The 126,671-nt window shown below is 40.9% G+C and overlaps 6 protein-coding genes across 9 annotated transcripts; 2 read left to right on the forward strand and 4 right to left on the reverse strand.

The window, feature by feature from the left end:
- The first annotated feature begins 9,980 nt into the window (after window positions 1–9,980).
- On the forward strand, window positions 9,981–25,726 carry LOC137783371 (matrix-remodeling-associated protein 5-like). The gene is made up of 11 exons (XM_068573262.1): window positions 9,981–10,159; window positions 10,507–10,636; window positions 12,204–12,445; window positions 12,836–12,987; window positions 13,727–17,295; window positions 18,437–18,578; window positions 19,239–19,374; window positions 19,751–20,929; window positions 21,075–21,282; window positions 21,967–22,188; window positions 22,338–25,726. Exons 1-11 carry the CDS (start codon window positions 9,981–9,983, stop codon window positions 24,468–24,470), a joined length of 8,292 nt encoding a protein of 2,763 aa, XP_068429363.1. The 3' UTR covers window positions 24,471–25,726.
- Window positions 25,727–46,439: 20,713 nt separating this feature from the next.
- Window positions 46,440–54,823, reverse strand: arsh (arylsulfatase H). The gene is made up of 11 exons (XM_068572503.1): window positions 54,816–54,823; window positions 53,276–53,425; window positions 52,187–52,308; window positions 51,953–52,075; window positions 51,171–51,373; window positions 50,063–50,283; window positions 49,676–49,812; window positions 49,379–49,516; window positions 49,100–49,259; window positions 48,540–48,661; window positions 46,440–47,212 (listed from the first exon to the last, which is right to left on the reverse strand). Exons 1-11 carry the CDS (start codon window positions 54,818–54,820, stop codon window positions 46,815–46,817), a joined length of 1,779 nt encoding a protein of 592 aa, XP_068428604.1. The 5' UTR covers window positions 54,821–54,823; the 3' UTR covers window positions 46,440–46,814.
- A 1,547-nt stretch (window positions 54,824–56,370) lies between these two features.
- si:ch211-39i22.1 (brain acid soluble protein 1) lies at window positions 56,371–73,578 on the reverse strand. Its single transcript, XM_068573080.1, has 12 exons — window positions 73,263–73,578; window positions 67,719–67,834; window positions 66,691–66,934; window positions 66,420–66,514; window positions 66,062–66,209; window positions 65,584–65,616; window positions 63,830–63,913; window positions 62,533–62,559; window positions 62,077–62,097; window positions 60,273–60,389; window positions 59,282–59,341; window positions 56,371–59,186 (listed from the first exon to the last, which is right to left on the reverse strand). Exons 1-12 carry the CDS (start codon window positions 73,324–73,326, stop codon window positions 59,158–59,160), a joined length of 1,038 nt encoding a protein of 345 aa, XP_068429181.1. The 5' UTR covers window positions 73,327–73,578; the 3' UTR covers window positions 56,371–59,157.
- A 1,436-nt stretch (window positions 73,579–75,014) lies between these two features.
- LOC137783339 (sorting nexin-4-like) lies at window positions 75,015–84,240 on the reverse strand. 2 transcript variants are annotated; one of them, XM_068573200.1, is made up of 14 exons: window positions 84,112–84,240; window positions 83,266–83,390; window positions 82,621–82,762; window positions 82,293–82,442; window positions 81,629–81,676; window positions 81,448–81,503; window positions 81,077–81,149; window positions 80,717–80,778; window positions 80,086–80,151; window positions 79,857–79,946; window positions 77,905–78,004; window positions 77,560–77,705; window positions 77,008–77,122; window positions 75,015–76,844 (listed from the first exon to the last, which is right to left on the reverse strand). In XM_068573200.1, the coding sequence occupies exons 1-14, from the start codon at window positions 84,199–84,201 to the stop codon at window positions 76,797–76,799; spliced, it is 1,311 nt and encodes a 436-aa protein (XP_068429301.1). In that variant the 5' UTR covers window positions 84,202–84,240; the 3' UTR covers window positions 75,015–76,796. The 2 variants fall into 2 exon arrangements, with proteins under 2 accessions (XP_068429301.1, XP_068429303.1); XM_068573202.1 differs by having other exon boundaries at window positions 84,162–84,206.
- A 19,287-nt stretch (window positions 84,241–103,527) lies between these two features.
- LOC137782907 (indian hedgehog B protein-like) lies at window positions 103,528–108,390 on the forward strand. The gene is made up of 4 exons (XM_068572613.1): window positions 103,528–103,833; window positions 105,108–105,265; window positions 105,518–105,621; window positions 107,660–108,390. Exons 1-4 carry the CDS (start codon window positions 103,528–103,530, stop codon window positions 108,388–108,390), a joined length of 1,299 nt encoding a protein of 432 aa, XP_068428714.1.
- Window positions 108,391–110,601: 2,211 nt separating this feature from the next.
- LOC137782708 (myc box-dependent-interacting protein 1) lies at window positions 110,602–125,854 on the reverse strand. 3 transcript variants are annotated; one of them, XM_068572254.1, is made up of 19 exons: window positions 125,538–125,854; window positions 124,528–124,608; window positions 124,181–124,235; window positions 123,941–124,035; window positions 123,190–123,285; window positions 122,873–122,983; window positions 122,671–122,763; window positions 122,397–122,482; window positions 122,165–122,240; window positions 121,590–121,654; window positions 121,024–121,068; window positions 120,035–120,110; window positions 119,637–119,759; window positions 117,276–117,296; window positions 115,102–115,551; window positions 114,473–114,526; window positions 114,006–114,080; window positions 113,782–113,883; window positions 110,602–113,634 (listed from the first exon to the last, which is right to left on the reverse strand). In XM_068572254.1, the coding sequence occupies exons 1-19, from the start codon at window positions 125,622–125,624 to the stop codon at window positions 113,533–113,535; spliced, it is 1,893 nt and encodes a 630-aa protein (XP_068428355.1). In that variant the 5' UTR covers window positions 125,625–125,854; the 3' UTR covers window positions 110,602–113,532. The 3 variants fall into 3 exon arrangements, with proteins under 3 accessions (XP_068428355.1, XP_068428357.1, XP_068428358.1); XM_068572256.1 differs by lacking the exon at window positions 121,024–121,068; XM_068572257.1 differs by lacking the exon at window positions 115,102–115,551.
- Between the last annotated feature and the right edge of the window lie 817 nt (window positions 125,855–126,671).

The following is a 126,671-nucleotide window of genomic DNA, read 5'->3' on the forward strand; positions in this document are numbered from 1 at the left end:
ATGAGGTATTGGGTGGAGTAGAAGGAACGCAGGGACATAAACAAGGTTTAATAGCGGTAACGTATCCTGCTACTGTTGTCAGAAGCAGCTGTTTTAATGAGGACTTGTTAGTCCTACAATGATCTCACTTGCAGAACTACCACATTCAAAAAAAAGCTGATATGTTTTTTTGTTTTCAATTACTTATATAGGAAATGATATCTTTATTAATGTATTCATTGGTTTATTAAACAAGGCATAGTAAAGAGCAGAATAATAGTTTGTGCTATTTTGTATTTGAGGAACATCTAGGTCATTTTATGAAATCAGTGACAATAAAATTACCAAGCTGCTGATGTCTATCAAGCTGCATAATGTGAAGGACATTTTTTTTTTAACTAAAGGCTTTTACGTGTCAATTGTCACACTGTTTCTTCTCATGGTCCATGTGTGAAATTAAAGTTACCAAGAATACCATGACTGAAATAATCAATCTTTACCGTATCATACTGGAAACCAATGCCAGGAGGTCTCCAAACCCCGGTTGGTCCTTATATTTAAAACTCAAACCTATTAAAGCTAATTGCACTTGGCCACTTGAGAGGCAGCTTTGAACACGTCACTGAAATATAATCCCTTTTTAATGGTGGCTTATTCACACATTCTGCAGATATGGAGCAAACTTAGCATTCATTTGTAGATGTGTTTGTCCACGGACTGTTCGTCCACTACTAGTTTTGCTTTTGGTCTCCACCAACTTGAGGGAGATATTTGTCTCTCGAGCTGCAAAATGCTCCACTAACTTTGTTTGTTTGACGTTTGGTGCTAAGCGGTAGGTAGCGCACAGCTGGAAACAGCAATGATAAGACATTTACAGGCAGAATATCAAAGCAATGAGCTAAAACATGAAACTAAAACACTGAAAGGAACTGAATCAGTTGATAACTTTCTGTGGGTTTGTCACTACAAGGAACACTTTTCGTCTAAACACAGCAATGACCCATTGTGAGAATAAGAATATTGGTTATAGCAGCTTTAATCCCCCCAAACTGGGTCTTAACTAAGAAGAAGTGCATTTGGGTCTAAATACATAACACAAATACAGGTATGTCTCCATATGTGTAAACAAATCTGTATTTCTTTGTGTATTTAGAAACAGACCCATATATTTAGACCGTAGTGTCATTCAATGTGACTCGTGCCAGAATGAAAGATACCCAACGGTTTTAATCTCTTGAAGTAATTAGAAAGACAAAAAAATCATTTTGTATGAAGGATAGTATTTCCACCAGAGTGGTTTTAATCAGATCCCTTAATTCTCAGTCACACTTAGAGCTAATCGAAAGGACCAGATCTTGTAATAGATGAAGGATCATATTTCTACCAGAACAGAATAAGTGGACTTCTTCAGCTCCCTAATGCCAGAAACGTCCTAGCAGCGTTTCAAACTGATTAATTGTTCACAAACCTTTAACGTGCTCTAGAAAACAAAGTCAAAATATCTTCATGTGTCTCCTAACTAAGTTCAATTTAGATGATGACATAACACATAATTGTTTGAGCCATCCTAGTGCTGCGGCTCTCAGGAGGGCAATGGTGATAGTTTCACCTCATCATTTTGATTCGATACCCAGAGGATGAATCCTACTGATTTTGGTGATCACCTGACTTTTACATTAGCACCATCATGACGTCCACATTTGGAGGTTTGAGTGAAATCTCTCAGCCACTATTAAAAGGATTGCCATAAAATCTGGTCCTCAAATTCATTCCTGCTTCTGGCTGACTTAAAACAACTTTGGCCATCCCTTTATTTTTCATCTAGCTCTATCATCTGGTCAACATTTAAATTAGTCCAGTACTATTGTTTGCGACCAAATACCTGAAAAACTAAGAACATCCCAGCACTGTGATTGTAGGCACATTGCCAATCTAGCATTAGCATTTAGCTCAAAGCACTTCCTGCACAGACACCGCAGTGCGGTTTATTGTTTCATTCTCTGGCGTCATTGTGTTTGTGTGAAGTATGGCAGCTATGGCGGGATTTGGAAACAATGTGTGCACTACATGATGCAGAGGGTGAGCTGGAGCATTTTCTGAAGATGAGGCAGAATAAAGACCAGACGATGGTGCAGAATGCATGTTGTTCCTCAGCGCGGCAGCTCATTTGCCTCTTTACAAGTACAAGATAAATACTATGGGGAAGTGAGTGCAATGCCAGCCCTGTATTATGCAATAAACCTTGTCAGGAGACTAATATGTGCTATATCTGCGCGACATTCAAAATGAGTTCAATTTGCATTTTCAACACATTTCTGAGCAAGACTAGCAATTATAGAAGACAGACTAGATTATTGTGTGAAGGTTTAATGCAAAAGTCAGAGTTTTCCACTGAGATAATTACAGATGTTGTCTGTCTGACCTGCAGGGCAGCAAATGCGTCTGCTCTGGTGCCTTTGTGCAAATGCTGATGTGCATGTGAAGTCTGTGTGTGAGAGAATATATAAAAAGATTTAAATAAACTGTGTCCCGGCCGGAAAAGTGTGTGTCTCAGGTCTCAATGTTGTGTGTTTCTGTGTAAATGTGAACTTGTGTCAAGACCTGTTATTTTCGTGAAACCATTTGTGACACTGAGAAACCACCCGAGTCCAAATTAGAGTCCCTTTCGCCAAACGACACATTATATCATTAACCCTGCAGTCTAAAACAGTATAATATCCCTGATACATTGTATGTTCCATTGTTATACTATTTATGATGTTCTGTGACATAGTACAGTATAGTTCTGAGACACTGTGCACATATCTAACCAAGCTCGGCATTTACAAACCCTTTCTGTGGGCTGGTCGGCTGGCTGCCACTTCTAGCACTCTTAGGTAAACCAGCTAAATTACTGTGGCAAGCTGTGAAATACCATTTCTTTCCTATTTAGAGAGGTGTCAGCCCAGTCTTAAATTGTGTGTGTGTGTCAAAACAGATTTTGTTTATTGGACAAGCTTTGACCTACGACTTTTAAGACATAGTTTAAAATAAAAAACAAACTTTAAACATTTGGATTTACCGCTGTTACAACTCATTATGTGTCATTTATGATGTGCAGGCTTTAGATTTGAGTTCATTCAACATTTTTAGAGTCTGGGTAGAGGACTGATGACCTGGGTTTAAACCATACAACCACCCTGTTGCTGCACTTGAGAGATTGCACAATAAAGTTTCACATTTCTCCTTTTCCAGCAAATGAAAATGACACGTTTATTAACTAATGGAATATTGCTATTTTGGACAGACAGACAAGACAACACAAATCTGTCTTGAACGTCAACGTCGTTGCTAAACGGCTTCTCAGAATCTTACATTTCCACTTTAGCTTCAGGCTATGAGTACTTCGGGAAACATGATTCAAAGGAGCAGAGAAAACCTCTTAAAACCATCAAGCTTAGCGCTAGTTAGCGCAACAGCTTATTCACACCTCCATGCAAATGACTTTATGGACCTGAACGCTGAACTGCACCAGTTGGTGTAATTGACTGTCTAAATAGCTGCAGCTAAGATTAGATCACCTCGAAGCATTAAGATAATTAAAAAGACACACTTTAGTCTGTGCTTGTTTGGACTGGGGGTGCCTTAACTGTTTCAAGACAAACTGGGAACATTTGTTGTCTCGCCCTATAGGATCCAGATTTAATAAAATAAGGCTGCTGTGCTTATCTGTCAGGAGCGACAGCAGAAAAGGCAAAAACAGGACCCTCAGGATTTTGTTTGTCAAAAACCATCAAGTTTGATCATTTCTATGTCAAAAACAAGATGATCAACAAGATTTGGATGTGAAAATGTATACTAATCTGATATGAGAGTGATATCAATCTCCTCATCTAACTCGCAGCAAGAAAGCAAATAAACGTATGTCCCAAAAATGTCGAACTTTTAGTGTATTTCACAGCAGGATGACTCCCATCTCTCCAATGGTGATGGAGAGTTTCCAAAAAATAAACTGATTAATCCCAAGAGAGAGAAAAAAGGCAAAAAACAATATACTTCAGATTTGATACACAGATTGAGAAATCTTCCTCATACAACAGATGAGCAACATAGTTGGTTGATGGTATTTGTATGTCATATGATATGACAATAAACACAAATCCAACATGAACTGGTTTTGTTAACAAAACAATCTGCTCTCTCTGCATAGAAACATGAATATACAGCGTGAAATCAAATGTTCTTTCATAAGTAATTCATGGATATCGTTAGACCAATTTAGCACCGCATTGAGTCATTTGTGTTGTTTGTCTGAGTGTTATGAAATCATGTGTAACCCTGCTAATAAGCTGTCGTCGCAGTAACAGTTATGGAGAACAAGCACAAATTAGAATAATCTTTATTGGACAAACATGTGTACACATACTCCAGTTGGAGCAACAGAAAACCAGAGACAGGAATGTCTCACCTGGGCTTTTGTTATTGACATTTCCTATTGGTTAGTGTTTCATGCTGATTTAAAGCCCCTATTATGGGGCGCATACGTAAAGGTCCGCAGGCTATACCGGACACAGCAGCACCCACCTCTCTTGACCACACTCACTATTTAACTTCCTCAATAGGTGTCACCCCCCCCGACCCCTCTGTTTCTGCTCTTCATCAGCTCTCTCCTTCCTTTACTCTAACCAGACCTGGATCACCTTTTCTTTTTAAAACTCCCTATGGGTCCATATTTCTCTCTTCCCCTCATTTTCTCTCGCCTTCTCTTGATTTGATCTATTCTTTCTATCCATCTGCATGAAGCTCCAGGGACATAAAGCAAGACCAAAACCAGAAAGAATCTTCAGTCTAATTTATAACATTAGAACAGGCCATTCTTTGCTTATCCGCAACAACAATGCTGTGATTGATCTGCTTCAGTATGGGTGGTACCATTGGAAATCAAACTCTTCACCCTTTTTATTGACACTTACATGCTCCAATGTACAACTGAATAGGACAATTGTAATAAAAACTTGAAAACAACTGGCTTCCAGATCTTTCCTCATGTTTTCTGTTGTTTAGAAAATTCAAATTGTTTTAATATTTCCTCCTGAGGGCTGCCGTGGTCTTTCAGCAGCAATTTACTGTTGCCTTTTGGTGATAATATAATGGCTACATCTGCAGACAATAGACCTCCAGCTCACTGATGGCCCCCTCTTAACCTTCTCCCCTCCATTTTTCTTAAACTGCTCAGTCTTTTTCCTCCTCTCTCTCCCCTGCCCTGAGGGTCAAACGCTCAGGGGCTTTCTCTGCTGTCCATGTGTAGGATTTACTCAAACAAGCTCTGTGTGCCATTCAAGAAAACACAACAGGGATTTGTTGGCTATATCTGAGCATCTCCTGGGTGATCCCGCTCTCCTTTAAGCACTTAGATCCGTATGTGCTGACATGAATAACTGCTGTTGTTGGTCTTCCAGATACTAAATCTCGGATAGAGGCAGAGAGTCATGCTGAAAAAGGCACTTCTATAGGATTCATTTTTGCTGACTTTAATGTGCTGGTAACAATTTCTCTGTACCTGCAATGCCATCCTGCCAGTATGCACACTTCCACCTGAGGGTCACTGTGTTAGTTCTGGTAATAACACTCTTTTTTAAATAGTAGAATCAGCACTGCAAGCTAAAACTCAATTTTACAACAAACTTATCAGACTTAAATATTATGTTGGTACCATCAAACAGGCCAGAAGAAAAAAACAAATGAGAGGTTCTGTTAGCTTAGCATTAACTGTGACCACATCGCTCTCGCCATCTCTAATAACTTTGTTTCCAACTGAGAGTAAAGCTAACACACTGGAAAAGAAAAGAACAAGTCCTTGTGACCATCCATCCATCAGTCCAGTGGACCCCTGTCATCGCTCCCTAAGCTCCAGGCTCTCAGCCTCGACCTCACGGAGAGCTGGAACTTCAAATCAATAATAGACCCCGAGGTCCTGGACCTGGTGCTCCAGGGTGACCCTGAGGCTCTGAGATAGCGCTCATTCAAAGTCAGACTTCAGGAAGGTTATCCGTCATGAAAAACATGAATATTAAAAGGCTTTGACAGTGTTATCCAGGGTTGATTTATGAAATATAATTAACATTCGATTACATTGAGAATAATTATTGCCTCGTAAAGAAAGATTGACTGTCATTTCAGGGTAAATGGTAAATCAAGTAAACATGCTGCCAGTCGGTTGACTTTTTAATATTTGAACGCCCTAATCTGTCCCTAACCTGTCCGAGTGCTTTAAGTAACTAAATATGACAATAAGCATTAGTCACCATCGCATATAGAGTTCTGCAGAGATGCCATATTTACGAATGCCAACCCCGAGGGTTAGCATTGCACTGGTTCCTTTGACACAAATAAGGTCTTTTTTTGGGGGGGGATTTTGGATTATTGTAGAATATATAAGCTCTGTAGCAAACATAAGTGTACGATATATGTTTTCTTCAGCAAGATAATCGTTACTAACTGGTTTTGAAATGAAATGGTTTTGGAACTCATTCCTGCAGCTGTCTATTGTATTGCAAGTCTGGACGTTGAGGAAAACAAATGTAATATGTTGGGAAGGTAAGATTTTTTTTTATTATTATTAACGAATGAATTCTTAATAAAAGGTAATTCAGGTGGAATTATACTTGTGTATGTTTTTGTAACATTTCTACATACTGAGCTAGTTGAATTGAAATAACATTTTGTGACATGCATCAAACTAATGCGCTGTTCACATTTCATGTATCCATGATTTTCCATTTACACCAGCAGGAAACAGAACATTCAAGAATGCTGATTTTAATGAGAATGCTTGGTCTGATGGGTCAGTGTTTTTGATTTTAACCAGCACTTCATGAGCAAACAGCTTCAACCTGCATGTAGCCATGAGGTCATGAACAAAGTAATTAAAGGTCTTTGTTTTTTATCCTTTTGTGTTTTCAGTTTTTTAAATGATCATGACAGAGAGTGGGTGTTTGTAATAAAACGGTGCACCATGTGAACTTTTAGATTCATGAACTAAATTTGACATTAATTACATAATGATCACTGGTTTTCAGGTAAATGTACCCATAGATCGCCTTTGAACACACCCATCTGTAATGTGTACCTTTCCTCTTTTCCCTCTACTATTTAGTAACTTTTCTAACACAATGCACTGTAATTAGAGAAAAGAGTCACAATGCTAAAGAAAGCCACACATTTTGCACTTAAGTTCAATAATGTGATGAACAGAGCTGGGAGAAGAACATAACTTAAAAAAATGCATTTATTTTTTTTAGCCAGGACTTCAGAGAAAGTTTATTTACAGATCAAAGCCAGATCAAAAAGAATACATAATGCACATGATTTGAAATTGTGTATTGGCAAGCTGGTCTCGTCTAGGCACCGAGTTGTTTACTTCCTGAATTCATGACTCATCACTCAATTGGTTGACCTAGATAGCACCAAACCCCAGGGACCAAAAGATAGAGAGCAGTGATGACCAATGTACTTTTTAAAGTCTCAGTGGGAGAGGTTGGCTGGCAGGCGCAGTATTGTAACTGATTTTGAACTGTAAGGCAGTTAGCGTTTCACTCATTGATTAATTGATTCATGAATTAATACAAGTATTCACATCTCTGTCCATAAGCTAGGTCAACAACAAGCCTTTCATTCCGTTTCCTTTTTCCCTTTCTTCTGTCTTCCTCGAATCATTCATTCAGTCGTTCACCTCCCTCAAAGTGCCATTGATATTACATTATGTCTTGATTTCTCCCTTTCCTTCCAGTCAGACAGACACTGATTCATTTATTATGTTCCAATACATTCCAATACAGTGATGTCTATTGTAACCAAGTGAGTTGGGATTGGGCCTAATGCTTTTCACAGCTATCACACAACTACAGGGAATCAGTGCAGCAAGAGAACTGTAATGCCCTCACACACCAACAGTGCTTCCAGTGACAAGGGTTATAGGTTGCTGGAGATTGGATTACAGGGAGCTGGGGGGATAAACAGTCATTCAAGATTCATTTCACAATCCATTATTCAGGCAGCTGATGTGAGAATTCAGTGGTGACCTGATTCTGACATCTGCTGCTGCTCTCTCGCAAGGCTGCCCCCATGTCAACATACTCAAAATGTATATGGAACTTAATGTGGATGTTAAGAACTTCTATTCAAACAAACCATGTGGAAAGGGCCTCTAACACACACACACACACACACACACACACACAAACATGCACACACACACGCACATATGCATACAAAGGCAGACCATTAAAGGATGGTTGGTGGGGGGGTTCATGTGCTTACAGGAGACAACAGCTGAAGAGCGTCAGTCTATTTTTGTTGTTTCTTCACGTCAGTCTCTCAGAAGGAGGTGTTATCATTATGAAGTGCCTGAGAATTTGAGATCACATGAAAGAGAAAGTCACTTGTTTATTTTCCCTCACCCACACTTCATGAGAACTGTCTGAAGCTATTGGAGGAATTTACTGAAACAGAACAGTCGGGGCTTCATTGTCTCACTGTCCCCAAACTGAATGGAGTCAAATGAGCATTCAAAGGACAGCCGGAGCCCTTAAAGATACAAAAACAGAATTGGCCCAAACCTTCTCAGAAACAATACTCAGAAGGTTCGGGCCAATTTATCAAAGACATTTTTCAACAATTAACTTCATGCAAAAATGTAACCATGCAACCAAAATCAGAATCAGCTTTATTGGCTGTGTGTATACACACACATGGAATACTTGTAGTAGTCAGAGTAGTGCAGTGGAACAGTTAAATGAATTAACACATGATATATCCTGTTCACAAAAATATCTGAGAAGGAAACTCAGCTTAAGTTTGTGTAGTGACACTAAAAGTAAGAACACTATCATTTTTTGAAGAAAAATGATAGTGAATCCAGCAAGAAGCTATAGAAGTTATAACGTGCGTTGTGCCACACTTGAGGCGGGTAAAATGAGCTGCATCTCGCGAGGAAGATATGCACGTCTTTGGCCTACATGCTGCGTAAAAACATCTGAGAAGAGTAATTACTTGTTACCCCGGTGTTTCCAGAAAGCCCCTCCTTGGACAAACCCCTCAGCCGGAACGTCACTCAAAGTTCACTTCAGTCCAGTCTCTTTTCCTGAGCTCAAATACACACTCGCACACATCGGCTGTCATCCACACAAACGCGCGCACACGCAGCGCCAGACGCGTTTGCATTCAGCCAGCCTGCCGCTTCCAGCGCTACTTTTCTTCTCATGAGACGCACGAGGAGACCTGTTGGGTGTTTGTTACCTGAAGGGTTTTCTTGGTGTGTGGAGTTGACAAAGCGTGACTTCACTTTTTCCTCGCGCTCTCCTCCGTGACATCTTTTGTGACAACTTTTTTTGGGGGGACTTTGTCACTTCAACAATCTCGGAGTTTATTGGTAAATGGACGTAGTGCGTTCCATATCGCATTTCCGAAACGTGCAGTTGGATTAAAAACAGTATTTGATGGGCAAAATGAATACTTCTGGGAAGTAACTCCGAAGGATTTAAAGGTATGGTCTTATCAACCATGGCTATGCATTACACTAATCTATAAATCACAGATGCTTCTTGCGAGAGTGCCTAATTTACTTTAATTTCAGTTTCAAATTGGAAAAACCCCGTCAAAGATTGCAGTCTGTTTGATGAGTTTGAATGGTTTAAGTGCAAGTGTTTGCTTTTGGAAGATTAGATGGGGGGGGGGGGGGGGGTTGGGGGGGACACACACACACACAGAGAGAGAGAGAGAGAGAGAGAGAGAGAGAGAGAGAGACTACAGATTCCAAATCCCCTGGTATTTGGGCTGTTTGAATATAACTTGCCTTGTGTGTGGGTGAGGGAGAGTGAGAAAGAGAGGAGGAGAGAGTGAGGCTCTCATCTGGGTTTTTACATGTCACTGTGGTGCACTTTGTTGCCCTCCATCAGTCTTGATCTTTTTTTTCTCTTTGGCAGAGATAATCCCAGTGTTGCTACTCCTCTCGCGCAGTGAAGATGTACTGGAGTGTGTGTGTGACGCTGACTCTCCTGGTGCTGACACTGGCAGTGCAGAGGGGGCAGGCCTGTCCCAGGAGCTGCAACTGTTACCAGGCCAACGAGGTCCACTGTACATTTCGCTCCTTGCTCACCGTACCTTCCGGCTTGCCTCTGCACACACGCCGCATAAATTTAGGGTAAGGGAATGCATGTGAGCACTTTCACAAACGATTCATGTACATGCAATAATAAAGTGCTTTAATTTACCTTGCAAACAGTCTCAGAGTGCAAGCTGAACTACACGGGTGTTTCATCAAATACATGTTCTATGCCCTACTTTTTAATCTGTTTTTGTTGGATATTTTAATTTGCTTTCTTCCCTGTTGTAATGTTTTTGCTCCTGTACAGCACTTTGTCACCTTTGCCTGTGATAAGTGCAATTTAAATACACTTTACTTCCTTTACTTAATAATCAATGTGCTAATATGGTATTTGTTGACTTACTGACCTCTCAGGTTGATGATATCGTTTCTGTGCCCCGTAGGTTCAACAGCATCAGCAGGATCCATGACAGTTCTCTGGCTGGGTTAAGGAAGGTGGAGCTTCTGATGCTCCACAGCAATGACCTCCACCATCTCCCGGATGCAGCATTCAGAGATATGAAATCATTACAGGTAAACAGAAAGAAGAGCAACACCAACAGGTGTCGATAGCACAGTATAATACTGAAAAGAGAGACATTTCTATTCAAAACTAAACTAGTGGATGATGACATGTTGTGCCGGACTCACTAGCAACCAGCATTGAAAGTGTCCTGAAATGCTCTGTGCCAAACCAAACTATTGATTCTAAGTTCTAAAATATGTGACAGTAATATGGAAAATAAATCATTGTCTCCTAAAAATTTTCATCTTTGACCCTTTGAGACTCTTTTTTGCAGTGCTTAGTTATGAAAATTAAGTTGGGGCTCAGTCTCCATAAAGGGCAGTTTATTCCCTCTACGGCCTCAGGGGTGTCACACAGAGGCTCCTGCACTATTTCAAAGGTTCTTTGTTTAAGAAAGCTCAGCGCTTAAACTTTCTTTCTTTATGTGTGGTCGTTAAGAGAGATGAGTATAATTAATCGTTTGACGGAACCAAGTTTTTAGCACCATGAATAATGCAGGGTTAATCAAGGTTTATTGCATTTGTTCAAATAGAGCAATTAAGAGGTCCCTACATTTATAGATATGGTTAAATCTTGCAGTCATACTGTTATATTTAATCTGGGAAAACAGTATGCAAATTAACATAACAATTTGAATGACTGTTAAAATTATTAAGCACATTTTTCTAATGTCTGAACAACTAATGCTTAATGTATGTGTCGTCATTCTTTTCACTGCTTAGTAACAGGAAACACGGTGGGCATTTTTGCAGCATCCTAAGGACAGCGTTTGCAGTCTGTGAGGAAGCGATATTACTCAACAAGCGATTTGTCCCATCATCTCACAGGCAGATGCTGATGTATTTGCCATTGTGGGATAATAGGATCGAGATTTCCATATGCTGACATCTTCACATTTTAGATCTGTTAGCAGCTGGAACTCTGCCAAAGTCTGCCTAAGTCGCCTCCCTGCACAGCAGATTTATCATAAGCCTCACAGAAACACAATTCCACAACGTGAATTTCGTGGTGTGCCTTCTTAAAATGTGGTGGGCTCTCCACACATGACCAGAATAGCAATGGATCCTCTCGAGTATTCTGCTGAGGATAAAGGGTTAAATTTACCCAGTGCTCGAACTGTCACAGTTCAGCTTCCAGTCTCTCCTGCTGCACTGTCTCTCACGCGCCTAATCCGTTAATTTAGTGCACCTGTTTGTCACACCCACCTCATCAGCTTATTCTGTACACCTGTTGGTCACAGCTCGTCAGCTCAATCACACTCACCTGTCCACTCTGCTGCACCTACTCCCTCTGGTATACGAGCCCCAGTTTCACTCACAGTCACTGCAAAATTGTTCTCTGTGTTATACCAGACAGCATTCAGTCATTATTGCTTTCACAGAGTTTTCCACAGCCTCATCCCAATTCCCCTGACATAATTTGTCATAAATTACATATACAAGCCAGCGATGTCCAGTGACACACTCAAGCTTATTGAAAGGACTTGTTTCTTCGTCAGCTTTGATGCCTCTTATTTGATTACTCCTTTAATCCTTCATTGCTTCCAATCACTCCATTTCCACCCCCTCCCCACAGATACTAAAGCTGAGTTATAACAAGCTGAGAGAAATCTCTTCATCTCTGACCTTCTCTGGCCTGACCTCACTGCTCCGCCTGTACTTGGATCACAACCTCCTCCAGCACATCCACCCCCGGGCCCTGCTCCAGCTGACGAGCCTCAGGCTGCTGCGTCTGCAAGGGAACAGGCTGCATCAGCTGCACCCTCACACTCTGTGCACACTGTCCCTCCTGAATACATATTACTTTTCTACCCTCAGGTGAGCTTTAACACTTAAAGCATATAAAGTACTAATCATTTATATCATATATTTAAACACTCCTCAAAGAAAACAAATAGCCGGATGAAAAAACACTTCTATTGCCAGTAATTGGTATTTAGATAAATACACTTCTAACACTAAAGCTACAGCATGTCTCTTTACCCTTTTTTAGATTCACATATAAATACTGCAGGAATAATGTAGGTCTGAACATGATGATGGAAATTATAATAAATGATAAATTAAATTCTTACCTGTCACCTCTCACTGCCCACTGCTATTCTTTTATTCTCCTATTCTTTTTACCCCTATGACTTCGAAACTCGGTGTTCCACCATCCCCTTTGTCACCTCACTCTTTTCTTTGCTCTGTTTTCCCCTCCTCTAGACATCTGGACCTGTCCAACAACAGTCTAACCACTCTGCCCAGAGAGACCTTAGCGACAGCACCTCTGTTGGAGACTCTTGCGCTGCAGGCTAATCCGTGGAGTTGTGACTGCAGGATGACCTGGTTTCTCACTTGGAGTCTGGCTCATCCAGGTGACTGTCACATCTGAAATATTATTTGTTTCACTTGTGGGTTTGTCTCCCATGTGCGCACACGTGTTATGGAGGCCATTGGTTGTACATAGATTAGACGTTAAGGTAAGAAGTAGCATTGGGAATGGATGGAGAGACTGAAGACTGATTTGTTGATAACTCCGATCAATGAGCAGTCTAAATACTGTAATATACCATGTCAGATTCATGCAGATAATAGAAAAAAAGGAACTTCAAAACATATCTGTTTTGTTATCTTGAGATCGCTGACATCTCTACACCTGCTTTTTATCACACACTCTTCTCTGTTTTCCTTCATTTTCTCTATCTCTTCCAGTGGGTCTTGTGACTGTTATTGAGATGTAAAAGAGTGCTGGACCATGAAATGCGTCTCATTGATATGCCAGATTCAACCTGCCAAGACTAATCTATGATGACAGCATTGATGTGTGCAGAGAAATTAAATATAGGCTAATGATTGCTGTGTAATAATGAAGTGATGCATTTTTTCTGATTCATGAGTAGATAAAGTAACCATACTGAATTAGTAAAAGATATAGAGGGTAATAGATGCTTAAGATGAACTGGCATGACTAATATATGACAGCCCTAATGAGTTCAGATAGCTTAAATATGCACTAATATGCTTCTTTGGTTGCGATGCTATTATACACAGTTGATATGCCAGAGATGGTAAGGATTCTTGACATCATTTCCTCTGCTTCTCTCTTTCAATTAGGCTTAATGAAATGTTCCAGTGGCCCTCAGTGTCCAATCTGTGCTTCGCCCAATTCCCTTCAAGGTCAGGGCTTGCTTGACCAGACTGACCTATCGTGCACCTCACCTGTTATTGCCACCCCAGGAAAAGATACACCTTTGGAGACAGAACTTAGTGAAATCCAATCAAGTGAATCCTTACGAGAGCCTTTAGGCACTGCCTCTCTGAGTCTGTCGGATCAACAGGGGAACAGTGTCGATCTGGGATGCAACGTCACTCACTCTTCTGAGTTCCAGGATATTGTTCCGCCTCCAGATCTCTCTCTTTCCTCCTCTTCTCCTCTCCCCCTTGCTCTGTCCCTCTCCCTGGAGTGCCCCGTGGAGAGACAGAGCTATGAAAATCTTTGGAGGATTCTTGCTTACTACAGTGAGAATGCGGTTCGCCTGGAGAGGGGGATCATGCTGAGTAAAACTCCAACATTGGCCTATCGCTACAAGCAGGCAGCAGAGACGGATGGATATTATCACACTGGAGTCGAAGGTTCCGTTAAAGTCAGTCCACGGTGGCTGCTCCAGCCATCCATTAGCATTCAGCTAAACAGAGCTCAGTCAAACAGACACAAAATCCAACTTGTATACTCAACAAGAGTCGCCGCTCATCCGGACCCTGCTTCTCGTCCCTCCGCGTCCGCCCCTCCCTCTCACCCATGGGTGCTTATTTTAACTAATCACACCACTACAGCCCTGGCGGCAGTAGCAGGCAGTAAGGTGGATTTATCATGCTCTCTTTTAAGTTCTGGTAACCCCAAAGTACAGTGGATTTTCCCAGATGGATCCATGCTCATCTCCCCCTCCAGGAGTCTAGATGGTAGGCTCCAGGCTTCAAACTCTGGATTACGTCTACATAAAGTGCAGCTCTCAGATTCAGGGATTTACCACTGCATAGCCAGGGCAGGCAGGGATGTAGATGTTGTCTCCCTGCGCCTGGCAGTGGAGGAGTCCTCTGTACCACCTTCAGGTGAGAAAGTGGGACCTCCTGTAATCGTAGACATTGGGGAGCCCATCAGTCTGTCCTGCAATGCATCTGGTTCACCAGCATCTCATATGAGTTGGGTGTTACCAGATGGAAACATAGTAAGGCAGGGATTTGTTGAGTCAGGTGGGCTCACTATACAATCAAATGGAAGTCTGTCTCTTCTTAACCCGACTCAGAGGGATGCTGGTCATTACCGCTGCATTGCTGTTAACCAGTACGGTAGTGACTGTCTTTCCATGCAGCTGGAGTTAAACTCACAACACCTCCCTCCACTTCGGACTTCATTTCCCACAGGGCCACAGTCAGCCGCTGGCAGGTCAACCAAGATACGTGCTCCACTACTAGTAGACGAAGGATCAGGGGATGACAAGGAGGAAGAAGATAGAACGATTTTTGGCAATAGGAATCAAACAAGACCTCTCCAACCTCCCCCAAACAGACGTTATCCCATCGGAAAACCTAGAAGACCTGGTTTAAGGAGGGAAGGCCCCCTGAGAAGAGGAGGGCCTTTATTATCCAATGACCAGAGAAGAAACCGCTTTGAGAACCGACATAGAGTTACCACAAACAAACAGAGAATAGACCCTCAAAAGTGGGCTGACCTCCTTGCTAAGATACGACAAAAGACTGTTCCCACTAATAACAGCGAGTCCATCGATGCAGGAAAGCCCAAAGCTGAACCACAGGGAGGAGGCAAAGGTGGAGACACAGGAGGACATGAGGGACATCATAAAGAAAGAGGTAGAGTGGAGGTAGTTGATGGGGAAGCGGAAACTGAAGGGTCATCTGTTGTAGACACTGATCTACAAGAGGAAGGCTCACAGCACAATCAACCTGTTCAAACAGAAATACAAACACACACAGAGATAAATACAGACGCTGAAACAGAGACAGAGATAAATAAAGGCACAGAGGCGGCAACAGAAACACAGACAGATAGTGAGAACAAGACAGAGGAAGAGACAGAGAAAGCTTCTCCACAGACAGAGACAGTGACAAACCCAGGAACAGAGAAAGAACCAATCACATCTAAGCCAATCTCAGGAACAAATGAAATTGTCGCTGGTGAAGGAGGTGAGCCAGAAGCAAACACCAACCCATCTAAGACCAAGCCTCAAAGGCCCCGACAAGGACTCTTCCCTAATTTGGTACCAAACTCTCAGCCTCAAAAGCCTTGGAATTCTCGCAGGAGAATTGGACAGCAAAGACGAATCATCAACAGGCCCAGGGGGCGCCCTTTAACCCCACCCCAACCTCTCCCTGACCCTACAAACCCAAGTTCACAAGCTGCGACACCTGCCATAAGCACAGATCAAATTAATATGCCGTCCGCAACTCCAGCTATTATGGTGACACGGAGTGACCATATTTGGACTGCTCCAAATGATGTGGCACTGCATCTTCCATCTCCCCCTGTGTCTAACACTCATGATATTGCCACTTCAAAATCTGCCTCCCCCTCATTGACTCCATCTTCCTCCGCTCGAACATCATTACCCCCCTCTCACACAAAGATACATATAGACATGGTGACTCACTCAGCCAAGATCCCAGACAATGCAGGGTCCACACTCTTCAACACACTGACAACAGAACCCACTCACTCGGATACTGCAATCGCACAGACACTTGAGCCACACACACATACACAGACCATACAGAGACACACAGAAACCCACACAGCCTTAGGCAAACATATTGATAGACCCCCAAGCAAACACAGAGAAGAGCTGGGGATGAATTTATTGGTTGTACCATATGAATCCCACTCCTCCTCCTCTCTCCTACCTACTTATTCCTCTATTATTTCCTCTACAGTCCCCAGCACAACGACTGCAACCATCCCAACAACCCCTCCTATTACTCTCAAGAGACCATATGCTACTAGTTATGATGGAAGTACAACAAATGTATTTCCTACTACAGTAGCTAGTAACCACATATTTCCCACAACAACTATGAGTATTCCTAAGACTACAACTCCCATCATGCATACTACATCTGCCATTATTATCCCAACACCCAGCACTACTAAAAGTACTACAGTTACTCCTATCTCTACTACTGCTACTACTACCAACACTCCTTTTGTTACATCTATTACTCCCACTTCCACTACTACTTCCTCAATTATCTCTTCTACTACTTCCTTTACAACTACTACTAGTACTACTACTACCGCTACGAGTACTACAATCTCATTCACATCTATTCCCACAACTCGTAACCCAACTTCCACTACTATGACGACTACAAAAACTACTTATCCTACAAGTAGGACTACACTTGCCAAATCTTCTCCAACTACTGCAAGGGCAGCTATACCAAGTTCATCACCAACTACTACGACAACAACAATACTGACAACAACAAGTCGCACTGCATCATCCAAAGAGAGGCCGAGCGTTGTCTCTGTTGATCCCAAAAGGAGGCCGGTTTCTGGGGTTGTAAACCAAAGTCGACCTTCTACTGAGGGGAAGAACCCTGCGGCCAATTCCATTCCTGATTCACACAGCAGCCGGCTCCCCTCACCTCCGCTCCCCGCCGCCCCTGTGGTGAGTACATATCAATTTCTATAACACTCTATTGGATTATTTTACCCAAAATAGATCTTTAAAAAAAACACATAGATTGTATCAAGAGTAAAAGCCAGGGCGATGATTTATTCTTATTTGTTAAAATTGAATTGCTCATTTCTGTAATGTTTTCCCATTTTTCTGCTCCTTGCTTTCAGTCATTCATCCAATCAGTAATTTTTTAAGTGCACTCTTAAATGTAATTTGCAGTTCATATACATTATATAAAGATATTTTCTTTGTTAGCTAAGTGGAACTCAAATTAACAATAATTTTCTAAGTGAGTGTTGGTCCAGAAAAAAATAACACATACATACGCATGCACTTCAACACACACACACGCACATGCGCACACGCACCCACAACAACTACACTCAATTGTGCAAGCCCTCGGGCAAAATATAAATGCACAATAGATCTGAAAATAGTCTAATCTTTATCCACATGACCCGCTATTTAACCGAAAGGATGTTTATGACAATTCTTCAATTTCATGGGTTTTCCCGAGCTCTACCAGAGTCCCTGCCAGATCTAAAGAAGAGATGAAAAACACATGTTCCATAATCAGCAACATTATGTGTTTAGAGACCATAATCCCAAGGGATTGGAGATACTCAAATGTTAAATCATTTCCAGATCTCTTTTGACAAGCCTCAACAGACCAAATTACTGGGTACAGCCCAAACGATTCGTAATCTGAGATTACAGTATTGCTTTATTGTATTTGTGAGGAACCGGAACAATGCTTAAAAAACATTACTGTTTGAAAAGAAATGGTATAAAAGTTTTAAAAATGTATTCAAAAGGTTTTACTGAATAGTTTACATATTCATTTTACTCTCTGTTTTGAAGTTCAATAATCTTTTGGAATAAAGCTTTTAGTACTGATGAATAATGGTCTTCATCCTTACCCCCGGAACTAGGTTTTGATTCATCTGTGGTTTTTGTTTGGTATTGTTCATTGAAATTGATTCATACAGTCAGCACTTGGCCAAATTATCTATTGATTACATTACATAGTTATTTATAATTTGGTTTCCATTGCTGTTAAAATTAGATGAATACATTATAGTATCCATTACTATGCCACTATAATCTCTTTCTTAAATTGTTTTCATAGGCCCCAGTAGTGCGATCCAGACCAAGGATTTCAGACCCACACGTCAGGACAGCATCGTTCCCAGCAGAGAGCACTGCCAGGCTGGCTTGTGAAGCTCAAGGAGAGCCGAAGCCCTCCATCACATGGACGAAGGTTGCCACAGGTACACACAGTGCACCATCATTCTTTTCAACATACACACATCTTTGGAACAAAACATCCATAAATTCATTAGTGTTTAATAGAGGCCTATCAAATCTGGTCAGGTATTGATGTAAAAAGTCAACAAAGTTTTCCAGTTTACTTAGTAAACCTGCTCTCGGAAATTTTTTTATATTTTCAAGTCCGCTGGGAAACAGAAATGCTTAATCATATATGTTAATATATAATCTGGAAAAGTACATACTCCACCTTTTTAAAGACAGAATAAGTAAAGGTTTGTATTTACATCCTGAGGTCATAGATGTGAAAGGAAAATCAGCCTCAGCTTTAGTATGTACTATAACTAAATGAATATGAACACATTTTACACTGATGGAATAACCCATTAACACCCAGCATTACGCACTGGCTTGCACACAATAAGCTTTTCTTCTGCTTGCCATGTGGGAAAGACATATTGCAAGGAAGTAATGGAACATTTTGTGCACTGCATCACTGGGTTTATTACACGCTGTGCCACTCGGCATGTCCCTGATCCTCCTTTCCTCTGTCTCTTACTCATTGTCTAACTTTCTTCCCCAATTTCTCTCTGTTTTCCCACTCTGTCTCCTCCCTGCTCTCTCTTGCTGTCTGTCTGTCTGACTGTCTCTCTCTCTCTCAGGAGCGGTGATGTCAATCCACTCGAGGGCTCAACGTTTTGAGGTCTTGCCAAATGGCACCCTTGTTATCCAGAATGTTCAGCTGCAGGACAGGGGCACGTATATCTGCAGTGCACACAGCTTTATTGGTCGCGACAGGTGAGGTTACTGATACCAGAATATTAAAGCAACATATATAATTTAGTTATAATTTCCAGGGAAAGAAACATTTTTCCTACTAATTACCCGGGCCTATGGCAAACTGCAATTCAATTACTGAGTATCATGCATGCATTATGAATGCGAGCAGACCTATTAGAAGTCATATGCAAATCACTCTACATCTATGACTTTGTTTGAAATGCCGATCCCAATATGTTAACTTGATTCATGTTTGAATTGTGTATGCATGCCTTTGGGTGTTCCCTAAATGTGTCATTCAAGACATTCATGGTTTGTTTTCATTCCATGTGTATTTGAAATGTGTTCATGTGTTCATATATTGGGTTTGTGTGTGCTTTCTCTTTCATGATAGATTGCTATCCACCCTGGAAGTATGGACACGCCCCCCTCGGATGCAGCTGGCCAGCTACAGAGAAGCTACCATTCATCAGGGTGGAGAAGTGCACTTGGAGTGCCGGGCGGATGGGGTTCCCAGCCCCCTGCTGTCTTGGGTTCTTCCTGATCGTTCGGTCGTAACCTCCACTGCTCCCTCCACCAGTCGCATCACTATGGACAAAAATGGAACCCTCCACATCTCAGTAACTTTACCGAGTGACAGAGGAGTGTACCGCTGCGTGGCCTCGAACTCAGCAGGTGCTGCCAGTGCCTCTGCTCGTGTACACGTGTCCTCACTGCCCCCGGTGATACAGCAACCCAGAGAGGAACACCTGTTTTTGTTTCCAGGGAGGCCTGTTTATGCTCACTGCTCTGCCCGAGGTGCCCCGCCACCAACTCTGCGCTGGCGAATCCCAGATGGGACTCTCGTTCGCCCATCCCAGTTTCTCCACGGCAACCTTTTTGTCTTGCCCAATGGGACACTGCATATTCGAGGAGTTGGGCCAAAGGACACAGGGAAGTACGAGTGCACAGCAAGTAATGCTGTTGGGACCGATAAGAGAACAGTGAGGGTGGTAATTGAAGGGGGAGCAGAAGGAGAATGGAGACAAAACAAATCTCTTTCAACTTCACTTCATAAAGACAGAACTTTATCCTTCCCTGGTCACCCATCAAATCCATTCAGCTCTGATAGAATCTCCCCTGCATCGACCTTTGAAAGAGCCAGGACCTTGCCGCTCACTCCCAGTTCTTCTCACCCATCTTTTTACCCTCACAAACCCAATTCTACTAACTCATCTCCGAAAATGAATAAAACAGTCACTGCCTCCCCCACATACTTCACCAATTCTAAAAGAACAAAACTCTCCTCTCTCTCCCCACCCTCCACGGTGACTACAAATTACACCAAAGTGTCGCCCAGCATTGTGAAGAACACAATAATTACTTCCTCCTCTGACAAAGGCAGAGCCTCAGCTGCTTTGCAACCCTCACCCGTCTCCCCTTTCAGTAAGGCCCATATTGTCTCCACATCACCCTCCATTACTACTGTCCAATATGGTTTTTATTTGCAGCTCCACTGCTCTGTAACTGGCAACCCATCACCCATTATCATTTGGAGGACTCCCAACAGGAAACTGGTGGACATTCACTTTAGGTACGTGGGATGTGATTTTGTGTGAGGAAAAAAAAGAGATTACTGAAATTGTGTTGGTTGTACAATTATATGTAATTCTGCTAGCATCATTTCTTAAGTGCATACTTATGATTTGTGTGTGTGTTTGTCCAAATTAAAATCATAGTTTTGATCGACGTCTGAAGGTGCACGCTAATGGCACTCTGTCAGTCCAGAGAGTGACAGAGAAGGATGCCGGAGACTACCTCTGTATCGCGCGGAACAAGGTCTCAGATGATTATCGCCTCTTGCGTGTCTCTGTGGCGACCGAGCCTGCTAAGATCGAGCCGAAGCAGCCACTCACTCAGATGGTGTCATTGGGCAAGACACTGAAGGTGAGTTAAATAAAACAAGTGGAATCATTTTTCATCTCTGTCTACCTCCAAATAATGATGTTCATTTAATAAACAAAAAAAAAGGAATTATTATAAGCAATCATATATCACACACCACATTTAGAAACTTGAACCACATAATGCCTAAAACTTAAAAGCCAGTTGAACTTTTCGATCCTTGTTTTTTGTGTCGACAGTGATGGGTGTTGGGTGTCTTCTATCACTGGGCGTGGTGCCAAACATTTCTACAGCTTCAAGCTGTCTTTGGTTGTTTTTTTTAATCAAAAGGTGCTCCATATTTTTTGGACTCAAAAAGAAAAAAACAACCTGTCATGATTCTGTTATGAATCATCAACAGTAGCCTCGAGGGGATACTTTAATGTTTAATGCTTAATGAAAACTATGTCAAGCAGGATGAAAGAGGACACAGTGTTGTATTCTACTTACCACAATGCCCTTAATTGTTTTCTTCATTTAATAGTTAATAAGCTTCATATTCATAAATGTGTGTTGCTTAGCTTGTTTTCAACTGTGAGTTTTCTTTGTTTAGGGCCTAAACAGCACTAAACAGTGCATCACTACTTCTTACAAAGAGAATATATTATTTCTCAAAAGCTCAGCTTCCATCAAAATAAAAGCTCAACAACTTCTTAATGATAGCAATAATTATCCCGTTCCTTGCAGGTGGACTGCCAGGCATCAGGACTGCCTGACCCGGCAGTCCGTTGGAGCCTACCAGATGGAACCATGGTGAACAGCGTGTTGCAGGGGGAAGACAGAGGCGGGCGAGCTCGGAGGTTAACTGTGTTTGAAAATGGGACGTTACTGGTTCCTGCAGTGAGTATGGGAGAGGAGGGAGACTACACATGTTATGCCGAGAATCAAGGAGGTCAAGACACCATGAAGGTAATCTTCATTTATTTTATTACTGAAGGTTTATATTTAATACTAAATTTAATCAAAATGTTAGGATATTATTCCATAGTAAAATGTTCCTTTTTGATTTACAAAAGTACAAATTAATTGAATTCTTCATACAAATTCAATTTTTTCAGGTCAAAGTGAAGGTCATGATGACAACTCCACCACACTTCAGTAAAGACATAAGCCACCATGTCATCAAAGTACATCAGGGGCTAACAGCCAAAATTCGCTGCCGGGCTACAGGAGTTTCCGCTCCAACAGTGACATGGTTTTCCCCATCAGGGTATGTCGTCCCACTAAGTTTGGGATCTGTTTTTAATTCTGAGCGGGTTGTGGCCCTTTCAGATGGAACTCTGGAGGTTCGTCGGGCTCAAAAGATCGACGCGGGAAATTATACATGTCGAGCAAGCAGCCCAGCCGGGGACAGGAGCATGGTGGTGGGCTTGGAGGTAGAGGCTCCTAACTATGGACTGAGTAGCCGGGTCGGAGGAAGAGGTTGGGGTAATAGCAATGAGCCTGACAGTGGTCCTTACAGTAGATCAGGGGACAGCATTAATAATGCAGGGCTAAACCAGTATAGAGTTACCAATGCAAACTCAAGTAAGCTTGGCAGCAATAACAGCAGCAGCAATGGCCATAGTGGTCATAATGGCAGAATAAGAAACATTGTTCCAAACGCTGGCACTAGCAAAGCAACCAGCGGCTTTAATCCGGCCATTTGGAGTGATAGTCGAGTTGGATTGAACAGGCCAGTCAGCGGAATCCCAACACAACTTGGAGGCAGTGTTATTAGTGGTGGGGTGAGTCGAAACGGACCCGTCATTATGACTAATACTAAGGGTGTGGGTAACAGTCCCAGCACAGTGCGAGGAGATAGTGTAGAAAGGAATCCTGGGACTTATAATAATGAAGTAGTTCCAGGAAAGGCTGGCGAAGAAGCTAACACCAGTAGAAACAATGGCAGGATAAGTGGTACTTCTAGAAATATTGGCGTTTTCAGTAGCAGTGTGTCTAATAATGGAACTGTTACTGGCACACTCAAAGCAAATGCGTTTAGTAGGAGTAGCAGCAGCAGTAGTAGCAGCAGTATAGCTGGTAGTAATACAGGCACGACGAATTCTACGAACACTTTTATGGGTGTCGTAACGACAGTGAAGCAGCGAGCGGTGAAAGGCCAAACAGTTATTTTGCCATGTCCCTCCCAAGGCTTTCCTCCCCCTCGTCTGGCCTGGCTTCTGCCCGGTAACGGCGTGTTGCCAGCTCCTTACTATAGCAGCCGACTTATTGTGCACCGGAACGGCTCTTTAGAGCTGCGACGAGTGCGGGTGAGTGACGCAGGAACCTTGGCATGTGTGGTTAGAGGGGAGCGAGAACAGACACGGATACAGGTGGAGCTGGAGGTTGTTGAGCCACAGGAGGAGGCCAGATCTCAACACGGGGCAGTGGCTGTGGAAAGGCCTGCGCAGGAAAGTCGTTTAATAGAGACGCCTCGCTCAGGAGCCTCGTCGCATTCAGCTCAATCCGTAAGCTCAAAGCCAGTGTTGCCTGAAACGCTTTATCCAAGAATCCCAGTTACTCAAGCGCCTCAACACAGATCCCAGTCTCTACCCGCTGCACCTCGTCCAGTTGGCCCTCCGCCCCGCTCAACTAGCCCTGTCTCAGAGCCAGCAATGAGCACCAGAACAGCTGCCTCAGTGAGCATTATTAATGGAGAGACCCTTCGCCTGCCTTGCTCTGCTTCGCACACTCATGGATACATCCAGGGCTCTCTCTCATGGACCATGCCCAATGGCAAGGTTCTGTCGTTGGGTGAGAGCGGTGACTCGGACAGATACTTAGTCCAAGAGGACGGATCCCTCACAGTGCGACAGGCCTCCGTGTTCGACCGGGGCACCTACACCTGCAGATCCACAAGCGTCGACTCTTCCACAGTTTCAGTCATCACGGTTCCCGTCATCGTCATCGCCTACCCACCACGCATCACATCGGGCCCCTCCCCCGTGACCTTCACACGCCCCGGGGTGGCCGTGGAGCTTCCGTGCCAGACGATAGCAACACCCCGGGCAGAGATCACTTGGGAAACGCCAGATCTGACACAGCTAAGGGTGATGGCTCAAGCTCGTATATATGGCAACCGCTACCTTAGTCCAAAGGGTTCCTTGGTGATACAAAACCCGACAAGTAAGGATACAGGATTTTACAGATGCACCGCCAAAAATGTAATAGGTGTGGACACCCAGACGACCTATCTGCACGTTATATAACCGGGTGAAAAAAACCCAAACATGCAGCACAGAGACATCACCAGTCTTCTGTCCTGGTGAATGAACTCTTCTGCTGTCTACATGCCCAAAGGAACTGCAAGGCTCCGCGCAGGAGGTACTGTTAAATCTCAGAAAAGATACTACTTATAAACTGGTATGTCTCATGTACGTATTTGTAATGTGTGACTTTGTTTTCAATACTGTATTGTTTTCATATCAAGAATTGCGAGATTTTCTCAGTGTCATGTATGTCTGTCTGCATTAACAAATAATGTGTGTTTGAGGAGGGTTGTTTCATGTAGCTGGAGGTACACTTTTTGTTGTGCTTTGTTTATTTAAACGTTGGTATTGCTGAACCAAAAGGAAAAATGTGTTGCTGAAGCTGAAAGACAAACATGCTTTACTTTACCAGATTGCTTTATTTCATTACTTTACACATTCATCCACTAACACTGAACTACAGTACATCATACAGTATTATACTGGGTTGGTAACTAAACATTGTAGACACAAGACAGCATCACTTTAGGAGGGTGTTTGCTCTTCACAAATGTCTAGGGAAAAAATAATATAATCCTGTTTAGTCTTGGTGTATATTTACTCAATATTGGATTTTTTTTTTCAAATGTTACAAATTGGATCCTCATTCACCAAAAATATACCTTGGCTTTAAAATGTCAGCTTGATATTTACCATATTTACTATTAAAACAATGTTTTAGTTTCAATTTATGAACTACATTCTCGAAACAGTAACATATATTGGCAGGCTTGTTTGCATTATACTGCCTAACGGTTACATTTAAAGTGTGACAGACTTTACAAACCAGCCAAACACCAACTTCTCCAGGACATTTGGAACCCAACTATTCTCTGGACTTATTTGTGAGTTTTAAAACTGGCAAATATTGTTCTTCAAAAATTAAGTGTATCCCACATTCTCACAGCATTACTGTGGCAGCATGATATACACTACAAAGCATGCATGTTTAACACAACAGTCAGTTCTTTGAAGAGTGATCTTTGTGATTATTTAGATATTAAAGCTTGTAAAAATGTACGCATGGAGCCTGCCCTAAGTGTGTGCACAAGGCCAGCAGCTCATAGTTAGCATGTTTTCTCTCCTCTTGGAAGTTTTCATTTTGTCCTTAAATTATTTGTCTTGTAAAGACTCTGTTGTAAAACGCCAGTGTTTTGTCACAAAAGGAGAAATTGTTAAATGTTATTAATGATGTGTCACAGCTTCATTTTATAAATAAAAATGGATCAAATAACTAAAACGACAGAGTGAGTTCTTGTGTGAGTGCGGGTCGAGTCCGAGTGAGAAAAGAAAACACCTAGTCTGAGTGCAACAGCGAGGAAGGAAACGTTTCCCTGAGTTTATTATGAGAACAAAAACTCCTCATCCCCAGCTCAGCTGTCCAACCAGGAAACAGGGTCTTAACTATAGATGACACACATGTTGATGACATCATATTGACATCATATTGCTCTCCCTGGGAAATGCAATAAAACTCACAGCAGCCTGCAGAGCACCTCCAAGCACCACCCTGAGCTCACATCTGCCAAGTGCTGTTTATAGTGTGTATTCTGATTCCACTCAATACTAATACTGACTGAGTTCTGAGTCTGTAGTGCTGTATGTTGTTGATTGACACTGTTTGACACATGGAAGCAGTTCACAGCTGGTGAAAAGTTGTGGTTGACAGTGTGCGTAGCTTGACGTTTTTGCTGACGGCTCACTCAGCGACAAACCCTCGGTGTGTTGGCAATAAACAGATTTTTCTGATGATTTGGATTGACAGCGCCACACTGATATTTAGCTGGACTTCCTTTGGTAAACACTGCGTATCATTTACTCTGATGTTTTTACCTGTCATACCACTCCCAAAAATGGTGCATTATTACAGTTCACTGCTCATACATGTCTAATAAGTATTAGCAAGCACACTTGCAACACAGCCCATCACTATCCTCAGCTCTTGAGGCAAAAAGCTGTCACTTGGTTGATTAAGCACTCCTCAAATGATTACCGAACAAACAAACAAAAGAATGCAGAGTTTATTGATGTAAAGTTGTTTACAGATCAAAGGCAGGACTGATGAAAATGATTGCAACGCACCGCCCATTCATTGAGGCGTTTTAGTTTAGTATGAGTTTATAGTGGGAAAATATTGCAGTAACAGTAGAGCTGTTGTGCTCAACAGGCCGGTTGTTCTGTGCTAAGGCCTTTCATGTTTTGAATTACTTCTTTTACAGTGTTGGAGCATTACCATCCATTGTGGCACACCGGTTTTATGGTTCCAAGTCGGGGATCCCTTGTGAGAAAATATATTATTTCCAATCCTCTTTTGTATTGCAAACTTACAAACATTTAACTATAATAAAGAGCGTCACGTGGGCTTTTTATTTGGCATCTATTTCACTTTTCCTTCTCTTGAAGACATTGCAGAGTGAGTAAGATGTGTAGATTGCATTGGATGCAACTACATAGCAATAGCCTACAAACACTCTCTGTGGACATAAAGTATGCCTTCTTTGTCATGCAAATGAAATAGAATTACTGCTGATGATCAAAAGTTGTCAAACTTTCCAATTACACCAATGATCTACAATCCAGCAATGGTGCATCAGCCCAGTCATCGTCACACTCGTCAAATCATTTCTGAATAATGTTTTAATACATTAGAACGTTGGTTGGAAAAAGCCAAAATAATACATGAAAGCACTTCAGCCACACACTTAAGTGACATTATTAATACATGATTGCCACCTTACCTGGAATCTCAACTGTGTAATCCATAATACCAAACACATATTGCTGATACAGATGCTCAGTTTTTACATATTCACAATCAATGTTGTCATCACGGTTTAGTCATGCCAGCTGAGTCTGGCACATCAACAAGACACATGTTACAGTCCGCCCAGCTTTCATGTTTGTATCAGAGTGAAGAAGACAGACAACAGTTAGCCATCTGGTTTAGTGTATGCTGATTTCTCTATGTGTTTAAATAGAAAGCAGGCGGTGCAACTCCTTTTATTTTAATGGGTAAAACTGGAGGCCATTTCTTAACAGGAAAGGAACTTGATTAGACTCTACAGTGAACCACATGAGGTCAGGTGGATTATTTATTTAAATATGTCCTTATCATCAGCAACATAAGCATTGTATTACTCGAGTTCAGTGAAGTAATTTTTACGGTGAGGTATTCCACCACCCACTCAGAGGCCTCAGACGGGTTCATTACGTCCACATCTTTAATGTTGCTTTAGAACAACAATACACTTTGGGGTGAAAAAGACATTTTGCTTCGACGCCTCATTAGATTTGCCCATCATGAATGTGCTTTTCAAAAGCATTTATTTAAATGTTGTTTCTTTAATGGAATTATTAATGATATGAAAATACATAAAGGGTCTGAAGTCTTTCATTTAACAGTAATACTCATTATGTAACTGGAAATAATTGGAAAATTATTCCTGCATGAAGGAGCACTTGGGTAAAGCATTGCTTTGTACATTACACCTTCATTCACCCTGTGGTTTTAGAATATTATTATTATTATTATTTTTACATTACATCAACTCTAAAACAGCAGCTCGAACTAATGCAATGTTCAAAGGGCAGATGGTTCACATATATTTCCCTCTATAAATACCTATTTTATTTCCCTTGTGTAAATTAGTAGCTGTCTATCTATAATAACATATTCACATATAGGCTTTCCTCTTATAGGTACGACTAATTTCTCCATACATTCATCAAGGCAGGATGATTATGTTTGAGCTGCATATTGCTAAAGATCAACCAGTGTAGTAATGAGCACATGAAAAATGAGAAATGAAGCTGGTGTGTAAAGGAGGATGTATACTGTAGCACTTATTTGCATCTGAACTTTCATGTCGTATCCAAAGCTTCAGTCAGCTGTTGTCATAGAGATTTCATAGACGTGACATAATGGGAACAGAGTTGGTGACAAGAGACAAGATGAGCCACATGTTCACCCTCATATTAATTACACACGCGAACAAACGTGTGCCTACGAACTACATATCTTACAAGAACGATTAAGGAAGAAAAAGCAAAGAAAGACTCAACACTATCATCTCACTCAGCAACACACACTCAAACACTTCTCATGTCACATACCTCACGCTGTGATATCACCGCTCACAAAAGGTTATGTTCACACTGATGCTTAAACTCGTTAGCAGTTCATGTTAGCGTTAAAAAAAAAAGACTGCAACAGTTTCATTAAGAATATGTTTTGTCAAAATAAAATATGACCAGTCCATTATATGCAGAGGAAAGATTGGATGGGTTTTTATTGCATGTTTGACCTATTTTAATGATTTAATGTGGTTAAAATTTGCTCGTGACTTGAATGTCTCCCATAAGAAAGAACAATGGCCACAGTTCAACCCCATCTAGTTGACACATGGGCAAAATAGCATTTTTGATTAAGTAATATAGTAATTTCACTTAAGTACTGCACTGAAGTACAATTTTAAATTGCTTAACTTACTTTACTACTTTCCTTGAGTATTTCCATGCGGTGCTACTTTTACTAATGTTGTGCTTCTTTATTCACTACAATTATTTGACAGATTCAATTAATTTAAAAAAGGAAGTTTGTATGAAATACTATTTTTAAAATGAGCAACATAATTGCTGTGGATGGGACTTAATGTCGTTAATCATCTCACAACTCCTCAGATTGATTTCAGAACCTGTTAGAGGGTTAGAAACCACTGGACTAAACTACCTGACTCCGCAGTATACGGTAATTAAAACTAGCATTTGAGCATTGTTTCATCAATGTGAATAATCTAATAATGTGAAATATAGTGCTTTTATATTTCATACTTTAAGTATATTTTGATTATAATGTTTTTACTTAGTGAAAGAAAAAAAAAAGAACTACTTGTAATGGTTGTATTCATATCCATGTGTTGGTATTTTTATTAAAATATTTGTGTAATTCTCAGATCCACTGCAAATCATTCAATCAAAACCGGAGCAAAGCTCAGTTCAGTCACTGAGTTCAACACGGTTCCTGTCAGTATTCATCCGAATTCCACTGAGAGTCACTGACCTCAGCTCCACGTTTTTACACTTGGGGAGACAAACGGTTACAGTATCCATCACAAAATACTGCTGAGAGCGGCCTTTGGGTGTTCTGTGGTACATGAAGCAGCAGCTGTGTGTGTTTGTGCGTCCATCTACTGTATACTCGTAGTGTGTTCATGTGTAGGATATTACAAAAAATGTGAGTGTCCGCCTGGTAGGGTGTGTCAGTCAGCTGGATGCTGTCATGTCAGGGAGTCTCCTTTCTCAGGAGAAAAGACTGACTCATTGGTTAACTGGCTGGCCTACTTTTACAGGGACTGGAAACTGGATCACTGCAGGACACACACACACACACACACACACACACACACACACACACACACACACACACACACACACACCTGCAGGGGCCCAGTTACTGCATCTGCAATGCTTTTGACTTGCAAACCTTGCTTGAATGCGGATAACCAAGTCACAGTTGAATCCTGCATGACAGAGGATGACTGTCGAGAGAGAGTGTGGTTTGAACAAAGTCGACGCTAAAAGATTTGTCAGCATCCCCTATGAGAGGACATACTGAACTTGCTTGATTATATTGAGACGAGTGCAGACCTGTTCAGTGTGGGATGGTTGCTTTGGCCTCTGGTATTGCTGCGTGCAGCTGTCTCGAGAATCACCAAAATAACTTCACCCTCGACACTGCGCTTTTTTGGGTCCCCAGCAATGCACCTGTCAAGCGTGAAGTCGATTGGATGGACGGTAGCCTAGAAAATGACTAATGAATAGTTTGTCCTGTAGAGCTTCGGCCTCTCTTTTCTGTTTTTCTTTTGCAGGCTGTTCGGCAGTGTCGCATCCACCGACCCCTTTGTGGACTCTGTTGCTCCTTATACTAGATCAGTGGCTTTGAACGTCTAATGACGCAAGTGGGTTTACATCGGAGTTTATTGAGAGCATGGTGAGCAGTAATCAGACACCGAGGGGCAAAAACACTCGCCGTAGTTGTCGAGGGAACTGAAGGACAGACTGTACATATACAAACAGTCTTTTCAGCTGTCATATCTAACCAAGACATCCCAAGGCAGCAGCTCGGCTTCACTCAATCAACAAAGCTGAAATGGGTCGCTCAAATTGATTGTTTTAGTTAATTATTGCTTTATTGCTCTGCTTGTGCATCCCAATCTAGATGAACCCCAATCCAGATTACCAAAAGGCAAATGGATAAATATCAAGCTGACAAAAAGATCAGAGCGCTAGTGATAGCAGTGCGTCTGCTCAACAGAGGGCTGTATGTATATATGTAGAGCTGTTTCAGGCCTCAAAGCTCATTCTGTAATATGAGCATTAGATTTATTTTTGGCCTATGTGCATGATATGTTTCCAAAGTAAAAAAAGATATTTATGGAGGTCCTAAAGCTGCACTATTCAATATTTGTATTTTGAGTGCCTGAGAATATAGCAGAAGGGAGTGTTTCTATCATTGTTGTAACTAAGTGATTTTTTTAAGAAAAACCCTAAGCCTTTCATCGGATTTAATAAATTCAGTGTCACACTGGGACCCGGGCCCATTAAAACAAACTGATGCGTTGTCTTGTGGGAGAAGACTGAGAAACAAGCCTGCAAATGCAATTCTCGGTTGATTCATAGTGACACAACCACCGATTTGATAATTGAATTGCCATATTTTGAAAATGTTTCTAGCACCCCGAGACACAGAAACAGAAACACACACACACACACACACACACACACACACACAAGGATAATGCTGGTTTAGTACAACATTGTCATCCACATGTCTCCTATAATTACAGACATAAATTGTACAGCAGCTGTGAGACAACCACTCTTTTTTTGGGATGACAAGCGAAACACACGTGCACAAACCCCATGTACTTTGCACATTATATGCACCTTCCCACCCCACATCTCGGCAACAACAAATAGAGACAACAGCTGCTCAAGCTCACTGACACACACTCATCAGGTGGTATAGATAATGAGACTCTCTGCTATGTAGCAGGTGAGCTCGCCTCAGGTGATCTGGGATGGAAAAGATTAGCGGAGGATAACAGGGTCGAAAAGGAGGGAATACGTAAATACACAAACAAGAAGAGGAATAACAAAGCCATGAATAGGCAGATGCAAGTTTTCTGTATGTGAAGTGAACACAGTTGATTTATGATACTCTGAAGAGTGTGATACTCTAATATGGAACAATCTGAATGAAAAGATGGCGAATACGGACAGATGGCTGTTCCAGAATGAAAAGACATTTTGCTGAGATTATGTGCGTGTCTCTCTAAAGCAAAAGACAGGAACGGTAACATATTCCACAAAGTAAGCGGATAAATCAATGTTTAAATGAATGAAAACCAAACTCAGACATATGAATAAAGGGGCAGGCTCGAGAAGAAGAAAGACCAGCGGAGTGACAACAGCAACAAAGTGGCAAACTAACTGCATTGATTCATCAAAGTGTTTGCTTGTTCATGAGTTGCTTTGTTCACGACGACAGTCAAACAAAGCTTGTCTGAGCACTTGGTCCTCTGGAGATCATTACAGTGGCGACGTCCCATCGAACGAGGGAAGATACAAATGTAAGAAGAAGGACTACGAGACATAAAGGACAGCAAAGACAGCAGTAAGAAAAGGGCAGAGGCAGAAAATATAGTGCTGAGAACTGAAGGTAGCTGAAGACAAAGTGAACGGATAGAGAGGCGGAGGAGCAGGAAGGAGATTAAGGGAGGAAGGAGGGGATGGAGAGACATCTGTTTTGTGTCAGAGACAGGTTACAGACTGATAGCGGGGGTTGGAGAGAGAATGAATGAGACAGAGAGAGAGAGAGAGACAAAAGGGGAAAGGCAGACGGACTGAAGAGGAAAAAGAGTTCAAGGAGTGTGACAAACATCACAGAGAAAGAAGTGCCTAATTGGAAGAGACAGACATTATCATAAACTGCAGAACTCTCAGGGCACGTTCTCTCTCTCTCTCTCTCTCTCTCTCTCTCTCTCTCTCTCTCTCTCTCTCTCTCTCTCTCTCTCTCTCTCTCTCTCTCTAAGCGTTTGAGCGTGTGTGTGTGTTTTTATGGAGGCTGCTTCCAGATATTGTATCTCATTAGAAAGGATATTTCTGCACCCAATTTGTTATAGGTGCGTATGTGTGAGTGTGCGTGTCTGTTCCTGCATGCATGTGTGTGTCCGTGTTTGTGTCTATGTGCGCTTGTGTGAGACAGACAGAGAGAGAGAGAGAGAGAGAGAGAGAGAGAGAGAGAGAGAGAGAGAGAGAGAGAGAGAGAGAGAGAGAGAGAGAGAGAGATGGAAAGAGCCAGATATAAAAACAGACAGATAAAAGTAGGACTAAGAAAAGAATATTTAAGAGAAGAAAATATAATAAAAGATGAAAGAGAAAGAGAAAGCACAATGTGGGAGCAATGAAAGACTCCATGACACACAGAGAGCTGGTTAGTATCAGGAAGCTAATAATACAAAGTCTCAGGGAGGCAGGAGGCCTGCACCAGAGTTGTGTTTGCAGTTTTACTGTCCCATTTCCCTGCAGAAACCTCCTGTCTCTTTGCACTTTCTCTACACGAGGAGATAACATTCAGAAATCATTAGTCGAAGAACATTTCTAGAGCCTTGACAGGATTTCTTTGTTAAAAAAAATGCATACAGCTTTTTCTTAAGACTTACTTTAGAAAGCCTTACCTTCCTTAATGGTCATGCCTCTCTACTCCTGATGCTATAACATGTCAAATACTTACCAATAATCCCCTCAATAGGTGAACTGTAAAAGATTTTCATTTTCACCATTTTCATTTTTTAACAAAAGTGTGGTACGGCTGTTAAAATTAGGCTTCTTAAATCACAATAAGGGTCGAGGGACTCTGGCTTAAGCCTAGACACAGTAATTATGCTATTCTCCTCTGAGAGGCAAGAAAGGAGGTCTCGCTAATATAATCTCCATTTTATCGTCTTTGGGGGCGCCGCGGGAGGCAATAAAAGGAAGAGAAACAGAAGGAGGGAATAAGAAAAAGAAGAGAAAGAGCATTGACTCCGGGAAATGGAAAGAAAGGGACTGCCATTTCTGACCCACAATAAAAATCAGGATAATATCAATGCACGGTTATGCTGATGTCCTCTTATTCCCTAGTTACATTTATATTAAAGTCACTGAAGCGATTCTCCTCTCTGCACAATGACATATAGAGAGCATCAGATATATTAAATATACCTCATCCCCCGTGTCGGTTCTTGCTTAAATGTTGCAATACTTTTACATTATTAGCACGGAGATGACAGTCTCTTCCTCTGTGACTTGCAGATATGGAGAGACTTGTATGTATCTAATGGCACATAAAATATAGTGAAGGCAGCTTGCAGAGTATGACCATCCATCTGCACAGTACGTGTACTGCTGAAGAAGTGCAAGTTTCATCTTCGCCAAACATTTGAATTAGTCTGAAATAAATAAAGACGGTTGAAATGAAAAATACTGAAAGTGGCCTTTGTGTGTAAAATGTTCTGGACTCGATTAAAAATGCAGATTAAGTATTTGTGATTGTGTATGATCATGCGTACGGCTGCATTTGAATATGTGCATGAGCGCAACACGTTGAGAAGAGCAGGACTCGTAGCACACTCAACTGAATCTGTGATCTCTGTTGTGGTTGTCTGTGTTTTCAGGGTGGGTTATGTGTATATTATGATATGATATAAAGTCAAACTAAAACAAGTGTCTGTCAGCCATACATATGGGAACCTTTCCCATTTGTGTGCAGAGGAATTAAATTAATCCCAACACAAAATCACTAACGCCATCAAAACAGGACACGTTCAAGCTCCACTCGTAGACTGTGGACACTTTAGGCTTCTTGCTGACCGGCTCACGGGGCCTTCTCCTCACAAAGACAGGCTCGCAGGCGTCTGATAGAACACATACACTTCTGTTTTCATTAAGTATCGCTTTCATTCTATTTCAATAGGTCGATAGATCGGTGAAAGATCTACACAGACCGTGTCACAGCTCACGTTTCCCTCACGCTGTCAACACGTGACTTCAACTGGAAGCATATTCTCGTGCTTCAAGTTGTTTTTTTGTCAGTTTTTTGATACTCAATATTACACCTGAACGGGTTGCTTCCGCTTGTTGAGGAAGAACATTGTTCACCATCTTAGTTTAGCATGCTACATGCTAAAGTACATGCATGAGTACAGCTGACGCTAATGGCAATGTTTTTTAGGTATTTGGTCGAAAAGTCAAGCGATCCTCATAGTTGTATTAATTCATCCTGCGGGTGAAATTTCATGGCAATATATCCAGTCGTTTTTGACAATTTACTCCAAAGTGTGCGTGTGTGGCAGTGTGTGGGCTTCGAACACAAGTGTGAGGATGTGTTCACACACGCATCTATGTGTGTGAATGTCACTCTGGGATTGTGTGCAAAGGGAGATTAATCTTGACTCATCTATATTTGCCATAAACCCTGTGTGTGTGTGTGTGTGTGTGTGTGTGTGTGTGTGTGTGTGTGTGTGCGTGTGCGTGTGCGTGTGTGTGTTGCAACCGGCAATGCTACGAGAGATTTAAGAGAAGAGGTTTTTGAGTCAGTAAACTTGAGGGTTCTGACTCAACTCACAACTGGTGGGTGGTGTATGTTTATGCATGTGTGTACAATCAGTGTGATGTCGTGTGTGAAAGAGCCACATGTTTGTGTGCAACATGTGAATACGTGAAAGGGCAAAAGATGATCACGATGATTATGGTGTGCAAATGGATATGTTAAATTATGTCAGAATGTCTTTCTCACTCCAGTAACACCATGTAGTGTAACCTCTGACTCTGACCTTAGTTATATAAATACAAACTTTCATTTAAAGGATTTTATACAAATCTGATATGAACCATATGTACTCAGAGAGGTACAGCTTATATGATTATGATTTTCTGCCAGACTGTAATCATGAGCTAAACCTTTCCATGAATTCAAACAAAAATATTTTACCCCAACCTAAACTACTAAATTTGTATAATGTTACAAATAGGATTGCCATGTCATGTCAAGATGCTGCTGCAGGTCATCAAACAAAAAGTTGTGCTTTCTGCAGAGTGAAATAGCCTCTGTGAAATAGCCTCTGTTAGAGCATCACACGCATATAGACTAGTGAGATTAAGGACAGATGAGAAAGGATAGAAGACAGAGAAAAGTGATGGAAACAAAGGAAGAAGCGACTTATGAAAGGATCGCTGAACAAACTAACAAATGAATGAACGAACGGCAGAGAGAAAGCAACACAGACAGAGAGTCGGAGAGAGTAAGAGGGATGAGAAAGGGGGTAAAGACAATGAGACCCAACAAGACAAAGGAGGGTGAAGAGAGGAAATATCCCCCAAAGGGCTTGGCTCATATTTAGGCGGACATACAAACAGAATAGTCAGCCTGACAACTCTACTTACCGAGCTCATGCAGATTCACCAGATGCTGCTGACTTCAGTATGGTGTGCAGATCAAGCATTCTTAATCATTTGAAGTTGGGAAAATTCAAAACTCTAATCTCTTGCCTTAGGATCCACTGTGACACATTATTCACCCTTTACCCTTCAAACTGTGGGTTCCAACGTCGACTTTCACATCTTGTTTATTTTTTTTAGGAGCAATCGAGGTCTGGAAATAAGGCAGAGTAAGCCCACAGTATCCCAAGAGTGTTGCATGTTTTGATGACTCCGATTGTAATAATGAGATACTATTACGACTGAGGAACAGTAAAAACACAATGGCTTTTCTTTAATGTTATGTCACACCTCTTAGTCGCAACACAGCTGCAACAAAAGCTCTGTTGTTCAGAATACTCCCCTGGCTGTTTCTGCAATCTGGTGTTGTGACATTTGAAAAGTGGTAAAAAAAAAAATCAAAATCAAAAAAGGCCTTCCCTCTTCGCCAGTCTTGTGGTCTGTCGCGTGCAATTCTTTTCAGTTTAAAAATGAATAGTTGAATAAAAAGTAATAATAATAATAAAAAAAAAGATTTTCTTTATGCTTATTCTTTGGTGTAAGAATCAGAATCAGCTTTATTGACCATATTAGTGTACACACATACATGGAATTTTAAACAAAATAAATATAAAAAGACATTAAAGACAACAGAGAAGAACACAGAAAATAAGCATCAACATTAACATTGAACTGGTATGTACAATGTAAATGTACATTGAATAATATATATGAACATAAGAACAATGACAATGGACAATGCATTTGGGATATTAGTGCACTGAACTGAGTGGGATTGTGTGCTCAGTTGATACAATTTAAATGACAAACTATTGTGTTACTTCATTGAGTGTTGCTGGGACTTCGTACTAGAAGAATAACAAAGGAGGCTCATCCCACAATTGCTGCTTTCTCTCTCTTTATACACAGTATATGTATATACATATGATTTGTATTGTGTGTGTATATGATGTTAAAAAAAAACTTTGATCTAGACATACAAAAAGAAGTTATTGCATCAAATGATTTTGTCCTCGTCGTTGTGAACAGTAACATAGTTGGACCGTGATTGTCTGAAACCAGATAGCTTTTCGAAATGAGGAACACCTGATGAGTGGGGACGTTTCAGGTCTGACGGTTGAATCACGTTTCTCAGAGATACTGTTATCTGACATCATGTCAATAGGACCACATTGCAAACACACACACACACACACACACACGGTATCAGATCACTGTATTGTGAAATGATTTTGATTAGCTCTGCATAACTTTGGACAGCAATCAATCCCGCATGGCCACACCCCAGTGATGCGGGGAGGCAGGTGTTTTTAATCAGCTGGGAATGGCAAAAACACCTGCGTTGACGTCACTGAAGTAACGCGCATGAGTCTCTGAGCCCACAGAAAGAAGAGCGCCAGCAGGTTTCTGCCCCATGTGAATCAGTGACGAAAAGCATTTGAAGTACATGAAAAACAACAAGTGTTGTGAAATGTATGTGAAATATGTATTTGTGCTCACAGCTTAGCTCAGGTAATAAATATGCTAACAGAGGGAAAGAAATACTTTACAATGGGAAAAACATAGCAAAATGGTTTCCATGTGTCTTCACTGTTTTTTTTTCCCAGGAGCATCGGAAAAACACAGAGGTGGAGGTATTTTAAGGATGAAGGCTCCAGCTTTTTGGGAATGCTTACTTTAACTATGAACACTTTGCATTTCTGGTAGGTGTGTTTGGGGTTGATTGTTGTTTTCTCCATGCCAGAAGCATTTTCTTTTCTCGTGCGCTGCATCATTTTCACTTTGTCACCAGCAGCTGAGCCAATGAGCACCCTAATGAAGTTTGAAGCTTGCTGCTGTTGTTACTGCCGCTCCTTTGCAAAGATCTCTCCATGAGGCCATCGTGGATTCATTTCTTTTCATTCAGCGACACGCCCTCTCTCTTGTTACTGAATTTGAAACTCATTGTAACTGAACGACTGTGCATTGATCTGCCTTCAATTAAATCAACATCAATAACCCTAGCACTTTTGTCGTCAGTCATATACTTATATTTCACTGTATATACTTGATATAAACTTCATATACACTGTATATACTTTGCATTTTGTGACAATTTATTTAAGACAATGCTGTCCTGTTGACAGGGGCATGTGATCAAAAACTGCTCATATGGGTCATTTTGGAACAAAATTACATATTTTGTTGTTTAGTTTAGGGGGGATCAAAAAAACACACCACATACACATTATTGGAGACACATTCCAACCAGTTGTTATTGTTGAAGAAACAGTTGTGCTTTCAATCGAAATCCTCTGAGGAGAGAAAAAAGGGGATGACCTACATATGTTTAATGATAGCAAAAGCATGACCTCACTCCGGCCACTCCCTTCATCTCTCGATTCTCCTTTACTCTTTTTCTCTCATAAAACCATTTTCCTACCAACACAATGTGACTCAGAACTGTTGTCTCCCTCACTCATGTGTTTCCCACTGCAGAGAAGAAGTCACCATTGTCTCTGGTGTGACCGTATTTAAGGACAACATTGTTGAAGCGTGTTGTGCAACATTTACAATGTAGATATGTAAAATCCAATGCCATTATTAATAAAATGTGATCGATATACAATTTCCCACAAGCACTGCAGAATTCTTATTTATTTGAACTGCTCCTGTGTAAGTTTTCACCCAAGTGAGTATTGATTCATTTTAACTCTGGTATTTGAGTTTTTTTTTCTGCAGACGGATTTGTTTTTCATGCATCCACACAAGCTGCACTGTTGCCTTGTCTCAACATCCAGTTCCTGACATGTAGGATTTATTCTTTCTGGAGTGACATAATCTGGGTATTTTCCTTATTCACAGTTGTGGCCCAGATCTAACAGAATATTTGCAGAAGAAGACACTTCATGTTTTAGTTTCTTCAACTCCGGAGCCCTCTCTAACTTTGCAACCAAATGTCTCCTTCTGTCTGTACCTCGCTCATCTAACACACAGACAAAGCCCTTTTTTCTCAGTCTTTTCTTTTAATCCTTGCAGACCCCTCATCTGGATATTTCCACAGCATCAAAGAACTGCCTCTCTGCAGCGTCTCCCTCCCTGTTTCCCCCTCAACGTCTCTTCTCTCTGTGACTGTTTTGCCCCTCTCAGGCTCTCATCATTTCGGCCCCGTCTTCGCTTCATCATCCTTTTCTCTCTTCGGAGCCAATAGCCTTCTTTCAATCCCAGGCTGTCTCTCTTCATCTCTCTTCACCCTCTCCACATCAATATCCCTCAATATCTCCTTCTCCCCCTAAACAGAGTGACCCTTCAGCCCACTGTCGCCTCTCTGCCTCCAGACTCTTCGCCATCTCTCTCACTCTTCCTCTCCTGTGGGTAAACATGACCCATGCTTCGATCATCCTCTTGTCATTTTGTCATTATGCCCCCTGAACCCTTCACCATCTCTCTTCGTGTCTCTTCTCCTCTTTCCCTCACTCTTTCGCTCTCTCTCTTTCTCATCCCTCGGTTCATCTTGCTCTCTTCTTCTAATCTCTCCAGCGATGACAAATACTTCTATCAGTCCTTAGCCATCTCTCAGGAATGCTGCCTCCCCATCTTACTCTTTCAATCTTTCATGTCATCTCGCTTTCTCCTTCAAGATGAGCGGCCCCTTTCTCCAAACATCCATCCCTTCCCTCTGTCCTTTTTATTGTCCCTATACAGAATTATCCACATAGATACGCCACATGTCCAACACCCAAACATATGCACTTTTTGAACATCTCAATTCACAACCATGATCATAGATATGCCACCATAACAGCCTCATGTAATCTGGAACGGCTTTCTGTTTCTGGAACATGGCTGCTGAGATTTCTTCTTCGATAGCGCTCTGTGCAAGTTCCTCCAAAAATTGACAGGACAGTACAGAAAGAACACATTTCTTTCAGTGCATCACTGTGTGTGCAGCAGCAAATACTATGTTTTGAGGGTGTTGCCCAAACCAGTGGGGAAGAATTATTCAGATATCTAATGATATTAAAACTAACAATACCTTTCTCGATATAAATACTCTAGCAGAATGATCCATTTCAAAATAGCATATTGCTATTGGGTAATAACTATTTATGCATCAATATATTCACAAAGCAAGAAAAGCAGCCCTAGAACTATACACAAAGGTATGTGGAGGGTGTCCATATACTTTTAACGGTATTAAACGATGCATCTTTGTATTGTCTACATTTTAGTTGTGAGACTTCTGCCTCTTTTTCTCACCCTTCTTGCTTTGTCTGCTTCTCTCTCATCACTGTTCCTTTTTGGTGCACATGATCACGAAAGCTTCTCTCTGGCTTTGGAGCGATAAACTAAATTTCTCTAAAAGCGTCGTCTTCTGACTGCCGCCATTGTACTTTGTATCCTCCATCCCGAGAGTCGGACCCTTAAGGTACTGATCAGCATCTCGCAATTGCTTTCTCTCACTCAGCTGCACTTCAGCCTGTTTCCATTTTATTTCTTCCCCAATCAGTACGGAGTGTTTTTCTTAGTTCCACCACCTGTTCATCTCTCTGCCAATATCCCTCTCATACAGTATGAAACAGTATGACAAGAACCCCCCCCCCTCCCTCATCCCTCCCTCCATTCCCATCCTCCTGCAAAGAGGGAAAAAAGACAATTTTGGTTCAATTTGTCATCAACCAGTCTGTATCATGTTGGTCACACCTCAAGCTCTTCTCCTATTGCTATGCTGTGCGATTCTCCGTTCTTTATTCCCACTATCATTCGTTCCATCACACATCACCCCTCCTCCCTCCTTCACTGACCATCGCACCGTGTTTCCATTATTCATTCCTGCTCCGCGTCCTTTCCTTCTGCTCCTCACCAGCCTGGACCCTGTCACGATGAGTTATTGAGGGAATATCTGGTCTGGAGGTGTGAATGCTTCAAACTGGTTTCAGCTGTACATGCATATTCTCGGCACCACAGGTTTAAATATTAAACATTTTGTCAGGAACTTGGTGCTTTTACTAAAAGCATTATGCTTTTTGTTGTTGGTTTTGCAATATCCTGTTGTGTTGATATGTTTATTGGAATCTGTCGGGGATTCAACTTCCAGGTTTTTTTTGCAGAAAAGAGTGACTGTCCTAAATACAATTACTAATATATTCTTAGATTAGGTTACTTTAAAATGTTTTTTTCAACAGAAGCAAGTTGCAGATCCCCCTTTTTGTTTAATTTCTATAATTAATATGTTTTCTTTCTTCCTTCATGAGCTGTTAACAAAGTTTACTTAATAATGAAATGTGTCACGCCTTTCCCAGTATTATTGTATGTATTTCCTGATGAGAAATTCCCATGGTGTCACATGTTTTCTCTCCCTTCCTTGCTCTGCCACATTTTCAGAGTTCAAACACGGAAAGCCACATGGATTTCCTTTTCATCTAATTCGAACAACGGCCAGTGATAATTTTGTATTTCAAGTTCAAACTTTTATACTTCAAAAGAAACAAAGAATGTCTCAGACAATAAAAATGAAAGCTCGGAGAACTCTACCCTTTCACTAAGAGGTTTTGTAACCACTTAGAAGAGTGAACATATGCAAGGCCATAGATGTAGTTTTCTGGAAGCTTATCATAGATGGGGACTAACATCCATGAGGCATCATGAGGTGCGAGTGGAAACGTGTGTGTGCTCCTACATGTACAGTATGTTGATGTGTCAGATGTGTGAGTTGGTCTCACTTGGAAAGCCTGTAGTTCTCCTACATTGCACACGGCGCTCTGACACGTTCTATGAACAGTTTAAGCATTTTGCAGCAGTTGTTCTTTTTTCGGCCCTGGATCAAAGTGTGTCTGGGCATGAAAACACCTGAAAGCTGTTGCTCCTGAGGCCTAAACTTAAAAAAAACAGATAAGTGTTGAAGACAAGTTTTGTCATTTTAAAAGGACAGGAAGAGAGATTAAGCACAGTTCCTGTTTGTGTATGTGTGTACTAAGCTACAATTGTCCCATTAGTCCAGTTATGTAGTTATCTGTACCTCATCAAACCCCACCTAACTAAACACTTCCTGTCTGCAAAACGGAGCTGAATGTTAAAACTGTGAATGTGCACGGGTGTATTTGTGTATCTGTGCAGTAATGACTGTAAGTGTTTTGCTTGTCACCACCAGGTACTTCTACATTAGGGAGAAAATTAGTGTTGGGCCTGTGCATGCTAGTTCAAAAGCTCTGTTCCTTACCTAAAGCTCTGTCCCCTGTGAGGGGTTATTTGGACCATATGGTACACAACATGAAACATACTTACGCCACAGACACTGCATCACACTTAAGACACAAATGCATGAGAACACAACATGGTCTGGCGCAGTACAACTCCCCCACAGGTCTCGGGAATCCGAGTAAGATCTACATTTAGGCACAAAAGCAGAATACAGACATGCAGAGATTGAGAAAGGGAGAGAGTCTGTGCACGCACACACAGTGAAAATGTTCCCCAGCAGAGACAACATTTCATCCCCTGGAGTCTATCTCTGTCACCATTTGCCCAGTGCTGCTGGAAACACGCACACATATAATCTCACATGCACAAAAATATGTCTCTGCAGCGTTGATATTTACAATATAAAGATATAAATAAGCATGCAGTTACACATGAATACACACAAAGATATTCTCTGTCATAGACATACACTGCACAGATATTCACACCCACGCACACAAATCCAATTGGCACTAATAGTAGCATAAACGCCTCCGTTCTGTTCTCTAAAAGCCTCATTCATTTAAAAACCTGATATTCTCTCTCTCTCTCTCTCTCTCTCTCTCTCTCTCTCTCTCTCTCTCTCTCTCTCTCTCTCTCTCTCTCTCTCTCCCTCTCTTTATCTATCCAAGTATATTACCCAAACAAAATAACTGGGGTGTGGGGTATAATGCAGACCCGGCTCTCTCAAAATTAGCAAATCAGGCTGATGGACAGCAGCAGAAGGAAACGGACGCGTTACGGCTCGAGGCTTTTCTCAGCATTTTTTCAATTATATTTACCAAAGGGAGGTATAAATAACCGATTTTGATGGAGCAGTATTGGTCTTGGACTGGTTGGTCAGGTTGAGTTAGAGAATTAGGTCGTAGATATGTTGAATATTTTGTGTCGTATCTGTGAAATCTTTTCCTGCTTAATTCAGATGCTATTGCATTCTGCTGTGTATATTTCATTCAGTTCCCTGGCCATGGCCCTGGGCCTTTCAACCCACTGCAAACAATGTTAGCTTTATTTTGAGGAAATTATAAAAGGCATAAGAGGGCAAAGAGTGCACTCTTTGTTGGGCATGGACTGTAGATTGTAATGGTATGTGATGCTTTTACCACGGAGGTCAGTTGTGGTTTTAAGAAAACCTCTGTCGAACAGTACTAACAGTAATATGGCCACGGAGACTCTGCCCTCATTTTCATGTATAAAAATAGATTTTCTTTTTCTTTCCTTCCACAGCTATCAGACACAGCGACTATGTTTTGTAGGTCTCCAATTATCTTGTGTATCTGCTCATTGTGGCACTACTGGGGATGAAAAGGCAGATGATGTCCTCTCAAATTGGACTGGTTGTTCACTGAGGTCAGAGACATATTCACCATTTTACATTTTCATTTGCACAATTAAATGAGATCTGTAAGACCCATGAGACAATTATAAACTGACATGGTGAAACATCCACTTTGACTGGTTGAAGATAATTGTGCTGTATCTCTCTTTAAATAATCCATCCACAAAGAGAAACGACTTCTGTTTTCAGGAGGAGTTGCCAACTATTTCTTGAAGGACAGTTTATCCATCTGCCTTGCACTTCTGTGCAGCATATGGCCAGTAAGCATGCATATAGTCTCTGTACAGGTCCAATGGCACCAAACCTGGCAACCTCACTGTGACGACGAGTCCAGGAAGTGACGTCACGGCACCGACTGTTGTTTTTTCCAAGAAATAAACAAATAGTTTTTGTTACTTTCATGTGTATGTTGGAATGACACACACAATATATGTGATACAATCTAAGCTTCTGAGGTGGTGTAATTGATTTTTAACTTTTGACTGAACCCGGCATGCTTCATGCTCAGCTATAAGCTATTTGCCTCCCAGATCCAGTTTAACACCTAAAGGAGACATATAATCTAATTTTCAGGTTCATAGTTTTCTTACTAGAACATGTTTACATGCTTTGTTGTTCAAAAAAACTAATTTTTCTCATACTATCTGTCTGAATACGTGTGTTCACATGTGACATAGGAGGGGGAGCCAAATCTGAATGAATTGTTAATTCATATGCTTCGCTGATCAAGAGAGAAAAAAACAGACCTGGTTGTCTACACAGTTTGTAGGTTGGTTTGCACTCCAGAAACCCGAATGGAAGTGCACAATATGTTGCGTCAGCATCTACATTGGGATTTGCAATAAACACATTGCAGGACATGCAATGTCTCCAATTTAACTTCCTAACACATCATGCAACAACCTTTTTTGCAGCTTCATTTGAAAAGAAAAGTGACATGGTTCTTATTTTCCATGACTAATCAATTAAATACCCGCAGTTTCATAATAAACCACAACTGGGTTTTCATCTTATTTCACAGTTTGTGGGTTTGTCGGCACACCAGAAACCCACATGTGTGTGTAGTGTACAAGCACTGACAAAATTGGTTAATTGGGAAGTGTTCTCATTAAAGCACTGACGTGAGAGCGGTATCATTCTGCTCTTTCAACTTTTAAAGAAAGCACATATTTCTCCAAAACCATCCTTTCAGTTGTTTATCAGGTACATACAGCAAACATCATCTTGGCTTCACATAGCCATTCATTTTAGATGGCAGTGAAAACTAACTGCCAAGATAGAAAAGTGATTTCCCACAGCAAGGATATTCTGCCACAGTTAACTGACAATATTAATTTAAAAAAAACATTCTCTGTCATCTCGATAATGACCTCTATCCTTCGCAGAACAATGCAACAACAGTCCCTTAGCTGTTACTGTTTGTGAAACCTGCTTCATACAAGAGATACATTTCCACTGTCTTTACGCTGCCATGCAATATTAACATACGTGTGTTCATGTGTGTAAGAGGGTTGTAAAAATGCTTTATGGCCACTCCCACAACACTGACCTTTATAGAAAGTCACTGATCTGTTCAAAACAACATAATATATATATATATATATATATATATATATATATATATATATATATATATATATATATATATATATACTGTGAGCATGTGTGTGCATTCGGGTCTGTGCACACGTGCATGTGTTTCTGTGTGGTTAGGTGTGCGCAGTTGTGTACTATCGTGTGTGTCTGTGTGTGAGACATGATGTACAGCCGTAACATTAGATCATAGAAGCCATCATTAACGTTGACGTACAGCCAAATGTCATGATGCATGGCCGGCTGCATGATTTACCGTCAGAGATATAATGGAGTGGCTCGTGTAATGAACTTGCTGAGTGTTTGATTTACAGGGGCTCTGCTGGAGGGAAAGAACTAAATACTATAACTGTGATGGCAATGATTACATTGATGATGGTGATGATGAAAGTGCCCTCCTCACTTTCACATGTAGGTGAAATGTCTGGAGGGAGTGAAGGAAGAAGAAGGGAGGAGGAGGAGATGAATCAAGCAGTTTGAGGAGATGGAGGAAGAGGAAACAAAGAGGGAAGAAAGGAGAACTCTAGTCTCGCAAACTTTTATGTTTTGACAGCCAGCCACTGCTGGAGGGAGACAAGAACGAGCGCTGATGATGATGTTAATCAACACTGATGACACTGATGAAGAAAGAGTTCACCCAGGCTTTTAACTCTTTTAATACTGAAGATTTGTGGAGCCACAGGGTGTCATTTTGGTCACAACTGGTGGACAACATCCCCCCCTGCCTCAGTTTCTTTGAGCAATGCTGATCTACCGATGACCTTGTGCTTTGACATTCCTGATGCATAAATAAGTGTGGATGCAGAATTTTCATTCTGAGATCTGAAAGGTTTTTTATTGTCAGAAAACCAATTTGGATGAAAAAGAGAAGAAGGAAGAAGAGAAGGGATCATTTTAAGGAGGTACTATTCTCATCACTAGTTAAAAGCAAACACAGATAAGGGAAAGGATTCCATTTCTCACTTGCAGCTAATTGCTTTTCAAGCAATATCAAAATGCTATGTCCTTCACATGCTCATGTATCTAAGACTTATTTAGACAGAATTAATACCACACAAGAGCCCATAGTGACAGAACTGAGCTGCAGTCTCACCCTCTCACACAAACACACAAGCTAACTTTCATCCAAGCAGTCAGACTCTGCCCTCTAAAGGCCAAAGTCAAAACTACCTTTTTAGCACTATTTCTTTTGTAAAATTGGCATTATTCCATCCATCTATCTATATATTCTTGAGGAATGATGTTGGTCAAATCAGTTTATTCTTGAGCCTAAAGTGGACATTTGCTCCAAATTTATAGAAACCTGCTTAAGCTGTTCCAGAAATAATATGATTAAAAAACACGTTGGTGCTCACAGTTGTGCCAGCTAAATATATCAGAGCTGTTTTGGCACAAAATACATTCCATATTTGAATCTAATTTAAATAAATGTCTCTGAAATTAATATCCAACATCAAAATAGATAACAATATTGTGATTGAGGCTATATATAAAAACAATTCTTCTTTTCTTTACTTGATTATAGTTATAATTATTATCAACTAAAGACTCCAGACATCTCAAAGTACAATTCCCCTCAAATAAACTTATCAAATGGTATCTGTGGGATTGACACTTCAATGTGTTGTGTCCTCTTTGCAGCCGCAGAAGGGAAAAGTCCCACAGCAGGGCTGAAGCCAGGGTCTCCACAAAATCCTGTCCCATGTCATCTGGCTTTCAACATCTGCGTTGGGGGGCGAACGAGCATCATCATGAGCCTGCTTGTGTGTGAGGGTGGCCCTATGTCTCTCCACTGCTTTGGTGGTCTGCTCAAGGATTTCGGCATATTGCGGCTCAGTATCAGGGCTCAGTGGGCGGGACTCCGAGGGGTCGTAGGACAGGTCGTACAGCAGCGGTGGGTTGTGGTGCGTCACGTGTTCTCCGTGACACCGACAGACTTTAGTGTCGTAGCAGCCGCCGGCTCCCGGCGGAGAGAAGTTAGGAGTGAAAAAGTGCACCTTGAAGACCGAGTCACCTGGATGGAAACACACACCAGATCAGGATCAGGATCAGAAGCGTTTAATAAACAAGAACTGGACCTGATTAGCATGGCAGGGGTTTGAACACCTAAAATGTAAACAATATTCATTTCTAATCTAATCTGCCCTGTTTGCGAGACAAAACATGAGCTGTGGTTGGAAATTCCCAAAACAACCTCCTAATGTCTATTCCTAAACACTTCTCCTTGACCTCTATGGAAAAAGTCGAAGGGTCAAGGAAAAATGTGAAGAAGAATTCATGAGGGGAAGGAAAAGACAACCACGTTGATTAAAGAATCAAACTGCACTTTCACTAAACCAAGTAATTACAGTACAAAGGCGGATGTCACTGACGTAGGTTTGCATGGTGAAACTACAAAGCAGGACTACAAAAAGCGCAGTTAAAACATGGCACCATGAAATCTAGAACTCTGCTGCATGCAGGCTCCATAAAGAGCTTTTTAACAGTTTAATAATCTATCAAAGGCATAGCGTAAATAATGATGCTTCTTCTTTTTGAGAATGATAATTTGTTGGACAGTTTGCTATTCATTAATGTTGTATTATTGTTTTATTTATTTATGTATTATTTCTTATGTTTGAAGTAAATATATATATGTACAATTAAACAAAAGGGTTGTCTCTAGCTATTCATATTCATCATTATAAATCAATTAGTTTATGACTGCTAGAAAAGCAAATTGTTTGTTTTCGTGGACGGCCGGATGGTGTGTCACTTTAAATGTGGCGGCCGCAAGGAATTGTGGGGCGGCATTGTCTTGTATCTTTTGGGAAGGGACGGTCCAGTGTTTCCTCTGCTAAAGGAGCAGCAGAAAGCATTGAAGCACTTTCCTTAGCCTTTAGAGAATTTGAACAGCTCTTATCATTGCGGCCATTTAGATATACGTCCGGGTCATTTCACTCGGTTGGGAACCTTCCGAAGCATAAAAGGACTTTTCAACCGCAGTCATAGTTTCAGAGCCGTGCGTGAAGATACTGAGATGGGGGCGGTATATTCTAATGAGCCTGCATGTGACACATGAACTGAAGGCAAATCTAAATATTTTATTAAATCATGTTTTCTAATCATACACTTATATTACAATAGGTGTTTAAGCTAATGCAGTTACATATCTAGTCTTAGGTTTTTACTTAAGTACTAGCATTTGGTCTATTTTAGCTCCACTCTGTGGTATTTGTGAATGCTGTTTGATTTGAGTTTCACAGCAACATTGGTGGCTTGTTCTGCAGACCAAACAAAAGTCAACATATTTGTCTGCTAAATGATTGAGTGCCTCTCTTTGTCTACGTGTGTGAACTTACTTCCAGGTGGGTGCCAGCGTACTGCATTCAGGTAGATTCCACAGTAGTGGAACATGAATTCATGCTCTGATCGCTCTACCTTTCCCTCCAACAGCGGCATCAGGTTAAACCCATCAGATTGTCTGGGAGAGAGGTACAATTAAGACATAGGGAGATACACAAGTGTGTTGTAAAATCAAGGGAGAGAGCATTATGACAACCGTACATGCAAAGAGATCCTAGACTTTTAAGTTAACCTTTAGTTCTTTAACAAACTTTCTATAAAAAAAAAGTAAATAGCAAACTTGTCCTCTAGAATGCCTGCAAATTCAGCTAAATCAGTGTCCGGTCTTTTCTAGTTAATGAGGTGCTTCTGGAGCCACAATGTAATCATCCGTCTGTAAAACACCTCAGTGATTAGGCTCAAGTGTAGAGTAATTGTATGGCTCTTACTCGCCTCTTTTTGTAACTGTAAAAAATAGTTTGGTGTACTTTTTTTTTTATCATTTCCAAGAATAAAACAAATACGACTCAATGAATGAGAGTGTGCGCAATACAAAGAAAGTGCACATAGTCTTTACTTGTCTGGTTGTGTGTCTTTGGCCAAATATTTCAGTGTTGGATACAGGTCCATGAGGCTAGTGGGTTCGTCCACTATTCTTCCAGCTGCCAGTCTGCCAGGCCAGCGGAAAATACCAGGCACCCTGATCCCCCCCTCCCAGCCTCCCATGGCTTTCCCACCTATAAGGTAGTAATTAGGAAAAATTAGCTCAAAATAGCTAAATTGTTGCAGTAAATGCAGTGAAAAAGACATGCACGTTGTATAATTGTCTGTCAGAACAGCGTAAATTGCCGTCTACCTTTATAAATGCCGTTCCAGCCTCCTTTTTGGCCAACGATGGAATCAGCATCCTCGAGGTGTCCACCATGGTCTGATGTAAAGTACATCAGAGTATTGTTGGCAAGGCCGAGGGAATCCACTGTCTCTGTCATTTTACCTAAAAAACATATTCATAAAGCATTATAGATGGTTGGAAAGAGAGCCACTGCTCTGACTTTCCTTTTGGTTAAAAGGACAATCCTGTCAGGCCCGTTTACGACACTCAAACCAGAGGTCAGTATGTAATGCTTAGCGATGCATGCCAATATATACCCACCGATCATCCAGTCCACTTCTTCTAGGTTGTCACCGTAGCGACCATGACGACTTTTGCCAGCAAAGGCAGGTGTTTTGAAGAGTGGCGTGTGGATATGGGCCAATGAAAGGAAGAGGAGGAACGGATGATCAACATTCCTGAAGAGAAGACGACAGAAGGTTTTATGTCAAGTACGACGAAGGACACGATGACAGTCTTTAATTATTGTGTCAAGAAATCTCGTAAACAGTGTCGCCACTTCCTGATATGCAGTAGCTTACTTATTGTTGCCAAACACTTCCAGTAATATCCAAAAAACAAACAACATATCGACACAGTCCCGGTGCAGTACATATGCAGGGGTTTAAGCTGGCAATGATATGTTCTGTTTCAGACCAACATATGTACCTCTTTATAAAGCGTTGTGCTTCTCCCAGCAGCCTCTGCGGCAGTGTCTCCACCGTCATTGGCTGTTCGATCACTTCTTGGTTTCTCATGATGATGCAGTTCCATGTCTGCAGGTGTTTAAAGGGGGTATACCACACAGCGGCTGCTAGGATACTGAGACAAACAAGCGCTACCAATAGCCACAGCCTGACTTCAAGGAGGCCACACACACGGACGCACACCTGAAAACACAGAACACATACCCATTGCATATAGAAACAAAGCACACACACACGCACCAAATGAACCCACTGCCATACTGTACACAGATACTGTATGAAATTCAGACATTTCAATGCAGGTAGATAATGTATTTAAAACTCTAATAATAAAAAAGATATCAAGAAATCCATAACATATATAGATAATATATACACTTTGAGAGGAAATATAATTACCATGTACTGCATGTATAAATATGTCAAGTTTTTAATATATTATTCATTCTCATCTCCACAATTGCAGGAGCTACGGCGGGAGAGCTGCACTCGATTGCATTTCACGTGTAACATTGTGGTACCGTGACACTTTGGACTGTCTGGGACCGCAATGCTATGATTTAGCCACGAGATGGCATCACAAACCATTCCCAAATAAGTTACTCATTTTCAACAGTGAAACAAACAGTACAATGTATACTCTGTTCATACATTTTGTACAGTATTTAAATGGTCTGAAAATAGTTTTTTCCTCTTATCAAACTCTTTTTTTTAACCTGTGGCTACCTACTATCCCCAAATCCTCATTGAGGTTTGGTTTCTACGCTACTTTGCTTTCCCATAAAACAGGTTACAGGCTGCTGTGACTTTGACTTTCACAATTGCAGCTTTTGTTCACATCCTTTTTTTTTAACCATGTGGTTCATGCCTTGTTGATGACACATTAGTTATTTTGCTTGGGGGTAAATGGCACAGCAAATCTTTGTTTTCCAATTTCTTCTTCTTTGTCTGGCAACCCAACCTTATCTCTCTGGTTTTCATTTGGGGTTTCCATCTTTTTCTCATATGATATGCCTCTATGGATCTTTCCGAGGGCAAGACACCTAAACATAAATACAATTCATCCGTACCAGCGTGAAAAGTCCAACTCCAAGCAGCATGGTCAGATTTCTGAGTGTGTGCTGGAGGTCTGCCATGACATCACTTCCCTCTCCGGGCACACAGTCATTGAACAGAGTGAACGGCAGGCCGTAAAAGTAGCTGAAGCCATGCTGGTTCGGATGGTGGCAATGGTCCCCTCTGTGTTCACAGTTCAAACCCAAGTGCCACTTACCTGTAGAGACACACACAGAGAGAAAAAGAGAGATATAGATAGAGTACTGGACACTCAAAAGCAAAGAGGAGAGACGTAATGATTGTAAATATACATGGCAGCCTCTCGTTTTCCCAAGTTGTTTAATTTCAAGGGAATCCTTCTTTGACTTGCACAAAACAGCAAAACCTGAGGTGAAGTGAGAAGGGATTTGAAGATTTCCTTGTACTTTCTCACACACACACACACACACACACACACACACACACACACACACACACACACCTTTGTCTTTTAATTGGCAACTGAAAGATCTATAAGTGTATATGGGAGTTGGAACTCTTGAATCTTGAGACTGGGCTCACACAACACAATTTTGCATATTTTCTGCAGTAATTACAATATTAAAATTTGATACCGTTGGGCATCTTTTTTTGCAAATAGTGTCAAGCATAGCATGTCTGACCCAGCTTCAAACACCTGGAGGAAGTTTGAGCATCTGACCTGCTGAAGAGTCCATAACTCTGTAGTCTTGAGGAGGGGCAGGAGACATTTCACAATGAAGACCAAAGAATAAATGATCACATGAAGTAATCTTACCCACGAGGCCGGTGGTGTATCCTTCTTGCTGCAGCCTCTTGGCAAAGGTAGTCTCACTGCGTGGAAGCCCCCCCGAACCTCCGAGGAACAGCAGAACCTGCACCCTGCCGGTGCTTCCCAGCCCTAGTCAACAGACAACATGGAGAGAAAATATAACAAATAAAACATTGTCATATTGTCAAACGTTGCTGTACAAACAAGATGAGATGCTCCTTTTTGCACTAACTTTGTTACCTGAGCGGAGTGCATAGCGCCCCGTCATGAAAGCTGCTCGGCTCGGGGTGCAGAGGGGAGCAGCTGCAATGTGCTGAGTCAACTTCACCCCTTCAGAAGCAAGTCTGTCTATGTTAGGAGTCCTACAGAGACAGAGCAAGTGTAAATATGTACAGTTTATAGACATAACAGAGGCATAAAGTTAAGGAATGAAATACATTGAATTCTAGGCAGCACATCAGAGTGAGACGTAGCACAGACATGATGGAATAAGCAGGCTGTTACGATGCTAAAAGACAATGTTAACTAGAGGTGTACTCATTAGAGTGCAGATCTCCACCAGGTGTGTCTGCAACGATCGCTGCAGTGTACGTCCTTTTCTCAGCAACCATTTGACATGTCATAGCAGGGCAAACACAGGTGTTAATAATAACACTAATTATGGTCCTGAATGACTTAGGTGCGCCAGGGCCATGGCATTGTGCCTGCCGGCTTATTGAAATGACCGTGACGATAATTTACTTCATTTATTACACCTGTGTTTATACCAGGTTACGCAAGCAATAGGCTTGCAGTCGTTCAATACACTCCACTATCGTGCCAAAACACAAAGGTACACTCACGAAGTGCCGGCGAGGTACAGCAGAGTGTGCACTGGTGATTCCGTTAGCTTCATAACAATAACAGTGTACTTAGTGTTTGGCCCTAGTGTGTGTCTGGACACACAGTAGTGGCTGAGGGTCATGGATGCTGTGTTCTCAGTAGCGACCCCTCCCGAACAAGAGTCAGTTTAAAAGTAGTGCGTGGGGAGCAAAGTAGGCCACTAATAGAAGTATAAAACAGGCAATAAAAAAAATGTGTTTTGAGTAAGTCTGAGTCACCGCAACCACAAGGTCTTTGGGGATGAGCTCCCAAAATATTCTGGAGTGCGAGATTAGCCATGGACATACACAGAGGTGCACACTCACTCTGTCACAGACGCACAAACACGACTGAACACATAGCCCGCTTGAAGATGTTAATGAATAGGTGAAGTCAGAAAGGAGAAAGAATAGAGCAGACAAGCAAAAGAGGAAAAGAAAGAGGAATTACACCTTCCTAAGAACTGACCTGATGGTGTCATTACCGTAGCAGCCTAAATCACCGATGCCCAGATCGTCCACCATCATAAGAACAAAGTTGGGCTTCCTGTCTGCCTTCTCTCCTGTGACTTCTCTCCCTGGCAGCAGGGAGAGAAGAAGATGTGCCAACAGGCAGAACCTTAGGGTGAAAGATTAAAAGGGATTTGGCAGTTATATTGGACGACATACTACTGAAACAATTAGACTGATCCTCAGAACCAACACGTTTGAGCATCCTTTAGCAGTGTGTATGATTTAGTGGCATCGAACAGTGAGGTTGCCAATTGTAACCATGAATAGTCCTCCACTCGGCTCCCTTTAGTGTTGAATAACTATGATGGCCTTCAGATGTATTGGGATAAATATTTTTCCAGCATATTAAATAGCACAGAAGTTTAAGTATAGAGTGCTTGGTGTGTCTGTTCTGTGTATCTGGAGCAACATATGACGTAAACACAACGATTCTAAGATGAAGCTAATTAGACTCTAATGAAAACATTCTGAATATCATAATCCATTTTAGGCAATAAATCCCCCTGAATCCAACTTGCTGGCCTTTTAAATCATTCGTTCTAAAGTCCAACATTCTGCAGCTTAAACTTCCAAAACGTGAGCATTTGCTCATTTCCTCTGAATCACGATAGAAAGTATTTGTTTTTTGATTGTTGGAGACACTCAACATTTCACTTTGATTCTGGTAACTTAGTTTTCACTATATTCTGACATTTAACATACACACGATTATTTGAGAAAGTGACAGCTGTGTGTCATATGCTTTACACTGCTCCGACAAGCAATACCAATAAAGTTGACTGTCAGCCATGGTGTCATATATTTTTAAGTATTTTTTATAGATGCCCATATCCAGCACTGTGATAAAAGAATTAAGATCCTCTAAGTCATAATTATGAGGTACTATCTCAGAATTATGACTTCACTACCTCAATTTGGATTTAGTATTACTATCTCATAATTTCGACTTAATCATTTCGATTTGGTATGAGATAGTAAGTCATAGTTATGATATACTTCAACAGGATCCGAATTGTTTCATCACAGTGTCAGAAATGGGATCCCATACATTGGAAAGTTCCTCTTCACAAAGATTATTTCTATACTTTCAATGACCGTCCCCTGAAACAGGCTGCAACGCCCCCGGGAAGGCCTCCCTCTGGTAAAAACTATAAAACTATAGGTCCTCTTTCACTCAACCGGGACGTCTATCACATGCCACATTTGAACAGCCCCAGTGAATATGGCGTCGAGCTAAACCCAATGTGCGGTCAAATCGCCTTCCATTAACGGTGCGACATGGACTTCTGCCGCTTAGTATTCTCTCCCGGAAAAATCTGCTTTCTCTGTGTCGTGCTGCCTGGTGTGACGGCGGTGCATGGTCTTAAATGCAACACATTGTGCGTTGGAGTGACGTCTCATTTGGTTTCAATGTGAAGCTCATTGCGCTGTTAATTTAAGACGTTACACGTGCTGTCTGAAATGCGCAGCGGTAAACCTGCCACGCATGAACTCACCTCATACCTCCTCACGGCACCGTTTCAAAAAACTAAAAGCACGCGACTCATCTCCTCCTACGATTCCTTTACTGTAATGACTACTCTAAGCGCTCAACGACATTTGCATTAACGTGTGGAGTAAATGCGCAGAAGGAAAGTTCGTTTTCAACACCGGCTTCCCTCCTTTGCTCAGTTTCCTGAGGATGAGGATGGTGATGATGATGATATTCTGCGATTATGATATACAACACCGGGCATACTACCACTAGTGCATGACATGTTGTCTTACTAAATGTCCCTTGCTTAAAAACTGTTTTCCTTGAATTGTACCTTTGTAAGAATTTCCCTTTCGTGCAACTTCACTTCTTCTCCAGCACACTACTCCACACATTTCCACTGTCTGATGGATGTAGTCAGCAGTTATTTTGTAGATTAGACTTTGCATATGATAGCATGAGGAACGGCTTGATCCTGTCGTTAAATCCAACGACGACAACCCTTTTTGTCTAGTGATCTTTTATATCCAGGCAATGCATGCGACCAACCCTTTAACACAGGTTGTCTGTGAGCTGTGATCAGTGAAACCATAAAGAAACCTCCTTATTTTAATCATTTTAAAGAGTTATGATAAGTCAAAGCTCAAAGAAAAAAACCTTCAAAGAGCTAACAAAACATGTTATAATTCCTCTTCTTCATTGTTGTGTTGTTAACCATGTCATAACTTTTCACATGTCTCTTGTGACCCTGTGGAGCTTCATGATCCCCAGTTAAAGGGCGACTGGTTTAGACAACCCACAACACAGCAGCAGTAGCAGGTTGACACGGATGCCACTTTGACCTACTACAACATTGAGCTGCTTATGTCATAATACAGCAAATCAATGATTTGATACTTTGAAACCATTCTTAATTATTAACTACAGCACTGTTACTTGTAATGAAGAGTTACAGTACACTGGGGGAATAGGTGCTTTTACTGCAGTAAATGATCTGAATTAGACTCTCACTTACTTATACACATATTTTTATGTTTATCCCGCAGACACTAACATCCCAAGTTTTATTGTTTCAACCATAAAAGATAATTTTGTCTAAATTTACATAGAAAATAGTAAGTCGTCACTGGGTTTAATTACATGGTTTACAGTTGGTGTGGGTGTGATGGCTGCTGGGTATGAAACAAATATGTGTACATGTATGGGAATTGTGTGTATATGTCTGGCAAGAAAAACATACTCAGGTTCCCACATTTTACTTCTAAAGGCCTAAGGTGAGTATCTGAGGTGAGGCTCTGTTATCAATCTTTTACTAAACTCTAACCTGTGTATATGATTTTCATTCTATCTGTGATACCTGTTTGTTTCTTTCCAGCAGCTTGCAGACACTAAAGCAAGTCACAGTGACAGAGGCACACATAGCTTCGTAAACTTTGCATGAAGCGGTTCGATCAGTGAGAAAATAAATAATTAAAAAGTATGTATGTGTTGTATAGATCTTAAGATCTTTTTTCACACATACACACACACACACACACACCAGGCAAAGGTATCTGGCAAGAAGGTAAAACGCAAAGTCCCACGAAAACAGTTTAATTGACTCCTAAAACATTATTTACACAATTCCAGGAAAACAACAAGTGCCAGATGAAAAAAAAAAAATGAAGACAGTTCCGAAAACAAAAGTAAAACACAGCGTATTTAAATAAAAAGGAAGAGTCACTTGTCGAAATAAAAAATGAATTGTCTAATATGTTTGATAAATCAAGACGTATACAGGATAGGAAAGTGCTTCTCCCATAGAGATTGTTATTAAAATCCCCTGCAAAACATCTCTGCTTGTTTTATCGTTCACTTTCTGATGATGACATTGTTCTTTGTTTTCCTCTCTGGAATGTTCAAGAGGCGGTATAAGGCAGGACTGGTCAGCGCCACATTGATGCCTCAGCATTTTTTGGGAAGTGCACTTCAGGACCCAATAAGTCTACGATGTCCTTGGTTTTTACATTCTGGTTTGGATGCTATGCTCCACTAGTTTGTGTCTACAAGGAATGTGACGGCTCGGGACTAAATGTGGACTGGACCATAATGCTCAAAACGCAAGCATTCCTTGTGCCATTTTAAGGGCTGTGTTGTTGCTTCAGTCTCCTTTAAGGTTTCTGAATGTGCACTGCAGCAGACTGCTTTTGTTGATTCCTAATGCACTTATTGGAGTGCAGGAAGTTCTGCGTTAAAAGGAAGATGTTTTGTTTTGAAGGCATCGGTGGCTACATCTAAAAGCTTATACTGTTATTTAGTGGGTATTTTGTGCATTATCACTCCAGGCCATTGTAGCAGATGCAGTAAGATATTTCCGACACCCTATCCATAATAATACATTCTATTACAGATTACAGAATAAGAAGGCATTTCATACAGAGCTTTGGCACAGTGTCCAGCCCACAGTTTGCACAGTAGGATTAATCAATATGTGACATCACAGACTAGGAATAATTCTCAGTTTGAGGCTAGGCTGTTAGCAACAGTCTCTGTCCTGTATTGCAGCTATATGGTGCTTTACAAGTAACACACTTTACATGAACTGCAGCACTATGCAACCTCTATAACCCTATTGAAAAATGTAAAGGGAGCAGAGCAAGTACAAAACTGCAAGGCAACAAAAAGACATTCAGAAGTTAATATTTGTTGTGCTACAGTCACAAATAAAAAGGAACTGTTGGGCTTTCTTTCTTACTTTTTTTTTTAAGCACTAGCATTTCACAATGATCAACCACTGCTAAATGTAAAATGCATATAAAATCACAGGTGAATTGTGTCTGTAAGGTGGATATATGAATGATAAAAAAAAACACTGTGACAGCAACTGGCTTGCTCAAATAAAGAGACACGCAGAGAGGGTACGTTTAAAAAAAAAGTACTGGAGGTAAAACAGCAAACAGCCCACTATGAATGCATAGAGAAGCTGTTACAATAATGTAACAGTTTCATATACATAAACAGTCCAAGGTGAGGCTTGTCAACCAACAAGATGATTGTGAATTAATTAAGATTGTACATTCATCAATTGTCTAGTATATTTTCATACATTCAACTACTATTCTGCCTGTTTTCACTTGTATTGTCCCAGCTCTCTTCCCTGTGTGTCAGTAGATTGGTCAAGCCAGGCTGTGTCAGTGAAAGGCACTATAGAGGATAAATTACTGCATCACAACTAGACTGCCACATACTACATCAGAACAATGTCTAATACAATACCACATGACCTCTGTTGAATTTGTCCATGTCAGGTGAACATTCATCCATTGACAGAAACAGGGTTGGACCAGACTCCACTTCACTTTTAAATGTTCATATAACATTGTAAAATACATGCAAATGTCTTTAATACATTTGCAATGAATGAACTGAGTTTCTTTGATGATAATGTTTCTTTTGTTGGATTGAAAATGTCCCACTTTCACTCTAATTTATTGAACTAATAGAGAAGTGGTAGTCACCCAACATGATTAAAAACTAATAAGACCCTTCACCAACCAAAAGCATAGACACACACAAACACACGCACACACACATACAGTGACATCACTGGTCCAAGGAACACACATTGGACCATGTAGCATCCCCAAAATCTATCCTAAAATATTTCTTCTCGCCAGAATCCAGGAAATACATTAGTAGTTATTGAATCCCCCTGTTATCCATCTATCCTGCATTTGTACTGTAGACTATTACAAAAAGAAGAAAACAATGTTTTATTAAGTGGCTGTTACCAGTGGACTTTCCAAATAATGTGTGTGGCTCAAACAAAGACAGAATTAGCACAAAATAAAATCCACTTTTTAGAATTCAGTACAAAGTTAAACATTTACAACACCAATAACTGTCACTGGTTTATATTCACACTGAATTACTAGAACTGGATCGTAGCCATACAAATTAAAGAAGAAAAGTTGTGTTTTTATGTTTGCCTTTTTATGGTTATTTGAGATTGAATCTCTTAATGTCCACACAAATAGAAAGTTTGTCCGATTACCTTAATAAATTGCTATATTGTAACAACCATAAAATCGTCAATTTTCACATGTATTTAGTCCCCCACATATGTGCACACACAAGAAGGAACACACAAATTGACACCCACTTACAGACACATTGGCTTACTCGCATGCTCGCACACGCACGCACGCACGCGTACACACACACACACACACTCACACACACACACACACACACACACACACACACACAGCCCTACTCTGGGGCCTCACAGTAATTTAGCTCTTCAGAAGAAGATAGAGCTTAACAGTGAGATTTGCCACTATGCTTGCCAGTCGGTGGTCCAGGCAGATGTGATCGTTGCTGGTCTAGGAGGAGTTCAGTAGGTTACTAAGGACTGCAAAAAGGAAAAAGAAGGTACACATATTATAAAAAATGTGTTTGATCTGTTTGTATTGTTTTTGTTTTGGTGTGTGTTTTCCTGTGTCCTACCCTGGGGATCTGACTGAGCCTCTGTTGCATCCGCTTTGCGAGCAGCTTCTGGATCCGCTTCTAATCACAAAGATCGACAAAGTCAGATAGACGCATAGACACAGACAGGCAAATTGAAGCAGGGACATTATTCCATGGCCGTCTGGATTTCACAAGCATTTAGTGAAGTGACAGTAAATTAAGTGTGACGGTGGGGAATTTTTCTGAGGATGTTACTATTTATTCGGCTCAAATTGCTTATTATCACCACTGCGACAATTATTTGGTGTCAGCTGTAAAAGCTAAAAACAAGTCATGCTTATGTTATGTCAATGAAGCAGCTCCAACGCTGTACCTGCAAATTACCTTGCTATTTACAATGCTAACTCTCTATCACCGAGGAAGAATTATTCATATTCATGATCATTAAATATACATTAAAACAATTTGTTTTCATATTCAAAACATATGATGAATACCAGCTAATAATAGTCCCATTATTATCCAAATAATATAATCTTCCTTGTATATACGAATATCTACCTATATTTGAGTTTCGCCCTGCATTGCTAAAGCTGAAAGGCCTCTTGCTCATGTTGACTGTAAAGCAAACTTTGCTGAATCTGTAGTATTGGTATACAGGATGTGTGTGAGTTGACTGGAGTTGACAACACTGTATAAGGGACAACTATGCCTCAAAGAAAGACTGCTGACCTCTAGAATTGTTGGTATTCAGACCACATGTCGCACACACCGCCCACCACGCCCTTGAGCCAAGCTAAAGTAAGGTGTTACTAAAGATGCTGACAGTTTGATTCAAGGCTGATATTCTGCGATGATCCAAGTCAACCATCTGCAGTACTCTCTTGCACCAGAGAGCGATAGGAACACATCTTGATTTGCAGATCCAACTGAAGTCAACTAAAGTCGCAAAAATCAAGCCTTGCATACAGCAAAGTATCCTGTTATTTGTTTTTTTTTCATTTAGTGAATTAGTCGGCCTGATAATTACCTTGTCTATTTTTGAAGCACAGTTTCTTGTTCTTGTAGGTGAAGTATCCAACGGCTGCTCCCACTACACACACCGCAATTGCACTCAGGATGGCTGCTATAGAGCCGGAGCCGGCCTCTGTACGTAGGAAACAAACACACACAAAAGATGATGGGTGGCGCATCAGAGCTGCATATATCAAGTCAGTCAAGCATGTTTTGTGATACTGACAAATGTCAGTGTAACCTCTACTTACTTATGACTTCATTTAAAGCTCAGTATCAACACTGGGAGCCATTTTGCAGTTGAAATGATGAATAACATGACATAATGTGTGTGTATACGTGAGACCACATCAATCCTGTCGCAGAATTTTCTGATATCCACCCAGTTAGACCCCAAAAGCATTCACTGAGACAGCATCTGTCTGCACTTGTAATCCAGTTACTATGACAACACCGATCTGAATAGTTTTCCTGCTGTGTCATAGTGTGTTGAAGGCACACGAACATATGCACAGCAACCTACAATGCCACAATAAGCATGCTCTTTTCCATTCATAAATACTAGTTAACGTACATTAAATACACCACTGCAACAGTCTAGCCTTCAAATATTGTAATCAAGTCAAAATCATTGAGGTCATTATAGCATAATGCACAAGTATGATGTAACATTGATTGATATGGGTGCAAATATCACAAATTTACTCAGTCCGCGCATAATGTAATTATTTGCTTGTGCAATTAACAATTAATTTAGGAGTAAACTCTTTTAATTAAGCTATATACCGTATATACACACTCTGTATTTACTCTTTCTGATTTAATGAAGACATGACACACCTAATTGCCGGCAACTACACTGTTACACTACATGTGATGAAGGTGTATCACCAGACCCTTAGGGGGCAAAATTACACAAATATTTAATCGTCACGCGAGCTGTTAAAGCCTCCTGAATTTACTATGAATGATAAAGATGAGATGAGCAAAACATCCGCGACGTGATCCATTATAATGACCCCCCCTTTGCATCTCTTCTAAAAAGATTGTCCCTGCCGTGGCTTCAGTCAAAACAAAGCCAAAACGGCAGGTTATGCTGAAGTGACAACAAAAAAAAGAAGTAGGAGGGAAGAACGGATGTTCGGGTGTGATGGGTGAGTCAGCAACTTAAGTGCACAAGAAAACATGAAAGAGTACAGTAAATCATTTAATAATCAAAGTTAAAAGCTTAGAACAACAAGGGAGTGAAATGAGTCAGAGACGTCGTGTGACGAGGTAAAAGAAAAAGGAATGAGTCAGTGAAATTAGCTGGGATGAAACGGGAGAAGGCTGTGAGTCAGGAAGGTGTGCAGACACAGACATGTGTGAGCATGCATGTACGCTAATGCAGAACACACACCACGGACACGGCGGTTTGTCTGATGTAAAAAGACTGCATCGACACACACATCGGGTGATACACTGACAGACAAGATGAAGCATGGAAACACAACTTTATGGGAACCATACGTGGTCAGCGGCCACAACCCCTATCGTATTCTGCATGAGGTCAAAGGTGACCTCAGGCAACTCCATTGGGAAATGTTATGACAGTCAGAAAACTCAGTCATCCATATCTAGCCTTTACAAAGCCCAAGTTTACTCTTTTTTTTTTTTTTAAATGTCATGCAGCAGCTGCAGCAACAACATGCCTACGGAGGGCTTTTTGCATTACACAAGAAAGACAAAGGGGGGACGCTGCAGGTATGTTTGGGGCAGAGACTGTGTGAGTGGGCTTATGTGTTCAAAACAAAAAAAGAAAGCAAAAAAAGATAACTCACCTTGGGCTTCAGGTGTGTCTTCTGTTGAGAGAGAACACACAAATACGGTGAGATGGCATGACATATTTAATGTGACAGTTCATTTAAGCAGGAACAACCATCTATCTGTCACACTGTATATGTTTGAGAATCACAAAAGTTAGCTTCCAACAGAAGTAGCGTGACTAAACTTGAGGATTTGAGGAAAATTGGTCTTTCGGAAAACCGGTTTCAAACATTGTTTGAACCAAAACAATTGGGAAGAGGAATTTTCCGCTGAGTCTTTTTATTTGAAGGCATGCCAGTTGTATGTTGTGTGTTCCACCAGTTTACAGAACTAGCTAGTACATGTAAGCTACTGCTGCTGTGGCTGCAAAGCTACGTATCTGTTTGGGATTTCTGCGACCAAAGATGGCATGATGTATTTATTATTTTGCTATCATATATATTTTGACCATGAACAAAAAAGATTCTTACCCCCTCCACTGGCGCCCGCAACATGTGCTAAAATAGAAGGAGAAGGGAGGAAAGACAGGTGATTTAAGGAGGATGGAGAAAAAACACATTATCACCTTAAGTTTAAATGTGTTCATGATTCATATGAAGCACATAAGGCAGAGAAGAAAAAGAAGCAGGATTATTATCTTTGTGGTAGTTTGTACCTCGAAGGCATGAACAGGTCTAGAATTTCTGTCCTAACCGGTCTGTCAACACACACACAAGCACACACACACACACACACACACACACACAAACACACACACACACACACCAAAATGTACTTTCGGTACACTCATTGAGATCGTTTTATTTTATAAGGTAGACGACATCTGACGGAGTCACACACCCTTGATGTCTTTCCCTCTAAACTATGATTTGTTCCATATGCAAAATAATACTGTTATCTCCTTCTGCCTGTCTTTATACGCCTGGCACGGCACAGCGGCCCTCCACCTGCTTCAACTTGACAAAGCCTCTAATAACAGAGCACTAAAGAAGAGTGCATTTCACAAGATTATAATGATTATGCCGGCATAAATGAATCCACTTTCATGTGGGGACTAAACGTTGAACAATCAGCGTTGAAAGTGTTGCTGTCAAATGGTTGCTGTCAAATTGCTCTGTCGGGCTGCTGATTAAACTTTCTTGACCCAGGAGGTAAAACAAATTAATTCATGGTCTTGTCATGGCAACTGAGGGAACAGCATTCTCACAGTATATAGATCCATGAGAAGAATTCGTCTATTTGAGCTCAAGACATGAATATATAATGGGTTCAATAAGCTTTTCTGCTCCAATGGGTTACATGAAGTACAAATATACTCCTCTCCAAATAGTTATGAAATGTCATGTTCTTGACATTTCCATATTTCTAAAAGTTATCAATCTCTGCATTTACAAAAACAGGACATACATTATCAAATGTCCCATCCACTTCCTGTTCACGTGTCCTCATAAACAGGAAGTTTAGGCTAACTAGCTTTAAGTAAGTATAAAACACTCCATTTGGAGAAGGCGAAACATCTGGTCACCGCAGGGTTAATCTCACTGTTACTCACCATTTCAAATTGAGTGGTAAAGAAAGACATCCCAGAGACTGCAGTAATCATGAAAGATAGTACAATCCCATCAAAACCTTCAACCTTATCGTCCCCAGCGCCTGTTTGTATTGTTATCTGTGAACCCAGTGGTTCCTGTGTGCATCTCCACATACTACTTTCTGGTTATTTGTTACAATGATAATATCAAAAGTTTTGTTATATTGGTTACTCACGCCCAGATTCAAAGCTGCTCCTCTGTCCTGGGCTGTCCACTGCATTTTCTTCTGGCAGAGCATCTCCCAAGCTAAACTCTACATCTGAAAAAATAATTGGGTATTATTGGAGACTGAAATGTAATCCAATCCCTGTAGGGAAATTCACCTTTCGCCGTCCCGCCCGTTAGGGATATCTTCCAGATGTTCACCAAACACATCTCATCTCTGTAAAACTTGATCCTACACCATTGCATGTTTAACTAATTGATGATAATATCTGCCACAATGTCCACTTCAGTCCCTGATGGCTCCTAAAGCGATTACCCTGCAGAGCTGTCCTCGATAAGGACTCTGTAACACTACCTGCTCCAAGGGTGTGTCGGTGATCTTGTGAACTAGTGTTGACTCAGATTAAATTATATTATCTGTCAGGCACAATACCCCTGACTCTATATTCATTGAAGGGAAAACCCGAGTGACTTATACAACATGTGGGATGCGGTGTGCGCAACAGCTTTAGACTGAGCAGGGTTAGCAGGGTGAAATATTTTAGCTATAACCTCAGGGGCGTAATGATGCCATTAAACCACGGTGCTGAAGAAGTGTGCTCTCATGGCAAAGCACCATTTCTCGTACATGAATGTCAAGTAATGAAACTATATTCTCAGCCAAGCTCTACTCCGATGCGATACTGAGCCACCATTTCCTTACCCCACACCCTCCCCTTTCTTAGTTCTTGGCATGACTAAAAGGGGAGATATTGGCCTAATATAAAATGACTACGACTATCTCTCAGTGACGGAAAGGAGGATGTTATGCTGTAAAGCAGTGGCGGACAACTACCACTTGGGACAGGAAATGGTGAAATGATTGGAGAGAGAATGGAAAAGATAACACCATTGTATGCAAAGATAAATCACATAGGGGGACACTTCCTTACTCAAACCATACCAACCCCACCTCATAACCTTCTTCAGTGATTTATACCTTTTAGTCTGAAAGCACATCTGTTTTCCATTCATTTGTTTTTGAACATGAGGAGTTGAAGAAAAACTATACACTTTATCTTATAAAAAGCTAGATATACTTTTGTATGACGGATAAGATACATTTACTATAGCAACCATACTCTCACAGGTGTGCCTAGGGTCAAATGGTGACAGTGTGGAAAACTAATATGATTTAACATATTGTAGTAGGTTCACATACGACATATGTATTCAGTCAGTTCAGCTCAAACAATCCATGTTGAGCTCTTCAAACATGACTACTATTGCTGCTCGGTGATGTTCAACCTATTTTCCACTCATGTAATGTTTTTAAAATGCTACCAAGTAAGACTTTAACATTTCAATCTGTCGAAGCATCCATTCAACAGTTCAGCTTCTTTGTGGATTCATTGTTACTGTGGTTACTGAAATAAATGGGTTCTAATTGTGTTCCCCTGAGGTGCTTTTGTGTGATGAAAAGAGCTTTTGAGTCATGAGAAATAATTTGTGGTGTGCCTTAGTAATTTGTTGGGCTGTGAGGCTTGGCTCCAGAAAGGTTAAGGTTTATATAATGTGGCTTTGGACAATTTTCAAATGAAGCAGGATAATTTATTTTATTATTCTACTTACCTTCCCAGGGACTAATGGGGGAAACTTTGCTAAAAAACCTGGTAGCCTACATTACAGCTCTCCTTGTTTTACATACGGTTAATATTCGTTGTGCATTCTCCCGTCCAAATAAAGAAACATAACATAACAATGAAATATATCTTTCTTTTGTACCTTCATGAACCTCAGGAGCAATCTTCACATCAACTGTTGGAAAAGACAAAGAACAGAATCATGCAAACATCTAAAAACAAAAAAGGCAAAACATGAATTCCACTTTGAATCCTTTGCCGGCGTTACACAACATGACGTGATAATTGAGCAGAATGTAGCAGCGCAACATAGTACCACCGGAGGTTTTACTGTTTCCCCATGTAAAAGACACACATGCCAAAGAGCTGATCGACAGATGTCTCTACAACTCATTATTATATTTGTCTGCTTTCAACACACAACCAAAAAGTTACATATGGTCCACAATGCCTTAGCATGTAACACTTAATAAGTTCTTACCTCCAGGGTGCTATTCTGTACCAATGTAATTAAAACAATGAAACAAGCATTGACGTCCTGTGACACAGGGATCCTATGCTGAATGTGTTTTCCATATGATAAGAGTGCAAGGTATATACCAAAACATCTATTTTCTTACTTGTTGGGACTGAGACCTTCACTTCTGGTTCAACTTTTCCATCAACAGCTGGTTGTGTTGGTTCTGCATCAGCAGCAGCAGGAACAGTGGATTTTTCCTCATTATCTGCTACAGCTGGATCTGCTGCTGGTGTGGCCTCGGATGCACCCTATTATATATGAACACATCAAATATTAAGATGTAGAAAGGTCACATTAACTTCTCATTAGCATAGCAGTTCCTGAATAATATCTGTCTTATACACAGCAGTATACACTGCAATCATGCATAACTGGAATGTGGAAGTGTGCTAACTGTATATTTATCAGAGAGTAGAGTTAAATAGGAAGTTGTTTAAGACTTTCTATCTGCTGCTGACCTCCTGAGCAGGAGTTTCACCAGCGATTGATGTAGCTTCCTTCTCTCCGAGAACAGTCGGTTCCTCAACCTTTGGATCCACGACCTCAAGATCAGCTGCAGGAGAAAGAGAGAGAGGGGGGGGGGGGGGTATCATTCAAGTGTTATGGCATGGGCTGTGATGGCTTGATTCACTCCAACTGGAACAGTACTGTGCCCAAGCTGTTTATGTCAATTTCACCGTATTTCATTTTCAGCGTGCATATTTGCACATTCGAACCCTTTTGGATTACCTTGATTTGTTGTAGTGACCTCTGCGTCTGCCGCCGGGTCTGCCGCCGCGTCTGCCGTCGGGTCTGCCGCCGGGCCTGCCTCTGAACCTGCGCCTGCCTCTGAACCTGCTCCTGCCTCTGTACCTGCCTCTGCGCCTGCCTCTGTTGCAGGCGTATCTGCTGTTTCTGCCACTTCAACCACAGGAGTCGCTGGTTCACTTGCTTCGGCTTCAGGTTCAGGCTTATCCGGTGATGGTGATATTTCCTGGATTCAGCATGAGATAAACATCTCCAGAAATTATGTTCACATAGTGGTCCAGAAAAACAAGTCTCTAGTTAATCACTTTGGCTTTCTTGTACTTAGCACAAATCATTTGCAAAGTTGAGCTTTGCTGAAATACAAAACACAAAAGTCAGTCTGAAAAGAGCAAAGAAACAGCGTTCATTACATTTCATTCCAATAATATAATCTCCATGAAACTTGTAATATCCAACCAAGAACTTGAGATGTTTTCCTGCTATTTGATATTAGCTTATCAAATAACTGCCTGGAGATCTTCAGTTATTCGATAAGCTGATATGAAATAGCTGAAAAACTAGATTTTCTTGACTGCACTGAAAAGAGTCACTGTTATCCAGAAACACTGATTCATTCTGATTAAAAGTTTGAAGTGAAGATGGGGACTAAAGACAAAAAATCTGCAACGTTGTAGTAGCCCAAACTTAAAAAAAAAAAAACACACAAAAATATCATTGTTTCTTTTACATAATTCACCCAAACATTATTTGGACCTGCACTTATTTCCTTTTTTTTTTTTCGGTGTCACTCGTTTAGTGTCTATCGCAAGGAGACTTCCACATGTGGACAGAAGGAGTTGGGGATTGAACTGATACCGTGTGATCCAACTAAAAGTGGTTGCTTTAAGATTTCTAATTCAGCAGAAGACCTGGACTGAGATAAAAGACAAAGCAGCAGATTGGACTGATTGACAGAGTTTAAAAAAAGAATCATGCAAAAACCAATAAACAAACGTATTATCATTCTTTACCTCAGCTGCGTGCTCAGTTTCCTTGTCGTCGGCAGATTCTTCATTGACCTCTGTTGCTGTGTCTGCTTCAAGGTCCGGGGTCTCGGAAGCTTTCTCCTCTGTTGTGGCTTCAACATCTACATAGAGATATGTGAAGAAAGAAATTAATAAGATAATGAAAGAAACAGCACCAGTGAAGTCCAAACTATTGAGACACGTCAATTTAAAAATGTGGGAAAAATAAAGCGCTGTTCTGAAACCCTGGCATATAAACAACTATAATTTTCTTAAAAAGAAGAAAAAAGTCCAGAATCTGTTTCAATGTCTCGAAGGGAGTTTCTTCTTCCTTTTAAAGCTTGCGACTTAAAAACACTACATCCCTAAAATGGGCAGCATTGACTAATATGTGGTGCCCTCTCCTGCTGATGAACAAATAAGTGGACACATTAAAAGTTCAACCTGAAACAAATAGAACATTAGTGGCTGATGAGACTGGCAATGATTAGAGAAACCATTGCTAATTAAAAACGGCCCGATTTCAATCCATCTGTTCTCTTTTATAACCCTTCAAATCATATGCCTCAATGGTCGTTAAGATGTTCTGGATTGATCACACTCTGACTCTACTATCACCGCCCGACACAAAATACGGAGCCACACCCTGCTCTGATCGCTCGCTGATGTGGACGCCTCAGCCTCAGCTGGATGACAGACGCATTGATCACGTCTCATCTGGCCCAACGGACTGGACCTCAGCACGAGCATTGCAACTCTGCACTAATGAGAAAATTTTTTAAAAAAACGCACGTCTTTGCCATTCTGCGTGTGAGATAAGCATGGCGCCTGTTTGTGTTTGAGTCAGTGCTGTGACATTCCCCAGTCGCGTGTGAGACGCTGAAACAGCAAAATTGCGCTCTTCCTCTGCTGATTTCAGCAGCACCATGATGCTGGTCCATCAGGGCAGTACCTTCTCCTAAATACAGGTACCAACCAATGACGAAGAGATTTAACCCTCTGGAAATGGTGGCATGAGTGATCTCTTCTCTATAATAATAATAATTCATCTTTTCTAACGGTTGCTCACTGCCAAGTGAGTTTTCCAATGAATGGTCACTGTGTTTGCCAAGCGAGATCGTATCAGTTAGAGAAGTCTTGAGGCAGAGCGGCATTAACACATCTGAAGTATTTCCATCACACCGTAAATTCTCTGGAAGCGAGCAGTACTGGTCACACACACACACACACACACACACACACGCGCACACACACACACACACACACACACACACACACACACACACGCAAATCTATACACACAAGTAAGACTGAACTAAGCATGACTAAACACACACCGCATGCACTCATGCACAGGGGCATGAATGTGAGACATGCACAGATGCATGGTTACTGACAGCAATGTAAGCCATCTGTTTGTTTTTCTTCATCCCGGTTCCTCCATTGAATGTCACTGTACGAGCTTGAAGTCAAAGATGAACAATAGTTGGCACCATTAACAGTTTATTAACGATCAAACTGCATTCCGAGCTCGATTAACAAGACATGTGTGAACACATGTGCAAGTGTGGAGTGTGTGTGTGTGTGTGTGTGTGTTTCTGATATACTATCTTTCCAACTTTCTTGGAAACCAGTGACTCTATCAAAGATGCACTGTGGCACGACATTCAACTTGTTGAACTAAGTTTAGATACCAGTTGGTGTGTCTTGCCAGTGTAAAGAAGGCGTATGATAAACATTGACATGTTTCATGTTTCATGTCAGGCCAGGACCTCTGGTGTGTGTTTGTAGTATGTTTTGTCTAATGGCAAGTGGGACATGTTTGGGCATGTTCCTTCCTGTCATTGTGCCCACATGCACAGTGTGTGTGTGTGTGTGTGTGTGTGTGTGGGTGCCTCTCATGTAACATGCAGTGTGTGTGTTAGAGACAAAGAGAGAGAGCGACTGCCCCATACTAACTTTCTCTCTCTCTCTCTCTCTCTCTCTCTCTCTCTCTCTCTCTCTCTCTCTCTCTCTCTCTCTCTCTTACCATTCTGTAGAACATTCTGTTCCCATCTATCAGTTCCCCACTTCCTCCTTTAACTACCCTCGCTACAAACATGCGGCCATACATCTACCCCCCCTCCCACTCTCCCGCCCCCACCTGCCATCACACAAAGACACACACACACACACACACACACACACACACACACACACACACACACACACACACACATGCGTGCCTACAAACTCATTAAAACACCTTCTCCTCCCCTTTTAGTCCAAACATCCAAACAACCACATGTTCACACACACGTGAAGGCCAACTCACATTCACTCTCACACTTTGCCTAAGCGGGGTCCTGTTTTGTGTTAGTGCAACAGTAAAACTAATTGTTGCACATCCAAACCTCACTCCCTTCCTTCTTTTCGTCTTCAACACTGTCTCCCCCTTTCCTCCCTCTCGCTCCCTTCCAAACTCTTAACTTAACTCTCTTTGTCTCTCTGCCACTGCTTTCCCTGGAGGCTGATGAGTCATCTGTGTGTGTCTGACATGGCTGCACGCTATTGTACGATTGTGTGTGTGTGTGTGCAGAATGTGCAGTGTTCAAATGCAAAAAGGTCCCAAGAGGGAGACTTTAAAGTCAAACCAGTTTGCACATGTGAGGAAACACCAAACTGTCAGTTACATTGTGTTCTTTCAGAAAACTTGTCAAGTGGCTTAATAGATTGACTTCATGGCCATTTTATCATGTTCTTTATGAAACATAGAATTAGACTTAAGAGCCAAACTAGCTGTTTGCTCCTGTTTCCAGTCTTTGTGCTAAGCAAGATGTCTATAAGATAAGCATGATGTTCTCCCTACTGCACATATCAAGTTTGGCTTTAATCCATCACAGGGAAATCTTTCTATGACTTGTATTTATTTTTTTGCTTTGATGAAACATTAATAAGCCCCTTATAATGAACACTCCTTCCTGTCACCCTGTTTTATGAGTTCAGGCAAACAGGACTTTGATATCGCGTGGGTTGCTCAACTCAACTCATCTTTCACAAAAGCTGGTCCTGTGGCGGGAAGAAACAGGGCTTATGGGAAATGTAGCACCAAGGAAATACACGTACATGGTGAATAATGAAGCACTTTCAGCAAGTTACATCCTGTTGGCGAGTTCCTGACAGTCATTACAGTGTGAAGACTGCACTTAAAGTGTTACACATAACGTTTCACACGCTTTATGGAAGTGGTATGATGCTGGCGCCACTGTTTTGATTTCCAAAGGGTGACAAATGATGGAACTGTTCATCATGGCACCCGATAACAGTTTGTCTCCGATAATGAAAAAAGAAACAAAGACCTTCTTTGAATTTCAAATCTGCATTACATACATTGGAGTGTGAGTCATGTTATCAATGACAAAGGGAGAGGAACTTTATCTTCTGAATAATAAAGAATCATTTGCATTTCCTGTCGTAAGAACGTGTGAGACTGTGTGAGATTGCCTGTGCCTGCTCGACTGAGTAATATTGTGTGTACATATACCAACACCCAAGCCCGGTAACACTAAACCATAAACTGTGTGCATGTGCGTCAGGTGATACAACACACCTCCACTGTGCATTGTTCTGTCAGCTATGGCTCTATTGTGTGTTTGTAGGACAGAAAGTGCTGTTTACCCCAATCATGCACACCTTGAAACTGCCCCCATGGGAGGGAGAGACAGAGAGTGTGTGTGTGTGTGTGTGTGTTTGTGTATAAGTGCGTGTGTGTGTGTGTCTTTTACTTATCCACTGAGAGAGTTTTTATGTACTGGTAGTTGAAGGTGTAAACACAGACAAGTCTGCTGCACACACACACACACACACACACACACACACACACACACACACACACACACACACACACACACTCACACACACACTGTTCTGTTCACACACCTGGCGCAAATCCACTCGTTTTGCTTTCATCTGCCTCTAAGACACACATATTCTCTACAAAAGAGTCATACACACCTTCAGGAAGCACTCCCATACTCCCACATGTTCTATACATTAAAATATTGCCCCACACCCTCACACACACACACACGCTCACAGATGCTGGCGGCCCTAGGGAAGAGGAAGGCGCTGAAACTAGTTGTTTCGTTGGGTGTTGTCTACAGCTGGAGCTGGATCTAGTTACCGAGGCCCTCCCTATCCTAAACTTCTATAGCATAACACCATCCGTGATGTGCACACATGACCTAACAACTTATATATTTCTGTGAAACTATGAACCACTTGCATGCGAGCGAGCAAACACTTCACTGGTGATTTACAACAGGTTCCCTTGGGTTAAAAACAATATGCGTGTGAGGTATAAGGGTGGTTTCCCTCTGGTGGCTTGTCATAAAAAGAGAACCGGTGGAGTGAGATTAACCCAGATCACATCCAAGTGCACTAACGTTCAACTGAAATTATATTTAGATAAGGACCATGAGGCTCACTCTTTCCTTCCTTGTATATCTCTCTCTGTTTTCCCTCTTATCAGCCACAACATTTCTTTTTTATCTTCTTCTAATATCTACCCTACTTTCCCTCCATCTTTCCCTCGGCCTTTGTTTTTATCAATGCCTTCCTTTCTCTCCCTCTGAGTTTTATTGCTCATATGAACAATCTGGAATCATTGCATGTGCCGTGGGGAAAGGCAGGGCCTGGCAGCTGAAGATGAAGGAAAAAAAGCAATTGATGAAGAGTGAAAATATAGAGAAGGAAAATGAAAATAAGAGACTTAAAAAGAGGAAGAAAGAGAGACAAAGGAGAGAAAACAGGAGGGAGATACTTCCATATAGATAAGGACAATGGGCCCACCACACCCATGTGTGCCAAAACTCATGTCCAAAAACGATGGCCACATTACACGACACACCTAATTCACTGATAATATCTCGGCTGCAGAGGCACGAATACCCACAATATAGAAAAGGAAGGCAGCGGTGCTTTTATTCATTCAGTCCAAACAGATCAAAACAGGCAGATTTCAGCTCAAGGTGAAATGAATTGGCATGCCGACAGGGAGGCAGACAGACTGGCAAAAGACACTGGCTATTGCACTCACACACACACACACACGCACACACACACACACACACACACACACACACACACACACACACACACACACACACACACACACACACACACACACATATATGGATGTGTAATGAGGCAGACTGGCAGGAAGGATAGAACGATAGGTGAGACTGAGCGAAATGAATTAAGGGAGGAAAAGAGACAGTGAGATGAATACGAACACAGATAGAAATAAATATTTATACACACATACATACATATATACATATATATATATATATATATATATATATATATATATATATATATATATATATATATATATATATATATATATATATTTATATATACGTGTGTGTGCGTGTATTATACTACTATAGATAGATAGATAGATAGATAGATAGATAGATAGATAGATAGATAGATAGATAGATGTACATGCACACAAAAGCATACAGCTGAAGGCTGGGCTGCATTAATTGGACAATAAATCAGTACCTTGTGCCTTGGCGCTTGTAGCCAGCAGGCTTCCTAATAGCAGAATCCACAGGTATGACATCATGGGAACACGGTGTTCTGGCTGCGATTGAACCGGGGCTCAGACCTCTTTCCTCTGCTCTCAAACGGGACAATCAACCGGCTCGGACGCTTCAGGTGGACGTGGAGGGCGTGTGTGTCGGTGTGCCGGTGCGTTCTTGCGCGTCGGATCAAACCCGTGGAGTCTCCAAGGTGCTCAGATACTCGGCTCAGTGCGCGCCTCCGCGGATCTGTCGTCCTTTTCTTTTGTCTGGATTGGAAGAGAGAAGGTCCAGTCTTTATTAAGGTGGGCGTGTCTCTTCTCTCGAATATAGGCAGGCACCGGACAGAAGGGCTGTCTACGCTGCTGTGAAAGCATTACATGCCCACTAATCTGTTTTTTCTTCTTCTTCTTTTTTCTATCATGACCATTCCGATGCTATGACTTAAGTCATGTAATTACGTTACCGACAATTTGTATATGAATATTTATATTTACATCAACCACGTTTAGTGCGAGAAAAATGTCAATTCCTGGATCAATTATCCAGGAACTCCTTATGACACATTATTTAATTCAAGCCGTCCTTTTCGATACGGAGAGCAGTGGCAGCTCATCCCATTTAGTGAGATAAAGCCACCTCTAGCAGCACTGGAACTTGAAATTGCCCTTAGACAAAAATTGTGTCCCATTCATTTTAATGACGAGTCAAGTACTGACAAGATATCCATCTTATGTGTTTGGACACATTTGGAGAAACAGACTCCCCAGTATCTCTAGGTCTATATATATATATATATATATATATATATATATATATATATATATATATATATATATATATATATATATATATATATATATATATATATATATTCCATTTGCTATGAAGCAGTCTGATACTTTCCTACAGCCATATATGTCGGTTTACTTGGGAATTGCAGGTTTCTGAAGACTTCACTGAATTACTGGATTTGGAAATATAAGGCGTTGGTCTGTTTATAATGTTGAATTAATGCTAGGTTTCCATTTGAGAAAACCGCACATGATCTCATGCAAACCAACCAGTAGGAGGATTTGAAAAGAGAGCATGTTCCTTTCCTTTCCTCGGGCTCTTCTTTCTCATTACCTTGTTAAGTGCCAACTAAAATCGCTTTCCTGATATTGATCGGCAGGTGGCGCTGTTTGTTCATCACTTCACAGTTCACTGCGTTAAGTATCTTTTCTGTGAGGCATTCATTCCCAATACACATTATATTTCCAGGCTCTGTATCTTGTATCTGATCAATTTTACATGTATATAATACACGGTGAAGGGATGGGTACGTACATCTATTAAAGCTGTTAATACCAGGCAAGTTGTAGTAAATACCTAACTTATGATTTATTTTCACGCCATTGGATGAAAATAAAAGACCTTCGAGCAGCCTTACATAAAAAGGGTCCTTTTTTATTTTTATAAATAGCCCATCACATTCTTTTTTATTCATAAAACGCTATACATATTTCCCCTACTACATTACATTCACAGTTGATGCATTTATCCACCAGGAAAGAAACAGCTTTACACACTTCTTTTGAGAAACTAAACAAAAGAGAATGACTTCCCGTGTGGTATCATAATTCATGCATCATGGGACTTGACAGGCATCCATCATATTAAACCCACAGAAACACCCCTCTGACTCACACACCAGCACTACAGGTGTCTTGGAAAGACAAGACATGTCTCGCAAAGAGGCACGGCTGTTGTTTAATAGACACTGATGAATTACAGTAGTCTGACCTTTAGAGGGAGCACATTAAAATACAGCTTGTTTTATCTTTTAGACACAAAGACAAACAAAGGCCATGTGACCAAGTTTCCTACATGAAAATATGCACAAATCCAGCCTCATTAATCCATAAACAGTGTCAAACCAGCAGTGCCACATGTCGTCCTTATTTGTACTCATTCGTACAGGATTTTTTATTTTAAAAAAAATGCAACAAAGATAATAAAAAAAAGGCAAAATATGTTTATTAGTGTCGTATCACAATGATTACATAGACATGAAAACAATCTCTCATTGAACACGTTTATTATAAAAAAAAATACATAAAGCTTTAATTTGGGATTATTTCAGCAAACTGATTGTTTATTCGGAAAAGGCATGTGTAGCCGATAGAAAGTATCTCTGCCCAACATTAACATGTACATTATGCACCAATCTTCCCTCTGAAAGGCAAATATCATATTAAGGAAGCAAATGTAGAACACGTATTGAACGAGATTGTGATCTTCTAACATATCTGTAGTTAAAGATCAACCGCTATTTGGTCAGCATTTCTTCATAAACATTGATGTGAGGCATGTTTGGAACTCATGTCTACTATTTAGTGCAATAACTCGACATCCGACATGAGGCAGAAAGGGTCACACTACTTTTTTGTCCGTCCCCATGTCTTACAAGACCAAGGTTCATATTAAGGCGATAAAGCTTGAAAGCAAAGAAGAAGCTCAACTACTGATCTTTAACAACATTCATGGTGCACTTGGTAGATCAGGTAGTTTGTGGCGGTGCCTCGGAAAAATAAGAAAGTCTCCATGAAGGAGTTAAAAGGAAAAAGGGCTCTCCTGTCACCATGACGCTGTGAGGCCTTCATGACTCCGCTCTTACTTGTTTTTTGCTTTTGGCACAAACTAAAAAATCTTTTATCAATTAACAAAACTCCCCAAAAATGTCGACCCTTCTCCTGTGCAACCACCTGTGATCTGCACTAAACAGAGCAGTACTTCATAGTAGGTCAAAAGCACTTTGGTTGGCTATTGATTAATAACAGCATAAAGACTGACTTCAGCATGAAGTGTACAAAACATATTTCTGGAAAAAAAAAAGAAAAGTAAGTGGTCCATGTTCCCTTGCTTTACAATATGATTTCTTGTTTCTGATAAATCTCCACATGACATTTTTATTTACTGGACTTTCAAAAGGTTACACCTCCCACTTGAGGCTGAGAAGACGTCGTGGTAGAAGCCTTCTTTTGGAAGTATATCCTGGCAACAGTTTACAGACGAATTCCCCAACGCCTGTCCTTTTATTTCATTGCACAGTTCTGCTACATTTAGGAAGGTAAGTGTAACTGAAACACATGGCAAAGCCATTTCCAATGTGCAATGATCACGCATTAATAATACAGGACTTTCCTCTATGACACAATGTAAGCTGTGCAACAAAGGAGGAAAAAGTATTGAACATTTGTGTCATCTGCAGGAGGACAGTACTGTTAAAGACACTTGGATTTAAAAAGGCATGGATCCACTAAAACTGATGCTTTCTCAATAGATGTGTGTGTGTATGTGTGTGTGAGAGAGAAGCAGAATCATTCAGCGTGACAAACAAAGTAAGGAAAGTATTTTTGGCTCCCATGGTCAACCTCCGTAGGTCTGTAGTTCACCGATTGGCTGATGGTCCCACTTCAGAACAATCTGAGTGTTGTTGCTGGTGCAAGTGAGTGATTGGCTGGAAGGTGGCTCACATTTTGTTGAAACACTCTTTGGCATTGGACCACACCTGGATTCCCTGAGACAGTTATGAAGGGACAAAGAACAAGAGCGCTTTTGAGGGAAGGACAGAAAAACTGATTGGGAGCAGAACTGCAGAAGAATGGGCATCACGACACGCCAGCCATTTGTATGTCGGCAAGTATACAAGGAGAAACCCATTCTGAAAAAGAGCTCCTTACCTTCTTACACATGCTGATTTGCATGATGGCATAGCTAATTAGTGCTTCACGCAGATCTCTGTCCTTCTGTTCCTTAAAACGTCCAATGTCTTCCCAGGCTGCTCGCACAAACTCTCTAAAGACACATGCTAATGTTAGTTATTTAATGGACATGGTTGAAAGGAGTCTGATATATAATATTATGATGAAGGGCTAGGAACTAGATTCAAAACCCCATATAAAAAACATGTGATATACACAAACAAGCTATATATCTCCACACACACACACACACACACACACACACACACACACACACACACACACACACACACACACACACACACACACACACACACACACACACACACACACACACACACACACACACACACACACACACACACACACACACACGAGCTCTTTTGGTTTGTTCATGCAACACTGGGTGAAATAATTAAATTATACCAATTAAGGGCAAATAGTGTGACTAAAAAAAAAAATACAGAAATACATTTAAAAGATAGACAAATATGAAAAAGGTGGAGGATTGCTCATTGCTGCTGAGCTTACTGGCACTCTGAGTTCCTTTCCTTGAGCACTTCCTCTCCCTCCCGGATACTGAGCTCCAGGGCGGCCAACCTGCTCTCCCTCTGCTCCTGGCTCTCTTGGCCAAACAGTTTACTGGTCATCCCCTTCAGAGAAAAGACACGTACTGTCTGCACACACAGACACACAGACTAGTTAGTTGATTCAATTATGTTTTCATCAAAACAGATCACAAAAAAATACAACCAAAAAATTATTCTGTTTTCATTTCTCATGCCCAATTTTGACTTGTCGCAGTGATTGTGTGTACATTCCCAGAATGTGGAGGAGAAAGTGAGAGATAAGAGTGTGTGTGTGTGAGTGCCTTACCCCAGTTGCCAGCTCTTCTTTCTGTTGTTTCTTACTGGCGAGGTCCTGAGCTACCATCTCCAATTCATACTGGATTAGTTCGTGTTTCCTACACACCGACCTGCATTGACAAACACAGAAATGTTCGCGTTTTTAAAGAGTCGATAAAAAGAACCATGCAGTCCTATTATAATAATGCATGCTGATACATTTTTTTTAAACAAACTGATATAAAGCTTTTATGTAAAACAAATGATAAAGACATGAGATATCTCCATCCAAATAAGGAGCCCTAACACTGGTTCTTGTTGATGACTACAGGTCAGCATTATATGCTTGAATCACAAAAAGGAACGCTTAAACCAAACCAAAAATGGAACGTGGAAAAGACAGTGTTGCATCTCTACAGCTGATCATATGAAGATGTTTGAATAATGATATACCAATTTAATACCATGGAATAACTTAAATAAGTTATTCCATGGTATTACATTGGACGAAGCTAGCTACATAATAGAGTTGAGAAAACTCTAGCAGGATTAATAAACTGATGCATGAAGTTTTAAGGTCAAATATACTTCTGTTTTGGAAAGGTTGCCAAGTGTGTAAACTTGCAAACCTCTGAGACAACGGCCATTAAGATCCATATGGACCTTGCTGACCACGTCAAAGAGGTGAACATGTTACAGAAACTCAGGACCCTTGATCCAGTTAAGAGGAACCTCTTAGAGTACAAAGGAAGTTTCATAGTACAAGACACGGGTTGTGTTGGGTTTGAAATGCTGGACACAAGCTTGTGGGATTTTGTGGGCACCACTGACTCTCAATGAGATCCGTCCGATAGCACGTCAGCTACTGGTTGCATTCGAAGCTTTAAAAGAGAGTTGGCATCATCCACACCAATTTAAAACCTGACAATGTCATGTTGGTCAATCAGGAGGATGAACCCTTCAAAGTTAAACTCATTGACTTTGGTCTGGCCAGGCCAGCCTCAGAAGTCAAGAGAGGTACCATCACACAGCCGGGAGGCTCCAGAGCTCAGAGCCTTTTTGTTTTTTGGCAAGGACATCTTCTGCGGACAAACAACATACTACACCATGAAAACGGATGATTCAGTGTTGTAATTTAGACTTTAGGGAAAAATCAAAAACGCCTAAAAAGGTGTTTTTTTTTTTAAATGCAAGGCATTTCAAAGGTTTGCTCTTTAAGGTCTGCAGAGAACAAAAGTAGCGCTGCACTCATTTGTAACTTTAGGTTACATAAAATAAAGTCTTGACTTTCAAATATATGCATCGCTGAGATTTTTTTTCTGGGACCTTGGGGTATTAAAATGAAGGGGACAATTGTATCAATACTATATAGAATACTAGAAAATGTTCCAAGCATTCTTCTTCCTTTTCAAAAGCTGCGGCCTCCTTTACTTACGCTGCCGCTCGATCTGTCCCTCTGACAATTCATTGGTACCATTCTAGACGTTTAAAATGCGGGACTTGTAATTGAGTATGTTTTTTCAGTGGTTGGAACATTTAATAAAAGGTTCTGAGTTCTTTCTCCACCACTGATTTCCACAACTCACTAAGAGGCAAATTATGAATGTACTTTGCCGAGTTACGGTCCTGCTGCTTTAGTTCGGGGTTCAAATGTCCGTCACACTTGTCAGCACAATGGAACGGGTCTGTTTACTCACAATAGTGCATCTCTTGTTGAGTTCAACAACAACAGACATTTAAACATGACACCCAGCCTCTGCCTCGCTGTTTCCCCGGCATGAAGGCCCTCACATAAATAGCCAGAAAGAGCATTTCCTGCAGAAAATGCGTTGGAATGCAAAAAGCTGAAGCATTCAGACTAAAAAAGTGTGCCGACTCACAATCTCAGCTGATGGTGTGTTAACAAATAAGCGCATTTGCTGAATTAACTAATATTACATTTCAGCTTCTTGTTTATTTACTCACTCTCAAACATACACTTACCTGACAGCTTCGGCGTAGAAAAGGTATTCTTTCAGTTGGTCTGCATAGTGCTCTTCTTCCTCCAGAATGTCATCTATTGATGCAGCAAACCTGTGCGTTGTGTCGCATTCAAAAGGGAACCAATGCAAAAAATATAAATCATCTCATCTGAGCTAGTAGTTTAATGACTGGGCTCTTACTGGTTTAGTAAACACATATTTAAGTTGAGATGCAACTTCAGTTCACTTACGTGTCCATGTGGTGGCCCGCACTCTGCAGTCCATCTCCCATCTCTTTTTCAATCGCACTCCACTCACTGGAGACACAACAATGCAACTCTCTGTTCAGTCCATACAGCCTGGAGACTGTTTCTTACAAGTACTTTTAGCGCTACATTTTGGTCATGAACACCACGGTTGTCATTTTATTTACAAAAGTAATCTTAAAGCTTTAAAAGTTCTTTACGGAAGCATCTTAAACATCCAATTTCAGGTAAAAAAAAAAAAATCTACAGAAAACAAAATTATGAAATTTAAACATGGCAGCTCCATGTACAAAGGAATTACCCTGCGACCCCTTTTTAATGCTGAAGTCATCAGTATGTATACTACAAGTAGAGGAAGTGTACATCCTTTTTCGTATGCTAAAACTAAAAAAGCAAAGCCCTTACAGACGTAAAATATGATGAGGCTTAGCTTAGATGTTTCTATCAACTTGTGTCGCTTGAAAGCATCTGGACACAGTGTATACACTACATGTGATTTAATGTGAACATAGGGCTTGCTGATGCTTTAGTTTTATAAATACAGTTCCCTCCTTAGGCCAAAACAATTACATTATTAATGTAGAAATACAGTAACAACAGCACGGGCGTTTCTCACCTGAAGACTCTGCCGTAGTTACCATGGACCTTGTAAACTCCATACAGTCTGTCAGCTACTTTCTAAAATAAAAATACAAACAATGAAATTAATCATAATTACGTGGTTAGAAAAATAAAGCACACTGGTGGTGTAGTGGTCACAGAACCGGAGCTCACAAGCTGACTGTGTACTATTTGGCCAAATCAAAATGACAGTCAAAAAGAGAAAGTCAAAACTACCGAGCAAAAGTCGTTTTTCTCTGGGGTTGGCAAAATACCAATATAATAACACAAAATAAAAAGCATAAACCACTGGCCAAACCTCAGCAGATAGTTAAATATAGGTGTGTGTGTGTGCTTTGCATATGCCAAAACTCACCGCCCGCACCCTCAGTAACTGAGAGATCACAGCATTCAGTTCATCACTGTAGAGCTTCAGTGCTGTGAATCGCCTGCAGAACACAGCACATGGACCACAACTCAAACAGAGCTTGACTAGATCCAAGCATTCCTGTGTGCTTCTGTTGTTCTCTTGTGTAAAGATGAGAAACTGTAATTATCTTACTTTTTACTACCGGTTTTGCCACTGGGATCATTCATTTTGAATTAGGTCTACTCATTACAGCTCTGAAGAAAACTAATTCACGATGATTCAGTAATCTAAAATTCCCTGCTTTGTATAAATTCTGGTCAAATGATTCAGAGGCAAACCAATGAAAAGTTGACTGCTAACACCTGTTTTTCACCTACTTGTCAGGGTTCTTGACTCTGAACATGGCACTCAGAGACTTTATTCTGGAGTCAACCTGGTGTGGAACAGAATTATGCGCATGTTAACAGGGTTTTTATTTTATATTGATATGATCCAGTTTACAAGTTCCTGAAACGCAGATATCCAATTAAAATGTGGAGACAAATACTAACTGTATACCTTGTCTTGGAAACCTGTCTCCAAAACTGCTTCCCTCCATCCTTTCTCCTGAGGACACATGATTGACAGATGACTGATACATGATAGACAGGATTATCAATCACACAGTGTAAAAATGGGCCTTTTAAGGAGACAATTAAAACTACAACAAAACACCACAAGAGGCTGTGATGGATTGAGCATGTTGCTAAAGGCTACAGGGCAAAGGTGAAATACATATGGAAAGGTTCAGTTGAAGAAATGGCAAGAAGAAGAACGCGAAGATTTTCAAACTTGGGAAAATCATGGAGGGAAGCATTAATTTCCACTTCTATACTAAGAATTGTGTGCTGGAAGGTATTCTTCCTGGTGAGGGTGCATGCAATAACTCTGTTGTAAAAATGATAGGTTTTCATTCATTTCAATGAGATCCCTGGAGGAGGAGGTGTCATTCCATATAGAGCCTACAAAAAGAAAACACGTTCAGCCTTCATGCTTCCCACTGCGCTGCGATATCCCTTCTGATTGGAACTTCTTTGTATCCTCCCGTCAGTGCAGCTTCATGCATTGTTTGGCCAGAGTTATTTTCAAATTATTTGAGATCCCTGTTTGGCTGCGAGCGTGGCAGTAGAAATCAATGGGACATCAGTATGTGGAATATAATGAGTGAGGCATAAGTGTTTACCTCAGTCAGAAAGAGGTAGAATATTTTGTCATTGGAAAGGACAGGATGTGATGCAACACGAAGCAGGAAGTTTTCCAGTCCCACTCTCCGTCGCTCAACAAAGTCTGGGTCCAGGTTGTCTGCCGACATTTTGTGCCACACAAACTCTGCCTATAGGAGGCACAAAAAAGAAGTGTGAATACAACCTCTAAAAATAAGGGTGCATCAACAAACAGCAAGAAACTGAGCAAACGAATGAAAACCAACTACATATGACGCTTTATTACAAGAAGTCCTTCGTTATACCCAGCAAATAAATGTTTCCTTCCACCCACAGTATGTCACTCACCCTTTTCTCTGGTAGTGGAGGGATGATGATGTAGGGGTAAGTGACCAGGAGATATGTTCTGAGCAACTCAAACTCACTGTAGCGTCTCCACAAAGTGTCAGGTGTGGCGATAGTACCCCCCTCTGGAACCGTTTCAGCTGGTCTGGAGACAGAGGAATGGGAATCAACACTGCCGTTATCAGGTGTCAACTTAGAGATGGGATGATATTTGAGCTACTGTTCTATTTCAACGCTATTTGAAACACAGAATGAACAACGTATCACATCTTGCTTGGACTTTGCTTGTGACGTTTCCTTCGTAGGGACAGGGGGACACCATCTGGCCAGAGACATTTTGAATACCTAGGACTCTCTAAATGGCAAGTAATGAAGACAAAGTATTTTAGAAGAGTAGGGGGTCTGAAAACAGTGAGAGATTCACAGCCCTGTTTGAGGATGCCAAACTACATCACTTGGAAGTATTTCACTTAATTACTCTAAGAAATAACATTGTCCAAGATAAAAACAAATGTCCTGTGTGCTTTTATAATTGATGAAGTGTAGGATTAAGTGGTCACACTCCACAATTTGCGTTATCACAGCTGTTAGTTGTTTGGGATCACCATTATTAAGATGTGTAAAGATACACTCCAGTGTATGACTTACCGTGTTTCTATGAGGTAGACTGTATAGGTTTCCTGCATGTTAACCGTGTTCTTCCCTGTTCTTTTCTCTGCCTCAGTCACATTTATCTCCATTTTTTTCAACAAAGTTTCCCCTCTTTCCACCATCTATGCAGACAAGAACAAATAATGTGTGAGCGAGACAAAGTCAACGAAAGTAAAACACAAAAGCGAACATATGAGGGAGCGTCGGGAAAACAAAACAGTATTATCATGTGAACAGACAGGTTCGTGCAGGCCGAATGTGCTTCTCAAGGTCCCACTCTGGTGAACAAAAAGGTCTCATTGTATTCTGTTCAAAGCAGACATGTTAGAAAATGTACTGCAACGTTGTCACGCTTCTTTACAGAGAATATGACAGGCGTGTGCAGGTCACAAGACAAGACGACCACCATTACTACTAAACACCGTTCCCTCCCACTCGAAACCACGGTAAAGACTCTACTTGCAAGACTGAAATAGGTTTCTAAAATATATGATATAAATAATAATAAGTCAACTTGAGTGTTAGCGTTCAGACTTGCTCGGAAGCGAGCGAGCTAACAGCAAGAGTAAAGTTTACAAAGTACGTTAGCTTCGAACTCGTGCTAGCAAACGCGACTTGCGCTCACTTTGGAACTTCGCAAGTTTGCTACATTTCGCTTCGAAGCCGAATCTTTGTGGAAAAAGACTGCTTCATGGGACTAAACTTTAAGTCCACCTCGCGCAGCTAACGTGACGTTCGGCCTGTTTGGGAAAGTATTGAATAGTAAAAACGGGCTTCTAAGCAAATACAAAAAAGAAGGGGGGAAAAGTAAAGTTCGTCACAGAGAATTTAAAAAATCACGACCGTGTTTATGAGGTTGTTCTTGGATTCTGTTGACGTGATGTCGGTGTTACCGATCACAGCTACTTCTTCGATACTTCCACAGTCTGCCATCGTCGTCTGGCTGCAGAGGCGCTGATGTTGTCAGCTGAGCTGGCAGCCAAGTGGTTCATCTGCTTTACGCATGCGCGTTTCAGACGGTGGCCAGTGATCGCTCTACCTTTTCATACAACTAAATGAATGGTATTGAATAATACATGTCCATTAGGTCATACATGGCTCAACAAATACAACATGAAAATAGTAATACAAAAAAAAGAGTAATACTACTACTACTACTATACGTACACTATATGTGTTGCCATCCACAAAAAACAATATAATATAATAAACATTTCTGGCAATTGTATTACATGTAACGTGAAACAATGCAGTTAGATGTAGCAACAATACCTTTAACACTGCAAGTTACCATATAAAGTGGTTACATTCAATTCAGATCAACGACATTGTAATGCAAGAATGACATCTACTGGTGGGATTTTGAATAGTTTTTCTTCTATTTTGCTTAAGAAGCCTGTGATTTTGTTCACATTCTTTTTATTTCTTTTTATTTGGCAATTTTAGAAAAGTAATCACTATTTGTGAAATGTCCTTTATCAATTGATTCAGTTTGCAAAATATGTGTAAGTTTCTCCTCCTGAAGAATTATCAAAAAGTTACAATGGGAAATAGTATCATTGTTGTTTGTAGAAAGCTGCCCACCTAAACATTGTCTTAGATTAATGCTTAAACATGCTGTCTGACTATGAGAGTTTTGTCATATAAGTAGTATTCTACATTTTTTTCATTCAATAAATGACACAAAACACAGACTTTTTTTTTATTAATGTGTTTTAATGTTTGAAAACAAAATGAAAAAGGTGTCTTTAGTGATGCAACTTTTGTGCTATTATTTGGTCCCTCTCTCTTATTGGTAGATGGTTGTGGGCCCCGATGTGAATGAGAGGGATGCGGTCTGCCTCAGGCTAGTAAACAGCACAGAAACACGGCCTTTTAGTTCCTTTGGTCATGCTGTTGTGCAGCGTTTAATGTTTAAAAAGAAGGGTGGAGCAGCATGTGTAAGGAAGCATTTTATATGAATGCCACTGGGCATGGAGTGGGGTGTTGGGGTGTTGTGGGATGTGAATGGAAAATAGATACACAGATGGATAAGCAAAGAAATGTATACCGGAAGAAAAAAAGGTATGAGGTTGAGATTATTGAACAAAATTATGAATTATTTTCCTTTAAAGTGATCAATGATGCGGATGCAACAGGTATGGATGGATGGAGTGATGGCCGGATGCGGTTTCAGGCTGCAGCATGTCAGGAAACACAAAGCTCTTTTCTGTGACCAGCCGTAGTCACAGCAACGACATAGTTACCATTCTTTCCTGCCACTGACCTCAAACCAGCCACACCACTTCCTGTCCGCACACACGGGCATGCAGATATACATAAACACACAAACACACACACACACACACTTCTAGCTCTCTTTGGCTGACTATAATCGATCCTTTTACAACTTTTGAGAACTCTCTGATCCTGTTCTTGAATACTAAAAAAGCTATGTACAGCGTGTGCGTGTGTGAGTGCGTGTGTGCATGTGTTTGTGCGTGTGTGTTTCTTCCTGTCTTGTCTATATTTGGAAGGTCTGTCTGAAAAGCTGCTGAGTGACTATAATTCAGATGGATATATGTGTATATTATACAGTGAGTCATGATATTCATGTCAAACTGCCTGGAGACAAACAAGAATACAAATTGTTGTTATTAATGCTGATCAACTGGATTAGTATAGATGTCAAATGGCAATTAAGACAAGCAAATAAATTGCTATCACAAATGATTTTAAAACATATGACTGTGCACTGTTTTTTTTAGGTATGTTGATGAGAAAAATCTCTTAATTCACTGGTTTATTCAACTATTATCTGTTGCTCAAACGAATAATTTATTTGCTTTGAACCATCTGTTGAAGTTTGACAACCGTCAAACAGCAGAGGGTAGCAAGGATCCAAGCATGTTGATGATCAACTGCCTGTGGTGCATCAGCATTGCGATCAGAATCAATGAAGTTGGGCATACTGTAATATGAGTTTGAATTGTACAATAGGTCTGTCTCTTTCACGGCATACATTTTGACGTACATATCGGAGACAGTGTTACTAATAGCATTAAAAATGGATCTGCTTGGCCCAGCAGGCCATGACAGTGTGAGGCTAAGCCAGAATTTACAATATCAAAGCCCTGAATGTGAAGCAGCTCAATGTAATTCAGTCAAAATGTATGATATTATTTACACCTGTGCTTTTCCTACATTTCAAAATGTATTCCATTAAGATGGCCTATTTGTTGTAATATATTCTTATGTGTTTGACATAATTCAACAGTATAGGAGCCACTTTAATAGGTTGTCAAACAATGGCACTATTACAATTAATATGTTTGGCGACTATGGCTCAGTGGTTAGCATGTCTCGGAGGATTGCTGGTTTAAGCCCCGGCTTTGCTAGTCCATGTCTATGTATTCTTTATCAAGACACTTAAACCCAAATTGTTCCCCATTGCTGTGTCTACGGTGTATGAGAATGTAAGTTGCTTTGGATAAAAGCGTCAGCTAAATGTAATGTAAATCATTTTCGACATGGCAAATACTGCGTACATAAGATTACTGTTATGAATCTAGTGTTCATATGCTATTCCAGAGTGACGGACGTTGCTGAATTGCAGTGAGTATTGCTGAATATAAATTCCATTGACAAGTAATTATTCTATTTTTAGTGTGAATATTTGTTTGGTCAAAGTCAATTTTACAAGACTTTTTAGATTTTAGGAACAAATAGTTGGGGGTCTCATTACTGCCACCTTTCTTTCTTTACATGGGGGGCGGTTTTATTAAGGGGGCAATATTACAACAAGACAACCCGAAACATGACTTATCCTCCTCCTGGAAGTTATCTCTGTTGTTTTTGGTTTCAATTTTTTAGATCTGAATGTTCTGTAGTATTTGAACTGATTAATCATGGCTTTAGATTCATTCATCTATGTTTTTTTATCGGACGTTTTCGAAAGTTGCACTTTACTTGCGTGTTTAAGTGTGCGCGGGCGGGTGTGCATGCTGTATACAAGGCTGGTCACGAAGGTCATAAAGAGGAAGTCCTTGTGGTCAGTAGAAAGGAACACATGTTTTGCTTGATGTCATAGTCTGCATCCTTCAATTTCCTCTCCTTCATCCATCTATTCTTGCCTTTGACCGTGGTGGAAAACTCTGGCAGTGTGTCCAGCGGGCCTTAGTTTGTGTGGGTGAGCCTGTATAGCATATCCACATGTATAGTGAAGCCTCGTTGGGACAGAAAGATGTTGTTTACAATCATCTTTACAGAGGCCTGCTGTAGACCTTCTGCACATGGGATTACCTTTATATCAAGAAATCTTTTTTTTCTTTGAATTATCTTGTTCAATTAAGCTCTATTTTAACCGTTTTATTCATTTTATTATGTAGGTGACGCTTCAGAATCTTAATTTAGCCTTAAATAAACATGCCTCATTCTAACACCCAGATCATTCAACACATTTTATTTTCAAATAATATAGATTTTTATATATCTACCCTTATAGTAGCATTGCACATTTGTAATATGTAAATTGTAAATATGTAAAGTTAACAGCTTATAGTTAACTAAACGGAAGCATCAGACCCAGATCATCTTTTTTTTACGAGATTGACTTCTTTTTAACTTTACGATACTTGTGCTAAATCAACCTTGTCTTGACAATATGGTTCTTCCTTTGTGTCTCTTCTTTCCCGTGTCTCCTACTAATTTAAAAGATGTCTGTGTTCGCTCCCATCTATCACCAGAGTGTTGACAAATTAAGATGTGCAAGTCTCACTGAACGCTTCTCTGCATGACTGACATTGCTTTCCAACAAGCTTACACGTGCACACTTGCATGTGTACGCGTTTATTGTATATGGGCACTTAGTCTCACACACACACACACACATGCAGAGTGTGAGCAATGCAGTATAATAAGCAGCGTGGCAGAGATGTGGTCAGCTTTGCCCCATGTGCAATCGTTGAGAAGCCACATAAAGGCTTCTGGGTATTAAAGGACAAGCCTTGGTTGGCTGGGAGGGAATCTGTCATGCAACAAGAAAACTGTGTTTTTCACTCTTTTCGCCCCCTCTTTCATTTCTTCTGGATCCCGTTTTTTTTCTTTACCCCTCTTCCCAAGTTCTGTCTTTCACCAAATTCTATGTATCTGCCCACTTTTTTTTTCCTCCTTCTTCATTTCTTTCACTCTGTGGCATATTAGACTCAGTTGTAATACTCTCCAGCTTAAAATGCTTAGACCACTGGAATGTCCCGTCAAAGAGGTGGGCGGGCTCGGGGGGCGGGACAGACCAACATGACCAATTAAGGAGGAGATTGAGGTAAGACGGACAGCTTCTAAATGGTGTAATAACAACCTACTAAAATGTAATTACAATGCAATAGCAATAGACACTTCTAATGACAGGATGTATATGCCAATGTGATTTCCTAACTATGGCCTTGGCATAATGGGCGACTGTTAACATGGCCTGGAGATTATAGAGAGGTGTCTGAATGCAGAAATGCAACCACAAGGACTTGTAACAGTGTACTGGTCACTCACAAGCCCTGCCAAGTATTGATAACAAAAGGTTAGTGAGTTTGAGAGGCAGTCCAAAAATGAAAGTTAGTGTGAGCTTGAGTGATTTGATTGAGTAGTTTATCCACTAAGCCAACTTTTGTCCATCGACCTATCCATTCATTATATCTTTCTATTTTTCTATCAAGAATCTATCTATTAATTCAGCTTTTTGCTTTGGTTTGATCTATTCCTCTATTGGTCCAGCTTCAATCCTTACAAAGCACCCATGATCATCAAGTGTCCATCTGTGTTTCAGTCTGTCCATATGTGATGCATCCGACCGTCCATCTGTCCATCTTTCCATCCGTCCATCCATCTGTCCATCCATCCGTCCCTCTGTCCATCCGTCCATCCGTCCATCCATCTCTAACAAGAGGAGTGGATGGTGGCGTCCATTATTACAGAGCATCCCAGAATAGAGTCTCGTTTTATTACAAGTCCCTCTGGTCGTCGTGGCTACCCAAATTACAGGCAAGGCTTCTCACACATAAAAAAGGTTGTGCTGCCGAAAACCAGCCACCTCAATAAAGGATGGATTAGAAAATCCTTTGCTTTTTTCCTTTCCTGTCCTTTTTGAAAGGTTTTCTGCACAATTTTTTTTCCCTCTGGTGTTTTGTTTTATGTTGGGGTGCAGCGGTCTTCTTCAGTGGTTTTGCTCCCCGACCCTGCGGCGGGAAAATACGCTCACTTGTGGGTTTCTGGGAAGGCAGCGGTGGACAAAACATCTGCTGGGAGCAAGATGTATGCAAGTGTGTGTGTGTGTGTGTGTTTGACTGTGTGTGTGTGTGCGTGTGTTTGCGTGTGTGTGTGTGTGTGTGTGTGTGTGTGTGTGGACGTGCATATAATGACTCTGCCCTGGCATCCATGTTTAAGTTTAAAGATCTGTTTGAGTGATAGCAGAAACGTAGGAGTTAGTGTGAAAAATATTGAATACAAGCATTATTTATAGTTTTGAAACTTTAAACATGTGATCACGCTTGGTTCTTTGATAGGCTATAGAGATGAAAGTGTGAAAATGTATGATTGCAGACTTCGAAAAATATATATTTTAAGTGACTCTACATTTAGTTTAAAACCAAGACGTCCCTGAGGCCTATGAATAGTTTGATAGGTGAAACATTAGGTGTAACCTAAGGCCTTTCAAATATTTATTGAATGTTTAAAGATGTGCTCATATGGCAAATTGGCTTTGTTAATGTTGCATCAACAAATAGTATATCTTATGTAGCTAAAAGAGCTACATTACACTTACCTGTCAAACAAATATTATGCATCAATATATTTAATCCAACTCTTAGATACAGCACTCTATTCAGTCAAATGGGTATTTCAGGGAACCTGGGAATGTGGAAAATTACAAAGACACAGAGATGGGACAACTTTATCTGTTTAGAAAGCTTTCACATCTCAATAGCGTGTATCAGAATCAGAATCAGCTTTAATGACCGTGTGTGTTTACGCATACATGAAATTTGACTCCGGTTTCACTTAGCTCTACGTATTGATACACAATATACAATAAACAAGATAAATATAATCAAGATAAATATAATAAGAGGAATACAGTAGAATAGGACTGTTTGCAGGAATATGATGGGATATTATACATTGAAACATTGAAACAAAGGCTGTGATTTCAGCGAGTTCATCGCACAAAACAGGAAGACAGAACTTTGTGTCCCTGTTTTTTCTGTCCTGGTCATAATAAAGGAACAAAAGCATCAAAAAAGCAACTTCAGACTCCAAAGAATCCCAAGTGCCATGTGGACAAGTTCTTCAGTTACCTTTTCCTGTTCATTATCTATAAGTGCATACCTCTGTGTGAAAATGTCATCAGAAATTTTAAATGAATCCTTTGAGGTTCAGCCAAAGAAAATCTCCACCTTTATGTCAGATCAAATGGTTTCCAGAAGAACTTACAACTTAATTAATGTCTATGTCCCCAGACTAAATATTTACAAACTCAATTAAACAGATTTAACAAATACATTTGAGTATGGTGCAGTATTATATTTCACTTTTGTTCTGTTTGACTGAATATGTAAGTCCACTTCTATCTGGAGATCTGTTTCATCCAATATCAAGTGGTTTGCCAGCCTGAGTCAACTTCCACTGTGATTCAGAAGCAATGTTTCTTTGATTGAAAATGTTACCAGCTGATGGTTTACCAAAACATCTCAGATGACGAACTACACCACAAACAACTAAGAGATTGTGGATTGCCGTGCACAGTAATACTTCTGTATGTTGTACACCAGGTGTAAATATACAATGATGCAGTCATCTCTATGGTAATGCGTTGTGGTCATATCTTGGGAGAGACAGATTACAGAGATTCGAAGGAAGAAATTAAAGCTGCCGACGAGAACTGTTTGATGTATAGAGGAAAGATGAGGGTTTGGGGAGATCTATCACTGAGAAAAAAAGGATGTTTATAGCAGTTTCTTTCACATCCTTTAAAACCAAAAGGAGAAATATAGCCTGGGATGCAGTCTCATTAAACAATATGAGGGCTCTTTATCATGTGGCAACCCACCGGAAATAGGGCTGTGACCCATCGGTTCCGTCCCATCGTTTACGAAGCCAGGGTTTTACGGGAAGTGTGAATGTGGTTTGTGATGAAAGGATGGGATAAGGTGTGTGTATGTATGTGGATGTGTGTGTGTGTGTGTGTGTGTGTGTCTGTGTGTCTGTGTGTATGTGTGTGTGTCGGTACACGCTATTATTATGGTGCTGCGGTTGTAATGATGTAAGATGCTCGCAAGGGCGTAAACAAGAGCAGCACGCTATCTACAAACAACATATAAAAACATCATGTTTCTGCGGGGCTCAAATAGACCGTATATACCGTCTTTAGGTTTCAGACCACATTTGTGGCCGAAAAAATAGGGATGTATTCAATTTACTTTTAGGATTTTAGGTATTCAGGGAAGTTACTTGTTTGTTATTTTGTCAGAAACCTTTGAGAATGTCACAATGTTCGGTTGCTTCCTGTTTTATTTTGTAGTTTGTCCTATGTGTCGCCGCACTTCCAGCCCCTGTATGCCTGGTTTCTGATTGTGCGCGTGCGTCTCCTAATTGTCTGATTGTCTTCACCTGTGCTGCCCTTATTGTTTCCACCTGTGTCTTGTTACCTTCCCCCTGTATTTAAACCCAGTTTGTTTCCTGTCCCCTGGTCGAGTGATACTGTGTCGCGCATGTGTAGTCCAGTTCCTGTCCCCTTCCCCCGACCCCGACCTCGACCTCGACCCCTCGTTCTGTCGGATTCCGGGGGATGAAGACTACTGACTCTGATGATCCTCTGACTTTTTATCTATCACCACAATGAAGTTGACATTGCCATTTTTTTGTTTCTTAGTAAATCTTGTGAACTCTGTCAAGATAGAAGTATTGGACCAACGTCCGAACAGACATTCATGGTTCACAAACAACGTAATGGCGTTCCTGTATAGAATGTGGTCGATATTTGTTTTTGTTTTTTAATAAAAGGTCTCAAATACGATGAATTGCCATGCAATGCGACCCAGGCATACATTTTGTTATCAGGAGGAACTGTATAACTTTCATGACCCCCTGACTTTTCATCTACCAGGTCGATATCCTGATGGAGCTTGCCCAGTCGATGAAGACATCACATACAATAAAGGCATTTATGCCGAATTGAATAAACCCTCATTTTACAAAAATCCCCCAAATGTTCTACCACTGACGCTCATTCCCCTTCTCTGTTATTGCCTTATCCACCCCAACCCCTCCTTCCTCCTTCTGCCTTGTCAATCAGTAGAAGGAGGAAAAAGTCATTAAATCTCTCTGTTGGCCATATATGTAATTACAGTCTGCCTGTATGTTGCTAAATACGCCCCGGCGCTAGTCTGGTCTCCCTGGTCATGTTTTTTCCTCCCACCGGTTGTGTTTAAAGCCCTTATAATTGGCGAGGCAGCGTGTCAGGATTAGAAGCTGCTGATTTGAAACCCCGACCCCTTTCCCCTCGCCTGTCTTCCCTCCTCTTCAGACAACCACAACTGTGAACCCTAAACTTCTTCTTTCTCATCATACTTGTATCGCGTGTTGGCATTGAAGAGGGACTGTCGTTCACTTCTAATGAACGCATAATTATAGTCCCACATGTAGAGATGTTCACTGTTGGGTAAAGGTGTTACTAAGAGATCAGTCTCAATGAATTTAACTGACTTTCCTGTGTATTTGATAAAAATACACCCGGACTGTTGGTTTACCTAACTTGAATTCAACTTACCATGCTTTTTCAAGAACTGCTAGCAGAAATTACATGTACCTGGACATCCGTAGACCCACGCATCCTTCCACATAGCGTTACATTATATTTGAAGCCTATCATGAATCATTGTTAGCCTTGTTAAGGGGTTTTCACAAGCGTTAATTAAGTTAGTGTATATTTGACTGGTGCCTGCACGACGCCTGTGGTCAGTTGTCTACCTCTCTCATCTCACACTACAGTCCTCTTATTCAGATCACAACTTTCCAAGAAGGTAGATTTAGCTAAATGTTTTTTTTGTCTTTCAGAGATATCAAACTCATCTTTTAAGATGGTCCATGTTTACATCCTGAGCTGTACAGTGCAGTGAAATGATTAGATAAAAAAAAACCTTGAATGTGTCTGGATGGAGCATAAACCTGCTGTGTTTTTTACAAGGCTACAGGGCTACCCCTGTCTCACTGGCAGTAGTAAAACCCTTGTGGGTTGAGACAAATGAAGGTTGTTTGGGCCATCAAAGCATTTAAAGTTGAAATGATGGAGCTGATGGTCAGTGATGTCAGCAAAGATGTTGACTTTAACTGAGTCAGAGCAGTTTCTGGTCAGTAGAGCCCCTAATTTCTCGGTCTATCCGTCTCTGTCTCCCGGTTTCTGTCTCTGTTTTAACCTCTCTCACTCTCACATCATTTCACTCTGTTCTCTCTCACACATCTAAAAACTGCTGCCCTCTCATCCAGGTCAGTGTGCTGATTTGAGCCAATGCAAATCTTAAGTGAATCTTAAACATGCATTACATCAAACTATGCACAAAATTATATGCATTATATGTATATCAGTGTGTGATTTGTGCCTTCTGCAGCCATCAGTAGCCAGGGCAGCTTTCTATCCTGCGTTGTTCTTTTTCTTTCAACTCTAATAAGTTGGAAAATGAACAAATGAGCAATTACTTCTTCTTCCTCTCAGTTAAAGTCATGACTAATTTACAACTTTGGAAAGCACCTATTAATGACTTTATTCAACACATAACAAAATACATATTAATTGTTATTATTATCTGCTACAATCTCTCTTTTCTAATTGAACCTGGGAAACGTTACAAGTTCATGTTACTGACCATGCCTGGTTTTTCGGTTCGCTGCAGCAGCTATGTTAATGTATTTCTCCCTTTTTGGCCACTGTCTTGTATGGCTGTGCCCATAATACTGCCGTGACTGCACTTTGTCTGATCAGACAAAAATTGGACCGAGAGTAGATCCCAAAGATCTATATTCACGCTGCAAAAAACTCAGTTTTCTTTTATATATAAAGCACCATTAAAGTAAATCTATCATTTCCAAGTGACGACACAATAAAAATCTCATACGATATCAAAGTGTTAATTAAATTCCAAGATGGATATTTTGTCCATTGACAAAGTAATCTTAATGCTGTGCTGCTTGATGTAAATGGAGTGCAGATGTTTCTGAGGAATGGAGGCTGGTTGAGGTATAATTATGGTAAGGTAAAATGAGGCTGTTGATGGTGAATGAAGACGTTGCTGGCTGGGGTGTTATTTTCAGTGAGGCCTCTGTATGTGTGTGACACAGACTTGTTTTTGAACAGGAGGAGTAGTGCTCATAGTGTATAAACTCTACACCGACATGAACACACACAGATTTCACACATTCATTTATGAATGCACTTGCACACTGAGATAGAAGATGATGAGTGACCGTGGTAAAATATTTAAAGTTCTTGAGGTGTCCTTGGTAAAGCCAATGGGGAAAGGGAAATCTGAGAATAACAGTCTTCTGTATTCATCAGATAGACATAAATAAATGAGGGAAATCTAACAGAAGTTTGCAGTACCTTTACACACACCCACACCCACACAGACACACACACACACACACACACACTTGTAAATACACAAATAGGTCATGTATGTTCCACTGCTTCACCGCTGGCTCACTGAGTAAACACACAGCATATGCACAAGTCAACATATCCAGCTAACCCCAATAATCTCCGCTGAGTAATCTCATTCATAAATCAGATAGAGCTTCCTCTGAAACACAGATGAAAATGTAAAGTGGCACCTTTGGAGACATCCTTTAAAAAAGTGCCCTGGGTTTGCGTAGCAACAACAAGTTGTGATGAAAGATTATATGGTACAGTTTCCATATGTACAGTCTGCTCGGATCAGGCAAGTTTCACACCCAAGTTGTGTCGTTCTTGCATCAGTTGTCAAGTTGAAGTTTAAGGTGAAATGAGACGAGAAAGAAGCTATTAATATGGAAATTGATATGGATATGGAAAAGCACAACCGACTTTTCAAGCTTAGCTGAAGTAAGATCCCCTTAATTTTTTATGTTATTTCTAAAAGAAAGAGTGTTTACCCTTTAACACAATCATTGTCCCATCCCGGAGTGGATTCAGGCTTTTGGAGGTGTGGAACTTAATGTAATTATTTCTGATTTGTTAAAAGCTTCTGAGACATGGCAGGTGACAGACAGATAACCAAAAATTCAGGAAAAATATTGGTACGTTGTTTCTGACAGTGTTTCTGAGTTTAGTTAGTGCTAAAAAGTACTTTGATTTTATAACCAGAGCGCCAACTTAAAAGAACTTGTATAAAACATGGAAATGGTTTTTGCAAACATTAGGTGTTCGGAAAACATCCCTGTACAGCACATACAACTCAGACAAGCGTCTATGTGGTTCCTGTATGTGAACATCTCCATGTTAAGAGGTCTTGCTGATGCCTCCATGGCCTTTTCACCCTCATTGCCATGTTCTAGAGGGCACGTAGTCTCCTGCTACTGTTTTGAATGGACTTCATAAAAACCATTGTAACCGTAAAAACAATAGTGAAGTATCTAAAAGGGCCTCTGAATGGAAACGTCTTTATTCAATAAACAGTTGAACAATAAAACACTGTGTAATTTCCCTTGTTTCTGTTCTTCGCAGCATAAATATTTCTCCGTCTTTGCATTAGTGAGGATTTGGGTGAGCTGTGGTGTTGCCAATAAAATAGTATTTATTTATGTTCCCTTTTTACACTGTTTTGTGGTAAGACGACAACAATATGGATTGTTATCAGCTATTTAAAAAAAGAGTGACATATTGAATTGAAGTTTTTAATTCTTATTTTCCCATTTTCTTGTGTGACACCCCATTTGTTTCCCATCTTTCTCTCAGGGCATCAACTGGATTTCTTCTTTCTTCATCTGCTATACATCTCTGTTAAATGCCTGTCGCTCAATCTTTACACTTGTTCTCTGTTACTCTGCATAACCCCCCCTCCACCCTGCCAAAGGCCAACGCCCCCCCTCCCCAGACAGCTGTCTCACCGCAGCACAGAGCTACGATGTGACACCGTGCTATAAATACGAGTACACATAGACACTCACAAATACACACACACACACGTACACACACACACACACACACACACACACACACACACTATAAATACCAGCTCTGTGCAAAACACACTGCAGCAGTATAAATATTTAAGTATAAATGTGTAATGAATTTATTGATATTTTGCCCATGCCAGCAGGCACTGTTTTGAGCCGCAGAGTGGTGAACCAGTGTGGTGGGATTGAAGTGGTGCTGAGGGATTGTGGGAACGCATGTTCCGAGTTAGGCAGCTGACCAATCGGTGGGCTGGAATCTGGAAGCCGCATCACAGAAAGAGCTACTGATCAGTACCAGTCTTCATAGCCATCCATCTCTCTCTTTTAATCACTAACTTTATTCACTTTTTTGCTTTCTTTATCTCCTTTCTTGCTTTCTTTTCCGTTGGTATCAACGCTGTTTCTGCCAAGAGTCATTCTCTTTATTTTTGTGTTTTTTTCTTAACACTTCCTCATGTTCAACTTTTGTAATTGCTGCACACAAGCTCAGCAGGCATGTGTCTGATTTATGAATGAGGATTTGAAATATTGCTCCACCCAGAATTTTTAACACAGCTCGACGCAGATTTGTATAAATGAACGAACGGGTGACTATGTCTATGGACATCGAGTGACATATTCTTATGTTGCTTAAATAATACTGAATATTTGCTTAAATTGCTAAAATTGCAGTTGCTAAAGTTGCTGATTGGCGATAATGGAAACTGTTCAGTTGTTATGGTACATTATTCTCTAAATTGCAACAAATCAGCATACATGTGTTTTTTTTTTTTTTACAGCTGTGAAAGTATTACTTTGAATGTATCCTGTATAAAGACTGAGATGCAAAAAAAGTAACAAAGCCTGCTCTCCCACTAGACACTGTAGCTATTGTGGTTTTAGTTTTATTGGGAGTAGCCAGTATCACTTCCGTTCCATAACAATCTCAATTAACTCTGCTGTTTGTTCAATAAAATTGTTTCAATGTCCCAATTTCCTTCCTCAGTAGTAGCTGTTCCACTCTGTTCAACTATTTGCCTCATGGGAACGTGAGTCTGATGTAGATTTTGTCTATAAATACCTTCTGTGCAACAAGTGCTGTGGTAAGATTTAGTTTTAGTTCTTTTGCTAAGTTAGCAAAATAATCGTAGTTCTTAATGGGCTGAATTTAGATTAGACCAGTCCTGTTCCACTGTTTATGCATGGACATTTATATTGCTAATTAAATCCCTTTTGAGCTTTGCAATATCTTTTTCAGTTGCAAACAGAACAACACTTGAATGTTACTTCAAAAGAAACCACGGCAGATGTGTTTTCTGCCCAGAATAACATGTTGATTGCAACAGATGGTAAAATATTCTGGAGGCATTGTGGGATTGTTATCCATTGGATGGTCTTTGACCGTGTCATTTAAATCAGCTCACATACATACAGATATAACGTTTCACTCGTGAAGCGTAGAGTGTATAGATTGAGGGTTGTTCTCCTGACCTTTATAACGCTGATTCTGGGTTCTTGATCCAGGTGGTGTTGGTTAGCATCAGCAGCTTGGATGTCTCAGACCACTTATTGGTGCCCCTACCAGGTGACAGTCTGAGCTGTCTGAATGTCTAAAACATGTAGCCCTGGCCTCTTCCTCTTCTCCCTCTACACAAGAAACACATTTTTGGTTTCAATATAATGAAATGGAAAGGAAATATATATGGAGTTCAGAAATTGTGCTTGAACTTCATGAAAAGTAAAAAAAAGTAGACGAGAAACAGTGAAGTCATTTTCTGATTACTTACACATCTCTTTATACAATTGTATGTGTCTTTATGCTCCTCTCTCATTTTCCAGCCTCCTAACTTTGTATTCTCTCTCTTCTTCTACACGTTTCCATTTTGTTTACATTCTCTCCCTTGATTCAACCAAATCTTCCTGTCACCCTACTTGTCTCTTCTGACCTCCTCCTTGCTAATCCGTGGACTTTCTCCCTTCCTCATCTCTCATCAACCCATCCTCCCTACGTTCTTACAAAGCAACGTCGCTCTGCCCTTCCTCCAGTTCCACTCATCAGAGGTCACTGTTCTTTTTCTAATTTTATGTAGCATGTCTGTATAACATGTCTGCTTGTTGTTTGTTTCTCTCCATTTCTCTCCATCTTTCATTCCTCCTCTCTCTCTCTCTCTCTCTCTCTCTCTCTCTCTCTCTCTCTCTCTCTCTCTCTCTCTCTCTCTCTCTCTCTCTCTCTCTCTCTCTCTCTCTCTTTCCCTCTCCCTCTCGCTTTCTCACTTGCCCTCCTCCCTTTCTGCTTTCTCTCCCTCTTTTTACCCAAAGTTCTGCAGCCCAGCTGGCATGGTTTTCTAGTGGTGTAGTAAAATATAAATATAATAAGGACGTTTTTGAGCTGGTGAATCCATTCTGAGCAGAGAAACATCACCACAGAGTCCACAGATGTGGCACACACTCAAGAGAGAGAGAGAGAGAGAGAGAGAGAGAGAGAGAGAGAGAGAGAGAGAGAGAGAGAGAGAGAGAGAGAGAGAGAGAGAGAGAGATGGAGAGAGGGAGGAGAAAAGATCCCATTTGACATGGAGAGAGTACAGCCGGAGCACTGACTGCATTATTGTTGGCGCTAGCCAGCTACTAGACTTGTTATTAGGACACTTCATACAAATTTTACTCAAGACTTCGTCAACAATCTTCAAGCAAGTCTTCAATCTTTTGATTATGAGTCTCAATAAGCCCTCAAGTCTTATTTCAAGAATATTATTTTAATGGAAGTTTTGAAAAACTAGCCCCTTGTAATTAATGAATATGCTAAAAGTCCAAGTATGAGGACATTCAATCCCTCAGTTGTATTGGTGTTAGTACTTAATCATGGTTAGCAAAACAAATGTCTCCTCTCTTCTTTTTAAATCAAACAGTGTATTTGTCATGAACAGAGACCTGCATAGTTTCCAATGACCATAATAGGAAGACAACTGTTGAAAACTAATTAATGTGTATGTTCCATTCCAATCTTTACTATTTAATGAATGACAAATAGTCTAAGAAGCAGTATACTTCTGCACAATTAAGCGTGTGTGTGTGCGTGTGTGCGTGTGTGTGTGTGTGTGTGTGTGTGTGTGTGTGTGTGTGAGTGTGGTTTTATAAGACTGTTTACTTGTAATAATGACATTTTAAATGTGAAACTGCACTTGTGGGTTTGACAACCTACAGCTGTGGCTACCTGCATGCTTGTGTATTATTTGGTGTAAGTGGATGTGTGTGTGTGCTTCCGTCTCTCCGTCCATGTGTTTAGTGTCAGAGCATAGCGACTTCAGTCCCTGGGCAGCTCTTTGTTTGCTTTAGCCATGTGGTGGCTAGCCTATCCCGCTAACTCCGAGACACATTTAGCCTGTGCTCCACTTTTACATCCTCCTGCTTTTATTTTCCTTCCGTCTGCTTTCCGACCAAAAACGCTGCAGTGAACTGGCCTAAAGTAAGAGCAGTATCAGTGCCACTCTCAACCATTGATAGACAGTTTTGGTTGTTGTGGTTTTCGCTGGCTGCCATGTTAGCTTCGGCTTAGCTCCTAAACGGCTTGCAATGTCCAAGTGACCGTACCTGCCAAAAATGTAGGTCAAAATGTGTGAGGGCTAAGTGCAGCACATCCAGGACGTTTTATATACTTGACTTGGAAAATTAAGACTTACAAGATTTCCGACAGAACCACTCTGTTGCTGAGAAGCCTATCAAAACCTAGTCAGAGGTGTTTATTGTGGTCTGGGGTTGGATGCTGGAGTGTGTGGAGGGACAGAAGGAGGGGGAGAAGAAGGAAGAGGGATGGTGGTTTCAGCCACCAGCTGTTGTTACCTTGAGCATAACGTCCTTTAACCCCCATTACAGCCTATCACCACAAGCCACAAACACGCAAGCTTCCACTGACTGCAAAACAACCAAAACTTACTTGTTTACCAGTTAATGTGTCATGTATTCATTGTTATGCATTCAACCTTTCTCCCGTATGTCTTTTTTTATCAACTCCTCAATTCCCATCTTGCACCCTCATTTCCCAATATGTTCTTGTCAACCCCTTTTTACAACGTTCTCACCCTCTTTCATTATCATCCTTTTTCACATGCACTCCATTTATTTCTCTTCATCTCCTTCTTAGCACTTCTTTTCATCTGTGTCTTCCTCCTTTTGCCCCACTCAGAGCCTTTGTTGGTTAGGGCCCCGGGTATATGTGGGTAACCCTGATGCCCATGTATAGGCCCTTGGCTGTGGACTCATAAAGCCCAAGTGCCAGTAGATGAAAGCAGAGAGAGAGATTCTGGGGCTGGCACCCATCTCCCTCTGCCCTGCCACCGTGGCCTCTTATTTTACGGAGAAAATTAATAACTTTAACAAACATCAATGAGCGAGGACCTGATGCTTGGTTGGCTTGGTGTGTGTGTGCGTGTGTATCTGTTAGCATGCGAGTTGCGCACGCATGGCTGGATTTGTGTGTTTCCGTGTGTTTGTAAGCCTCTGTGTGTGTGCATGTGTGTGTGTGTGTGTGTGTGTGTGTGTGTGTTTGAGCTCACACCTTACAGTATGTGAACTATTTCAGTAATGCAGAAAGAGGCGAGGAGAAATAGTGTAAGAACATGAAAGTTTGATAAACATGAATAGAGAAAGAATATTTTCCGGAGGTGTGGGGTGTCAGGCTCCACACTGGTTCGGTCTGATCAGATTTTTCTTTGCTTGAAAGGCCATGGTGTCCTTTCTTGAGGAAAAGAGGAACTGAAAGACGGCTGGAGGAAGGGAGGCATATATGGATGGATGGATGGGAGAATGTGACCACTTCTGAAGCATTGTCGACAGCCACGCTGAATGGGCAGCGGGCCTGCCTGGAGCCACGCCCGCATTTATGATCTTCAAAGGAAGGATGACACACACATGCACTCACGCACAGCCACAAAATGTTGATAGTTACAGGAAAACACGTGCTTGTGCAAAAAAAACAAAATATCTATATATATATACATACACGCACATTTGCATGTAGTTTTGTGCTCACGCATGCACACAGACAAATGTTTGTGCACATGTGGAATTTGCAGCACTGACATACTCATGCACACGATACCTAACACATACAACGTCCATGGGCCGAGACACAAGTCTGCTCATCAGAAGTGTTTGGAGGCAGATTGCATTTGCACAGTTTAGACAGAGCAAGGATTGCTGTTTCCACCTGTTTCCAGTCTTGGTGCTAACCAGCTGGCTGTAGCCTTAGACATACTGGACAAATATGATAGATGTATTGTTATTCTAATCTAACACTCAACAAGAAAGCAAATAGGTATATTTTCTAAAAAGTTTACATGTTATTAGACTACATGCACTACTACCACTCACTGATCTGCAACATTTAAGCTGTGCAATTTCACAAAGGTGGTCAATGTCCAAGTCGTCGACATTTACAACAATGGATTGGGACTTTGGTGACTCTTTTCTACGAATTTCCAAGTATGCTCAGTATCAAAAAAAGCTAAATGGAAGGGGAGCCATTCCCCTTCTGGGGATACTTCATTATCAGAGCATTTTCAGCTTAAAAAGCTGTAAACGTTCACTTTAACACTGACACCTATATATGACAAATGTTGATTTCTTTAAACTGGCTGGAGATGTGTGCTCCATACCAGGAAAGTCCTAATGAATTTACACTGGTCTCAGTTGATGTTCTATTTCAACTAAAAGGTAAACACAGCTATAGATGGCTGTTTACTGTGTGTGAATCCCTCTCTTTGCTTTTCTCTGTTCCATCAAGAGACATGAAAAGCGGCGGTGCAGCAGAAATACTTTATGGTGTTTACACTCACAAATAATAAAACATAAATTGTGGAAACCCTCAGCATTACAGTTCAGTTCATTCACAGGAGCCTGCCCTGAGAAACAGGGGTGAGACCACTGATTTTCTGTGGCAAATATTTAAAGAGCTAATTTGGAGGGGTTGGGTTTGCTGGTGTTTGCACGTGCTCGTATGTGTCTGTCTGTGTGTGTGTCCGTACACACAAACAGACACACACACACAGCCAGCAGCTAGGGAGCCAGAAAGCCAAAAGTTATAAAAAAAAATAATTATGTAATTTGTCAATTTAAGGGAACTAGCAGGAGGTTATTAATCGTGTAAATGAATTATGACAATTGTCTCGACTAATTGTCCGTCAGTCAATTCTAAATGATGCCAGAGAGTCAGTCAATCAGCAAACCAAACAATCGGTGTGACTGTCACTCAGTTTGCTGCCAAGTAATGCTTCAGCTATGAGTGTGATTGCCTGTTATTTACAGTTCCAAAAAAAAAAATAAGAAAAAAAAAAAAATCGCTTTCAAAGGCACAGACAGACCAAGACAACAACTGGAAATGAGGTGGCAGCAACAAAGGGGCAAAGCATATATTTGCTGCTCGCCTGACTCCCGGCAGTGTGGACAGGACTCTCCAGCGCGCCCTGTGCCCAGGAGGGGCGGGGTGGGTGGCAGAATAGGGACAGAGGGAGAGAGGGAGAGGAGGGCAGGACTGGCAGGGTGCGGTCTGAAGTGGCAACAGATCGTTTTGGATCACTCAAATCCCTTCAATTCAACTGGAAAGCTGCAGCTTGTTGCACGCCGGCTGCACGGAGAGAGGGAGCTTCCAATCCTGTGAGGGCACCAACCAAACAGCGGGCGAAAGTGGCTGCTGATGTTGTGACAGTTTCCCTGAGCAAAAGCAAGAGAGGGAGAGAAACCACAACACTGCAACTTGGATATCAGTAACCGCTCTCCCTCTCTCTTTAACTCTCTCACCCACTCAATCGACTTTGAACCTGTTTGTTTAAATACACGGACTTTACAGCCCGCACACTTACTGTTGATTCTGGCGGAGGGAGCGAAGTTTCTCAATTTGGGTACATTTTTTTTTGTTGTTTTTTGGTTGGAGCTGCTAAAAACTTTTTGGTGTCCTCATGGTGCTTGGAGCTGCCACGGTGAGCTTCTTTTATCCGAGTTTTTCGGACGTGATATTGCGACTGTCACGGACGATGGAGTCGGGAACTGAGCCGGAGAGGTATTGAAGACACCTCTATCCCCCCCGGGAGAGTCCTCCCTCCCCCCGGGGCGATGCGGATCTCCTTCCTCCTTCTCACCGCCTCTGTGTGTGCCACGATCCTCCTCCTCGCACCTGCCTCGGAGGGCTGCGGGCCGGGGAGGGGGTACGGCAAGAGGCGGCTCCCGAAGAAGCTCATCCCGCTTGCCTACAAACAATTTAGCCCCAACGTCGCCGAGAAGACCCTGGGAGCCAGCGGGAGACCCGAGGGCAAAATTACGCGCAACTCCGAACGCTTTAAAGAACTGACACCGAATTACAACACAGATATCATCTTCAAAGATGAGGAGGACACGGGCGCAGACAGGCTCATGACTCAGGTAAGGAGATCGGAGCGGAATGGGAGGGCATGAATGCAAAAATGTATCGCACAGATGCGCAAATATGGACCATTTTTCGTGACAATTTTTTTTTATAATATCTTATTTGATTCATCCAGAGACTGCAGCAGACCCAAGCCGTGCCGTCGAGTGAACTGAATAGCGTTAGGCTAGATGTGCTACCTTGTTCAATCCAATTGTCTCCCGAGTGTTTGCTGTCAGTTAAATGTTTAAACAAAATGATTGATTTAATTGACTCGACCCTGCGTTTCACCTCTGGATTTTGCTACTGGACATTCTTAGCTGCAGGGTTGTTTTGAAGAATTTCCTTCACTTCCAAACTAAGCCTCAATTAGTTTAACAGTCTGAATCATTGCTAATATGTACATGTTGTCAGGCCCATAACCAATCATTTTAGCGTTAAACAAAGTATATTCATGGGCCATTTACCAACCAATGCAGTCCTCTTGGTCTCATATCATATTGTGATGTGTATGTGTCTCACAAAGGCACCTTTCACCCATAATTATAAAAAAGAGCAGCAACAACTTTATATGCAGCGTGCCAAATCTCTGCTCTTTTTGAAATGCTCTGTAATGCAAAACAAATAATAATCTACATGTAATTGATTAACTGATTAATTCATTAATTTTGCACTGATGGATATTAATATTGACTGCATTGGCAATTCACTGCTTTGAATCAGATTCATTACATTTGAGAAAACGGATCTCCAGATCTGCTGAGAGGCATCTTGACCTCAAACCTTTTATGCAAGTCACTGAAAAACTGCAAAATCAGCCCAAGCAAACACACCTCGATAATTGTGTGTACTTTGACCTGACCAAATTCCCCTGACACAATTGTTGCAGAGTGATTGTTCAAATGTCTTGTGTTTTCAGTGTCTGTTCATGAAAAGGCAAGTAGTTTATTTGCTTTATGGCTCTCCTTCTTTGGGCTCCTTTCTCTCAATGGTCCACCTTCCCTCTCCCGCCTTAACAAGATGATGTCTCTGACTATCGGCTCCAGCAGACACCCACCCAAAAACAAAGGATGCTTGTTTCTCTGAACTTTTTGTTGACAACCCGTCTGTAAACAGGCCTCATACTCATCCCACCAAACTCTTCTCACGTTGTCCCTCTTTTATTCTCTTCATTTGGTCTTTCTCCACCTCCAGCTGCTCACTCAACATTATTACAGCAACTTCATTTTGTATTTGTAGTGTTTGTCTCTAACTCCTGCCTTCCTTTCTCCTCCCTGTACCTCTCTCTTAGCGTTGTAAAGACAAGTTAAACTCCCTGGCCATCTCAGTGATGAACATGTGGCCGGGTGTCAAGCTCAGAGTGACGGAGGGCTGGGATGAGGATGGCCATCATTCAGAGGACTCGCTGCACTATGAAGGACGTTCTGTCGACATCACCACCTCAGACAGGTATGCAATACTGCACATCATGTGGTGTTAATAGGACTTAAAGTCAGCTTTTAGTTATTAAAAAACAGTCACTCAGTCAGTCAATTTATCAGTAATGAGTCAACCAATTGGTGAAATTCCTCCTGGAATTACAATATTTTAAGTATATTACATTATACAAATGCATCTATAGATGTCAGTGGAATAATGGATGTTGTCTGTACATGTTTAGAGTTAACTATATTCATATATATATATATATATATTTTATAGGGACAGAAATAAGTATGCCATGTTGGCCCGGCTGGCCGTGGAAGCTGGATTTGACTGGGTCTACTACGAGTCCAAAGCCCACATTCACTGTAGCGTCAAGTCAGGTAAGAGACGGCTATGAGCTATGAGTGCATTATCTGCATGTGTTTGTATGTTTTTTTTGCGGCTGGCTGTCATTACCACTAATGAGGTGGATGCCTTTGTTGATGATTCACTAATGGTTTACCTTGATAGTGCCGCTATCATAAGTCTATGTGTGTGTTTGTGTGTATGGCCTATTGGGAGCCAATCAAAGCAGGGAGGTGCACCTGTGCTCTTTACTGGATTCAGTCCCTCTTCTCGAGAACATCGTGAATCATTCTTTGTGTAGAATATTTTGCCCTATAATGTGCAGATTGAGTCATTGTAAGTTGTAGGGCAGTGCAATAGCTAATATTTAATTTGCAATGAATAACATATACTGTACTTTATATTGGAATTCCCATCTGGCTCTCGTTAAAGCATTCCAATGATAAAGCGTTTAATTTTTTTCCCAGTTTTATTGCAAATCAGATACAGTTCTTACGCAAACAATACTTGACCGCATTCCACCTCAAGCCATTCTAACTTTTGAGACATTTTAGAAACCCATTTACCCATGTCTGGTACCACCAGTTATTTGATGCCAAACTACATTCTAGCAGTCCATTGAGGTTAGTAAGCTGTGAGATGATTAACTCTCCCTTTGTTTTGCTGTTGCTTTTCCTTCAGCAGGTTTCTCTCAGATCTCTTATCTAAGTCTTATCACCTCCCGGTCACAGCCCTCCTTTTCTGCAGCCCTCTGGCGTACAGACACACACCTTGAACAAATATTTGGCTGCCTTAAGACTGCTTTGAGACAACCCTCCTACACACACACACACACACACACACACACACACACACACACACACACACTGTGACAACACACACACACATACATTTATAGTGATGCATTTCTTATGTGAAACCGTCCTAGGAAATATTTGATTTTATTCTTGCCTCCAATTGTTCACAGTGCAGTTCCACATGCTTTCCCCCCCCCCCCGAAATAACAGAGTTCATTTTCAAGAATCAAGCTCATTACGTTGTGCCAGTGCTCTTTTCTTGTGTGGGACCATTGTGACTGAGCATGTGACTCAGTTTAAAACACAAACTCTGCTGTAATCCAAATAATATCTCGACCCACGTCTGAGTCTGTGTACTTTGCCGTTTCTCTGACCCCAGGCCGTGCTCTGACTGTGGTGATACAATCAGCTGGTTATCCATTAGCTTATGCTGACTACCTCTTCTTGCCACCTCGTCTCACTGCGTCTTAAAGGGCCACCTTATTCAGAAATACTCCAACCAGCTCAAATGCAGGCCGAGATCCTGTGGAATATTGAACAGCCTAAATGGCCGACAATATTCTGACAAAGCTGAGGCAGACATGCCTTTCCAATAACGTTGTATTGCTTGTGTCACCATGCCAAATTGAGTTTGTCACATTCACTCGAGAACCAGGCATTCAAGCTATATCAAAGAATAGGGGGAAATGTTACAGTGACAGGAAGAGAGTTTCCCTTTTTACAATTTAAATCACCTTCTTTTGAGCCCATCAAGTATTTTATGAACCTCATAAAAAACTATGTATTTCAAGTCCCATTCACATGCCTTTGTATTGCAGAATGCTGACAGGGCCACACAGACCTGTTGCATTTTTCAAAGAAATCACAAATTAACGAATTAGTTTAGAAAAAAAACAACTTTTCTCTGTGTATTTGAATGAGTTCTAATAATAAGAAGAGGGGCAGACAGAAAAGACAGAGTTTGAACATGAGTCACATTATATACATAAGTTAACAATCTCCCGCTGATCCACTGAGATAAAGATGTCCTTGAGTCAGTGTCAAAGTCTTGCCTGTTTTATAGATTACTCAGTGACCTAGAACAATCTGCAGATGCAGCCGCTGTTGAAGGCAAAGTGCTTTACTCCTGAGAGAAATTCAAACTGCATTCCTCTCTCTTCACGACTCGACTGCTCGTCTTTGCATCACCACCAAAACAAACAATGCAATAAAAACTAATGAAAACGAATTTAAATTGAATAAAATAATCATATTTCTCTTCCTTTCATCTCTCCAGAACATTCAGTGGCAGCCAAAACCGGTGGCTGTTTCCCTGGCGAAGCTCAGGTTATTCTCAAAGGCGGGGCTTCAAAACAGATGCGTGACCTTCGGCCTGGCGACCAGGTCTTAGCCTCCTCCACGACAGATGGTCATGGCCCCCTCATCTACAGCCCGGTCTCATCCTTTCTGGACTACCAGCCCAATGTCACAAAGATCTTTTACAACATTGGCACCAACAGAGGACTTAATATTACTCTCACAGCCGCTCACTTGATCTTTGTCACAGACTGCACTGGTGGGCTGAGTGAACCCAACTGGAAAGAGACAGCTGAAAATTTGCTTTTGTGCTCCAAAAGCCAGGAAGCAGGTCTGAGGACAGTGTTTGCCAGTGACGTCCGTCCAGGACAGTGTGTACTTACATCACAAGGGAAATTGATGTCACAGGCATCACTTTCAGTTGTGACCTTTGTAGAAGAACAGAGGAGCGCTGGGTTGTATGCTCCACTAACTCAGCATGGGTCCATAGTGGTGAACGGTGTGCTAGCATCCTGCTACGCTGCTGTGGACAATCACCATTTGGCCCACTGGGTCCTGGCCCCACTGAGGTTCTTCTACAGCCTGATGGGACCTTCAGAACCGCAGAGCGACGGCCTGCACTGGTACCCTCGGCTTCTACAGAGGCTGGGGCAAACACTGTTGGGCGCTGAACACTTCCACTCCTGGGGGAACGAGCAAGGACATAGATAGGAGCCACAGAGGCATGTTTCACACTGATAACTTCATACTGCATATCTGTATTCAGGAGCACCTACATACAGATTGAGGGACCAACAAAGACAATTGATTTTATAGTGAACATTTGTTTTCACCCTACTCGCCTGCATTTTCTGTACTTCATCAATCTCCTTTTTTGTATCACATTGGACAAAGAGAAGAGACTGAGAAGATGAGTCTGGTGATTTCAATTTCCTTATTTCCAGACGATTTAGAGGACTGGAAGGTTAATTAAATACAGGTATGTTAGAATATAATTTAAAACACACACATAAGTATCTCCTATGTTTAATTTAAGAGGTGAATATCTTTGTAAATATGTTTTATGTTCCACTCAGAGCACCTCAGAGATCAAAAACATGAAACAATAGCTTTCATAAAAACATAGTCAATGTAGGCAATGAGTATAATCAAGTTTCATCATTCCTTTGTACTGTATTCACTGTAATGTGTGAGCATGTGTGCCGCTCGACACCCCTCTGGGGTAGTTGGAGAAAATATAAACATTTGAGGACACCTTTTGTGACACATTTTAGGAGCATCAGGATTAGAGAAAAGGTGAACAAATGAAGGAAACACGTTTTGAAGGAAACAAGAAAAGAGAATAGCATGGAGAAAACTAGTGACTAAACAAAGTGAGATTTAAAGCTCTATGTACATAAGTATTTATACAGTTACGGAACGTTAAAAAAAGACAACACATTTAATTTACTGGCAGAATCATCACTGCAGTAAATCCATTGATGCTTTACTCTTTTAATAAAGCCTGTTTTTTTTTAGAATGAATTTACTGAATACTATTTAAATGGACAATGAGTCATGAAGTTCTGTGTATTAAATGAATGCAATGTTGCAATTTGCTAGTGTTGCAATATAGATTCAAATCTCGGGCTTTGTGTGATAGCTGTGGATTGAAAGGGAAGGATGATGGACACTACGTGTGTACTAAAGTACTGCTATAAGATAGGTGCATGAGTTGTAATGGCCACACTGGCAATGTGGTGTTCCAAGGAAATCACATGCTTTCAGTGATCTTGTTTGTCTCACGCTGATATGTGGTTCATATATACATCTTCATGTTTTTGTTATCAGTTATTTTATTTAAAAGGAGTTTTTTTTAATTTTTTAAAAAAAAAGTTTTTCATTGTTTCAGGTTTTCCATTTTCAGGTCAGTAGTATCGAGTTAAGGTATACACAACACTCAGGCTGTATTAAACTACTGTATTAAGCAACAGCTATGCATCATATTAAATAACTCTCTTTAATCTCAAATAGTAAGTTACTTGATAGCTCTCCTTTGTATGGTCTTTTCTGTATTCTGTCTTTCACTGGCAGGGATATAACTATTTTAGAAAACACTATAGGAAGCAGATGTGGTTGGTGGCTGAATGCATTTGGATAAACATGCTGTTCATATTGCCCAAATGTGTTCTTCAAGTTGTCACTTGTTATATGAAGACTCAAACTTTGCTATCCAGGAACTCCAAGGCATTATTCTGTATGCCTTCTAAAATATGTGTCACATATGTATATTAAGCTATTGTTGGAGAGACTATTTAAAGATCTATTTTTAGAAAATAATGTAAACTATTATTATTTTTCGGCAACTCTGAGCATACAATTTGTATCTGAAACATAAAGTTGTTGTTTTTAGACCACAACTGCTCTGTGTTTTCTTTGGTTGCAACACATTTAGAAAATGTCATTACTAATCACTGATATAGTTTTACTCTATGCCATAAAGTCCCTTCTTTCGTTTCACCATGCTTGTTCTGATAGAGAGGCCACAGCTTTCTCTTCTCAGAAACAACATTGAGGGCGAGCAACTGCATTTCAAACTAATGCTAATAACCATCTGTTACGTGTTGATACGTAAACAGCCATACAAGTGAGGGATCACTGTACATGCATCCCAAACGGCTGGAACAATGTGAATGGAGAATGAATGGCTGTGGTCAGAGGGTGGGCTGCTGGTTGGTTTCAGCACCACGGACAGCAGCACGCAGCCACAGCTCCTCCTTCCTCCTTATGATGCCTGAATGCCTCTCTCTCCCGGAATGGTGTTAGTCCTTGGACACAGCACACCCTGATGGATGCTTCGGTATTTGCATCATTAAAGCAAAATGCACGGAACAGAATTCAGCACATGGAAAAACACGCATAATCAATAAGCAAAAGGAGATTCTGCAGAATCTTTAATATTATTGGTCAGTTAGGTACAGGAAACACCTTTTTGTTGTATCCCATAGCTCATTACAGGAGACATCATCATTCATATAGACAAACATCCAGAAAACCAGACCCAGGTGAAACACTCACCAAATTACACATGTTTAAACATAATAACATGACTGATTGGTTTACCAGGTGATGTTCTCACATGTGAGGCTTTTCAGATGAAGAAACCACGCACTTCTCAAGTGGTTGAAATACTGAAAACCATTCAAAAACATTGTCCACCTGAGTCTGGTGGTGTGACGCTTTTCTCTATGTGTCCTGTCTCCATGTAACCATGTTTAGGCCTGTTTGGACCACGATACCATGGCAACTTTTTGAGGCAAGGCTGATGAAAAGCCAGCAATTATAATCAGGACTAATTTGAGAGGGAATGATGAAAAACAAATTGTATACATCACTGTCAACCACACCTCTTTCTAGGATTAACAAATAAATAACAATAAATAAATAAATACAAATTTCAGCTGCCTCAAAAGTGACCCAAGTATCATTGTCTTAAATTAAGGGTGTTCACACAACAACACATGGAAAGTCAGCATGCTCACAGTAACTCACATACAGATATGAATGTCTTTATAGAATATGTATCTGTCATCACAGCTTGGCAAAATTACACTTATACACAACAAATGCACAATAACACCTGCAACCATAATACCAGCCAGTTGAAAAAGACCCAAATATGTTTGAGTTGTCTTTGTCCAGTCAGAAAAAACTTCCTGTAAAACGAACGACCTCATCCCCTGGTAGGCGGTGGTGATATCGTCCAATAACAGTTGCCTATAGATAAAGAATGTATGTTTTCAAACAACCCGTAAACACGCACACACACACACACACACACAATCGCACACAACCAGTTTCTCACACTCTTATTACATGTTAATAACATCATGACAAATGTCAATCTTCTGAGTCACTGACTGAATGAATGTGAGATAGTTTACCTACAGTAAGCGGCTATGTTAAAAGCAATGAACCTGACAGAAGTACAAAACACTCCATAACATCCTACAGTAAGTTGGCAATTATGTTGACATAGTTAGGTTATATGTAATAATTGCTTGGCAGCATACAAAAATAAAAGAAGTTGCTCTGGTGCATATTCTGAATCATCTGCATTTGAGTTAAGTCGTCTCTCTGCAAACGGAAGGAATTGTTTTCGGCACATTTTTCAAAAACAAATGAGGCTGGCTCAGTTATTATATATTTGATTTGATTAGCATTAAAGTGTAACCATATCTGCCTAACTATTATACTACCAGTAGCAGCATCTCATTGTTGTAGTTTGGTGGCTAGCTTTTAGCCAGCCTGGCGAATGCATATTTTGAATCCCTTGTAAAAGAAAAAAAAAAAAAGAATTCCATGAAAATATTTTTTTTACATGCCCACTCCACACAACTTCACACAAATTTAAACAACAAGGAATACAAAACCTGACTGTCAAGGAAGAAGACAGTGTAGTGTTTTTCTACTCTATAGGGCTCTGTGATCAGTATTTCTGTTCTGATTTTTAAAGCATGTTTATGTTGAATTCCTGCTGTCTTTAACTTGGTTGGTGTCAGATGACCAGTTAAATGTGTATGCATTCATTTGGATTTTTAACCAGAGCTCAATGCTATTATACCACTATTGAACCTAAACCAATACAACAACTCAAGGCCCACGTTTCAATGTTTCACAAGTCGGTAATAACAGTAGAAATCAAAGATGGTCTGGATGATTCCAACAGGCATAGTGTCAGCAGCAGAACCAGGACTAATTAGAGTGACTGTGGATCAGTCACTAGCAAATACTTGTACCAAAACTGCAATGTTTGAGCTTTACTGACTCACTCCAACCAGCCAGCCACCCACCAAATAATCAAATGGGAGGCCCCCGTTTCAATTTTTCACAAGTCGGTAATAACAGTAGAAATCAAAGATGGTCTGGATGAGTCCAACAGGCATAGTGTCAGCAGCAGAACCAGGACTAATTAGAGTGACTGTGGATCGGTCACGAGCAAATACTGGTACCAAAACTGCAATGTTTGAGCTTTACTGACTCACTCCAGCCAGCCAGCCACCCACCAAATAATTAAAATGGGCCCAGGTGAGGAAACCTGCAAACCCTAGGAAAACAACGACACCTGATGGCTACACACGTGGCTAAAACAAACTATTGACAAAAATAGAGATTTGTTTCAAAAACCCACTTGAACATGAGAAGATGGCGACCTGCCTCAGCAACACTCGTGAGTGGCTAAATTCAAGACAAGTTGTTGATGAGATCGACAATTTGGTTTTGTTGATTTAAATTCCTCACTGTTTATGTGCTGATTCTACACCGCATGTGTTCAGTGGTCTCTCAGATGTTTAGGCCTATACTGTGTGCGTGGAAAGGATACTTTGTTTTAATGATTTACTTTTTCAATCGCTCAGTCACGGATGAACAAAAGCACGTCTCAAAACAGATTTTCTCTGTAATGGTGGCGAAATATGCCTTGGCAAGTTAATGCTGAGACATGACTAAGAATAAAACATTGTAATGCAATTGCAAATTTAGCCATTGAAGAGGCAACTGTTCCTGCATCTATCCTGTTTGATCAAGCTTCCCTTGTCAATTCCTTCGGTATGGTGAAGCAGGGCAACAAAGACTGGGACCTGTAAAATGGCTACATCTGTAATTGCAAATGTTGAGAACCACCAAGATCCACTTTTAGCACAGTGTAGCAGACCTTAGAAACGCATGATTTCAGCCAGGGCTGTGACAGCTCTGCTTCTATGGCCAAAGTCCTAGTAAAGATACAGTATCAGGGCAAGATAAGGAAGGAAGGATTGAGGCAAGAGGAAGAGAGATATGAAGAAGGGAGCTGGAATGACGTCCTATCCACCTCTTTCACAGCCTCTGGGTGAAGTTTTCTGGAAACACTCCTTTGGCGGCATTTCCTTTATTCTGCTGCCAGTCATCCTGTTTCATTCCCATCAGCCAGCCATCGTCCTAAAAACACAGACATGCAAAAACAGATACTGTCACTGTGACATGTGACACCACGGTACATAACTGTGTGTGTGTGTGTGTGTGTGTGTGTGTGTGTGTGTGTGTGTGAGTGTGTGTGTGTGTGTGTGTGTGTGTGTGTGTGTGTACCTGTTCGTCAGGGTTGTCAAACTTGATTACGAGCACCACATCACCGGTCTTCATCTCCAGTTCGTCTGTGTCGTTGGCAGCATAATCATGCATCACCTGGAGCTATATCACATAAATACGAGCATGAATGATCTCCATGTAGATACAGTACAAGATATATTTGGGTTAGGAAGTAGATGCTCAGCACCATTGATAGTTCTTTTAAATTCTGTATCCTGTTTTACCTTGAACAAGAAGCCAGGTGGCATTTCTTCAGGCTCTGATGCTACCTCTGTTGATTCTGTTGCTACTTCAGGCGTCTGAAAATACAGAAGGTTCATTTCATTTTTTTTTTCTTTAGCTCTGAAAGTAGTATTTACTAAAAAAACAAAACAAGTTAACAATAATCTGCAATAAAATAAGAAAATATTAACTATGAAAAGTGAACAACTACAAGCTGTACTGGAACCAGTATACAAATATGTTCAATTTAATAAATTCCCAGAATATTTCATTCACCTAAAACATAAACATTGAACATTTTTGGGGTGCTGTAAGCTCTTGATACAATACATATGTATACTATTACAATATACACAATTATTATACAACAATACACATTGTATACTCCAATACATACTGTAAATACAATATCACATCATTATATTCATAAGTTATTATTGCATGTCATAGTAGTTGATCTTGCAGGTACCTCCTCTGTTGATACTTCCTCCTCTGGTGCTGCAGCAGCTGCTGCAGACTCACCCTGGGAGCAGAGAGACATAGAAGAATAACAGAGAGAGGTCAAAGAATGAGACAAATGAACGGCCGAGATAAGGAGAGGGAAAGCATGAAAGAAAGAAGAGCAGACAGACAAGACAAAGACAGACAACAAGACAAGCTGCAATGCCTAGATAGCATCAAGTCATGGCTAATTCAAACAACTGTGTTCCTTCGATAGTAAGCATGGCCACTAATGCACAATTCCTATATAGGTATGGCTTTTGCACAGCATACTATGCATGGTTTTGTGTTTAGCAAAGGACTGGGATTAGATGTGTGTATTGATAATCAGATCAGTCTAGACACTTTCCCTCAGCAATTCATTTCCAACTTGCCCTATGTATCACAGTCGATGCATCCATGCTGCTGGTCCAAATGCATCCTACATCTTTCCAGCTCAAGATTTATCCGTTTCTCCAGCTTTCATTCACAATTTAACTCCCTATCATTTGTTCCTCTCCAGTACCTCATGCTCAAACCTCCTCCTCAAAAATCGATGCATCCGCCATTTTCGTCCAGATGCATCTCTCCATTTTTTTTCTCTCTCTCCTCGGTTACCTGACCCTCTTCACCATCCAACGTAGCAGCAGCTGGTTTGGTGTCTTCCTCAGCGACTTCAGCTTGAGCCTCAGCTGCAGGTGTTTCATCTTTAGGGGCGGGAACCTCAGTGGCAGGTACCTCAGGGGAAGGCGCCTCAGGGGAAGACACCTCAACGACAGGCACCTCTGTGACCGGCTGGTCGTCATCATCGCCCCAGTCCTCCTGGGCTTCTACCTCGGGATCACAATAAACCTGCTGGCCCTCCTCGTCCCCCCCTGCCTCCTGAGCCGGAGCCACAGGGTCATAGCGAACCGGTAGGGTTCCGTCATCCCCCCAGCCCTCTGTGGCAGCGGCTATGGGGTCATAGCGGATAGGCTGTGAACCATCATCACCCCAGGCGTCTGTGGCAGCAGCCACAGGGTCATAGTTCTGTGCGGCGTCCTCTTCCTGGGCACCACTGTCCTCATGCTAAGGGGCAAGGATCACGTTTCAAGCAGTCAGAGGTAAAAAAAAAATATATATATATATTTTACCTTTTGGGTATTATAAGGGATTTATAAATCAAATGGTTGAGGAAATATTAAGGGACATAAAGGCAAGGTATAAGAGATATTTAAGGCCAGATTCAAGGGCTCAGCATTACAATGGACAAAAGGGAATTTAGGGATATGTTCAACAAAACAGTGAGCTATGGAAAACGTAAATATTTTTGATGGACAAAGGATTAGGGAATTTATGGAGATGTTGCACAAGTAGTGTGCATAAGGGTTGTGTATTGAGAATGGCGGATAAGGTTTTCAAAAGGTAAGTGAGTTCAAACATACAAGGACCATACAGGGAATGTTGTATGCTTGTAATATCTTATGCTAATCATATTACATCATGAAACATTTTTGAAACGGGCCAAAGATGCCATGGACTTCGGTTGGGATGGGAGGAGTTCACCAGCAAGTCATCATCATCATCACCACCATCATCATCATAAGACCCAAGAAGATTGATGAACCTTTACAGAGAAGGTTCAGATCAAACTAAAAGACACATGAAGATAAGGAAGGGTGGCAGCAGGAGACGGAAACGCAAAACTCAGCCTTTTCCCATCAGAAAATAGATGTTGGATCTTCTGCGTGTAGTTTGCAAGCATAGCTTTTTTTTTCCCACGGCTATGTTCAGATGGAGAAAGAGGAAGGCAGCTTTGTAAGAGTAGAAGTGTCGTTCCTTTCTGAGCTATCACTGTTTTGCCTCAAGCTCTAATACAGCAGAACTGTATGATCGTTGAGACACATCTCTCTTACAGTGATAGGGATGAACAAAAAGGTTATTTAATGGCCGGGATGCCAAGTTGCAAGCAACGCTTTGTGAAGTTGCCCACTAGCTCTCATTAGTCTCATTTCCATGAAACAATCCACTGAAAACATGAGCAACTTCACTCAACTTTCAGAACAAAACGGTTCCCTGTGTGTCACATGGAGCTAACATGTGATGGTTACATGTTCCGTTAGTGCAACATGTGAACATACAGGGATAGGAGGGAAACGGAAAGAAAGGTGGTGGATTCAGTTACAAATCATTTGACAAAGATGCCATTTTTAATTTATATTTAGGATTACATTTATGATAAAAAAAAGATATGTAAGTTTGTTATCTTTTATGGGTGTCAATGATATCTTACAATCAACCCTATGGGTTTTGGGTCCACTGAAGCCTACACTGTTTATCATCATTATGCTGTGCATACTGCACCTGTAGACCAGAGAGATCCCTCTTCAGAGAGGATTGCATATCATAAACCATTTATATTTGTTCAATATAATAGTGTAAAATGTCAATTTGAAACTGAATTGACCCACACTCATTCCCATGTTCTATTTGTGCTGTACAACAATCTCTTCAGTGTTTAAGTTATCACATCAAGCACTGCAGACACAAAGACGACGCACAAACAGATTTGGGACGGACAAATGAAAGAGATCCATTTATGGAAAAGCTTGTTAATATGCAGCAATGGCCATTATACAAGTCCCAGGGTGGGGCTTGTATACTGGCTTCTTAAGTAGTAAAAGTAAGCAACAAAAAATTAATTGATGGTCACTATGGACATAAATAACAATAGTCTGATGAGGATGATGATCATAATGATAATTGAATATGTTTACACATTACATGACGTATGTCACAGAGGACATGCTTACCCATGAGTCCCAGTTTGCAGGCTGTGGAAATAAGAGGAAGCAAAATGAGGATACAGAACTAAATTCTTTACAAAGCTCTTGTTATAGCTCATTGCATTCAAAAAGAACCGTCCAGTGCAGGTCCCATGCTATAAACCTACAAGCACATAGCAGTACATCTCCAGCAGAAGAAGAGTACAGGCAACAAGTCTGAAGCACTAAATTATGTATGTCTAAAGAGGTAACGGCTCTCATATGTTTTGCACAGAGAGCGAGTGGAATGGAGGAGAAAGGTACACAGCGAAACATAAATATTGATAAGGATTAATTTAACATTGCAATCAGCCTTAAGTGATTTCAGTATTTTCATTCAGAATCCCCCTTAACAAAGTAAAATGTCACTCGCACCAGAATATCTTGACCCAAATGATGAAGCAACAATCCTATGAAGTGACAACAGTTGTCAGTGCGTCTGTACTAAAGAAGGCACCTCAGAGCCCCTGATAACATGATATTGAATATGAGAATTTGAGAATGTGAGAACATTTTAGTCAGGAAGGTTACAATATTGTAACCTAATAAGCACAGGCGGAGCCCTCTACTGGGCTTTATGAGAAACAATAAGTTATTCAGCGCACACTGCTGTCTGCCATCCAACACCCTCTTAGCGTAGCAGGGTAGAAGGGACAGGGGCCTTTGGTAGAGGGCTCTGCCAATGCTTTTAGAAACAGGGTTACAAAATCATAACCTTTGTTCTAATTCAAACTGACTGGACTTCATGGGTACAGTGGATGGAGCCCGAGGGATGCATGGCCTGCTGTGACATAACATCTCCCCAACCACATTAACTGTGTTTCACTTTGTTTATCCTCTCTCCAAATCAAACTTGTCTCCTAACTTTATTTGCTAACTTTGTCTGCTTTTCTTTCTTCTTCTTTTTTTAGCATACAATAAACTGAGCTATAAACTGAATCATGCATAACATGTTCATGTCAATAAAACACATGAGGTAAATAGGTCAAAATGAAATGCCACATATGGAACTTTGGAGTGGGTTTATTCTCTGCAGGTTTGTCTCTGCAGCTTACATTTCACATGTAGGCGTTAGACTGATAGTTTAATAAAGAAATAGACATTTTGTACCCTACATAATTTGAACATTTATTTTTTTTGGATTCTGAGCCTGGAATCAATTACTTTAAGGTTTTACACGATCACTGACAGTTTTTTTTTTTATGTAACCCTCTATGACCGTGAACACCTGAAAATGTCAATTTATGACCTGAACTTAATTAAGGAGTTTTAGAAAGTAGAGTTTTCACCTCTTAGAAAACAGGAACCATGATAAAAAAATCTATTTTCTGTCAGGTTGAGGTTACCCAACATGCTCAGATAAAGCAAGTACAACCCGATGTCATATGAGTATCTAAAACTACGTTCTGCTGAACAGTTCTGAAGAAAAAGAAGAAGAAGAAGCAGATTCAGGGTATAGTCTTCACTCCATGCCATGAGTGATCTGTGGATAGCGCTGAAGCAGGTCGTGGTCACTAAAAGCAGGTTTCTACAGATCATCATGCCATCATCCACCTTGTGTTTAGGTAAATTGGAAAGAAGCAGCGCAGGTAAATCTCAAACTATGCCAAGCATATCAAGCAATTTAATTTCATATCCAGCCTCATCAAGCTTGTTTTTTAGTCAAACCACTGAAACACAATGTCAAAAGACACAAATACAACTAAATATTTAGATTACTGGCGACTGGAAATGTTGTCGTTGTTGCTCCTCAGTATTTCAAATTGATGGCATAGTTCTCATGACAATAATTTAAAGCTTATCTGGATAAAATATCAACTATCTTGAGAAGCTTGACATTTCTTGGTGCGAGGGTCTCTCTATGATCTATATGTTCATGCCATGTAGCATCCACCTGTGTGACCGTGGGGGCTTTGGTTGCTGTACTGAAAGAGTCCAGATCCATGTCCAACAGGCTGCTCGCTGCAGGACTGTCAAACTGATAACAACAGGAATAGGAGGGCTCATTGGCCAGTTGGGCACAATAGAGGGGCAAGGAATAGAATAGAATAATATAAAATAGAATAGAATAATATAGAATAGAATAGAATAGATTAGAATAGAATAATATCGAATAGAATAAAATAGAAAAGAACATAATTGAACAGAACAGAAAAGAATAGAATATAACAGAATATAATAAAACAGAAAAGAACAGAACAGAATAGAATATAACAGAATACAATAGAATAGAATGAAAGTAGGAAAAGGGGCAGGCCAGACGAAGGGATACTTAAAGGATCCGACCAGTGCAGGAGAATGTTACCTTAGAGGGCTGTGGCTGTTTGTGGACAGCGGCGGCTCACTAACCTCTGTAGGGGAGGTGACGTTGATGTCAGGAGCAGCTGCAGCATCAAACAGGCTGATGATGTTCTCAGTTTTCATCTCCTTACATGGGGTCACCTTTGGTGGAGGAGGCATTGCAGGCCGTAGCTAGAACAGAGAAAGAAGCATGGTGACAAAGTTAAAAGTGTAAAAGTAAAAGTGTTATGCTTGTCTGCATTTAAAAAAAACTGAATACAAACATTTTGATTTCAAAGTTAACAGATTCAGAGTCAAACTCAGCAGAAATGATGACATGTCATTGCAGAATAAGCACACATGTAACTGATTACATGGTGGCTCGATGGTTTGTTATTCAAACCTGTGTGTAGTCATAATGCAGACAAATATTTCAACACAGAAACAACCAGAGAGAGTTTGCTTACCTTGGATGGAGATTTGGGGATTGGTGGTGGTCCTCCTGGCCTGAGAGTGTGGTTAGATGCTTCTTTTACACTCACACTGAGTGAATGAGAGAGAGACAGATGGAGGGCGAAACAGACATACAGACCGATTACAGAGACAGTAACAAGGATTACAAATGATGTGAGAGAAGGGTCAAAGGTTAAAAGGTGCAGCTAAAATCACGACTTGAGAAGTTATGAGGCATGCTCTACAAGAGTCCAAGAGCCGTCATGCAAGAAAAAAGTATGCCTTCCTTCCCTCCATTGCTATTCTTTTCATCCCTCCATCCCATGCAAGCAGGCTGTGTCTGTGCCTCCAGTGAATCCTCACAAGAGAGCAGTGATAGAGTCTAAAGCTAACAAAAGCAGCCCCAAATCTGTAGATAATTTGAGTTTTGAAAAAAACCTCAAATCTATTGCTGGACCAGGAAATGTTGTACATTAGTGGTGTTAGTGAAAAAAAAAGAGGTCATTCTTTAAAAACTCAAGCATTACATCACCAAGACTGAAAGTGGAGAGGGGGTGGGGGATAGCTTGAAGCTTATCGTGTGTCAGCAGGGTTTTTATTATTATTATACTGCAATTGTAAATCTGTTCAGGAATATTTACCACTAAAGCAATTAACTAAGGTATAGATTACACACAGAAGGGGGATAACAGTGGGTTAACAGGGGCTCATTTATGTCCTGCGGCCCCGTAGTAAATCCTTGTGCATCATCCCACCGAGTACCCACGCTTCGGGTTGCATTGTTATGTAACAGTCTTGCCAGGTGGAGCATGAAACATGCAGTTTTGCTCAACTCTTAAATATATCTGCTCATCAGCGTGTCTGTGCACGATCAAGCACTTGTTCCTCCTTAAATCTCCCAAGCCTGCAGACTGACTGACAGACAGACAGCTGGACAGACAGGTGAGTTGGACAGACAGACAAGAGTTGTGTCACCATGGTTACCACAGTTGCTGCCGGTTACCTCCTATTTGCTCCTGACGATGAGGCGCCGCAGGTACCTGTTTTTCTGAAAGGGGGGGGGTTCAGGGTTGGCTCCAGGTTAATGCATTCCATTGTGTTTGTCTCTTCCTGAAGCTCAACATGTGTCGATACGTCGTCAAGACGTTCCGTATTTTTTGTGTTTTTTATTTCCTCTTGCCTTGCAGCAAACTCAGGAAAATAAACTTTCAAATGACCTTCTGATGCAGCACACTACATTATTCAAGCACGATGCATTATGTGCTCTGATTAAAATATTGCAAAAGGTGCCATGGATATATATATAACCCGTATTTTCTTTGTTGTTTAATTTACAATGACTAACCACAGTGATTTATTTATGAGACATGTTAAAATGTTTCCCAAGATTTTAAGGAGGTTTTTCTGGTAGAAGTTTTTTTAGTTTTTTTTTAGATCAAAGTTGCTGGATTTTGACCTGAGTGAAATACATAACATATTCGTTCTTTTGAGTGTGCATGGCATTGGCATTCATCTATAAATGTACTTTTTAACATCTCCAATGTTAAAATAATATGTATTCAAACTAACCTGCTTGTTTGCTGCATTTCTGTACTCTCTAATTTCTCCAAGACGTCATACAGATCCTGATCCAACTGCAGAGGGGGAAAGAAGAGGTGTCGGATATTATACCTACAACTTATTGCATCGCACCATCAACATCATCTCCATCCTACATTGTTCCAGCACAATACGCACATTGACAAAAATCAATATAATGTGTTGTGTGTTGCTCTGTAATATCATCAAAGTGCTGCTGAGTGTGTCTGCTATGGTTTATTTGCATCATCATGTCCAAAGTCAGATTGACAGTATTTAAAACTCAAGCTAATCAGTAATGTGGAGGATAATCTCTCTGCAGTCCGTTAAAACCCAATGTCCTACTGTTGAATTACATAGGAAAATAAAAACATAAATGAACTATAACTGACTTTGCCTAATGTTTAAAAAATAGCAACATGTTTTTTTACATTCAGTTATTGATGAGGTTAAAACTGGCATTATCGACCTTTACCATCAACTGTCACCTGACACCCTGGGTCGATTTGTTTCGCTTGCTCTTTATCTAACTTCAGCATCAATGGAGGTCTATACGCGAGACTCACCCGGCCAATTTCCTTGTGAAACTTCTCCTCAAAACCAGCCAAACTTTGGAAGGTGCTGACATAAAACCCAACACGACTAGAAAGGGCAGAGAAGAGAAGAGAAAGAAAGACAGTATTGAACGCATTACTGGCATGACTCGACATGACATCCTGTGATGACGTAAGTGACACGTAATTACAGCCTCAGTCCACCAACAGGAAATCCTTTCCACAGACACAAACACATACACACCTGTTCCAGAGTGAAGGTAATTCCTCTTGCAAGTCGATATTAATCTCCTCAAACACCTTCTGGGCTCTCTCCAACTCGTCCTCAGCCTGAAACACACACGCACACACACGCACACACACACACACACACACACACACACACACACGATGAAATGCAACAGCCCCTTGTTACGTCTCTTGTGTCTTTGATCACGGGGGGCTAGCAGGATACTTCTTATCATTGTTCCATAGTCAACAGGCCTTTCAGGATTAAGTGCATCGAGATTGTTGTGTACCTGGTTTCTGGACAGACTGCTCTGGGCAACATTGTGTGCGGACAATATACCCTGAGCCCAGCCTGGTGTGGCTCGCTCCAACAAAGAGGAGGGCTGAGGGGGAAAGTGAGAATGAAACAAATAAAACACATTATTTATGGTAATGACAGCATAATCGGAGAGCCACTGCTTCTGTGTCAAAAACGTTTAGAATTTATTTTACCTTGGTAATTTTGATGCCCCCGTCCTTTTTCTTGGTCTTGTGTGTGGTGGCGTAGTTGTGCCTGGCGCTGTCGTAATCGACCAGCTTCCTGTCCCTCTTAGCTATACGTGACTGGACGAAAAGAGGACAACGAGTTTTGAAACATTCAGTGTCTCCACCTGCAGGGTTGAACTTCATCTTCGAAACATACACTTCCTTTTTCGGTAGTATGATTATTCAAACTTCAGTAAGATCACAAGCCTGGCTGTCACTGCACGGACACTATATCATAATACTTTTTGGTCATGGATTCTGCGGGGTACAACCACACAGCTTACCTTGATGTCAGGGAACTGGCCCAGGTAAGTATCCATGGAGATGAGAGAATTAGATACCAGCTTTTGGTGGTAGTCAGTCCACAGGACATCACAGTCCTACAGCATGGATGAACAATAACGATGCCACACATAATCACAATTACATATTTCACATTGCAAATTGCTTGTGATGCTTCATTCACTGGAACCCACACTGCTTCTCACACATTTCTCCACCACATTTGAGTCAGTTTCTGTAGCTCCGCAGCTATGTCTTGGCTCCCAATCTTGAAATCTAAATTAAGAATAAACTGAAACCCTTTTAGCTGATTGCCTTTTTTTGCACCCAGCCTGAAGTAGTTTTGTCACATAAAAACCATTAAACCAAAATTATCTTCAAGGAGAATATACTTATTGCAGTCGCAGGAAATTCCAAGGAGCCAATCAACATCTCTCACAAGAGATGTTCATGTATAATTTGGAAAAGTTTGCCAAGTGGACTCAGCTTAGCAGACCCTGTGAAAAAATAGCTGCTGTGATACATAAGCTAATCAGGAGCCAAGTGCACACACACACGCACACACACACACACACACACACACACACACACACACACACACACACACACACACACACACTCAGCTAATCAACTAATGTACGCAGTATAAAATGAAGTGCTTCTGACCTTTATATGGCAACCAGTTTGTCTGAAAATTCCCACACATGCAGGCAATCTCTGCATTTAAACTCATTCATGAAAAGTGTTACAAACCTCTACGATGTTATCCACTTCGTCCTTGCCGTACCACTCTGGTTCATACATGTCAGCCAAACATGACTGCACGTTCTTGGAGGACTCGTGCATGGCTGAGGACAAACACACATTCTTCATTAGTGGAACATCGATAGCTACTTGCAGGTTATGGTGTGTATGTCCACATCCACACATAGGTGTTTACATGGACAACTGTGTATGTGCAAGCATGGATCTGTAAATGCTCGTGTGTGTCACCTTTCACTGCCTCCAGGTATGCCCTGAGGTCCCTTTGCAGTTTGCTGCCTTCAGTCTGGGGGATTGAAACACAAAACATTGGACACAAAACCCAAAAACTAACAAATGTGAGGAGAAACGTTCAGAGCTGGTTTAGCCAACACATATTTTCGTCTCTGCAAATGCAAACCTGTCAGAGGTCAGAGGGAAACCGTTTGTATAAGCAGAGGGTACACATATAATCTAAAAAATCTGTCAAGTTATGTTTTTTTAATACAATAATCAGTAACAATTTTGATTGATTCCTGTGTAAATTAGAAATATCACTCTGCCATTCAACATGGTGGCATTCATTGGACGGTACTCACGTATTGTTTGTTGAAGTTGATCACTCCCTCCTCAAAAGCAACATCTTTGGTCTCATCGGCTTTGCCAAGCTTCTGAAGAACCTATTAGTTCACAACATCATATCTAATATTAACAATTGATTTTGTTCAGTTATTTGACAGAGGCTGGGACATGTTCCCAAAAGACACAACACCTGTTCCATTGTCTTGATCTTTGGCTTTCTTCTAAGTTTTCGATCAAATACGATTGATCTGCATTTAAAAGCAATATATAACAAAGCATGTATAGCCATTGTTATAAAGAGCAATAGGAACGCAAATTAAACAAGTCTTATTTAATCTAATGATAAGTAAAAAATAACAGAGATAAGTCACATTAGCAGTATATATTGCATGTATGCATGATATACATTACTTATATATAAATTTATATAAGCTGACATGTTGTCAGTACAGTGACATTCACATATTTAAAGCAAACAGGAGCACCATTATCTGGTTTCTCTGCCTGTCTCTTTTTATCTTAACTGCTGATGATGCATTATGATAGACAAATAGCGCCCCCTGCCATTAATTCCGAACACAACGTGCAGGTGCATAAACGCAGACTAGGCCTGGACCTATATCTATTGCAGCATGTGTCATAATTATTATACTATTGCTGGAAAGATATAAGAGAGTTTGCAGCAGTTACAATTTATGTATCAAACACTCAATGCAATACCCATATTGCATTTTAGAATGCCAGAAACACATCAGCCATCGACTAAATTATGAGTCGACTCAGATATGTGCAATATATGCACGTGCCCGCTGAATGACATTGAGTTCAGTTACGATGTGTTTCAAGTGGACATCCCCATTCCCAAATAAGCCGTCACCATCCCTGCACTTCTTTTCTATGATGTCGTGATGCGACACTTTGCCTTGCTGGAGGATGGATGTGTCACTGCTGCTTCGTGGCTCGTGGGCCTGGACGGTAATTCCCCCCCAACGTCCCCCCCGTTAACTCGTTGATGAGCAGCTCTTACCTTTTCTTGGGCTCTCGTTAGTTTTTTCTGAACGTTGCTGGCCACTTTCCCTGCGGTCAGCCCCTTCCCCAAATTCAACTCAGCCATCTTGTAGCGTAGATCTGTCTTTGGATGCGGGAAGGAAGGAAATAAGAGCAATAACGATCGGATGGACCGCTACGGCGACCGATGAGGCAACTGCATCAATGTCCAGAGGATAAAGATAGGCGATGAATGGAATAATGTGACGTTATGGTGTATCTCTAGGAGGATGTGTATGCAGAACGCTAACCTGTATTCTCAAATGTTGAGCAACCGAGTGCGCGTCCGTGACAGAGGAGGATGCTGTCAGAGAGGCTCTTAAAGGCACAGATGCTGCTGCGCGTTCACACATCAACCTGCACAGTATATGCGACACCGAGTAGTAAAGCTCTAACGTATACTGTCAACACAGTGTGCGGTTTTACAACGCAGCACTCACTTCCATAAAATACAGTCTTTGCTGATCTTTGTCATCACTTTTTTTTTTTTTTAACCTAAAATGATCTTTAGACCTTATGATTATGAAGTCCTAAAATAATAAATGTCTCAAATCCATTCAATAAACAATCAACCGAGCATTTACACGCTGGCTTGCTTCCAAGCACATACGTGTATTAACGCTTCATAGGCCCATCGGTCTCAGTACTATCGTTACGTAACACGACGTGAGAACCATCCAGAGCAGCAGATCACTGGAGTTCAGCTCAGCAGTCAAGTTGCCCAAGGAACAAACGATGCACGAGCCATTATACGTTTTCAGTATGAAATGTTTTCCTATTATTTTCTGCAGTGCACATTGGTTTGGAAATAATATATGAGAAATAACCCAATTGCACGTGAAGTGAAACTAAACTATTAAAACGCGCTCTAAATGAAATGTACAGTCTGTATATGATGGAGGAGGCTACACGTCAAGCACGAGCTCTGATACCCTGATAGCGTGTCTGATCCGGGATGATTAACAGCTCTGAGGATACAGTGAACTGCAGCTGCCACCGGACTAGGACAGATTTGTATCTGGTGTAGAAAAGTGTCGCCACAGGGAGCTTTCCAGGAGATGGCGCCATTGACATTAAATATCCACAAACAAACGTTATGTACAGAGCTCGAAGT

This window comes from Clinocottus analis, unplaced genomic scaffold (genome assembly GCF_023055335.1).
Source record: "Clinocottus analis isolate CAN_PGR_092001 unplaced genomic scaffold, fCliAna1.0.p SCAF_12, whole genome shotgun sequence".
Lineage (NCBI taxonomy): Eukaryota > Metazoa > Chordata > Actinopteri > Perciformes > Cottidae > Clinocottus > Clinocottus analis.

Excerpts from the sequence above, each read along its gene's own strand:
- LOC137783371 (XM_068573262.1), top strand. The coding sequence starts at position 9,981 with ATGTACTGGAGTGTGTGTGTGACGCTGACTCTCCTGGTGCTGACACTG. Across the intron at positions 12,446-12,835 it reads TATTACTTTTCTACCCTCAG|ACATCTGGACCTGTCCAACA; the intron begins GTGAGCTTTAAC and ends CCCCTCCTCTAG. Across the intron at positions 19,375-19,750 it reads AGCTTTATTGGTCGCGACAG|ATTGCTATCCACCCTGGAAG; the intron begins GTGAGGTTACTG and ends CTTTCATGATAG.
- arsh (XM_068572503.1), bottom strand. Across the intron at positions 52,309-53,275 it reads TACGGTAATGACACCATCAG|GACTCCTAACATAGACAGAC; the intron begins GTCAGTTCTTAG and ends CTGTCTCTGTAG. Across the intron at positions 49,260-49,378 it reads CTGGAACGGCATTTATAAAG|GTGGGAAAGCCATGGGAGGC; the intron begins GTAGACGGCAAT and ends ACTACCTTATAG.
- si:ch211-39i22.1 (XM_068573080.1), bottom strand. The coding sequence starts at position 73,326 with ATGATGTCATACCTGTGGATTCTGCTATTAGGAAGCCTGCTGGCTACA. Across the intron at positions 65,617-66,061 it reads GAAGGTCTCAGTCCCAACAA|TTGATGTGAAGATTGCTCCT; the intron begins GTAAGAAAATAG and ends CTTTTCCAACAG. Across the intron at positions 59,342-60,272 it reads GTGCTTCAAAAATAGACAAG|AAGCGGATCCAGAAGCTGCT; the intron begins GTAATTATCAGG and ends CTTTGTGATTAG.
- LOC137783339 (XM_068573200.1), bottom strand. The coding sequence starts at position 84,201 with ATGGCAGACTGTGGAAGTATCGAAGAAGTAGCTGTGATCGGTAACACC. Across the intron at positions 80,152-80,716 it reads AACTACGGCAGAGTCTTCAG|TGAGTGGAGTGCGATTGAAA; the intron begins GTGAGAAACGCC and ends TTGTGTCTCCAG. Across the intron at positions 78,005-79,856 it reads TTCTACGCCGAAGCTGTCAG|GTCGGTGTGTAGGAAACACG; the intron begins GTAAGTGTATGT and ends TTGTCAATGCAG.
- LOC137782907 (XM_068572613.1), top strand. The coding sequence starts at position 103,528 with ATGCGGATCTCCTTCCTCCTTCTCACCGCCTCTGTGTGTGCCACGATC. Across the intron at positions 103,834-105,107 it reads CAGACAGGCTCATGACTCAG|CGTTGTAAAGACAAGTTAAA; the intron begins GTAAGGAGATCG and ends CCTCTCTCTTAG. Across the intron at positions 105,622-107,659 it reads TCACTGTAGCGTCAAGTCAG|AACATTCAGTGGCAGCCAAA; the intron begins GTAAGAGACGGC and ends TCATCTCTCCAG.
- LOC137782708 (XM_068572254.1), bottom strand. The coding sequence starts at position 125,624 with ATGGCTGAGTTGAATTTGGGGAAGGGGCTGACCGCAGGGAAAGTGGCC. Across the intron at positions 124,036-124,180 it reads ATACCTGGAGGCAGTGAAAG|CCATGCACGAGTCCTCCAAG; the intron begins GTGACACACACG and ends GTTTGTCCTCAG. Across the intron at positions 123,286-123,940 it reads AAGTGGATAACATCGTAGAG|GACTGTGATGTCCTGTGGAC; the intron begins GTTTGTAACACT and ends TCCATGCTGTAG.